Source organism: Callionymus lyra, chromosome 1 (genome assembly GCF_982586985.1).
Source record: "Callionymus lyra chromosome 1, fCalLyr1.hap1.1, whole genome shotgun sequence".
Lineage (NCBI taxonomy): Eukaryota > Metazoa > Chordata > Actinopteri > Syngnathiformes > Callionymidae > Callionymus > Callionymus lyra.
Window position 1 is genome coordinate 21,726,957 of NC_141818.1, and position 132,015 is coordinate 21,858,971.

General features: G+C 40.3%; 3 protein-coding genes across 6 annotated transcripts; all 3 read left to right on the plus strand.

Annotated features, from left to right (window-relative positions):
* The first annotated feature begins 512 nt into the window (after positions 1-512).
* Positions 513-27,663, plus strand: kat6a (K(lysine) acetyltransferase 6A). Its single transcript, XM_087796788.1, has 17 exons — positions 513-883; positions 2,098-3,445; positions 14,950-15,058; positions 16,237-16,352; positions 16,688-16,769; positions 16,971-17,085; positions 17,377-17,693; positions 18,307-18,419; positions 18,640-18,755; positions 19,503-19,644; positions 19,922-20,083; positions 20,191-20,284; positions 20,419-20,650; positions 20,765-20,975; positions 21,051-21,767; positions 21,958-22,219; positions 22,300-27,663. Exons 2-17 carry the CDS (start codon positions 2,771-2,773, stop codon positions 25,611-25,613), a joined length of 6,777 nt encoding a protein of 2,258 aa, XP_087652914.1. The 5' UTR covers positions 513-883; positions 2,098-2,770; the 3' UTR covers positions 25,614-27,663.
* Positions 27,664-28,842: 1,179 nt separating this feature from the next.
* Positions 28,843-35,225, plus strand: ap3m2 (adaptor related protein complex 3 subunit mu 2). Of its 2 annotated transcripts, none has more exons than XM_087796799.1 (9): positions 28,843-28,936; positions 29,721-29,998; positions 30,084-30,255; positions 31,650-31,787; positions 31,866-31,951; positions 32,088-32,221; positions 32,298-32,505; positions 32,565-32,709; positions 34,241-35,225. In XM_087796799.1, exons 2-9 carry the CDS (start codon positions 29,726-29,728, stop codon positions 34,339-34,341), a joined length of 1,257 nt encoding a protein of 418 aa, XP_087652925.1. In that variant the 5' UTR covers positions 28,843-28,936; positions 29,721-29,725; the 3' UTR covers positions 34,342-35,225. The 2 variants fall into 2 exon arrangements, with proteins under 2 accessions (XP_087652925.1, XP_087652934.1); XM_087796808.1 differs by lacking the exon at positions 28,843-28,936 and adding an exon at positions 29,140-29,161.
* Positions 35,226-45,701: 10,476 nt separating this feature from the next.
* tet3 (tet methylcytosine dioxygenase 3) lies at positions 45,702-70,989 on the plus strand. 3 transcript variants are annotated; one of them, XM_087796820.1, is made up of 11 exons: positions 45,702-46,260; positions 46,743-46,802; positions 55,198-57,913; positions 59,128-59,218; positions 61,694-61,787; positions 62,592-62,800; positions 63,249-63,399; positions 63,464-63,553; positions 63,746-63,883; positions 64,644-64,995; positions 65,081-70,989. In XM_087796820.1, the coding sequence occupies exons 3-11, from the start codon at positions 55,246-55,248 to the stop codon at positions 66,823-66,825; spliced, it is 5,538 nt and encodes a 1,845-aa protein (XP_087652946.1). In that variant the 5' UTR covers positions 45,702-46,260; positions 46,743-46,802; positions 55,198-55,245; the 3' UTR covers positions 66,826-70,989. The 3 variants fall into 3 exon arrangements, with proteins under 3 accessions (XP_087652946.1, XP_087652955.1, XP_087652963.1); XM_087796829.1 differs by having other exon boundaries at positions 46,756-46,802; XM_087796837.1 differs by lacking the exons at positions 45,702-46,260; positions 46,743-46,802 and adding an exon at positions 50,217-54,043.
* Positions 70,990-132,015: the final 61,026 nt, after the last annotated feature.

Sequence of the window (132,015 nt, forward strand, 5' to 3'; positions counted from 1 at the left end):
TTTACATCATCTCTCTTCCCTGTCACTAGATGCTGTGATTTATGGAGCAGCGATGGCTGCGAAAGCTCCTTTCTCTCCGCAAACATAAATTAGGAAGGAGAGGTGCGAGGCTCAGCTGTTATTTAATGAATTGTAAGCGAGAGGAGAGACACTTTACATAATCATCTCCCATCATGACACGATAATACCCTTTTTACGATGAGGAGAAACAATCTGCGTTTGCTCCAGATATGCATAACAACATGCTTCCACCATGTACCACTGCACACGGATACACACTGCAACATGAGATCATCTCCAAGGGATTGGATCAGTGTGCCTTCCTCATCATCTTCATCTTAAAAACACACAGATGCTACAATAGACTGCAGTGTGGAGGGAGGTCTCACTTTGATCTTTAAATACCCTCTAACGTTAAGGCATGCTCATTGGCTTTGCTTTTCCCCCCTCAAACGACTGCACAGTAAAATACCGACGTTCCCTTAAATCCTCCCCTCTATTGCTGGAATACAGCAGAGAGTGCGAGAACACCTCTTTTATTTTTTCTTCCTCCTCCAGCTCCACCACCATCTGTCCCTTTCTTCCATTTTATGTGCTCAGGCAATCTCCACACCCCTCTCATAGCAACAGCACACCGCCGCCCCCCCACCGCCTTGCTGTTAATTTTCCCTCCCTGGTTGTGCGCCTCGCACCAGGCAGACGGTCCCTTGGCCCAGCCTGACGGCTCCGTGTCCCCCCTCCCCCACCAGCCGTGCTCCTGTTTCACTCAAAGATGGCGGCGGCTCCAGAGCCTCTAGTCTCTGGCTGCATTTTAAGGCTTGTTGTTGTCTACGTTCCGCACGGTTTTGGCACCTTCGCTTCGGCGCCTCGACACCACACTCCGGTGAGTACCGGGAGACGCCGACCAGCACGAATGTAGCGGTGTCTTTTTTCAAGGCATGCTTTTACCAGGGGGGTTCTTCGGAAACCAGAACCCGGAGCAGCTCGGATGTTTCTGGGGAGAGAGAGAGAGAGCGGGGTACGGAGGGTTCGCTGGATGGTGGGAGGTATAGGGAGATGGCGGTGCCCGGGCTTTTCTTAAAAGCGCTTTCAGTCGTCTCTTACATGCGGTTACGCGAGAAGCTGTTCGCGGAGGGAGGAAGTCTCCGAGGCGGGGAGCGCTTCTGAGCGGGTAGAGGATCCGCACCCACACCGAAGGCCGAGCAGGAGGCCGCGGAGCATGTACCACCGCGCAGCTCTGATCTTCTGCTGGCGCCCGAGATCTGCAAGTTGCATTGTGCCCCTCACAAGGCCACCATCTCGCGTTAATACGCGAATGACACTCACTATTAAACATTTTCAGCGGTAATAGTTTCTTGTGGTTTGTGTATTCGGTGAGTTTTTGTGCCTTGGCTCTTGCTAGCCTCACATTTCGTACCGTTTCTGGTTAGCGGGCAACGGTAGTAACAGTAACATTAGCCGTGAACATTAGCTTGGTAAACAACTGGAGGAAGCGGGAAGTGTTGTTGCCACAGACTTACAAAACTATTAAGTATCAGCGAGAGTAAACAAACATGCGAGGAACACTTTGGCATTGACGCTATTGGCGGTTAGTCTCTATTTTTCAGCTAGCATTTCTGCTAATGTTTGCTAACAGTCTGTGTTTTGAAAGCATCATGTTTACGTTTCCAACAAAACCCCCGCCTACTAAAGTTTTAACTGAACTTAATATGAAATAGTTGTTTGTAATAGCTCACTTTCAGTACGAACATTTTACTCTATATAAAATATAGAGAAAACCAAATAAAATCTTCTTGTTATTGTACACGATTTTTTTAACAGTATATGTGACTTTAGTGTAAATGGTTTAGTGTCCATAAACGTGATTTCCCGCAAAAAATGTCTAATCGTTTCCTGGTTGCCTCCACTCTGCCTGTCTGTGTTATGTTTAGCAAGCATGGCTTTGTTTACATGTAGGTGAGGTGGCATTGCAACTGTATGCATGTGTCGTACTGGGAGTATGTTTCTTTTAAACTTAATCATTGAACATTGTTAGAATATTTTTTAATGCCTTTATTTTTTCTGTACCTAATTATATTTACTGTGTCTTGTCCATAGGGTGTGTCATCGGTTGTGCAACGTACATAAAGTTGATCTGACCTGGCTGCTCCCTGGGGTGAGATATCTGTTCATCTTTGCAGAAAGAAGACTGGACGGGGACCTTTTTTAAACACCAAGGGAAGACTCTGACAAGAAGACAAACGGAGATGATACTTAATTTTATGGAATATTATCCTCATCACCGGCATTGCTGAATTTCCAGGACTTTGTACCAACGGCAAATGTTTTTTCTTCCCAATGTTTTTTTTTTTTTACCAAAAAGAATCCGATTTTACTGTTAGGTAATGGTTAGTTTCAGGTTGGGTAGTATTAATTGCCTATTCTTGCCCAGTTCCCTAATATTTTTTTAATGTATAGTCCACTTTGCTTAAAACACCCACCCTGCCTTGAGCAGGTGGATTCATTTTTATAATGGTCCATCGTTTCTGGGGTTTGTGGAATGGTTAACAGCTGCATACCGTGCTGTTCTAATTCAACTCAATTTAGAATCTCAATAAGACCCCAAGACAAGGGATAGTAAGCGCTGAAAGAGAGTAAATAGTCGAACATCCGGCGGCGCTACGGCGCAGGCCAGGAGACTTTCTTTTAGGCTAACCTTTACTTTTTATTTTTGATTGGGCATTGTGGTACATACGGCCTAGGGCCCTTGTGCCCTTGCAACACCGCAGCCATGGTGAAACTGGCAAACCCAACGTATACCCAGTGGATCATTGAGGCAATCCATAAAGTTAAAAAGCAAAAGCAGCGGCCGTCGGAGGAACGAATTTGCAATGCCGTGTCTATGTCTCATAGCCTTGATCGCAAAACGATTCTGGAACAGCTGGAGCTTAGTGTGAAGGATGGAACTATCCTAAAAGTCTCAAACAAAGGTCTGAACTCTTACAAGGACCCTGACTTTCCTGGGCGCATAATCGTTCCAAAGTCAAAAAGTGGGGGCAACTCTGGAGGAGCTTGTGGTGGTGGGAGCAGTGGTGGTAGTAATGTTGGTGGTAGCTCTCACTCTTATTCTGGAAAGAGACCAGGACTCGACTGGAACAAGTTGATTAAGCGGGCACTTGATGGTCTTCATGAGCCAGAGGGCTCTAGCATAAAAAACATTGAGCGATTTCTAAAGTGCCAGGCCGATGTGGCAGCTCACTTGTCCAGCAGTGGTGCCGTGGGATCTGGCCTCTTCCACCAGCAGCTAAGGGTTTCCCTGAAGAGGGCGGTGGCCCACGGACGGGTGCTCAAGCAAGGTCCCATGTTCCTGCTCGTCAGTCGCAGTAGCACTCTGGATGATGGGACTGGGACCGTGTCCATTGAATCACTGCCGCCGGTTCGACTATTGCCTCACGAGAAAGACAAGGTAAGCTGAAGAAAAGCATCACACTCTCAAAACAAAGTGTCTTGTATATACAACAGTTGACCAAAACAATAATGGGTTGTAGTGAAAAGGTAATTTTAAAAGCCATTTAAGCAAAATGTATGTGAGATATGCATGTTTAAATTTCTATACACTAGTGTCTATTGAATGTCTTAAGTATTTTTTTTATTTTTTTTTTAGTAATGAATAAATGAACATCAATGTACTGGCCAGATTAAAATGGCATCAGCCAATGCTAGAAAATATGAACGCACCAAAAACATTTTGTCTGCTGGTGTGACTGTTTTTGTCTGAAGAGGTCAAAGGTGACGCACATGGCTCCCAGGCCCATGCAGGGAGTCTAGACCAGCTAAAAAGCAGCTATCCGCCTGGAAGTGTGATTGCAGAACTCTGAAAAGAGGAGAGCATGAAGAAAACTGCAGTCAGGGATGGAAGTAATGAACTGTTGTTTGGTGGTATTATAAGAATAGTGCATGATGCAAGCCACAAGACTCTAACTGGAGAGGGAAAGAAGAAGAGAGTTAAAGAGAAGAAAGCGATAGAGACAAAGTGAGTAAAAGAGGGTGAGGCAGACATGCAGGCGACAGAGGAGAGAGGGAACACACCCACTTTTGTAACCTGATCAGAGGAAGAGCAGCCGGCTGCTAACCTCTGTTTTTCGGTCTATGACACAGGCGCAAAAGGATATGTGAAGCAGTCCACTGTTACGCACTGTAAACTGTTTGTTTAAATGAGTTGGTATCATTGACTCTGTACAAGTCATAAACTTGTGAGTTCTGCAGATCAGTAGAGCCACATGTGAATTTACGGATCCAAACTTGTGTTTGGAACTGTTATGAAAGCGTAGTTACAACTTAAGAGTATTTTAACACACAAGGATTAGCCTAGAGAGCAGACTGTCACATGGTTAAATCTAACACAGTGACCTTCTTGGCTTAAGATCGCCAACACTTTAAGACAAAAACAGATCAGACATCTCTGATCTGAGTGGGTCACTGATCTTGTGGCTGTCTTGCATTACCTTATATCAAAATTATATGAAACAACATGGTAACCAAAAATAAGCACAATACAGCTTAGAAACATGACAGAAGTTAGTGTTTTCTATATTATGTTTATAGACTAAATTTTATATCAAGGGTCATGGCAATTAAATGTCTGCTTGTGATTTAGTTCCGGTCACCAAAGCCTTTAAACTTAAAATTATATAATCTTTCAAAAATGCTTGTCTGATAATGATTCTTATCATAGGTGAGGAAGCTTTACATCAGAACAGTGATTGTTAACAAAACATATTTGTGTAGTTGTGTAGTTCATGTGTGGATCCCACCATAGAGCCAAACGATTGTGGGAATTTAGTATCTTCAATTACAGACAAACGTAATATAAAACCTGAAGCCTTGTAAACATTCACTGCAAAAACTTAAAAAAAAGTCCTTAATCGTAATCATTTCTATTTATCAGTCAGTAAAAAATCACATAAACTTTAGTGTTGAGTAAACAAAAGTGCAAACACTGCGTCAGTCATTGCTGCTTTCCTCTTCCAACTTAAACCTTTTTGCACAGTTGCTCTTGACACTCTGTCATCTTTAAGTGCATCATCTGTAATACAAAAATAATGGTGTTATTCCTACTACTACTGTTGAACATGTTAACACACTTCGGTCTACACACGCATGCCAGCTATGCACGTCGCAAAACCAATCTATGTGCCGATGATAAGCGGTGCTCAAAACACTGAAGTATTTTTTTTTTAAATTCAGCTCTACTTCCATCATCCTTGTACGTGTTGTTCGTGTGTATGAACACTGCATCTTGTCATGTCCGTGTGTTGTCACAAGTTGGGGTCATAGAAAGGTTTCGTAGAGTGCGATTATGACGGCTGGTACTCTGCTTCCATGAAGTTGAGGCACTGGTAGCATTTTAGCTTTACAGCTGTCATACAACTCCTCTTTAGCAGCTTATATCAAGCCTCAACCGTTTAAAGCCAAGCGTTTAGATCTCTGCTCTGTTTGGTAACACAAAATAAAACAAAATCACAATCTTTGGGTTTGAGAATGACATTTTTAAAAATCACGATTAAACTCATCGTTCAACCCTAACCCACACGACTCTAAGTTCTTCCCATGATGAGCATGAAGCTATAGGAAGAGGGAAAATAAAATGAATTGCTAAGCTCCAACTTTGACCCCATTTGTCTGGAGATCTGTGTACCAGACTCTCTGATGTTGTGTCAAAGTGCTCCATTCAAACCGGATTCAACACCCTTTTTTCTGTCCCTCTGTCTCCCCCCTCTCACCCTAATCGAGTGCCATTGCCAGGTCATGATGGGGGAGGTAAATGTAGAATCAAGTCAACTAAGGGTCATGGATATATAGATGGCAAACCTCATTGCCTCCCTGAGCACCCGTTAGCAGTTTGAGCCCATGGTCATTAGGTGGGATTGGCCCGATGCTGGGCTTTTGTGAGCATGTCCGAGTGGCTAGGTAGTTGTGTTGATGTGTGCGTGTGTGATGTTCATCCCTTCGTAATAGGCAAGAGTGATATTTCTGCCCTTTGATTGCCCTCTTCTCAACAGCTGGAACAAGGGTGAACCAGAGTTCTTGATGTCACCATGTAGTGTCACAGTGAGGACGTGTGAAAGTAAAATCTACTTGTGATCCATGTTTACGATTCCCTGATGAACACTGGGCTGTAGTAGTTTAAGTAAGATGAACTCATTATTTTCATCTCACCCATGAAAACCCTTACAGAATGTTCAAATAGTATCACCAAGTACCAACGCTGCCAAACCGATTCTTCAAATATCGGCTGCTAGGTTTTTCTCCATGACTTTGTTCTTGTTTTTATTTTTATGAATCTATCGTATGTGTTGCTGTGTGCTAATTGGAAAAACAATTTCCCGAAGGAGACCTCTAGAGGGATCAATAAAGTTCTACCTATCTATCTGTTTATCTATCTATCTATGAAGCCTTTTTCCGGGACCATCTATAAAGTAACTTTTGTTTGTCGCCGGTAGAAAATAATTTTCATCTTGGTCAACTGTTTAATGCTTTAGTTGGTTTTGCATTCAATGGTACCACAATGAAGTACAACATATTCACCTTATTGTGGCTTACTTAATGGTGTATAAATAATGGCCAAATTCTCAATCCACGAGCACGATGGCAAAACATTATTTAGACTTTTTTCCAATTAAGAAGCTATCCATATCTTTTCTTTTTCTAATTTCTTATCAAGCAGTGTTGACTATGTGTTTAATATGCTTTTACAGAGTTTTAATGTAGCAAAAAGATGTTTTATATATTAAAACCTGATGTTAATAAATGGTTTAATGGCGATGAAAAAGTGTGTTTTCACTTAAAAAAAATGATGGAAAAATTTTGCTAGATAATGCTGGTAATGGGACTTGTACGGACGCCATGAAAAATCCTAAAACATAAAGTTGCTCTAGTTTTTGAGTGTCTTAAAGTAAAATGGATTAGTAATGAAAACAATCTTTTTAGGGAAGCCAATATTTGTCCACACAACCTATTAGTTATTAAATGGCATGGAGGACAAGTGAATGTTTTGAGGGCAAAGGCTGTATCAACACTCTTTGAAACAGTTTCCTTTCGCCAGCTTTACTACACTGTGATAATTCACAAATAATGTCTGACCTCCCACATTGAAGGAGTAGAAGGTTGACTCTTGGCAGCAGACAAGCCACCCAGAATCAGAAGCAGCTTGCCAGTAGTCTATAGAAACTTTAGCAGCAGTAATGGTGACCAAGTAAAGATGTTCTTCAAGGGCAGAAGTGACTATGACATGAGTGGTCTTTGGCCAGGGAAAGGAATAGCTTCCGAGCCCTTGTGTATGAATAACCCCAGCACCCTGCAAATGGAGCCAATGTGTTGAGCAGCTGTGGAAGTGACATTGGAACACCGCCAAACCCCTCCATTTGATTCAGTTATTAAGCGGTGTGCTCTCTGGCTAACCCTCGCTACAATGTAGGGCAAGGCTGGGCTGAAGCCAGGGTCTTCCTCAGACTCTTTGAAGTCACAGCAACGTCACTAGAAGCGTATCTTTAAATTCTGCTGAAAGTAGGTCAACATCATTTTGTGATTCACCCTTTCTAACTCGTGTGTCGTCAGCAATTTTAAAATATATCCTATAGTTTTGGTATTCATCTTTTGCATATGCAATTAAAGTTCAGATCGTAAAGGGAATACATCACCTTTTCCTTGTCTATGTTGTCTTTATTGTTGAAAATAACAACTTTTTTTCTGCTTTCTGTGCCTGCTCTCCTACTGTTTTAATACATCTTAATTCCCTTTTATCCTTTTCATTGTCCTGTCCCAGGCTTCGAATTTAAACTTTTCAAGGTCAAGGCAAGTGTTGCCTTTAAAGAAGAGCGTACATTTTAGGGCACCAAGGCAAGTTGGAAGGGCACCAAGGCAAACATTTCTTTCTAAGTAGGGGGCACCAAAGTGCTTGCGTGTGGTGTGTGTATGTATATATATAATGTGTGTGTATCATGCTCTTGTTGATGCCTATTGAAAACATCAAGAAGGTAAAATGACAACTTCAATATATATTTTTAGTCATTTATTTGACTTGCAACAAATAATGCAATAACATTTTTAGATATTGCACTTGGGTTTGACATAATGTCATTTTCAAATATAAGCTATGCATAATATCTTGTGCTTCTACCACTAGTAATTATTCATTTAAAACAAATATGTATTATAACAAATATTCAAGAAATTAAATAAAAGGCCCCTTACCTTCAGTATATAGATAGTTGGATAGATATATTGAAGAGGAAATTATTTATGAATATATAAAATGCCACGCAATTATCATTCTATCAATATAATTGTTTTCATTAGCAGCTTGTATTCAATGTTTACAAAAAGTATACAGATCCATGTATGTTACACACTTGGTCGCTGACAGCCACGAATCAAAAATAAATACACACATAAACATTGAAAGGTTTAGGAACTGGCAAGTTTTGAGGGCAAACAAATCACTAAATACTTTTAGCACTGCATTTAAACAATGAAATAAACTTCCCTAAAAAAGTTGTGTATTTTGCTACATTTTTCTCCAACAGCCTGTAATTCCTTGTCTTTCATTTTCTCACCCTTTCCTTGCTTCTGCATTTTTAAAGTTCGCTGCCTGACCAAATTTCACTTCACAACTTGCCTCCTTCAAGACGCTTGTATAGCGAGTGTGTCATCCGGAACTGCTCGGCTGTTTCCGTCGTCAGTTTGTTAAAAAAGTTTACCTTTAGATATTGAACAGTTAAACATGTTAGACGGTCAAGTTGGGATGATTTTATTATGTTCATTTGACGAAACCATTCCACTACCAGTATTTATTAACTAATTAAAAGCCAAGGTTGGTCACCGTAAACACGGGTACATTTTTTTTTCAGGGCATTATGGCAAGTGTGGAGGATGATCACAGCAAGTTACGTGGTTGCCGCGGTTAAATTCAAACCCTGCTGTCCTTCCTGACCCTTCCTTACTCTTCTTCCCTCCTAAGTTTTAACTGCGGACTTTGATTCTATGCCCTACAGTTGTCCTTCAATTGCTTTTATTGCGCGTTTACTGTGTGCAATACTAGTGCATTGGTTCACAATTAGGGATGCACCTATCTGACTTTTATGGTTCTGATACCAAAAGGTGCCCATGCAGGTCTGCGTATGAGTCACCTGACAGGAGGTCTGGAGGACTTTCGTTGATTATTGTGGTTTTTGAACACAATTTTAATAAAATAATCTCTCAATGATCACTTTTAGTATTGACACATACTGTGAGGTTTTGGATTAATTGAATGGTGAGTTTTTGTTGTAGTCCTTAAACTTTAATCATCATTTTATCTGTGGTTAACACAAATTAGAAGCAAGTTGGTAAAGTGTTTAACGGTATTATGACTAAACTAAACTTGTTAAATGTATTTAGTCTCATCATTGTTCGTCCTAAAGTGTTTGAAATTTAAATGCAACAAAGTGTCCGCTAACGTCAAACACGCTGAACTTGTTGCTGTATTCAACCAGGTTAAAACACAAACTCTCCATTTATTGGATTTTGGCAGATTTAAATGATGGATAGACTTTATTTATCCCTCTGATGAAGTCAACAGTAACACTAACAAGAACGTTTGTTATTGTTGACTCTCACGCGGGCGACTTGAAGTTTTTCTCGTCTCAACAGAACAGCAAAGTTAACTGCTTTGCTTTCTTGTTTCGATCTGCTCATATTCTTTGTTGTGGTGTGTCTTTAGATGCACAATAAAGTTAGAAGTATTGAATCTTGTGGCCCGATCTCTCCTCAAAACATCCGCTCACATCAACACTGCAGCAGAGCCGCTGCTTCACAGGCAGCGCAAATGACGTCATTAAACTGCTTGGATCGGATGCGTGGATCTGAGCTTTTTCACCAATACTCGATCCGACTTGCAGAGGCTGGATCGGATTCGATACCCGATCCTACTATCTGATGGGTGCATCCCTTTTCACAATGCACTGTTGGGTGTGTCAATTTGATAATTTTTGCTTTTACCTCTGGGTGAAGTCTGGAAGTGACACTTTTTCAGCCTCGCTGACTTGAAGTAATTCGATAAACTTTTTTCTCCATAAAATCATAATATCTGGAACTAGAGCTGCTTTGATGACTGTAGAGGTGTTTTGTGAGTTCTGGTTGTGAAAGTGTTTGTGAAGTTGATGTATACAATTAAGTTTCCATTTTTCATCAAAATCACCTAATTTTCGGCTGTCTATTTTAATTTTAATTACCTATGACTATTCAAATAATGGTATTGGTTGGTTTATAATTATTTTGATAGTTTTACTATTATCTTCTGTATGTTATTTATTGATTTTAATTAGGGATAGACCGATAATCGTCCGGACCGATTATCGGCGCCGAACTTCGGCATTTTAAGGCATATTGGCTTCTGCCTTTTTGATAATCCGACGTCCGATAAGAGATCAATTTAAAACGGTTATTTTGGCTCTGATGGAAGTGCGCCTCTCTGACTCCAGTTACTACTCGGTCTCCAAATTAGCCCCATGCCTCTATGATGTTTAATACAAATATTCTTAAAGTAGGGCTGCATGATTAATCGTTAAAAAAATCACGATCTCATTTCCAAGTGATGACGATTATTAAAAAATTACAATTAATTGTATCGCATTTTGATCGGGGACATCACCTGCATAAAAACAAGCGCTCCCTTTCCTCCCTCAACATGTGATATCGGTGGAGATAACGAGAGCAGTTGAGAGTGTAAAGAGAAATTAAAGATAAAAGTTGTCTTACACGTTTAAATCCTGAAAAAGGTTCTTAAATAGAATTGAGGTGCAGGTCTACCGGAGTGTTTGCGTGCGCGCGAAGCTGGCGTCTCAGCATGTGTGCGCTGCTGGCATGTTAGTGTGTGTGTTATGTCAAAGTTTGTAACTTTTAACAATCACACAATTCTAATAGTATTAATGAAAATGTATTGATGTGTATGACAGAGGATGTGCTTGTATATGACAGAGTAACAATAGCAACTGTGAAAACATGCAAGTAATTTGTATTTGTAGAGCGTGTGCAGTAAAAGTCACTAATAAATATATTTTCACCTCATTTTTAGCATGTTTTTGAAGAAGTTTTAAAAGTATTTGCCATAAATATAGTAAGTCTGTTCTTTGTTTTTTTTTGTTCACTAAAGTGCAATAAATATTTTTATTGGGGCAAAAAAAAATGTAAGGGAATCGTGATCTCAATTCAAACTTTTTTTTTTTTTTTTTTAAATACAATTTTAAGTTTTGGAGTTTGTATTACTCAAAAAAGTTAAGCCAATATATTTACTTTTACTGCAAATGAATATGGGCACAAAATATCGGTTATCAACCTCCTTGACTACTAATAATCGGTATCGGCCCTGAAAAAACATATCGGTCTAATTTTAATATTAAGTATTTTATTTGTTTTAAACCAATGAAATTAACATTGCCTTATGTGTACTGATTAATTTGTTTGGTATTTGTTTACCTATATTTCAAGTACATTTTGTAACCTTATTGAATTTTAAAAAAACGACTTGGGCATTTGGTTAGTTCAATATTTTGTTTGTTCAATCTTTTCCTGTGTTATTGTGAATGGCTGATACATAAGATGGAGACAGGTTGGAGTTGATGGCTGTCAGGAGAAATTTGAAGAGTGTGTTTCACTGTTACTATTTAATTTCCATGGAAGTGGGATTACCTTTTTTCTGTCCAAATACTTGTCAAGGATTAATTTACAGTAGCAACCAGTTACTGAACTTCAGACGAGATGTGTGTTCCAGTAGCAATGGAAATCACCCTTAGTAAAGTCTGTCTATAGTTTAGCAGAAAATGAATAAATGTTTAGTCCATTGTTTGAAACGATGCTAAATTAGTTATTGGCTGCTTAATTGATTGATTGTTGCAGACCTAAGGTCGAGCTCATCTGCTTTCTCCCTCAAGCACTGTTTTTCTGACCTTCCTTCTCTCAGCGTTCAACATTGTCCTCTTCTGCACACTTCATACCTTTTTTTTTTTTTTTTTTTTCTTTTCTTTTCTTTTCTTTTCTTTTCTTTGTCCAACATTGATGGTGTATTTGAGGGAGATGCAGTGGTGGGGTTTTGTGGAGGGCTTTTGTAAGCTGTCTGACTCAGAAGGAAATGAGCCCAATAAATCAAGCTCTTGTCCCTGTCTCCTTCCCGCCAGGATCTGCTGCCTTTCAGGCTGGTGCAGATACACATGGTTATCCACCCTTGAACCTCCAGTTAATACTGTCTAGTTCTTGCATTCAAATGAATCTATGTAGTTCCATGTTTTCTCCCGTTCATCCACTAGAGGTGACATTGTTATAGAAATGTTCAGTTGACAGTGTATTATTTCTAAAATTCTACCCCAAAAAATTCAATAAAGTTTAAAAATTCTCAACTAGCAATTAAAATAACCATCAGTGCCAGTGCCTTAAAAAAAAAGTCATGAACAGGCATTTAGTACCATTATATTTTCTCTCCCCCAATTTCATTGTGAATTTGTTGTATAATCACAATAACATCCCTGTCAAGACTAATCTAAAAAATCATTCATTATACTTTAAAGCTACTTATCCTTCCTTAAGTTCGAAAATGCGACGTTTACAAGAGCCTAGATGAAACCTTGTTGTTGAAGTCCTTGCTTTAAAGTCTATGCACATCAGTAGTTTTAATCTTTAAAGACGGACAAGTCTGCATTCGATGTCGTAGATATTGTTAGGATTTCCCATACAATTGTTTTATACAGTCACATCTTGCTGTTATGCAGCAATAAATGGTTTACATGAAGATTGAAGGCAAGAGATTCTGCATACAGTAGTTCCAAGTACGTTTCGGTTATATTTATAATCGAGTTTTTAATCATTACATTTCCAGCCTTATTCGGTGCAGTAGCCAACTTCAGGAAGGCTAAATCCAGTTTTGTCTTGTACGCCTTTCAAGTATGCTTCCTGCTGAGTTGGATCCATCCAAGTGAAAACCAGATTTATCCTGAACATACTAGGATCCGTTCAATGCTTTCTACCTTTTATTGCTGGGCTTTTGCAACCATTTTAGAAGAGATTCCAATCTGATGAGGTGGAAGTGTTTGGGGGGCCAAGTCTAGTACCTGATGTTTAAAGAACAAATAAAAAAACGATATGACAACAGTTATATTGTTCAACAATTCACATTGCGTTGTTCAACAAAATAAATCATTTTAATTTATATTCAGAATTGCTGTTCAAGGTTTTGGTCTTGGTGAACAAAAGATACATTTGATGAGTTTCTATCTATCTACCTAGGTCCGACTTCATGCCTGTTTCATTTGATAATTTTTTACTTTTAACTTAACTTTAACTTTTGAACAATCCTTCTCGTTCAGTGCTTTTTCTTTGTTTTCATGATTATTTCTTAATGCATCAAAACTATAAATGAACACATGTGGAATTAAGATGTTAACAAAAGTGTGAAAAAGCTTTAAACTTCTTATATTCTAGCTTTTTCAAAGTAACAACCATTTTCTCTCCCTTATTATTGGGGTTAATTGGGACCATTAGCTGTGTTGTAATTAATATTATGGAAAGAGAAATGAGGGTCCATAACAATTTCTCTTTAAGATATGAAGATCAGTCAGTCCGAAACTTTAAATGAGCCTAGAATATGTGTCCAAACTTTTGGCCTGTAATGTACATGAGTATGTACAAAAATGTACATAAAATAGAAGCTTTTCTAAGGAAATAAGTGGAATATGTAAAGTATAAGGGATTTACAAATATGATGTTTGTAGAGGTCGTACATTTTGGGTCGTTTCTTAATAAATAAATGTCATATTTAAAAGAAACTTATTTATCAATATTGATTTGTGAAAAACATTGCAGTGGTATTTAAAAATGCTTTCTGTGTGTGTTCAAGACGGAACATCTCTTCAGAACAATGTGAGGTTGCTCTTTTTCTAAGAAATTAAAGACAATCTCCCTCTTGAAAGTACATTAAAGAAATGTAAAAAAGATTGAAACTTTGATTCAAGTTGGTAAAACACATCCTATTTTGGTGTCATCATGTAAGTTAGTAATTAGTATTCATAGAGCGCTTTTCACATTAATGGAAATCTTACTAAATTCTTAAGTCTCTAAGTCCTCTAAAATAGTAACGTGTCTACAGTATGCTGTTTGAAAACGGTATTCTATTAAATTAATTTCAATGAGGTGGTAAAGACCCTAGTAGTAGTTGGAGTCTCCTCAGTTGACTACAGCTGAAGTAATGATTGTATATCACAAACTTATGGGCACATGTCAGCTAATGCAGTTATCTCTGTGTTGAGCGTTTGAATATGCCTAATTAAAATGAAGAAAAGTACAAGTTTGTCATCTTTCTACATTGCTTTATAATTTTACAATTCAGTCTTTGTTTCATGTGAGAGTAACTTGTATGAGATGGAAGTCACAATGTGAGCTCCACCATTGTTTAAACGCATTTAAATTCTAAGAAACCACTGTTGCAGTTGCATGCTTGTGTTCTTGAAAGCATCCTGAATAGTGTTGGAGGACAAAATCAAAGAGCTCAATGTCAGAAAGAATTTCTCAACTTGGAAGAACATCGCTGTTGTCCTCTAGAGACTTTTGCAAAGAAAACAAGTTAAAGCACCAGATCAAACGATCTGTGTGACAGCAGCGACATTGACACATGATGGCAGCTACTGGCATGACGTGTGACATAAATTAAACAAGCACATTCATTAGAGCTACTCCTGTGCTCTTGATTATTCAAAACCAAGCTTGCAATTCAACTTGCGCTGTGGTGTGCTTGTTTACGTCATTCGCTTGTTTATACACACATTTAACATAGTCATGTACTATGGGGGAGACACTCGTGGCCTCTTGTCTTTCTGATTCCTACATTAAAGTTGATGCCTCACTGATGGGTTAATCTGTTTCTGTCTACGGCTTTGTCTCTAACAGCCGGTGGCAGAGCCCATCCCTATTTGCAGCTTCTGTTTGGGGACCAAGGAGCAGAATCGTGATAAGAAGCCAGAGGAACTCATCTCATGTGCTGACTGTGGAAACAGTGGTAAGTATATTTTTCAAGAGTCCTGGTCTGCTCACAAAACGTAGACAACCATATATTAATGCTAAGTATTTCTTATGATTTGACACTTAAAATGTACATAAGAAGAGAGTAAAATGAATCCCTGCAAATGCTGACAATGGAGAGAAAAAACTTACCAGGCAAAAACTTTTATAATTAATAACAAGTGACATCAACTTGGTGTCTGTCCATGGTGTCTCTTTTAAATTTGTGAAATGTATTGGTGTAGTAAAATAATAGATATATCATCCAGAGAATTTGGGGGAAAATCATTGTTATGGTTAATAAATAAAAAGTATAGCTATTATTATTATCTAAATCTATTGTTCAGAAGTGCAGTATTTCGATGCAATAAGAGTAGTAGAGATGGAGATGTCTTTTTTATTTATTTTTTTTCGTTTCTTACATGGCATGTATTTGATGACTTTTAGTTTTCTAATTTAAATTGATCCTGGACCTCTATTGTATTTATCAGTGTCTGTCTGTACAAAACTATTTACATTAGAAACGCTTAAGCCCCGCCCACTGAAAACGCTTAGTTTTCCTGAAGCTCAAGTCTTGTTTCCCAAAATCACGCCCACCCTGCTGTGATTGGTCAAACGTTGAGGTTTGTCAGTGAAGTGTCTACCTTACATCAACATTAATGAATTTGTTCCCCGTTCGATTGTTAAAATCTAGCACATTTATTCATTACAAGTGGCTCCAAATTAACCTTTGTGTCAGCAGTGATGTTTAGGTGCACATTTTTTACTGAGAATCAGTTCAGTAAAGCTTTGATTTTTCTTTATATATTTTAAATTGGGTATAATGTAGGGAACTGAAGAGCTACTGATGCCAAAAATAAGAATAATGAATAAGCAACAGTAACGATTCCTGTAATACAAATTTAAAGATTTTCTTTCAAGGGAATATTAGTTTTTTACGATTAAGACTGAACACTGTAGTGTTGTTCTTTAGTCTGTAGGTATTTTTAAATTAAGCTAATCCTGCTCTCTGACAGACTTTTATTCAAGAATTTCCTTCAGACTGTCTTGTATCGGATTTCAATCCCAGTTTGAAGGCTTCTTTCCCCTCCGCCTTTGTAATAGGAACACAAGTGGGTCAATGCTCACATTCAGTGATTGTGACAGCGATGTGCTTGTTTTTCTACCTGTCTGCAGGCCACCCGTCCTGTCTCAAGTTCTCCCCAGAGCTCACAGTGCGAGTCAAAGCTCTGTGGTGGCAGTGCATCGACTGCAAGACTTGCAGCAGCTGTCAGGATCAAGGCAAAAATGCGGTGAGCGGATGAGCAAATATGACATATTTGGAGTCTTAGAACATTGTCATCTTTTGTAGAAATGTCAGAGCAAGACATGACTGATGTTTTTGTCTGTAGTTGTGGGCTCTAGCTATTTCAGGCTTGTTCCAATGTCCTTTTGCATCTGTAAATAAGAATAACCAATTTACCGGTATGTCATTAATGTTGCTAAAGAAAAGATCATTAAAAACAAGACTATTGAAGTGCTTAACCATTATTATTATTCTTATTATTATTAAGTGTTGTTGTAAATTTAACTCAAATAATTTTTTCAGTTGCAGCTGTAAAAATAATGTTTTGGTGTGCTTTTGTAGGACAACATGTTGTTTTGTGACTCCTGTGACCGGGGCTTCCACATGGAGTGCTGTGATCCTCCTCTCACACGGATGCCAAAAGGTAAGCCTACAATGCTATTATAACTATAATAATATTGTAATAATATATAATATAATATATTGTGTATAAATCCAAGTTAATTACTTCTATACCCAGAACTATAAACTACTGAGCAGAGTCCCCTGAAGCCTGTGTTAAAGACGCTTGAGTATTGTTTGTCTATCCTTCATGTGAAAGCATATGCGTTTCTGTGTTAATCAGGAATGTGGATTTGCCAAATCTGCCAACCCAGGAGAAAGGGAAAGAAGCTCTTGCACGAAAAGGCAGCAGAAATCAAACGGCGTTACAGCACACCTCTGGGAAGGCCCAAGAATAGGTAGGGGATCGTTCTGATTACATCTTCTGTATTGATATTGGGAGTACATTTTTCATTGCAATATCATACATTAACTGATTCGCCATCACGATACACTGTCGTAGAGTTCAGGTGTAATTTTCTTAAATCACTCTTTGCATGACAAGTCAAATTTGTGCACATTGCACGTCTAAATATTTTCTCACTTTTCAATTGTACTTGGAGCCATTAATGTGACTTGGGATTGCATATTTGATGGAATCTACAGTAAATCTATCAAGATTTTAAAACAACCACTTGTTCCCTCTCTAGGCCTGGGCGACCCTTCAAGAAACTCGGTGGGCGCTCTCGACGGAAGCGCTCTGTTTCAGTCAGCTCCTCTTCCAGCTCGTCCTGTGAAGGTTACCCTGGCGACGATCGGCTTCTTTTCTCTATGCGGGAAGATGGTGACATGTCTCACAGCAGTCTGCGCTTCAACAACAAGACCAAGGGCTTGATAGACGCCCTCACGAAGTTCTTTACGCCGTCACCAGAAGGACGCAAAGCTCGCCAAGAAGTGGTGGACTACTCCCAGCAATGTCGGATAAGAAAGAAAAATGGACGCAAAGGAGAGGGAGATGAAAGAATGGGTAATTTACTGGGTTTTTCTTTTCAAATAATTTGAAGTATTACAAACATTTTTGTCATTATGTTTAGCTTCTCATGAAACCACAAATGTATTTGCATATTGTGACATATTCAAGATTTGAGGATTTATTGGGACCTTCAGGAATGAAAGGATAGTCAACATCTAAGACCTCCTAGCGATTTGAACACCTGATATTTTGTTCAAAGCAAATATTTGCTACTTGGTGACTGCACTAAAATCTAAAAATTCAGTTGCCTTAGTTGAAAGCCATTTGTTAACATTAAGCTGTATCTTTTTAATTGGCTTTGCCATTAATTGAATATGATTGGTTATTTTATTCATTGTTTTGTAACTCCGCACAGGGAAATCATCAAGGGATATTTATAAAAAAATGATAACTGAGATACTAGAGTGGAGCTCATGTAGTTTTCACAAAACACCTGCTGAGTGTAAAGCAGTTTGTCCTACAAACAGTTTTTGACCCACTTCTGCATATTTTTACTCAATTTCACACCATTTAATTTATTTACGTAAGCTTTTGTTTAACTCCAATTGATATATAATTGGTTTAACAGCTCTTGGTTGTATTAACGTCAAATGTTTAACATGTACAGACAATCAGGACGGAAGTGACTGGCGTGACGAGGACGACAGACTGCCGGGCCATGAAAATCTGACAGAAAAAGACATTGAATTATTTCGACATATCCAGGAGCTCGCATTACAGGTAATCACAGTCGGGAATAAAAATGACATGAAAAAGTATTTTCAGTTAGTTAATAATTCAATTTAGCTTTGAAGCTTAAATTTGATAACAACTCAATGTGTGTATTTAAGATGCATTTGTATCTAATGCATTTGTTTTCCTGATCTTAAAGTACAATACTTTTTTGTATTATTTAATATAAATATTGCTTATCTAATATTGATTTTCTTGTGAAAATCAGAAAGTGGGAGTTACAGGACCACCAGACCCTCAGATGCGCTGTCCATCAGTCATAGAGTTTGGCAAGTTTGAAATACAAACGTGGTATTCTTCTCCGTATCCACAGGAGTACAGCAGGTGAGTGTCAGGAAATTGCTTCATCTCATATTCTATTAATTTAGTAATTCATTATTTGCCCAAAGTGTTTTGAACACTGCCATTCAGTAATCATTAAGCCATTGAAATGAGGATTTTTCAAATTAGAATTTCAGGAGGATTTAAAAATTTACAGTGTTTTATTTAATGTTTGTAATTTTTTTGCCTGTTGCGGTTTACATATTGAGTTTCACATTAAATCTTTGCTGGATAAAAATTCCCATTTCCCGTTACAAACAAAATTGGTTGTATATAAGTGATTTGGTTTAATTTTTTGCCAAAAAAAAGTTTATATGTGTAAATCCATTTATGGGGTATGTCTCCAAACTATTGGACTGGATTGGTTTTATATCAGTATTTTAATAAACGGCACTTAAATATTGATTTTTAGATCCTTTTAAACTGTAATCTAGTATACATCTGCTTATTTCTAGTTGTACTCCTTGTTACAAGCCAGATTTAGAACACATATTGTTTGTGTGTGCGTAAACAGTTATCCCTGGTTTCTGGCTAATTTGCAAGTATACCTAAAGATCTAGATATACTTGTGTGTGTCTGCTTCTGAATAAGTATCAGCCTGATTTGTTCTCTATAATTTTTCTTGCAGCTTTCTTCACATAGTTTATTCATGTTATTTTCACATTTTTGGAATGTAATGCATAAACAGACAATGATATTATTCCTTCCACCTTTCTCAAAAGCAATCTTTTTTTTTTCTTCTCCTTTTAGACTACCAAAACTGTACTTGTGTGAGTTCTGTTTGCGCTACATGAAAAGCCGAAGCATCCTCTACCAGCACATGAAGAAGTGCAGTTGGTTTCACCCTCCTGCCAATGAGATCTATAGGAAAGAGGATGTCTCTGTATTTGAGGTGAGTATCTTTTAAAACGACTGCTGCTGCGGTTTACAGACTTAGCAGCCCATCTTTACTTGGCTAGCTGCCAAAGTGAGCTCCTTTCTTCTATATAACAGATATTTGTCTATCACTACTTTTCTTTCTCTGTGGACTCTTCTGAGATCTGAACATTACACTTAAAAATTGGTTCTTGTTGTACAAAAAGGTTAACAGCTGGTCATCATCATTGTTTGTAATGTTTACAATATAATATTATTGAGAATCTCTAATGATTACATTTTTATGCCAACAGGTTGATGGGAATGTGAGCACAATCTATTGCCAGAATCTGTGTTTGCTAGCAAAGCTCTTCCTAGACCATAAGACTCTCTACTATGATGTGGAGCCCTTTCTTTTTTACGTCCTCACCCAGAATGACGATAAAGGTTGCCATCTTGTCGGCTACTTTTCAAAGGTAAGATGTCAATATTGCACATGGTAATAACAATGTTAAATTGATAAATTGTACAGCCTTTGTGATGATTTTGTATCTCCCTTCTAACCATTATAACACCACTTTAGGAAAAGCACTGCCAACAGAAATACAACGTATCATGCATCATGATTCTACCGCAGTACCAGCGCCAGGGCTACGGTCGCTTTCTCATCGACTTCAGTAAGGATTTGAACTTTTATTGTGGCTGAGCATGGTTGTGCCACTGACGGTCTTCTCTGTAATGCGTCTGTTAAATGTGTCTATTTAGGTGTGCACTTGTCTGAAAATGTTATCATGCAATTCATTCTGTCCAGGTTACCTGCTGTCAAAGCAGGAAGGCCAGCCCGGCTCACCAGAGAAGCCCCTATCAGACCTTGGCAGACTATCTTACATGGCCTACTGGCGAAGTGAGGTTCTTGAATGCCTTGATAAGGTCCGGGACAAGAAGATCACCATCAGACAGCTGAGCAAACTTACGGGAATCTGCCCACAGGACATCACCACCACTTTACATAGCCTCAACATGCTTGAGCAACGAGGAGACAGGTCAGTGGGGAAGATAACAAAACGATAAGATTGTGAAATGCTCTTCTAAATCAAAAACTTAAGAATAATTCATTCATGCAACTCACTTTTTGTTTTGGTTACAATGAATGTCAGGACGGTCCTTGTGCGACGGGAAAAGATCGTGGCTAACCACATGGCCAAACTCAGAGCTCGTCCACGGCTGTTGGAAGTTGACCCTGAGTGTCTACGCTGGACACCAGTTATTGTAACCAACACTGTTGTCTCTGATGCTGATGACGATGATGATGATGATGACAATGAAGAGAATATCGCAGAGAAGCCAAGAAAAAACTATCGCAACGAGGTAAAAGAGAATAGAAAATACATTTTTATTTGGTCCACTGAAAAAAAAATTAATTTCATCATGCTTTCAAAATAGATCAAACCAAGTGTAAAGGCTCCCCCGATTTCTTGGCACATGCGCCAAGAAAAAAAGAGTGAGGAGGAAGAGGATGAGGATGAAGACGAGGATGAGGAAGAAGAGGAGGAGGATGATGAAGATGAAGAAGACAGGAAGGGCTTTTTAGGATTTCCAATGAACCAAAGCTCACAAGCCGTACCGGTTTCTGAATCGACTCCAGCAGCTCCTCCTGCAAATGGTGAACGGAGGCCAAGAGGCCGGCCACCAAAAAACTGGCCATGGGGTAAAGTAAAAGACAGCCAGAGAACAAGTCGTCTGCCAAAGATTTGTCCAATGGATGACGAGGATGACGATGCAGAGGATGACAGGCCAGAGAGGATGAAACGGACTACTTCCTGTAGTCCCCCTTCTCTTTTTTCCTTAGACGGCCAAGAAGAGTCCTCAATCTTCCAATCGTTAGACAACGCTAGACACCCTTCTACTACACCTACGCGGAGAGGTCGACCACCAAGAAAAAAGAGAGGCCCCAGACCAAGGCAACTAGATGAGCCTTGTGACGAACCCAAAGAGTTTGCTGTTCTGTCCAGGCTAAGTGATCCTCTTGCAGCAAGAAAGGGCTGTTTTAGTGAAAGCAGTGATGATGAGGAAGGTGAAGATGATGAAGATTGTGAAGATGAGGATAAGGGCACAGGTCCCCCAATCCCCACAAAGCCAGCTATGGGGTTAAAGTGCAAGGTAATTGACATTTCCGTACTACTTTAGCTGCATACAAATCTGCTGACTGCTACAACATTAATATGAATTTGCAGATTAGTGATGAGTAATTTCTCAATTTACTATCAAAACAAAAAGCATGAATTGAGGTTGAATTTTCGGATAATATCATGGTTTCACACCCTTTTGTCCTCTTTTTCTTTTCTACTAGAAACCCCTCAGGAAACGTCATTTTCGTCAGCGCAGCCATCCGCACAGCAGCGTTGTGACGGAAACCATTTCTGAGACAACTGAAGTTTTGGATGAGCCCTTTGTGGATTCTGACTCTGAAAGAACTATGCCCCAGCTAGAGGAGGAGATAACTCCACGGCCACCCTTGCGCCGCTACCCCCCTGCACGCTCCGCGTTACGGCTCTCTGACCCGTCACAAAAAAGAGGCCGGCCCTCCAATCTTACCGACTCGGAGGAAGATGGTATTCAATTAAAATATATTATTTATGTAGTTGTGATTTTTGTGGATCTCTCTAAATTCCTAATTGTTTTAATTTTTCAGAGTCTACACCCGTCCTGAAGCCTTTAGGAGCATCTACAGCATGTCTGTCTGAAACTACAACTGAAAAACCTGAGGTTCCGGTCAAAAGAAAGAAAGGCTGGCCCAAAGGAAAGAGCCGAAAACCACTGCACTGGAAAAAAAGGGGACCTGGAAGACCCCCCGGAAGTGGGACAAATCAGCGTGCATCTGCAGACAGCCAACCCCAGGGCGAAGATGCTCAGCCTGCAAAAATAAAGATGAAACCAGGTCGCAAACCACGCAGCTGGTACCTACAGCGGGCTCAGGAGGAGGCTGATAGGCTCGGGCTGGAAGAACAAAGGCAGAAACGATGTATAGACGCTCAGCTGGTCTCCATGGATGCCCACAATAACAAGCGTCTTGGGCGAACCAACTCTGAGGCAAAACCGAGGGACACTGATGAGGAAGATGATTTTCTCCCGAAACCTACAGAGCAAAAGATCCCAAGAAGACGAGGGAGACCACCTAAGAAACCTACACTTAACCAACCACAGCAATCTCGTAAACATTCTCCTGACTCAGAACCTGATGAAGAGGAAGATGATGAGGATGAGCCAGAAAGAACCTGGGAGGAGGACAAATCAAGTCGTCCTCCATCCCGTCCGTTACTGTCCCCCTCTTCGTCCACCAACTCTGGCTCCAGAGCTCCACAATTCCGGCCCCAGGACACCGAAATGGTTGACAGGGAGGATGAGGATGATGAAGACAGGGAAGAGGAAGAATTTGGAAGCCCAGATGGCAATGTTGAATTAGTCAGCCGGCCCGCTGCTGTCACACCAAGTTCGGGAAGCAGGCGCAGCGAGGACCATGACGCAGATGATGAAGGTGATGGACACTTGGAGGAGAAGGGTAGCTGTAAGAAAAGAAAGGGTCGGGAATCTGATGAAGACGATGATGAAGATGAGGAGGAAGATTCTACCTCTCGTGCAAATTCTCCACCTGTAAAAGAAGAACCCCAAAGTAGTGAGGCTTTTTTAGACATGGAGAACAGTGTGGCCCGGGACTTTGTCAGTAAACAGGAAGATGATGATGACGAGGAAGAAGAGGAGGTAGCAGAGGAAGAAGTGCAGGAGGCAAAGTCTCAGCCCCCCTCAGCTGACCCACAGCAGGAAGAGAGGAGGCGCAGAGAGCAGGAGGAGGCTGCTGCAGCTGCTGCTGCAGTGGAAACTGTCACGGCCTTGTCTGTTCCTTCTGATCCAATCGTACTACAGCCTCTACACACAGAGGATAAGGATGTTGCTATTTTGATGGAACCGCCACATACGCACTCACATTCCCACCAGCACCAGCACTCTGACTTTAAAGAGGAAATGGGCCACCATCAAACACACCAGACTCATCACCATTCCAATGAACTTGACCTGGAGACTGTGCAGGCTGTTCAGTCCCTAACGCAAGGGGAAGCCCAAGAAGAAGAGGCAGAAACTCACCCACATCACGGTGCCTACCAGGACTGTGAGGAAACCCTTGCTGCCTGTCGTACTCTGCAAAGTTACAGTAATACAGGGGAGGCAGAGGAAGAAGCACTGGCCCTGGTTGAAGAGTGTGGTACCTCTCAAAACAGTAGCCCTCTTCCTAATCCCCCAATGCCCCCTCTACCTAATCAATCTATTCGATCCGTGAACAGCCCAGGTTTGCCTTCAGCCATGATTGATGCATCGTCCACCGGCCAGAGGGTGGGAACACCTGGTCCAACTGGAGCAGGGGGGAATAATGGACCCACGGGTGGTGGGTACACGCAGATCACCCCAGAACACCCAAGTTCTCTGTCTGCGCCCTCTCAACAGAACATGGAGACGTCACCCATGATGGATGTTCCATCAGTATCAGACCACTCACAGCAGGTAGTGGATAGTGGGTTTAGTGACCTGGGTAGCATTGAAAGCACTACAGAAAACTATGATAACCCCAGCAGCTATGACTCAACCATGGGAGGTGGAGGCAATGGAGCAGGAAATGGGGGGATGTCCACAACGGCTGTGAATGGAGCATCCGCCGCAGCCTCATCTGCCTCTTCCTCTAGTTCGGCTACTCCATCCTCTTCACAGTCAAACATTTGCTCTTATGTACCAGCGCCCAGCCACGCGTCTTCCACCGGATCAGCAGGGTCGCAGTTGAGTATGGGCAGTTGTAGCCTCATCCAGCAAACTGGAAGTGGTTCCAACAGTGGCCCTGTTTCCAGTAATGTCGGTAGTTCTGTCCCACAGCCTCCACCCCCTCCTCCACCATCGAACACCCCTGGCTGTAACATAAAGTCGCCGCAAAGCTGCGGTGTGATTGAAAGGCCACCTAGCACCAGTCAGCAGCAGCAGGCCTCTAAGAAAGTTTCACAACAGCCTCCACAGCAGCAACAACCAAATACACAGCCCTCCCACTCCACTGCACCGCCACTGTCACAGCAGCAACAGTCCCTCTCCCAGTGTAGTATGGGCAATGGCTTCTCTTCCACACCCATGATCATGGAGATTCCAGAAAGTGGAGGCGGAGGAGGCGGGCGTAGTCTGTATGAGCGCATGGGTCAGGACTTTGGTACAGGAGGCTACCCCCAGCCTTCTGCAACTTTCAGTCTCGCTAAACTCCAGCAGCTGACAAACACAATCATGGACCCTCATGCGATGTCGTACTCTCACTCTGCCTCTGTCACCTCCTATGCTACAAGTGTGTCGCTCTCTAACCCAGGCCTGGCCCCTTCACCCCACACTCCTCAAGGCCAGCCCACCATGACTCCACCCCCAAACCTTGGCTCTGGCTCTATGAACCTAGGTTCTTTACAGCTGCAGTGCAACATGCCCACCCCAAATATTGGTCTAGGTCCCCCACCACACACACAGCGACTGCAAGGCCAAATGCCCACCGTCAAAGGACACATTTCTATTCGCTCAAAAGCAACTCAACAGCTAGCCCCAGCCCCCCACCAGCAGCAGCTGTATGGACGCAGCTCAGGGGCTGTTACCATGCAGGGCACTCCACGCACCTTGGCTGTTCAGCGCGGTATGATGCCAAATCTTATGCCGACGCCAGCGGCATATAACTCCATGAACATGACGCCACTCAATGCTATGTCAGCTGGTTACAGAATGCCGCAACCAATGATGAACAGTGGTTACCATGGCAACCCTCCTTACATGAATCAGCCAGCTCAGTACCCCATGCAAATGCAGATGGGCATGATGGGAGGCCAAGGTTATCCACAGCAGCCTATGCAGCCAAATCACCATGGCAACATGATGTACACAGGCCCAACTCATCATGGCTACGCTGGTGTTCCTAAACAGTCACCATACATGAGCAGATGAACAGCTGGGGACTGACGAGAATAGGGCCAAAGTTGATACTTGCTGCACTCTTGCTGTTCACACTACCTTGTCGTAGATGTAACAATCAGAGAGGGCCTCATGGTTTCCCGTTTTTCTGTGTTCTTATGTCCTTGTTTTAATACTTGGGCTCATTTCCCCTCTGTACTGAGAGTGAGTCAAAAGGATTTGGGACTAGGTCGTGTAAATTGACGACGACCATGCTTCACAGATTCAGGATGAGCTCACATGCTTCCTGAGCACGGGCCCGATCGTCCTCCTCACGATGTGCAGGGGGATGATGGAGGATGACAAAGTTAAACGAACTAGCAGAAAAAGGACAATACAGGGGTCCCCTGAATTTTCAGACTGCGAGTCAAAGACTGGTGAAGAAATACCCAACCATGCACACAATCTTTAAACTGATATAGGAAGCCTTACCGTAAAAAAGACTGAAGAATTGTAGGTGGATTATTTTGTTTTGTAAAACATGTTTAAACTTATTTTTGTTATTTCTTTTTATGATTATGAAATGTTTGTGTGCAGTCTGACCTCCTTTAGATGCTTTGGTCTTTATATGTGGCATTCTGAAAAGGTGTCACACTTTCGAGTCCCTGAGATCGGGACATAGCATCCCGTCTCACCGGTGGTGTTTCCAGAGTCTCTGTCTTCCCTGATGGACGATGTCATACCAAAAACACACAAATGACACAAGAGGAGACAAATGTTTCTGTCTTACTTAATGTCTACAACTAAAACGAGTAGCATTCTATTCCTGTTTTCCACCACACTGAAAAAAAAAATGTAAATATTCTGGTACTTGCAAATAATAAACAGCACACACCGGCTGCTTTACCAGCCGGTTCAGGAAAGAACATTTAGCAGTTCTTGTCCACACTCCACTGACAGATTCCAACCTGCTACTTTTTAAGAAAATCAAAGGAAGATGTTTCTACTTGCTGATTAGTGGAAAGTTGGTTAATTCTTAATCCAACGTGTTCATGACCCGAACCAGGTGGCAGAGTCTGCATTTTAATGGTGTATTCTGTTTAAACTGTGAGTTTCTCCAGCAAACTTCAATGTTGGCTAGAAAGAGGGCAGTAGATGGTCTTCACAAAAGTTGTACCTGAATGTCTGATCTAGTGCATGGTCCGGCCCCTCGCACTGAGGCGCAGAAGTACAGGGTTAGAAGTGTAGTTATGGCGTTTAAACAACAGGTGGAGCTGTTCACTCGGTTGACCCCTTTACCAGTGTTCAACAGCAAGTTTTCTTTTCGTTTTCTTACTGACCTGACATTGCAAACCTAATTTGTGTACCGTTTTGTTTTTCAACTTGTTTTTGGTTTTCTTTCTGAATTTTATCAGACCGGGCAGCTTTCTTTTCTGACTTGAGCTGACTCTTTTTTGACTTTAGAAAAGCTATTGTAGAGAAAATGTTTTTCTATAATATAAAATGAAAATTCTGACATTGATATTGGTACTGTCATTTTTTCCCCTCTTCTGTTTCAGGAGAAAAAGAAGGAACAATTCATATTTTTTAGCTCACCTCTTGGGGGTAACGGTTACTATGAAATTCAAAATTTACAAAAATTCACTTTTTGTGACTTTAAGATGCCTTTAACCTCTTCATTCCATCTCATCTCTAGAGTTTTCTATCTTTGTGTAGTATATGATGCTATTTTAAACAAAAAGACTACAGATATCTAAAGGTCACTTGGCATTCTTTTTTTTTTAAACTTGTGTGTGTATAGGAATACTTCCTTACATTTAAGAGGCATGTACAAACGAGCTCAGTATATTTGTCTGTTTATATCGCTTCCTTTTTGTATCCTTTGTAATGTACATGTTGCGTTGTATGCTAAGAGCGCAAAATACAAAGTGACGGCCGAGCACACGATGGGAGGCTGATTTGCGCTCGGCGGCCTCAATGCTCTTCTTCTGTCCATGTATGTATTTTTCATTTTTATTTTTTATTTTTCCCTCCTTTCTTAGCAAGTACTTTCAAAGAACTCTGTACATTTTAACATAAAATGAAAATAAATTATGTTGAGCCATTGTTGTTTCTCTTGAGCTCTTTAAAGTAGTTCTGTTTTGTGTGCAAGTTTACCCACTACAATTCTGCCGACTGTTTGCGTCCTTATTAAATTACAAGTCTGTAACCTTTTTGATTGGTTCAGCGTAGGCTTGATACACTTTGCCAAATGTACTAGATTTAATTTAAAGGTTTACATTTTTTTATTTATTAATGCAATATAAAAATGTATAGATATTGATTTACCCAAGTATAAATTATTAAGCCATATATGATGTATGATTTTAGAATCCCTTATTAGTCCCGCGAGGGGAAATTCGGTAGTGCTTTTTACAGCCATTCACACATACTGATGGGATATTGTGTAGATCAAATTCTTAGCTGATTCACCTGCTGCTCAAGTATGATTCGTCTTCAAGTTGATCGTGCCCCATATTACTTGACTTTTTTGGTTCTTACAGGCCTTAATGGAAAATACATTTGTCAAATGGTTGTTTGCCTAAGACAAATACTGAAAAAAAAAATTTGCCGCTTTGTTTTTACTGCTTTGCAGAAATTCTTCAAAACCTTTAATTGAAATAATCTATCCTGTTAACATTAAAGCTATTCTTGCTGTAACAAACTAATTAAATATCGTAAATATTAGTGTTGACATTTATTCATAGATTATATTATAAGTCAATATTGGTGTATATAATCTTATTTAAATGTGTTTGTGTGGATAAGAACCAGATCACAAGTCGGGGTCTAACTCTTTTAAACCACTAGGATACATTTATTTTAATATTTGGATATAAAAGTAATAGTTGTGTATATTCTCTACCAATGCCTTTCCCCCAAACATGATTTTTATCAATACTACTAATAAAATAAGCTCAAACAAGTATTTTATAGTAATGTTCATTACAGGTTCACAAGTTAGTAGTCTTATCCTTTCTCATCAAACATTACCTGAATGAAAAGCTCACACAAGATGAAATCTGACACCAAGAAACAAAATGTCAGACCGGCCTGAGATTCTGACCAATCACCTGCCCGTGTTGCTTGTGTTTACCGACGCACTCATGATCATGGTCCAATCACAGCGCCCTATCTTAAGCCAAGGTCCGCCGAAACGACCTATCATCTTGGATAAAGGGAGGGACTTCTGGAACTCCTCTCCCTCTGATTGGTTCCTGGCACCTTCACGCTCTTCTCCTACAACTGATCCGCCTAACGGGAAGCGAAGACGGCTGCACCAGTTTTTCATTGAAAAATACTGCGGAAGGCGAGACATCTACACGTACTTGTCTTCGGTAAGGGTTGTCGTTGTAGAATAATACAGTAACGGTGGACTAAAATATTACTTTAATAATTGATTTTATTGTTTAACTTGTTGTTTTGTGGCCGGGGGATGGGGCTGGTGCTGCTGTCATGGGACCAAAGCAGGAAGGACTGATGGAGACAGGCCTCTTAGCTAGCTTCATTTTGTTCTTCCTTCAACACTGAAACGAAGCACTATTCTGTTTTTCCCCGATGAGGTATTGTGTTACTGGCACTATTCAATACCAACTAGTGTCGCATAATTTATGAATTCTGCGGTGTCATGTGTCAACCGCTTAAGCTAGCTGCTGCCCCTGCTGCTCTTATTTTAAATGTCGGATTACATGTATAGAATAGTGGATATTAAGAAAAGATCCCTACAGAATGATGTGGCCAAATGCTGGATATCTACGTTTTTAATTCTCTACTAATCGTGTTTAAATTGCTCTCTGAAAAGTGAGTCATGTGAGGGTCGCCTGGAATGTGGTTTCCTACGAGCCACATACAGGCTTAAGTTTGATGAGAAACTCACTTTATTTATCGATACTAATTCATATATTCGAATATTCAGTAGGGTTTTTATCATTTGATACTCAAGCCCTACTTTCAGAGCAATTCATGGTCAGTCACCTTGTGTCTTGGCCTTTTAAAGTATATATTTTAACTGTGTATTGTTTGTGATTGTTAAAGCGCTTTTTGACCCTGGTCTAGAAAGATGCTTTACAAATAACCTTTACTTACTTACATTATAAAACTCTTCTTTTACTCTCCCTCCAGCCAAAATGATCCACAGTCTTTTCCTTGTAAATGCATCCGGGGATATCTTCCTGGAGAAACACTGGAAAAGTGTGGTGAGCCGGTCCGTGTGCGACTACTTCTTTGAGGCCCAGGAGCGCGCGACGGAGCCAGAAAATGTGCCGCCGGTGATCTCCACGCCACACCACTACCTTATCAACGTCCTCCGACATCGCATCTTTTTCGTGGCCGTCATCCAGAGTGAAGTCCCGCCACTTTTTGTCATTGAGTTTCTGCACAGGGTCGTTGATACTTTCCAGGTATAGATGCATGAACTCTTTGTTTCTAACGATATTGTTTTTTCACATTACCGTTTAAAAATAAATAAAAAAAATCTCTTTTCAGGACTATTTCGGTGTATGCACAGAGGCTGCCATCAAGGACAATGTGGTTGTGGTCTATGAACTGCTGGAGGAGATGTTGGATAACGGCTTTCCGCTCGCAACAGAGTCGAACATCCTCAAAGAGCTGATTAAGCCGCCCACCATCCTCCGAACCATGGTCAACACAATCACAGGTGCGCACCATAATATATACAATTTCAACACACCCCTTGGATATTGAGATGGAAAAAACATTCCTTTTTCACCAAAATATTTAATATTATATTAAATAGTAAAAAATCAAATTGACCTACAAAGTAAAAACATTATCAAAATTTAACATAATCATTACTTTCATTTTCAATGTGATTTGAGTTGTAGTTTGTCTTAATTAGGGTGACACTGCGCGAACGCTGAACTAGAGGAGGCGGCAGTTATTGTGTCTTCATCACTAGTCTGTCTCTGAAAAAAAAAAAAAAAAAAAATAGTATGAGATTGAAAAGGCTGGTACATTTAGAAAGTTCCATGTGAGGATTGATTAATAGGATAGGGTGGGGTTACAACTCTCAATAAAACGACACTATAAAAGTATTTATTGTGTGCCGATGTAGTGATAAAAACCATAGAAGACCATTGTTTTCCTTCCTGCATGATCTAGAGAGAGTAGCTGACACAGCAGGATCAATACAGACAGGGTTTCTTGAGTTGAGCTCTAGTGTTTTGCTGGATTTAAAATGGACACTGTGCTTGTAACTGAACAAAAGAAAACATAAAATAAATGGCAGAGGAAAATTATTTAGAATGGGAAACACCCTTAACCGTAGATTAAGCATTACTTGGATTGCATTTTTTCTTGTGTCCTTTTATATTTTAACAAGCAGACTCAACATTCTCCTGCCTGTCAAGAAGTTGGACTACACACATGGCATATGTCTTCACCAGTGTTTGTTCTGTTAGTTGACCCCAGAACCTCCTGTATAGATATTCCAGCCCTGCATTACTTTTATTTTTCCATTTTTCCGTAGCCCTTTAAAATACATCAACTCTGGTTTCCTATCCATAGTCAACACATCACTAACAAGGCTTTGGATATGGACTCATGGACTTTTCAATTCCATTGGCTGATAGATTGTTTTTTTTACAGGCTTACAAATTGTTGCTTTAGACTTCAGGATACATCAGATCCCATGAAGATATGCAAGTTGTTTTAAGCAATGTACTAAAACATGTTGAACTGAAATGATCCTAGTGTTGCTGTAAAGGCCTGATTAACAAACGCATACATACAGATCATGAAAACAAAAACACACTTATTTTTAAGGGACTCGAACAAGAACTTCTTCTCTGATGCATAGTTGAGAATCGGCCATATTGAAATCAGATCTAGTGTTGTCACTGGAGACGCAACTTGATACAAGGCGTGAATGAATAGGGCTGTGTTGTGTCCAAAGAGCAGGTGAAACATGTTTAGTCTTGTTACTGATCTGACTTGATTCTCTGATATTATGGTATTCAATCATTATCTTTTTTTTATTTCTATTATGGGGGTCTACTTTTAAGGTTGCATAACTTAAATATTAATTCCCAGGAAGCACCAACGTTGGCGAGCAGCTCCCAACAGGTCAGCTGTCAGTGGTACCATGGCGCAGGACAGGCGTCAAATACACAAACAATGAGGCCTATTTCGACGTGGTAGAGGAGATTGATGCCATCATTGACAAATCAGGTGTGACGCGGCATTTATATATATTTTTTTAAATGACACTCTTTATAATTAAACTGTATATGTTGTTTGTTCCTCAAGGATCCACGATCACAGCAGAAATCCAGGGAGTCATTGATGCCTGTGTGAAACTGACTGGCATGCCCGATCTCACGCTATCATTCATGGTAGGCTTTCGATTGAATCTATTGTCGTTTACATTCATTGTATGCTTTGAGAATATTTAGCATATAGTAGTGCAGTTTTCAACATACTCCGTTGACCTTCCTGATCGATCCTTTTTTTTCTTCCTGCGTCCTGTAGAATCCTAGGTTACTAGATGATGTCAGCTTCCACCCGTGTGTTCGGTTCAAGCGCTGGGAAGCTGAGAGGATTCTGTCCTTTATCCCTCCGGATGGAAACTTCCGTCTACTCTCCTATCACGTCAGCTCTCAAAAGTACAAGTTCTGACATTACGATGCATGCATGAGTAGTATGGTTGCTTGAAGGTGTTTTCTTTTTGTTGCTCTCTAGTTTAGTTGCAATCCCTGTATATGTCAAACACAACATCACCTTCCGAGAGGGAAGCTCCCAGGGCCGGTTTGATTTGACTCTGGGTCCGAAACAAACCATGGGCAAGGCAGTAGAGTCGGTTCTGGTCAGCAGCCAGCTGCCCAGAGGGGTCCTCAACGCCAACCTGAACCCCTCCCAGGGAACCTACACATTCGACCCGGTCACCAAGGTGTGTGTGTAGCTCAAGATGTTTCTCTTACTTGATTAATTCTTGTCATACCTTTCTAGTTGTTGTCATGGGATGTCGGGAAGATCAACCCACAGAAGCTTCCTAGCCTGAAAGGCACCATGAGTCTGCAGGCTGGTGCGTCCAAGCCCGACGAGAACCCCTCAATCAACATTCAGTTCAAGATCCAGCAGATGGCCATCTCAGGTGTGTAGTAGACGGCTCCACTTACTCGTTGATGGGCCATTTTTTTGAGGAAAGGTTGACATTTCAGATGACATTTACTCTGGGACGAAGTTCTATATTGACCTCCACACTCAAACCAAACCATACCAGTCAATCCTCTTCTCTTTGTGTTTATACTGTGGAAGGAAAGACAAACGTCATGCAGAAACCATTTTGGCTTTAAACCAATTGAATTCACATTAAAGGCAACCATGGGAAATAAATACTCAAAACACCTTCAAATTTTAATTGATGGCTAAGATTTAGGAGGGAGTTCATGTACTGACTAATGTATATTCCGCCAAAGTTTCTTTGTTGTTTTTCCTGTATTTAAAGCCTGATATTTACTAGATTTACCATCTGCGGATTTTAAAGATGTTAATATTTACAAGAAAACAAACATGACTATGAATGCCGGATCACACACTTATTTGCACAGTTTGGGTGTGTGTGTATGGGCAATAAGGTGGAGCCTCCTACAAGACCAGTAGAAGAAGGAGGTTCTTCAGCTCCAGCTCCAGCTCCAAAGCTGGTTATTAGCTCACCATCAGGGGAAACCTGGCCAATTCTTTCGTTTTTTTTTTTACCTCTCGATCACCCGATCTGACGCTAACAGCAGAGAAGGCTGCAGCAGCTTTGCAGTGCACGTTACTACCTGCTCTTCTCTGTGTGGAGCTTGTAATACACGCTGCAAGCTCCGCGATTGGTCGGACTGAGTGACAAAAATGCGCACGCACAGACGTGCAGGTAGAAGTTTAACACAACCAGACATAAAGATATATATTTGATGTTGATGTAAAAAATATACTTTCCGTTAATATAAAAAATATACTTGGCTTTATATTAAAAATATACTTTGATGTTTGTTTTTGTCTGGGTTAAATTTCCATATTATTCAATTAGTATTTTCGGCTTTCTAAATAAAGTTAATTGTTTAATTTATATATCCACAATGGTATACAGTATTTTCAAACCCCATTATGTTATATTTACATTTGAGTCTTTCTTTCCCACATTAAGTGATAAAACACTGAATATTATTGTGTTTTTATCGTATTTTCTTTCTCAAGTCTGGTCAGTAGTTTTCTGCTCGTTTAAATCCCCTTTGGTCCAACAGTTTGTTTTCGGCTGTAATGTAATGACAACGTATTCTCCACTAGATGACGCCAATGGTTAACAATTACAATGGTTCACTGCATCCAGTTTTGTAAGTAAGTAAGTAATATTTATTTATATAGCGCTTTTCCAGACCAGGGTCACAAAGCGCTTAAACAATCAAAACAATACTCAAAAAAGTATATACTTTAAGGATCAAGATAATACTGAGAACAACACACCTGAATAATTGATTTTAAACACATGCACACATGCATTTAAAGGGTTATTTATTTGGTCCAATCAAAGTAAAAATTAAATGGGCATTAAATGAGACATTTTGCTAATGGTAAGACCACCATGATGAGCATTATAAACTTGCAAGTCATTGTTAATGATTTTTTTCTTTGTGTTGCAGGACTGAAGGTGAACCGTTTGGACATGTACGGTGAGAAGTACAAACCTTTCAAAGGCATCAAGTACATGACCAAAGCTGGCAAGTTCCAGGTGCGGACATGAAAATGCAGCGAGGTGAAAGCTGGTGCCGATCAGACCATGGCTGTGTTGTGTGGATGTGAAAGGAACTTGGTACATTCCTTATTTATAAGTCTGGATCTCCCTGCGATTGAACTGACCACGTGGCTTGGATGGTTGATGGACCCAACACTAGTTAGCAAGTCATCCCAGGGTCTCTGAAGGTGTGGCTACCAAAGCTATCCTTCATCAAATTGACCTATAAAAGGTTTCTGCAGCAACTATCAAAAATGTATTAGTAACAGATGAAAATATTTGAGGTCTATGAAGAGGAGCACAGAGAATAAGTCTATCATTTTATCATTGTGTGTTCGTCCCTTTTATTATGTTACTCATGTTCGTCCGTATCTTTCAAGTGCTATTTTTAACCCCTCTATTTTAGGATTCCTCTCATAATTGTGTCACATTTGTTTAGCACATCCTTCATTATTTCACTCACACTGAAACCTACATTAAATTTCAATGCTTTTGAAATCAAAAAATGTTTATTCGTCACATTTTTGTCACAAATAATTTTTATAAGGTTACTGTTCTCTGATGGATAATTTGAGTTGAATGTTTTTCCACTGAACCATGATGAAGACTGAGATTATGTGGTATTTAAAAAAAACATCCTTCCTTCAATGCAAATATCGCCATGGCAACAGAAACGGTGAGTTGATAATGATGCATTCATGTCAAGTATCGTGTGCTGGAACCTTCCCACCGTCATATTCCGAACTCCTGTGGTTGCCACAGCAGCTGTTGGGTCGAATGTGGAAAAGTACTGTATATTTGCTGTTTGTTTTTGTCTTTAAGCAGCCTCCAATGGAGTGTTCATGTATGAATAAAGATGTGACGTGTTGATAAATGACTCATTTTATGATCAACCCTGGATTTAAATTCTTAAAGCATACACCTAACAAAACTGAAGTGTACTGAAGGTTTCAAAAACTTAATGTACATCGAAGCTTCATGAAACGGTGTCAGTAGGTGTCACCCTCAGTTTAAAAATAATGATGGAACAATAGATTAAAAAGCAGAAAGTGCCATCTGATAGACTCTGAAAGAAGCATAACGAAGCTTCTACACATCACTACTTACCCTGAGACGCTGAGATAAGGCGACCATCGATAGTGGGAAAATGTTGATGAATTACATACAACTAGTAATGGGTTGATGAAGCTTCAAAGACCACCAGATGGCACTGACTGATCTACAAACTCAATGAAACCAGGCATCATTTTAAACTGAGAGTTCCACCTAGGGGTCTTTCAAAATTAAGACAATGCATCATGATAGAGCATCAAACAACTGATGCTGGATCATGAGGACCAATAAATAATGACGGGCTGATGAAGCAGTCTCATTATTTTCACTAGATGGCGGTCTCTGCACAACAACTGGTCTAATGAAACATCACATAATCTTTAGACTGATGGCGCCACCTATTGACCTCTAAACAGCATGTCACTGCTTCATGAAGCTTCACCAGGACCCTATCTCAGAGTCTCAGGGTGAGTAGTGCTGTGTAGATTAAGATTCTTTCAAAGTTTACGGGAGGACAATCTCTCAAAAAAAAGAGATCATGAAGCCTCATCAACCCATCGCTCGTGACAATACTAATGAAATGGACTTGGTGTATAATGGGAAGCGGGACTGTACTTTGAGGATATTTTGTTTTTGAGATTTGTCTATAAGGCAATTTAAACTGAAAAATGTGTCATTTTAAACTTCAGATGCCACAACATAAATATATATTTTTTTATCCCATACTATTGCCCTCTGTGTACAATTATTCATCATGTTCAAGCATTTTAAATACAACTGATGGCAATGAGCCCAATGGGACCGAAGGTAGAGAGAGAGTGAATAATCCTTCAAATGGTTTGTGGATCCAGATTCCTGAACACCACCACAACTAGCAATGAGTTGGGGGCCGAAAAATATTTTGATCTTGTGACTAATAAGTATATGTAATATCAAGTATTACATAACATTCCAGTGAATGTTTGCATCTTGCCAAACCAGTGTTCAGGGGCCACAGCTCTAAAGTGTGAAGGACTCCACTCCATAATTTGCTGATGGCATTAACCCCTAAAAAAAAAAGACCCTTTCTTCTCCTCTCTCTCCCTCTCTCTCTCTCTCTCTCCACACCCCTCCCTCTGTGTCCACCTCTCACTCAGTCATGACACCAGCACTCCCCTCACCACATCTGGGGTCGGGACCGCTCCTAAAGTTAGGACAAAAGTGCATCGTCACATTTCTTGGATTTATTTGGATCTTCTGCAGGAGTTTTTTTTAACCCACAAATAAAAACCGTTAAAGACCGTCAAGGTGAGTTTTCATCCCTTTTTCATCGTTGTTCCTCTTCAAGTCACTTGTTCTGCATGAGACATGTTGAGCTGCAGCAGTTGAGAAGATAAAGTCTGAAGTTGTTTTATGGCGAGGGAGTGATAACGCGTGGATGGAAAGGTTGACTCGTGCGCGCGTATTGTCACCAGGGAAAGTGCGACTTTTGTCACCTACTGCAATGTGTGTCTGTCTTCTCCTTAATGGACGTGTTTTGAGAGTCAGCAGATAAGAGAAGCTGTACGTGCGTGTAAATCTAAACTTTTGTTTGTGTTTATCTGATGGACGGGAGGGTGGCTGCAGCTGAACCACGTGGGTCCTGATCGTAGTGATGCCAACTTATATCTTAACTTATTTACCTTATTTGTGGTTATCAAACCAGCAGTATTATTATGTTTTAATTTATATCAATATAAAAAGAAAAGAAAACAACGTTAGACTTTAAAAAATAGCGAAAAAACATATTTTGTAAAGAAAAAAAAACATTTAAAAAAACAAATTAAAGTTTTAAAGTCCAGCTGTTAAAATGTTTTTTTTGCTTTTGTCAGTGGCTAAATTGTATCCATGAGCTTATGTAGGCATAAACAAGAGCTCAAACTTAAAAAAAAAGAAAAGTTTTCTGACATTGTCAAATTATTTTTTTCCCACCAAAAGACGATAGATAATCTTTAAACAAGTCTGTAGTTTTAAAAATGTGTTAAAATTGATACTCGGTAAAAGTTTTGTTAAAAACAAATGACAAATCAAAACCTTTTCCAAAATATACTTAAGGTTGACATTAAAATACGTTTTTTTCTATAATTTATATCCTATGATGTTTGTTGAGAAAATTCCTCCCAGACTGTTGCTCCTAAGCTTTGGAACGATCTTCCTCTCCCTCTGTGTTTGATGGATCTACTGACTCCTTCATGAAACATCTTAAGACACTTTTATTTGTGCAGAGGTTTTGATTATTATCTTGGAGCTGCTATGTTTCTCACTGTGTTGTCTTGACCTTTTAAAGCATGTATTTTATCTATGTATTGTTTTTGATGCAATTCTGTGAAAGAGGCTATTACTCTCCTGCAACACAAATGCTGAAAAGAACTGACTTTTCTCACAACAATCCACTTTTATTGACGGTTGGCTGGAGTGTGTGAGGAGCACCAGACAAAGATGATGGTCCCTGGCATCAAGTGATCACCCCCCTCTCCTTTCACTGATTCAGACAGAAGCCTCTGCCATTTAAACAGCTTGTGCACATGTTCGTGCCATCACTAATACTAGAGGCAGAATTCATTCTCCTGCAGGGTTAGACTCATTTTTATTGTTAATTTCTTTCCAGTGTGACATGGTGTGGAATAACTTAACCTGCTAGGCAGGAGATCTTTCTCTCCACTTCTCATCTAAACTGTCCCTGAGATTAAATTACCATTCACCAAAGTAAGTACACATAGAACTAGTTAGCATGAACATAAGCTTAATATAGGATAATGATAAATGATTCCAAAATTCACAGAGAATACCCAATGCCTCACTCACTGACACTGGCAAGATCTTCTTTCTAAAGCATAATCATTATATAATGAGTTTGTCATGGTTCTACTTGGCTAAAAAAATGAGTGTTCTGATTTGCAACATCAAACTCTAGGATGAGCCCTTTGTGACCCCCAAATCCTTTTTGCTTGCATCTTCTAAATGGTTTAGGTGTTTCCAAGGAGAACTTTGCAAAGAGGTTGGCTAAAGAAAAGGTGGCGTCGGCACATAGGGCGGCTGAGTAACAATGATTTAGAATGAAGGAGTTAATCACATTTTCCTTTTCTTTTTGCAGAGTCGACGACTACCTGGACTGAAAACAAACTGCCATGACACTTCAGGTTCAACCGTATACTCAAATCTACAGTGGACAACCACTAGGGTAGTTGAGAAAATGTGCTTCATCCTGAATTACCGTGTTTGCTAAAGCTCATACAGTTCTCTTGAGAAGTCTAAAATCTCAAGTCATCCAAGGACTCTGACTAAGAGATGGACAGTCACCGTCAGCGTCTCTAATCTTTCACCCTTTTCTACCTCTTTTTAGTAAGGTGGGATGCTAAGGGCTGGGCCAGGACCACCATCCATAGATGTTTTTGACTTTCCCAAAGACGTAGCAGAGTCTCCGGTACCCACAATGCACAGACTAACTTCCCCTCTGAGCAAGTACATTGAGAGCGAACACCAGCAAGGAGGACTTTTTTCTCTGGCTCCAGCTGGAGTGTCCTTAGATGCTAGTGTTGACTTTCAAAAGAAAAGGAGGAAGAAATGTGGGGCTTGTACTCCATGCCTCCGCAGGGAGAACTGTGGCACCTGTGCAAACTGCCTGAATCGAAGGACGGGGAAACAGATCTGCAAACTCCGAAAATGCGATGAGCTGAAGAGGCGACAAAATGACTCTGAGGTGAGTACTAACACGAAAACTCGTACTCTAAGTACTTGACATGAGTCGTCTCACACTTATGAATAGAAGGCATTCAATGCACTTTTATTGTGAGATAGGATTCCCAATATTAAGAGGGTTTTAATTATTTTCATTCGTATCACACAAACACAAACGGGTTTTAATGTTTTTTATCCAACTTATGTCACCATTCATTCCAACGAGGGGGATAACAGGTCTTGCTTACACAGTGAGGTTACGTTTTCAGGAAATCGAGTCTTTGTATTAGATAGTTAAAGAATCAAAACACACAATTTTGATTCTTTAAAGGACACTTTACTTTACTTTGCGATGATGTGGAAAATTCAAGGGTTTACAGATATCCCTGTGCTGTAATTGAAGTTGACCACTATGTAATTTTCTTTTATTACTGCACTGTTTTGTCAATTTCCAGGCTAAATCAGTCCCCATCGTAAATTCTCTTATGAGTGTTGCTAATGAAAAGGTTGGCTCAACTTGAATCGTCCAAAATCTTTTCATTAACTAGTTTGTTACTGACATAGGAAACGTAGCAGTATTTTTAAAGTGAAATTTAGGTGCACAATCATCTCAGCGTTGAAAACAAGCAGATGGAAGAATACATGTTTCCATGACTGCCCTTTTTTATGATGTAGTCCAAGGGTTCCCAAACTTCACCATGCCAAGGTCCCCCCCAAAACAATTTGCCTATAACATTCACAGTGTATTTCCTTACCTCGATTCACTTTATGATATGTATTATTTGTTTAGGATTCTTATTAATATTGGAATTTTAAAAGGCAATGGCTGCCAATAAGCTTTTTTAGCAGCCAGATGTTCCATGGCAGGGGTGTTGAACCTGCCCATTTCCTGCTAACTAGCTAGCTACAAGCTACTTGGTAACAAGGCAAACAGACAGTTTGACCCAGGATGTGACATCGTCCCAGCTGGTGTGTTTAGGTACAAACGGAAACTTGAGAATCATGAAGATCAAGGCAGTTTTCTTGTTGTATGTCCGCGACCACCAGTTGGAAATCCACTGTCGTACGGATGGTAATTTTCCCGATGTAGTGAACGTAATTTGTTATACATTTAATGGTAAATAATCAATGAATAAAAAAGGGAATATAGATAGCTTGCCTTTATTTTATCATTCCCAATTATTCCTCATCTTGATTATTTAGGTATCATTTTAAAGTTCTGAAAGCTGTAGTAAGTTGTAAGTAGAAAGTTGTTTTGACATTTGACGGAGGGTAGAAGGGAAACTACAGTGTCTTCCATGACATCATTGAGCTTGCTAGATTTACCCAAGAACTATCCACCTAAGTGAAATCATCAGTGTTCTATAATTAGTCATCATAAAATCTAAATGACTCATAAGTCATATTATGAATGTAAATAAATATTTGCTCACTTCTTATTTTTAAATGAAGTCCAACATCAATAGACACATAACATACAGTTATTTCCAGACTATAAAGCGCACCAAAAAAAAATTTGCACCAACTTAATAAACATAACCAAAACATATAAAGACTACAACTCCCTACAAGTGTGCAGGTGTTCTAACATTGTAACATGAAGTACTTACAAGGAAAGACTGTGAATCGAGTTTAATAAATAAATACATTTTCTTGTATGAAATGGCTAGTTAAAATAAAAAAGCTGCCCACCATAACCTTCATTGTGTGGAAAAATGATTTTGTTTCTTCTGTATGCCTGTATTGTTTTTTTTGCATAGAGTCAGTTTTTACGCTGCTGTCTCCAACATTTTATCGTCAATGACTAGATTTATTTCTTACCTTTAGCTTAAAACCTGAGTCATACACATTTCTCATTGTTCTTTCTATCATGAAGGTGTGAGCTTGATGCACAAATTAAATGTTGACAAGTATTGTCTTGTTGTTTTCATCCTGCTTTTGTATCGTTACAGCCACAATACAAACGAAACTATCGTATTAATTTTGGCATGGTCTTTTCCAACATGTTTTCACCTGTCTGTCTTCCTCTTTGGCTTTTTTTTAAGGGTCCTCTTGGAGGACTTTTTTGGTGCACCTGTAGTATAAAAAAACACTGAAAAGGGGGCATCAAGATATAAATCAAACGTTTATTCATTTTAACCATCATAATTGTTTTATCACGTCACAAGCCAACTTTAGTTTTAAGAGAAAAAAGACATCAATCCCTCGTAATTGAATGTTTGTTCATCAACAAACTCAAGAGTGAGTTTTGTTAGCAGTGTGCTAAGTGTTGGTGAGGACATGTGAGCAGGACTGCGCACAGGAGCAATTGAGAATTCCTGTTGTAGGTTGTGCTTTGTCCTTTGACCTCTTAGGCTCCTACTCTGGGTGGGGGTTGACCTCAGGCTATTTTGTGTTTGTGCGCGTGGGCGTGCAAAGAAAAGACTGTGTGAGACTCTTATGTGTTTTAAACGTACACCGGCGGTCTCAAAGGACGGGGGAAGGGTGGACAAGTCAAAGAGAAGGACGGGAAGATGAAGTAAATGGTCAGCAGCGGTAAGAGGAGGAGGAGAAGCAGGAAACACCAAACTACAACAGTGTGATCAGGGATCCTAACTGCCCCTCCAAGGGCTAACAGACAGTAAAACAACATGATGACTAGACTCTTTAATGAGGCTGTAGACTGTCTGGGTTTTGTGTGAACACTTTTAGAGAATTGAGACTAAAAGAATTTAGGAGCCTCTCAGCAAGAAGGTCGCAAGTTCGAGTACAGCTTGAGGCTACTCTGGTTTGAACCTGGGTCACTTTTTTGTACGTCCTTCTTATGTTTGTGGGAGTTTCTTCTGAGCACTCTGCTTTCCTTCAATAATCCATACATAGATCAATATGAAGTGTTCCATACTGCTGATCTGTAAGTGTGTAGCTGGAATAGAACAATCTATTTATACTGTATGTTTGTGTGTGTGTCTACCTGACCTTAAAGCCTTGTGGACTCAAAATTATCATGTAGACTACTGACCTCTCAGGACGACTTAGTGAAGTGAAGGGAAAAACAGTTGGAGGAAAAACGGGCCCAAGGTGGGAAAATAACCCCCATGAAAATATATCATTTACTAAAAAAAGGAGATTTTGCAAATTTCATCCCTCTTTTCTTAATTGTAAAATAATAATAATAATATTTGAATAATTTTGGTAGAAAATTGAATGTTTGAAAAAGAAAATCTCTTGAAAAATAGCTTGGGTTAATAGGGATGAATAGGGATGGAAACTTTGCCAGGTGAGGGCAAAGAAGCACAAGGGGGACATAAGACCACCATGACAGCTAAAATTGGTCAAATTTCAATGCAATTTATACCATATTTACTATATTAAATAAGATTGTTTTTTATTTCAGTCCTTGAGATCTTCCTGCAGCTTTAGGCCCATAATCTGACAATGTCAAATGTATTTTTAATTTACTGGCAATGGCTGGTATTGAGAATTAATTTGATTGATGATAACAGAATGTTGCTCCAGAATGATTATTAATTCAAGACATCTGATCTGTATGGTTCCTTACTTTTATGGCGAAAATATATATTTGTTAAAAAACACATGGCTGACCAAAATATTAATATTTCATTGTAAGCTTGTTGCTGATGAACAAACTTAACTGCTCACTTTTCAGGAGTCAGCACTTTTAAAGTAGGTCACATTGAGGCTTCAAGCCTAAGTTAAAAGGAACAGGATAGCTGTTTAGCCACAAACAGGAAGTCACAGTTTCCAACAGCACGACTCAGACCTGTAGTGTCCTGTCAGCTCCTTCACAACACCTCAGGGTTACCAAGGTGGAGTAACCACAGGGGAGATTCAAACCTTTGATGACAGCTCAGACTGGACACTGAAGAGCATCTGGCAGATCACAACACCTTCGTTCTAGAATAGACACGTGTAGGATCAGGTTTTGTTACTCATTGTTAGGACCTTTTTTAAGAAAATGCGATAGAAAAACAAAAAAACATGGACAAATAAATAAATAGAAAGTTCTTTTTTTCGGGACATTTACCAGCCAGCCAGCAGGCGGTGTTGCTACATTACAGAGCCACTGTTTGGTGTCCATGAAAAGAGCTTCAACTGCTCTCGAGAACAAAACACACCCTGTGTACAGATCTGTCAGTTGATTAAATATGAACATGCTGCAGAGGTATCAGTGTTTGTGTGGTGTCACATGAGAACTGGTCAGACCTGTCAGTCCACACAGGCCGGGAGGTTTGCTTAATGTCAGTTAAAGGTCTCCAAGACTGATTTCAAAAGCAACCGCCAGTTATAAGAGAGATAAGATAAGAGAGAAATAGAAATATTTTGCTGATTACTTTAGTATATGTTCAAGATGCTACACTTGTTAAAAACAATAAGCAAGTGGAAAATCATTAGGTTGTTACTAAGGGTTTTCAGGTTTTAAATTAGCTCTATATGAGTCATGTGATCTTATAAGCTTGAGCAAACTCGACTTTTTCTCTTTATTGTGGAGAACTGATGGTTCTAACTTGAGTGCAACTTTAAATTTCTACACATTTCTCCTTCAGCTCTTCCTCACTTTATCTCCAGATCTGGGTCAACCATCTTTATATCCAATAGCTCAATCAAGCGTTTCCATCCAAAATGCCCACTCACCAATCAATATCTTCCCCTGCAGGCCATTCCCCCTCGAGCGCACTCTGACCTCAGTTGCTTATTGCCCAGCAACCACATCCTCCACTTTCTCCCACGTGCCCCGTTGTCTAAAGCGTGGCTTGTTCAAAGAGCTATGAGCAGCTGGTGTCCATTATGCATAGATGGTTTTCTATTCAAATATGCTGTGGTTCATGACGTTATGTAGCACACACACATATCTTTACACTCATGACTCATTATTATATCAATCATTAGTCATTTAACCTTCTCTGATCTTTTTTCTCAACTTCAATATTCAGAAATGACAGAAATATAAGATATAAGAATTTAGATTTAAAGATTAAGAATGTTCCCTTCTTCCCTGCAAATATTTGAGATGTATGCATTTTTTCAGGGTACATATAACTCTTTATTATACTATAATAAGCAGTTTTTGAGGATCTGTACTTAGTCAAATAAAAATGACTGAGAAAAGTCCTTAACTTTTTTCATTAAATTAATTCATTAATTATTGTGGCAGGAAATGTATTGTTTTGAACACATTTAGTTCCAGTGATTTAGATTTTGTTGTATTTGAGACTAGTCTCAATTGTCGCCCGCAGCATTTAGTTTTCACAGCAGGGGTGAATACTGTTGTGTTCCTTTGTCTAAATCATTAGAAAATAAATAGAAAACATCAGTTCAATACAAGGTCCATCAAAAACCAAGTCAGAACAATCAATATCCATTTCAGGGCGTGACTGTTTTCACCTTGACAACTCAAAAACAACAAAAAAAGAAAGGAAATTGGACAAAAAAGAAAAAGGAAACAGTAAGTTTTAATTGTAATTAATTAATTACAATTAAATCGCATCAATTGACACTCTAATTCTAGTCATAACTAAACATCTCTTTGTCTTGATCGAGCTTAGAAAAGACAAAAATAAAATCATCCACATGATTATAATATCGTTTGCGTGTCAGCGTCCCGTAACAACAAGTCAGCCTCTATACTACGCCTGCCCTGCTGACCTGTTAACTTAGGTCTTGAGGTCACGCCGTGACGCTTCTGTAAAGCTCAGCACCGACGCTCAGACGTAAACGTCGCCGAGCTACACATTCATTCACAGGAGCACGTGACCAGGCCTGACGTCAGAGCCGGGGATCTCCTGTGCCATATGAGAGTGCGAGACACTACAACTGCTGTGTCACAGTGTGGCTGCCTTGACTCACCACAGCTAAGCTCTCTCGGTCTCGCTCCCGCTTCTCTTCCTTCGCTCGCCGGGTCATTTCGCCTGCCATCTACAAGCTTGGTGACTACCGCTGGTCTGCGGCGTCTGACTTTAGACGCTCGACACAGAAGTACCGCTGAAGATCTGTATTTGACATTTTTCAACGTGGACTTCCAATGTTTATGTTGCGACGGCTAGATCCGCACGAGTCTGAAATGCTAACTCATTTGCTACGTTGAAATATTTCTCCAGGATCTTCTTTGTAGGGACTTTTTACCTGTGATAATTGTTCAAATATTGTAACTGTCAACGGCGAATCTCTGATTCAGCGTGAATCCAAATTTTTTTTTTTTGCCATTTTGAGTCAGCAGTTCCGACCATTGGAGACATTTCAAGTGTCAACTGGGCGACCTGTAAATGTGTGTGCAGTCCAGTCCAGTTATTGCAGGCAACCCTGACACAGATGGTCCTCAGCGATACCACATACCAGAGGCATTGTTTAGGGAAGGCGAGCTCGGAGAGATAATTGACAGGCATATAGCAGACCCATCCCCCTCTTCACACAGGCGCGTGCACGGTGACTGCACACACACTCCGTCCACCTTCCCCATGTGTCGCGTTTATGACACAATCATACACAAAACTCGACAGCGCCTTCCCCTTTTTTTTCTCAGCCGAACTGCCTCCTCTACCTAATTCCTCTTTGGTCGCCCTCACATGCACCGCTTCATTTTCACCCAGCAGCAGAGCCCACTTTGTCCTCTGATTGGTGGACCGGTTGCCTTTGTGTGGTATCTGTAGCGTGACGTCTCTCAAGCTGTGTGAGTGTGTGTGTGTGTGTGTGTGTGTACAATTACTTGCCTGTGTTTAAAGAGACACTATCATGTGTTGTCGTGCCTTATGTGGAAAAAAAACAAACCAAATTATGACTTATAATGAAAGACACTGCCATAATAATCACTTATTTGTGTGTGTGTGTGTGTGTGTGTGTGTGTGTGTTGTGGACGCATTGGCACACTAGCAGGAGGGACTGAGAGAGAGAGAGAGAGAGAAAGAGGAGGGGGGAGCGAGAGAGCAAGCGGTAGAGGGAGAGAGAGAGAGAGAAAACGAGAGAGTACGTGTGTACAAGGGCTCATGTAAAACCCGATTAAAAACACAAGATGGCTTCCTGAATGGGCTGCTGGAACACACACGAGAGGAAGAGAGAGAGAGAGAGAGAGAGAGAGAGAGAAAGACAAGAGGAGACGGATAGAGGTGAAGAGGAGAGGGAGCTTCTGATGGGGATTTGGCCGGTGGACGAAGGACAACACATCAAGACCGCTAAGAGACCTGAAGGGTAAATATCCATCACCTTAGACCTTTCGGCTATTTTAGGACTGGAGTGGGAGGGTGGGTGTGAAAGGGGGGAGACCGGCAGGAGGCAGAGACCCCTCCAAACTGAACAAAATTTCTCTCGTAATGTGCTACATGTAAACATAGCTGCTTGATCGAGTTGTAAGTTTGATGAATGGAGGCTTCTTGCCGCTGAGTGACAGTTAAAAAATCTCAAAGAAATGATTCATGATTGAAAGCCGCACACACGTCTCTCGTCCTCCCTCGGCACAGGGAAGTGGCAGCTCACCATTCAAATGTTTTGATGCCCGGTGACAGGTCTGATGTGGAGATTCTAGCCGGTGTAGGTCCGCCGCTCTTAACGATGACACCCTGTAAAACTGTCGCAATATTCTATTGATTTTCTTCTCCCCCCCCCCGCCTCCCTCTGCCATCATTCTTCCCCCCCACCCGTTCTCCCCCACCCCCCATTGAATCATCATTAAGGTGGAATATTCAGAAGACAATACTCAAGGCTGCCTGGGAAACACTGAACTGACAGCTCAGGTAAGCGTGCACACACTTTCGGTGGATTCTGATAATCGGGTGTCAACCGGTTTTGGCGCCGGAGATCACGTTGCGAACAGCGTGAACGTGGCGTGCACAAAAAGATTAAAAGATGTCTCCCTATCCCGGGTGTTAGTGTCATTAGGTCTGCAACTTTGTTTTTTTATCTACAAGCGCCTCATAATGTTGTAGCGGCGGGTTCGGTTTAAAGAGTCCCACGCTGCCCGCTGATTGGTGCCAGAGCCGGGCACGTGGAGATACAAGAGGCTGGACGAGAGACGAAGGGAGGAGGAACTTTACGCACCGACTAAGGATCTAAGGGGAGTTCTTTCCTCCTTTTCGGTATTTTAGAGTCAACTATGGTAAAGGAAGAAAGGGTCAAAAGCCAGTTGACATCAGAAATGCGTCCCGACACACACCACTTGAAAATGACATATTGGAGTAGAAACTCACAATAGTTTCATTAGAGTCTACAATGGAGTCATGACTTTGGTTAGTCCACGTAATATACTCCCTCTGCTTTAAGCCCTTTGTAATCCCTCTTTGTGTTCACTTTATCAGCTATATCGGACCATCTGTGTGAGGAGTAGTATCATCTGACATGGGTGTAGAAGATCGTCATCGTAACACTATTTATCCTTATCTGCTTCCTCGTAAAATATTTCCTGGTTCATGGGAGGTAACGCGGCACACACCCTGGTCGCCGGCACTGTTGTCATTGTCCTAGTTAAAGCGGCTGGATCCAGAGACAACACTTGTTCTGTCAGCATCTCGTAGACAATCATGTCCTTACAATCAAACAACTTCCTCTTTCCTCTGCCAAGGCCAAGACTCACTTTGAATCTTTACTCTGCAAGAGTTAACGCTGACTGTGACATCACAGGGGTAAATTTAGCTCTTGACCAGCATTGGTCACATGAGGCCGGCACCACGCGTGTGTGACTGAGTGTGTGTGAGTTTGTAGAAAGTGGTTTGGCGTAGTCTACATACTCAGGAAGTGGAGAGGTTGACATCATGCTTTCCAAAAGAGCGTGTGGTTGTTGTGCCGAGATAGTCACATGGAAACTCATGTCAAGATGCAGATCATGTTTTACTACTATGATGCAACATTACTGTAACAACTGCTACCCAAATATACCAGTAACAGGTGCCGTGTCAAACATTTTAAATCATTAATTTCTAACACCTTCACTAAAACACTAAATATTTTTACACCTTTGGCATAAATCTTTATGGGTCTTATCCTTTTGTCTGTGCCCCAATTGTCTTTTTTTACTACTTTGTATATTTTTACGTCTGTTATCGACTAACTGAGCAAGTATATCGTCAGTGTTGCTTTCTTTTTACTTCAAACTTGCTGTTTGCTGTAAAATAATGTACTTAATTCCTAAATGTTCTCAACCTAATTATATGTTACGTGTTGTGTGGCAACTTTCTCAATCTCTGTGAAACCATTTTTAAATTGAGTGAATATATAAGACTGATACTTGAGTAGAATTAACTTTAACAATGAAATTTAAAGATTTTATATTTTTTAATAAAGTAATGAACAGAATCTACCTTGGACAAAAATGAACAAACCTGTCATCTCATCCTTGATTTAAGGTGGATCTGTCTACTTAAATATATTAGAGATCCACCTCGAAATACTTCCAAAGTCTTACAACAAGGATTTGCTGTAGTGTTTATGTATCTTCTTTGCTAAATCCAATATAGTTTCTTTTTTGTGCTTGTTTTTCGTCCTCATTTGGTTCTACCTGCAAGGTCATTTCCAACAGCTTCGACAACAAAACAAAACTTAGTGCGGCTAGAGTCCTACTATCTGCTGCATCTCACTGGCCTGTCGATCAGGTGTCATGTTGTGTCAGCACCTTCCTCTACATACCACCACATACTATAGAGTTTTTTTTTTAATCAGATTCTATTACATTTGATTACAATTTTAATAATGATAATGATTGTTTTCGAAATTAGAATTGCATGAAACATCATACTTAATAAATAATTGCTTCATTTGTAAACAGTGACTTTGGAATATTATGACAAAAACACATGACTAATTATGAAAATAATTAATCATTTAAATGATTTAACATCTGCTAGTGTGTTGTTAATGTGTCAACTGTCTTTTCAGGCTGAGCATATTATTGTAAAAATGCTGAAATATATAAAAAAAATGGTTGAATTCATATGTAGAATGGCATAAATACTAGTGTTTACAAATAAAAGACAGTGTTCAATGAAGTGCAATATGTAATGGATTGTTATAGTGTATAATCTCACCTTAAATAACTGGGAAAGATTTTCATTTAAATTCATTATTTTTTCAGATTATTGTTTACAACCAACTTGAACAGATGCAAGTATAGTCTTTTAAATTCTACAGTATTTGAGACTAGCCCTTTGAACAAGAAGACAAACAGACTTTTTACAAAAATAAATCTTGTAAAAGAAAACTGTGAAGTTAAAGATTAAGTGGATAAGACCTGAATACACCAACATGTTTGATTCAGGTGTATGTTTGTAATTCAACATGAGGAGATATTTTACACACAGAAAAAAAAACCTACTATGAAATGAGGTTGAACAATGAATAACTCTATGATAGTAGGTTGGTAGTTAACACCAATGTAGTAGCATTTCTCTTCCACTACAGAGATACACAGAACAAACCTTCATTTAATGAGGAATCACCCATTCGACTGCAAGATGTGAGTCTAGAAACAAAAAGAGTGCTGGCCCTTTAAACCCGGCTACGCCTGACTTGAACATATGGGAAAGTAATCTTAGCTACAGTCCTGCGAGACACAAGGATGGCAACCAGCCACTTTACAGACCTGAGGAGGGTTTATTGTGCACGACACAAATGCCCTCTTGAATCAAGTAAACGCTGTGTGACATCAATTTCAGCTCCAGTACATAATGTTCTTGTCATTTTTTAAATCCTTTTTTTTCACATTTAAAAAATGTTTACGTCAATGTGCCAGCACGTCAACAGCAGACGGCTGTTTTTATTAAAGCAGCAACCTGCTTCTTTTGTTGTTTAGCTCCCAACAGTTCCACCCTGTCCAACAGCACCCCCACGCTTCCATCCATTTCTCGTCTTGTTTCCCTCTAAAACAACCCCCCCCCACCTCCTCCTTTGTGAAGAGTGTCGAGGAGGGGTGGAAGGGTTGCCCTTCCCCAGCTGGGGCGTTCGTGCTGACTTGCACGTGCCGAATGTCAGGAGGTATGACTCAGACTGGATATCCTACACTTAGTACTACGCTTCTCACCCAAACACACCCTGAACCTTACACCAGCCTGGATGTCGGCCAGACGGTTAAAGAGAAGCAGAGACAAAGGAAGATAAGACTTTTATTTATGTCTGGTCAATAAAGTTATTTCCAAACAGAACATTGCCACAAGTGAACAAACAAGATAACAAAATACATGGTACTTCTGGACACATTTTTGTTGTTAATTTTATAGATCAATATTTGACTTTCTCTCCAGTCATGCTGAAACAGCTGTTTCATGGACCTCCCTCCAATAAACTCAATGACCCTGCTTGAACAATCCCGTGCTGTATCCAGAATAGCAAGACTGTATCTGTGGAGGCTTGTTGTGTGTGTCCAGTCATGTGCACGCGAAACAAATCATTTACTGTCCACTGCATTTGTTGCCGTGTTGCCTTTAACTCATTTTGTAGCATCTGACGTATGAGAGAAAAACTGAGGGAGGGAAGGAAAGAAAGAGGGGGTGCCAGAGAGAAAGTCTGTCTGATCAGATAACCCTGATAGCTTGACTGCGGGTGAGGAGGGGGGAGTGATCGGGAGGAGTGAGAGGGTACCAGCTGACAGGATGAGATCGGAGGCGGAGACTCGCTGCTCATCACTGCGGTGATTATGATCCGATTACAGTCCCTGTTGTATTTCCATAAAGTTGGTAATGATTAGAAAACAATGCCGGTTATTCACCCACACTCACTTCCCACCTACTGTGCCTGATAGGTTTTTCCAGTGTGGGTATTTATACAGAAAGAAAGATGAATCAGTGTTAGTCACAAACAAATACTTTTTTTTAAGGTTAAACTTAAACCAGAAGTAAGATAGGGAACTAAAATTGAAACAGAGAAACAATTTCAATGTTGAGATGGTTGCTTGCAGTTCTTAAAATAATAATAATGAGCACCAAGACAATGCATAAATCTGCCAAGGAACGTATTTGACATGATGACTTAAAACACAGTGTACAGTTAAATCAACCAAAATATTTGTAATGATTTAAAATTCGGTTGGCTCCTGATACCTGATAGCCAACTATCTGTTGCAGCTCTTACTATTGTACCTACTAATTCTAATGTTTGTTACTAAATTAAATGATATCACAAAAGTCAAATAAACATTACATTACACATAATCGTCTAGTGATTTGATTGTGTTGACAATTCAAGATGTACTGTTTTGCATAAAAGCAGCACAGGTGAATGACAGAACCTTCAGAACCATCATGAATCCAAATTAACACAATGTAAGACCAAAATCATTAAGCTCTGAACAAACAGTCACCAAGTTGAGGTGAAAACCTCTGCAGATAATCACAGTTTCTGGCATATAGCATTTGAGCTTCAGTCTGCATTTTCTCACTGGATTGGTGCCGCATTACCTAGTAAGTCAGTAACTAAATGAGCTTGTTGGGTAACATCAAAACAGCTCACTAGGTGCAAAGTCTCAACTGATTATCTGTAAAGAAGCCACTTCTCTAATATGTAGTGAACATCAGAGAAGTCAAATGTCAAATGAATAAATGAATATACTCGGCTGAGAAACGAAATGGCGAAAATGATGTCATTGAATGCTAATTAAAACATGATTAAAACCGAAAGTGGGTCTTTTCGAAATGACACAGGTGCGAGGGGGTTTTACTCTGGAAGGAAACACCAGCGACCATGACGGTGCGTTTATGTCACCGCCACGTGTTTGGTTTGTCATGGCTTTCCCCCGAGCTGAACTACTGCTTCTATTTTAGGATGATGCTCATCAGAATGTGCTTTTTGGAAGGGAGCGCGTGGGAAAACGTTCCAGGGTCATGAAGTCATAGACGAGAGTCCTGCGCTGCAGGTTGAAATTGATGAAGGAAGATTTATATGAAGGGTTGCGGAGTCTGAACACAAGATGGAGACAGCCACAAAAAATTCTCAGCTCCGAACATAACATGCAAAAGAAACCAGTAAGGTGATAAGCTGGGTAAGCAAAAGTGTAAATAGTGTAAGTTTGTTAGTCTACATGAAGTTTGTAAGTAAAATTGCAAGTTGTTCTTGGGGAAGGTTAAATTAAAATGTTTATTTATAAAGACCGACAGTCTGAGATTATAATTCAGGCTGGAGATGGCTAGGATAAGGATAAATAGAACATTTATGTGATGGTTTAAGAGAAAACTATTTTGTTGCTTAGCTAAGTTAATTCATCAAATGTAACTGAAAGAAGGTGGGTTTTACAGATGAATTGTTTCCAGAGTTGGAAAATCGCGCTCTGGAGGGAAACACCAGAAAAGATGACGTTGTAGCTCCAACACGTGGTTCCTACCTCTCCTGCTCACTACTTTCCCTTTAACGGGTTGGCAGTCTGTAGTCATGTGACCCTAGGTCTCTTCTCCTTCGACAGTTTTGGATGCGTTGCTGTTTCTTTTTATGCTTAGTAATATACGTTAAGCGGATAATTCCCGAACAAACAGTTTAAGAAAAAGTCAAAGACGTTGAGCAGTTTCGTCCAACCGTGCAGGGAGGAGAAAAGCAGGAAATAACTGGGAGAGGAGAAAGCCTGGTTTTTAGTGCAAAATTAGGATCAGCAAGATCGAGAGAAAGCAGGAAAGAGCGGGGTGATGAAGATATTTTTGCCTCGCACAAGTGTGGGTGTTACACAACCGGAGAACATAAGAAAAAAATACTATTTTCATGGACGCTTCCCTTTCTACCGTTATGCCACATCGCCAAACAAAATGAAGCTTCATTAGCAGAAAGACAGACAACGGCCAGGCATTGAGGACACTGAATCCTGAAGACTTCCATGGAGAAAAGACATTAGAAGACATCGGTCCACCTTTGCGCGGTCGTCCCTAAACATCTTCTGGAAGAAGAATCGTTGGGTTATGCAAATATATCCACGCTGCCATTTCCCCAGATCCGCGATCCTGCGAGTGCAGTACTGCATGTTCCTCTTTGCTGCTATCACTGTTCCTGATGCGAAGAGCCCGGCAACCTTCAATCTGAGTCGGCTATAAGCGTCCATGCCTGGTTATTGCGATATACATGAGGAAGAAAGCGAGAAAAGATGCGAGCGTCATGACGAGGCGATTCTTCTTTGGCAAAGGGAAGCGCCCAAAGTAGAACCTTGACACTTGATGTTGGTTGCAGAAGGCATAAGAAAGCAATTCACTATTGCTATTTCTTGTATCGGTAGATAGGATATACTTCCCTGTCGGCTCTTGTCGCGTCCCCAAACGGAGAAGCAAGGTCATTCGAAATATTTCTTAAACTGAAATTTAGTTGATTACGTATAATAGCCACTTGTGCACGATGTAGAGCAGAATTCAAATCATTTCGATTAAGATGGCGAGAGGTGTTCTCTCTGAAGGAGCCCTGTTGCACTCTTGCTGTTTCCTTGCCTGCCGCTCCCAGTGCTCTCTGCCTCTGCTCACTGCATACTCCATTCCATCGTACGTGCTCACTGTGGCTCAGATAATGGCCTCTCGCTCTGCACACACAGAAGAGAGAGAGGGGAGATGGAGGGAGAGGCTGCAGGAGAGGGAGGGGAAAAGAGAGAGGGAGAAAGAAAGGGGTTAGGTGGGGGCTCTGAAGAGAGGCTGACTGCATGTACAGCCAAGTGAAAGAAAGGGATATTGAAAAAGGGAAGGGAGGAGCAGGCAGTGATAATGAAAAAGAATAAAGCAGAGAGCATTAAGCGTTGGCCATAAGAGGAGGAAAGAGAATGAGAAACGCGTGTGGTGTGTTGGGGGGAGGTGTGTTGTGTACTTGTGGTTGGCTGTGCGTACGTGTATCAATGCATGCATGTGTTTATTGCCGCTCACTGTGTCAGTGCACTGCACAGGCTGGAAGGAATACAACGGAATACAACCCGACAAGACTGGATTGTTTGTAGGCTGCTCAGCCGGCAACAGTTTCTCATGCTCTGCCGTGCTTCCTCCTGTCCAGCTTTCTTCTTTCTGAGTCTCAGTGGCTCCGTCTGGACGTCGTGGACTACGTGAGTACACTGTGCCGGTCCCATGGATACTAGCCGGCGAGGCTGTCATGGTGTCTTCGTCATGTTACTGCTCAGCCAGTTAGGGTGGGGGAGAAGGAGGAGAACAAGAAGGGAAGATGGGGAGTGTTGTACATCTAGGATTGTGGTTCAGCTGTCTACTCACACGCTAAACTTAACCCTCTCACCACTGCCTCTAGCACATTTAAATGCTTTGTGTTCTCTTTCTCTGTTGTTGAACGGGGCTGTAATGATCCATGTTTTAAGCGAGCTGTGTCCTCTATATTACCAAAGAAACAGTCTGTGGTGGTTTTTTTTCTATAGGAGGAACAAGTTTGTTGACGTTAAATTTTTGCTTTAAATAGGGTTCAGAGAAAGGCAGCTGTTTCTTAGTGTCAAGATTGATACATTTATGTGTTGCAATTTATCAAAGAGAGAAAAGCACATAGTATTATTTCTGTTTTTGTATTTCCCGATAAAGTGAGTCAAGGGGAATTCTTGCCTAGTTCATATGAGGATTCACCAAATGCTTTTAGACCTTTAATGTTTAAAACCCAAGTGAACTGCTTGTCATGGTTAAAGAGTTGTGAGAAAAAGAGGAATCAGTTGTCAGTGTGATTGCGTGCATTCTTGGGGGAGGCTGTGCAGTGTTGCAGTCATTTTTGTTTTAACACACTGCAGTTCTCATAACTGCTGCACACGGTCCCCTGCCCCCCTTTCTTTTTCCTGTCTGATGCCGATGATAGTGCAGACATGGGGTCTCTTTCGTATGCCATGCCGGCTGTTCATTGCCTCCCGTGATCACACCTCCCCCTAACTCAATGACACCCCTCGCTATTGCCTCCCCCTGGGACCTTTACCAGACACACAGCCCAGAAGGTATATTCAATGGAGGAAACATCCATGGTCCAGTAATTAGCCACTTCAGAGGCTCATTTCAGTTGTATTTCAATAATTAAAATAATAATGGTGAAGCTTCTTGATATCACAGTTTACATATAAATTAAATTAAAAGGGACATCTGCCTCGGATTGTTTTTTTAAATTGCTTGATAAAGTGGACCTACTTTGATCTGCCAAACACTGTGTTATTTGAAAAATGTTTTTAAAAAAAAAAACACACATTCATACTATAAAAACCTTTTTTTTGTCTTGCAGACCATTTCCAAAGTCACTTCAGTGGATGGCCCCAAAAGTGGTAGCCAGATGGAAATTGGGTCTCATGACCGCCTTCAGGAAGGCATTTTGAGCCCAGAGTTGGCCAATGGTGGAAATCAGAACCCAAACAATGACCGGCCATCAAGAGAGTCGGAGCAGGAAAATTCCAGAAGTGTACCCCCAAGGGAGTGCTGGGTGCTAGGACCAGGGAAGGTCAGTGACACCCAAAAACAACCGAGCTGGAGCAGTGCATCCCAAGGAGAGCATCATGAAGATACCAAGGACGTCAACAATCTGGTGGCTTTTTCAAACATTGCTGGTTCAATGCCGCCTTCCACTCCATCATCCTGTCACAGAATGCAGCCAAACACAACACAGTTGTATGAAAAATTCACCCAGGAGATGGGTGCTGAATCCAACCCATCTGTGGGGTCTCCTAAGAAGAACTTTCAACACCCAGAAGATTTGAATACTCTACAGACAGCTTTGAGCCAAGCTAAACATGGCAACAAGCCTCCTAACTGTGATTGTGATGGGCCTGATTGCCCAGACTACCTTGAGTGGCTGGAGAAAAAAATTAAATTGGTCAACAGAGAGGACCAAGGGGCTAGTAAAACTGTTGAGGCACCGCCACAATTACAAGCTCATCTGCAACATCAAACTGAGCACCACCACTTGATTAATGGAAGCCACCAACTACCTGCCCGATACCCTCACCAACATCACACAAATCCAAGTCCTCATGTCGACAAAGTGCCCTGCTCCAAACCCCCAATTCCTTGTTCTCCACAGGTGCTTTCTATAGCGAAGGAAAACAATGTCAGCCTTCAAACAGCCATTGCTATAGAGGCTCTAACTCAACTCTCTGGCACCGGGCCTCAATCTGCCGGATCAGCCACTTATAATGCTTTCATTCATCAACATCAGAACATCACAGCCCAAACTCCCAACAGAAATGGTTTCATACCGTCCAACACAGGCACTGGCACAACTTCCTCGCGTTCACAATCTGTCCCTCCAGGTCTTAACACTGGTCAGCAGACTTGCTTTGAGTATCACAGGCCTCAGTCACAAGGTCAGCCTCTCCCATGTTCTACCTCTCCCTTACCAGGCCAGGGACAACATCCAGACTTCAGCTCAAATCCCCAACAGTGGCAGCAGACATGGATGGCTGCGAAGGCCTCTACGACCGACCCCATGTCTGAGCTCAAACAGCTGCTTGGTGATACCAGTGGGAGATTTAACAATTTCAAGCTTCCAATCTCCCAACATGTTAACCATAATGGAGGCTTCCAGGATCAGGTTAGCCCTGCACTGGCTAGGGTAAAGCAGGAGCCAGAGTCTGGCGAGAATTTTCATCACATTGCACCTGGACATTACAGCAAAGGTAATGGGCAACAGCTGGCCCAGCACTTCTATGGGAATTCACTGCCTCCTGGTCAAACAGCCATCAGTCATTCCACTCAGGCAGCTTTACAACAGCACCTTAGCTACAAAAGGAACCTCTTCTCTAACAGTCCTGGCTTCGGAACACCGGGCTCATGTGCACCGGTGGCTGGTCAAAACTTGAAGAAATGGTGGCCTCAGATGGAAAATTTAGAGATGAATCCAATGACAGTCAAACAAGAGACCAAGGAGCCTAAGAAAAAAAGAAGCACTCAAGCATCTCCTTCAACTAAAGCTATGGGCGGGTTGCTCACAGGTCCAATGATGCCAAAACCCAAACAGATAGTAATTAAAAAGACAAAGCAGAAAGCCTCAATGCCAACATTTCTGCCTCATTCACAGATTTCAATACAAAAATCACCAGTCAATGTAATGAACAGAGCCACAGATCTCACTAATCTGCCACAAGGTCCTCTGCCCCTCCATGGAACCCTCACACAGGCAGCTCCAACTCAAACCCAATCTCAGGTATTTAATTTCAACCCATCAACTACCCCCTCTTATATTTCTGATACTCTGCTTGAAAACACTTCACATCTTGTGGGCAAATTCCCTGTCCCCAATACCAAATCAGAGGCTGTAAACAGTCTTGCCTCTAATAACACTAACACCACCACGGTCCCAACTTCCTCTACCACTTCCAGTACCTCACAGTTAGAAAGTTTGATGAGCATAGACCCAAAGTATGAAGATTTGATCAGACAGTTTGAGGCTGAATTTGGAGAATCTTCCAATGACACACACATCAATGAACCAACTAAAACACATGGAACAACCCCTCTGAGTAATCTATCCCAGTGTTGTACTCAGGATTTAAGCCCCTCAAAATCCACCACCTGCCACTTATCTGAATCTAGTACTCCTTCTGTTTTGGACGAGCCAGACAATGAGGTGCCCCATAGTAAACCAGGCTTAAGCCAGGCTTCCACCGGGGCTCCACTGGTGGCACATCCTAAACCTCAACCACCCATCTTTCCAGAAACCGTCCATGCTAAGGAGCAACAGTCCAGTTTATTTGATGCAACTTTTAGCATGCCATGTTCACCACTTCCAAAACGCATGAAACTTGAAGCCTCAGGAGACATAGCAGTTCTCTCCACCACCTGCTATTCTGAAGAGGACACACCCACAAAGGACAGCTTTCCCTCATCTCCATCTCTGAAAGGATTTCTGGAGTCCCCTCTACGCTACTTAGACAGCCCAACTAAGAGTGTGTTGGACACACCGTCTAAAGACCTTCAGGCAGAGTTTCCCACCTGTACTTGTGTCGGTAAGTCAGGGTTCAGCATTAAATATTCAGTAAAATGTATGACACATTATATATATTGTTGTTTACTGTCCAGCTGCAGATACAAATACCTAGGCTCCAATATTAAAAGCTAATGTTCATAAGCCAAATATGGTTCCTGACTGGTGAGCCGAATAGTGGAGGTGATAGTGGATACATTCCAATTTTGAAGGTTATTATCAAGTGGTTATATTCAAGATAGTTTCAAATGTTAATGTTTGACAAGGAAACATCAGAAATGAGTGAAAAAATAAAAGAGTATTATAAAGTGAAAAGTGCAGAAACAAAACTTTTTTTTATTTTTTATGGTAAAATATGCGATTTACGAGTGATTAGGTTAGTATTGAATGAAGTAATAATTATTACTTACTAAGTGGAAATAAATTAAGGTATGATCAGCTGGTTTACACAATGACTTAGGTCATTATCATTCCAACCCATGGTGAATTTTTGATAAATATTTTGAGCCACACTGCTATAGCTCACTTTATCTTGTAGTACCATCACAAATAAAACCAGAAACTTTTATTGCCAGTGTTTTTAACACAACATAGGATTTTCTGTGGTGTCAGTACAGAATAAAATAATGAAATAAGATAACACACAAAATAAGCATTAAAAGGCCTGATGTTATTGTCTTGCTGACCACTCACTGGGGATGAAAAATGTAAATACTTCCAATTTAGATGAGGTTAAAACCTACATACAGTATATATTCAATACCAAGAAAGGCAATTTCAGCTCCCATAGTTGATAATGATGCCCATAATCAACCTATATTTACTCTCTTCTCTTATCCCACTCTGTATTCAGTTATTGGAAGGCGGTCGGGGGGTGGTTGCCATACTCCCATTAATATATACCTAATTTTTATTTAAATAATTTTATTTATTTTTCATTTTCTTCAGACCCTTAGTAAAGCAACCTGACTTTTTCTTCCAAAGCTGGTTATATCATCTAGTATATATAATAGATTATATACCTGGCGTTGTGCGAGTAAAGATATAGCCAACTTAAGCAATTACATTTATATACAGTAAGTCAGGTACGTAATTTTGCTTTAATAGTGCAAAAAATGGTGATACATGGAAATTATTTGAACACCACCGTCACCTTTACCATGATCTAACGCAGTGATAATAATTACTATTCTGGTCACCAGGCTTATTTTAACACTGGTTGTTTTTTTCTATCAGATCAAATCCTAGAAAAAGATGAAGGGCCCTACTACAACCACCTGGGATCTGGACCTACTGTGGCATCCATAAGAAACCTCATGGAGACAAGGTGAACCTTCTGAACTCTTATTCCATGTGTCTTTTTTACTCATTCTCAGCCCGGACTTTCTCTCCCTCCTCTCCTCACAAATGTCCCGAGGGAAGGGATGACCCAGAATCCACCATAGGAGTGAGCAGGAAATATCAGTGTTACCAGCCTGACAAAGTAACACATGGCAGTAGCAGACAGAGGAAGAAAACATTTCAAATATATATTTGTTAAATCTTGAGTTTAGAATAGTTTTAACTATTCACCCTTAGATTTGACTGACATTTATTTTCTAAATGTTCTCTTTTATTTTATAGAAAAGGTCGCTACAGTCTTTATTGATCTTCAACATTTATATATATATTTTTTTATAAATCTGATCATGACGATTGGTAAGTAAAACGTGTGTAGAAGCATATTTAAAGTGGCTCAGTAATTTGGATTATGTAAGTGTGATTGCGATTGTGATGAAGTGTTGATTTATTTTTTGCAAAAACGTATCTTAACTGCTATGATGGTTCCAAACTAAGATTTAATTTGGTAGTACCTAATTGGTTAGGTTAGGTAGCCAGCACATAGCTTTATGGGTAAAAATTAGATTAATTCTTAAAGACAGGGTATCATCAAAAACACATTTACTCTGTCAAATCTTCCTACTGTGGTCTTGCAGCCAAATAAACAAAGATAGTTTGTACCAGACTGGATGATTAAAGTCTCTTAAACCTTCTGTTCATAAGGACCAATACGTCGTTAGTCCAGGAGAGATTTGGTCCAGCGGGGGATGTTTGGTCCGACGGTTCACTGTTTGTTGCTCAAGAGATGAGGCAGCACAGTAAGACCTCCATTGTCTCTCCATGACCCTTGACCAACCCCTGACCCCAGCCGGCAACCATGTGGTTCCCAAGCTTATCCTCCTTTCTTTCTTTCAGCCACCTCGGGGTGCCTTCTGTTCAAAAGTAGCCGCCATGCCAAATCGTCTCAGGGCTCTCGGTTTATTGAGTTTGTTTGTTCAAGCAGGTGCAAACATGAAGCTACCTCATTCAGCAGCTGATTTCCACAAACACACGTCAGTCTGAAGATCTGACTCTTGTGTATGTGAATCGTCAACACCTTATTGCACCTTTTAAAGCCAGTTGGTCTGCTGTAGGAGATGAGATTACATATGACACATCTAATAAGTTTAGCAACACAGACAACATTGAACTAATCATTAGTCTGGATTAAAGTTAATCTTTTTACATTAGCATGATTACTTTTTTGCACAGGAAGTTTCCTTGTTGCATACATGCTTCATCTTGGGCACAATAGCGCTGACAGCAAACCTTCATACATCTCAGAGGAATTTCAAAGTTGCTACACCAAATTCTCTTTTCCTATTATGTATTTTTTTTATTATGACAAAAATTGAAAATTTTAAAATGGAAGCTATCAATTCTATAAAAGTCCCGAAATGATTATAGAAAATGGCGTCCAACTTGATGATGAAAAAATTATTTGATAATCTACAACTACATTTCCAACAACCCTGACATGACCTTGAAACATTCATGCAGTTGATTATCATGTAAAGATTCAGTATGCAGGTGGTTAAAAATAGGGGAACAATGAGAATCAGGCTCCCAAGTAAAAAAAAAGTACTATGTGTTGCTGTAAAGGCTTATTGAGAGCATATGCAGGAAGCTTTGATCCGCTTTTGAAGTACATATGGTTCAACTATGGAGTAACTAGACTGTGTTTCCTGCTTAACCGTGGCACGATGGATACTTCAAGAAGTATTAGCTGTATTTTAAAGCTTCACCAATAAAAACAGATTTCATTTTGACATTTATTACATCTTTTTGAAAATAAGAAAATACTAAAAGGTGTATTTATTCGTCTTACTAAACCTCTGGTATTCTTTAACACAGCTGTGTCCAAATGTTTTTCAAAGGGCCACATGTGACAAGCGAAAACAGGTGGGGGCCAAATGTGAACAGTGAAATCATACCAAAATGTATCGCATTCAGTAGTTCAAAATAAAAAATAAAAATCTGTATCTTCACAAGTTTAACACTAAATTGAGATCTTAATCATGGTCAGATGAAAAAGTTTTCAGTTTTAAGGAATTATTATCGTCACCGGGCAGCTTCACTTCTGTGTTTTAGATTTTAAAAGGTTTTATCTCATATTTTATGGTTCAATAATAAACTTCATGACAGAGACCACTGAGTGATCAATTTTTCCTTTCCAATTCACAATCCCTGCTGGTCGATATATTTGTGATTTGTCTGTTTGTGTAATATATTGTAAAGTATTTTAAGAAGTACATAAATGTATGCACTACACTAAAAGATTAGACTATTTCCTTATTCCAATTAAAACCTGCTACATCTTGTTTACGTAGCATTACATGTATTAAAAAAAAAGTTTCGTATAACAGAATTCATTTTAGCATGTTGAAATTGATTATCATATTATAGTCAAATATTAAGTTTAATGAAGAATTTTGTACCTCAGGTACGGGGAAAGGGGCGAGGCTGTCCGAGTAGAGAAGGTGGTGTACACAGGCAGAGAAGGAAAGAGCTCACGTGGATGTCCGATTGCTAAGTGGGTAAGTATCTCCCACTTTCTTTGTCATATCAATGCATCCTGATCTGTCTTAAACATGATGTCTGTAAGGAAACAAATATATACAAGTCATAGAACAAGTAGAATGTCTAACCTCAACCAGTTTTTCTCAAGCGCTTGATGCACAGAATAATGTCATTGAAGTTTAAGGCACTTGAGTGTCCCCTAAAAATCAAAATTCTTAAGCATGTGTGTGGTTGAGGATTTTATATTTCACTCATATTTCACTCATACATGGACACTGTACCACCTTAACAATGATTGTGGTAATAACTGTTCACAATGTCACGAGATAAACCTGCAATTATATTATTGATTTATTGATTTTGACCAAGAGAGATGGCACTCTTAGCTCAATCGTATGTGAATCTTAAGATAAAAAAAAATAGCACTTTTTTTGTTTTTGCTTTTCCATGGTCAAGAATTGTATCAACAAGCATCATTTTGTAGACATCGAGCTGATGCCTTTTAAGTGAAATGTGGATGAGCTGAATGACCTCTGAAGACACTGGTATTTTCCCTGAAGGTTCTCTGTCTGTTCTGCAGTTTTAAAATAACTGAGGAACTCCCTCAGCCTGAGCTCACTGCCAATAAAGAAAAAGGGAATTCCTAACGCTCCTGAATCTCCCACAATACAGCAGCTAACTCTTGAAGATAAATAAATAAGAAGTGCTGATGAAGCCTCATGAAGCTGTTTCTTATTTTTTTGAGAGCTCAGTGGCTTAAAAATTATGTTGGTTTTCAAATGTTCATATAAATAGATTCTTTAATTTTCTCTTTCTTTCAGGTCATTCGTCGTGCCAATGAGGCCGAGAAGCTGCTGTGTTTGGTCCGCCACCGTGCCGGCCACCACTGCGAGAACGCCGTCATCATCATTCTCATCATGGCCTGGGAAGGTGTCCCGAAGCTTCTCGCTGACAAGCTCTACAGCGAGTTGAGCGAGACCCTCACCAAATTCGGCAACCCCACCAGCAGACGTTGTGGCCTCAACGATGAGTATGTTTATTGCTTAAGAAAATAACCTTAAATGAAACAAAGTGAATAAGAAGAAATGTGACTTAAGACGAGGTAAGGTGAGACATTTGTAGATGAAGCTGAGGACTTAAATGTCAAGAAGAAAATAAAGGAAGAGTCTACAAGGTAGAGAGCAGACAGGTTTCCGAAGGAAAAAGACGTTAGGACAGAGGACAGAACGAAGGTTAACAACTCCAGAGGAAAAGTGAAAAATATTTCAGGTTAGATGTTTTTTTGTTTTATTATAAATGTACATTTGTTTTGATGGATGAAAGAATATTGATACATTTCCGAAAATAATTGCTGTTTTTAAACAAAAACTGAACTCATTTTAAAGAATAGGTTTGTGATTCCATCACTGAATATTTCAGACACAGATCATGTTCAAACATAACAAGCATGTCCTAAAGTTCACTGTCGCCCTCTGCAGTCGTACCTGTGCATGTCAAGGCAAAGACCCCGACTCGTGTGGCGCTTCCTTCTCCTTCGGCTGCTCTTGGAGCATGTACTTCAATGGCTGCAAATATGCCCGGAGTAAACTGCCACGCAAGTTCAGGCTACAAGGAGACCGTCCTGAAGAGGTAAACATTGAGACGTAATGTCAAAATGAAACATTTTGTGTTTTAACCAAAGATCTGTTGACAGGAGGAAAAACTCAGGGATAACTTTCAAACTCTGGCAACAAACGTGGCTCCCTTGTACAAGCAACTGGCCCCTCAGGCCTACAGTAATCAGGTTTGTGCATCACTGCTCTAAAATCATACTTCATATATGAATATATATTTTTATATATTTACATGTTGACATTTAGACATCATTAAAAAAACACTCTGCATCTCCTTTGAATCTCTGTGTGGATCAATTGATTAATGTGTGACGAAGAATCAGCGATTTTGGAGGCTATTGATGGTGTTTCTCTCTTTGCAGTGCCTGACTGAGTCCAAAGCTCCTGACTGTCGCTTGGGATTGGAGGACGGGCGGCCCTTCTCTGGTGTCACAGCATGCATGGATTTTTGCGCTCACGCCCATAAAGACCAGCATAATCTTTACAATGGTTGTACTGTGGTAAGTAGAGAAACACATGTGTGTCAAGGAAAGTAAACTTCTGACACTTTATGTCCTACTATAGCTCAATGATTGACTCTTGGTTGTATTCTTGATCTCCATTTTGTAAGCTTCTTCTCTAACATTTTTACTGATTTATTTATTTTTATTCAAATGCAATTTTTCCCTTCTTTTTCCTTTGATTGAACTACTGCGATTACAGAATTTGAACCGTAGGGGGCAGCATTTACTAATAGACTTGGCAATAATTATTGGTTAAGGAGGATGAGCGAAATCTCGTTTGATAATGGAAGCATAAAAATACTTTCACTTGTTTATGCTAGTTTTAATTTAGTTAAAATCACCTGTAGCGTTTGTTTTGATGAACAAATATAACAAGACCAATACATCTCAATGTAGAACTAAGCTTTTAATACGTATTTCAACTTCTCAAGGTTGTTTTGTTGAGACTTTGTGGAAGGTAAATATTAGTTTTGTAGGCTTGTAAATGGTGTTATACCTCTGATCTAGTTCACACCATCGGACAGCTAAGTTGTACTGATAAAGCTTCATGAAGCAATGTCCTATAGAGCTCAGTAGATGGTGCCCTCAGTTCAAAAATGGTTTCAGTACTAAACCTGTTGGAAATCAATTGATTTTATAGGACAGTGCCCTCTCGCTACTCATATGTAGGGCTCCACCTAAAACCAAGACCAATGCATTTTTCAAACTTTCATGACTATCCATGTTATTTAGCTTTCTCATGTGTGTGTTTGTGTAGGTGTGTACGCTCACCAGTGAAGACAACCGAAAGGTGGCCGAAATTCCTGTAGATGAACAGCTCCACGTGTTGCCTCTATACAAGGTCTCACTCACTGATGAGTTTGGCAGCGAGGAGGCTCAGCGCCAAAAGATGAAGACAGGCGCCATTCAGGTGCTTCAAGCATTCCGGCGAGAAGTCCGCAAATTGCCAGAACCTGCCAAGTCCTGCAGACAGCGGCGCCTGGATGCTAAGAAGGCTGCATCCGAAAAGAAGAAAAGTAAACTTCTTCAGCAATCTGGTCAAACACCTGACAAAATTGTGAAGACTGAGCTTTGTGTCACCAGTTCCCCCCAACCCCAAGGCAATAAAGGTAAGACAAAGTAAACAGTACACATTAATTACTGCGATCAATTTCACATTAAAGAGTATTCTTTTTTTTCCTTTGGAACATTTAGCGATTATAAAACAAGAAGTTAAGCCCAGCATAAAGAAGGAGCCTTACAATGGATCGATAGATGATTTCAACATTCATCCAAACCCGGCCTACTATGCAAGGGGAGGCCTCCCCCCGACTGGTCATCCCCCTGCAGCAGACCCTGTGAATGGTTACCACCACAATCCACCACCATTGCACTATAACCACTACGGCTATCCCCCCAATGCACTTTTCCCCTCGAAGATGAGGACCTACGAAGGTCGTCATGGCTCTTTGAACAAACCTGGTGCAAAGGATTTCCAGGTAGACAAAAAGCCAGATGTTCACACTCTTCAGGCAAGATTGGCTCAGTCGTATGCTGGTCTCCCAGAACAACCTGACCAAACTACTCCTGGCCTGGGCATTCAACCTCCAGAATACAGCCCTCGTCCTTCTTCGGTTTCATCGGAGCCTAGCAACAGAATCACTCAAATAATCAAGCAGGAACCAATGGATGTTTCTGTGTATGAAGGCACGGTGCAGAGCCATTCTGGTGCAAGCACTCCCAGCACCACCCCTCAGCCCACTCCCTGGCCTCAGCAGCCGTTCAATAGTGGTATTGTTCCTCCAAGATGGGAACATCATCCAAATCCAAAACAAAGCACTGAAGACCCATCGATAAACCTGGACAGGTCTCACCAGCATCGCCAGCCTTCTCCTTACCCTCAACCATGGACATCTTTACCTCGCTCGAACATGGCATCCCCTGCCCCCTCCTCATCAATGCATATGCCTCCCTCGCCATCTGCCTCTCCTCGCTTGGGCTCTGTCACATCATGTTTAAAAAAACAAGGGTCCTCACGTCCCACCACACCAGGCTCCGGCACACCCTATCCAGGTACACCTCAGCCAGATCCTTGTCACTCAGGCCCACCCACACCACAGCCAGGTACTCCTAGGCACTGGCCCAGTCCCGCTTCTAGCCCCCAGCCAAATGCTTGGCCGGTTGGACACGCTGCATACAGCCCTCATGCGAAGCAAATAGACTCAACTGGTGCGTACCCTGACAACATGTGGTCCAAAACGGCTGAAAGTCGCTGTTCCACCCCTCTTGGTCTTCAAGAAAAAGCCTGGAAGTCTTGTGGAGGTTCTTTTGCTGGCAGGACTCCCTCTCCTGCCCCAGAAGGTCGTCTTTTCCCTGATGCCCTTCAGCAACATTCAGATCCAGCCTGGGACCCCAGTCGAGCTGATAGTGATGTAGAGAGCACCAAAGGCAAAGATCTGGATGATGATGAAGTTTGGTCTGACAGTGAGCACAACTTCTTGGATCCTAACATTGGTGGTGTGGCTGTAGCTCCAGCTCATGGATCAATCCTCATTGAATGTGCTCGTCGCGAGCTCCATGCCACCACTCCACTCAAAAAACCTGATCGTGCTCACCCCTCACGCATCTCTTTGGTCTTTTACCAGCACAAAAACCTAAACCAGCCGGTGCACGGCTTGCATATATGGGAGGCCAAGATGAAGCTGCTTGCTGAAAAGGCCCTTCAGAGGCAGCAGGAAGCAGCTCTCCTTGGGCTCTCCCAGGAGGAAATTAAGGCCCTTAGCAAGAAGAGGAAATGGGGTACCACGGTGGCAGGGGCTGTATCAGGACCTGGACAATCTAAAGACAAGAGGGAAGGACCGGTTACACGGTTAGCCTCCACATTTTACACTTCCTCCATGGTTACTGTGTCTCCTTATGCCTTCACACGCCTCACTGGGCCGTACAACCACTTTGTGTGAGGTCATTCACAAATGTAGACAAAAAAACAAGTGGTACCATAGCTGTTGTGGAGCAGGTTGAATGTTTTCTTCTGACATCTCAGCATCCAGCTCCCTCTAGTGACGATAGGGGACATTTTCTTTATTGTTTTTACCTCATGTCAGGCAGTGGTTTGTGCTTCAGACACACTGCCTGTGGTGCTCTTCCTCTCCCTCCCTAAGAGAGGAACTCCATTGTTTTATTTCCTTGTTCATAGAATATTAATGATTCTAATTATTGCTATTGTTATCAATATTATTATGATCGCTATTGTTACTGTCAATGTTGTTATTACAGGTATTATTACAATGAAGACTTGTTTTTTTATTATTATTGCTGTTTTCATTAATGTTATTATTAATGATGTGATTGCTTTTTGAATCAATCAGTCTGAGTCTGTCAGACATTTTTTTTCCATGTTTGGAAATCTTGAGTATTTTTTTTATTTTTTTTAATTGACATTTGGAGGAGGAGCCATTATCTTTATGGCATTGTAGCAGAAATGACTCATCAATTGCCCACATTTTTCCGATGTTTAATTCTTTACTTATTTAAAGGTATTACTGTTTGTATTTCTTATCAATACGCAGATGATAATTACAAATGGGAATTTAATATAATTGGGATATACACAATTAAATATTTATTGTGTTAAATATGTCACTTTATACCCTCAGAAGGGACTTTACATTATTTAATAATCAGGATACTAAACTGACCCCATAAGGAGATATTTTATTGGAACTGCCCTTCAAGCCAAAACCTCTGCTCGTCATGTGCTAATGAGCTCCTCCTTCCAATTCCCTAACAGACCATGATGCATTGTACTGGTGCTCAAAATCAAGCTTGTATCTCTTTTTTGTAAGCCGTCCAACTCATTCAAGAATAAGGAACTTAATTCTAGAATATGGTGCTTAGAATCAATGTGCTTCATTTTGGATTTCACTACATGACTTTTAAGACTAAGCTTCCAATATTGGAAAACTAAACTCTTATTCAGTCCTGTAAACTCAATTTGGCTTTTAAGGAAATTACAGTAATTTTAATCGACCATAGATAAATCGATTTTATTTTAATCTTGCTAAAATGTCTGTGGAACTATAGCTTAATCCCAGCTACCTGGCGTGAGCCTCAGGAAACCGTCTCAGACCACACATTGGCAAGTTGTAGAGTTTGATTAACATTTCTTAAACGAATTATAATAGTTGACACTGCAAATTGAAAAATCAATGACAATTTAGAGAGAAATACATAATATTTGTTCATGTTGCGTGGTAAAACAATTAAATTAATCAACATCTGTGTTTTCAAAGTCATGTAGTGAACAGTCAGCGGCTGGAGAAAATACATTTGGTTCAAGCTCACTAACGTCGAATAGGTGCTAATGAAACAGAGCAAGATGTGCTAAAGACAGACAAGGGGCTAAACACTTGTCAGTTTTTACATCAGAGGCTAGAGTTTGACTACACTGTCACTGTAAGTCCAAGGCAAATCAACATCGCTGCTATTACCATCCGCTGCCAGCAGGGAGCGCTGCTGCACAGATTATGCTTTTATTTAGGCATAAGAAGGACCTCGTTTTTGTCCTGTGGTGCAAAAGTTGAGGACACTTTTTCTTGTAGAGCTCTGTGTGGTGCTACACTCTGGTGCTCTCCTATAACACTTGATCCAGCCCAGGTCGACTTCTTACTGCTCGGTGCTGTAATCCAGAGGGCAGAGCGAAGTCACCTGTTGTAAGAGAAGGATATTGTTCTTCTCTGTTGAGGATCATGTGTTCAGCACGCTCAATTTGGTGTACTCTACTGTAAACATCTGCAACAATTGCTTCTGATAGATGAGAGGCAGGTTGTGAAAGCACGGCAGAGACGTCCAATCAGTGAATCAAAATAATGGCCAAAGACAAGAAAACAAGAAAACAATTGAAGTACTTGTGTGGTCGCAGGAACAAGGTCTAATCACTCATCAGGTTTCCTCTTCTCTCCATGCATGTGGTTTGTTCAATAACAACCTCCCTCACACTGAAGACCGACACACTTCACTGAGATACGGTGATGATGATGTCATCTCCCCTCATTCCTTTAATTTATTCGAAAACAGTGAAGGTGATTGTCTGATGTTTTTCTTTTCCATCCTTTATATATAGCTAATACAAATTGTACATAGAGAAGAAAACATTTTATAAAAGCACTTTGTATCTCAATTTTAATGACAAGAAGTAAGAGCCAATTATTGACAACTTGAAGCTTTTTGTTTTTCTCCAGAGAGATGTAAAGAAAAGTGTAAATATTAAAATATTTAGGTAAGATTATTTAACTGGTGAAAAAAGTAGCTCATCCACAATATTTTCTGACATCAGTTAATGACACTTGATCCCCCAATGTTGTGTTCGTGCTTAGTAACACTGCTGTTTTACTCTCACAAGTACTGTAACCGCCCTGTTGGCATGTAAGAAGAGAATCTATAAACTCATCTGTGATGTTTATTTCTGATCATGTCACCAAGTTAAAGAAACATTTCCTGCATCAAAGCACAAAACACGTTTCAAACTTGGTCCACATTGGTAGGCTTTAGGTCACGACATACTCGATTCAGACCTGACGAACCGAGCCTGGTACTGTGGATAAATCCTTAAAGTGATAGTTCACCCTAAATTCGATTTTCACTAATTTTTAACTCACCCTCGTGTCGACTAAGTGTTGGAATTAAGTTAGAGTAATCTGTGTCCTTTTTAGAGTTTAAAAAAAAAATGTATGTCCATTTTAATGTAGCAACCGGACCTCAGTAGTCTTCATCTCCTTCAAAATGAAACTTAAAAATCCAAATACCTCTGTGGTGCTCATCTGTAATGTCCATCTTTTATTGAATTCGACAAAAGGTATTGTTCCGAAAGTTTTTTAACTAATATGTGTAAGTTTGTAACATATACATATTTATTTAAGTTTTTCAGAAGAATTTCTAATGTCGAGGCACGTTACAGACGAGCAACATGTAAGCATTAAGATGTTTTTTAATTTCTTTTTGGAGGAAGATAAAGACGACTGAGAATCAGTCCTACGTTAAAATGTACATACATTTTTGTCTATAACTCTACGAAGGAACAGATTACTCTAAAAATAATCCCAACTCTTACTTGACATGAGGGTGAGTAGAAAATGAGTGAAAGTTGAATTTGGGGCGAACTATCACTTTAAGATTGAAAACTTTACCTAAAACCTTCACCTGAAAAAGATGAGCAGTCAGAGAAAGTAATCTATCGTCTTTCCTCAGGCTTCCAGGGATGTCAATCTTCCTCCATTTCCTCGGTCTTTGTTTTTTTTGTTTGCACTGAGCTCATTCACAGATATTGTTTTTTCTGGTTTACTTGCGAACACACGCTGGTAACGGGACTGGCTTTTCTTGCACTGGTGTAACATGCTGACTCATCCTTAATACGCTTGTTCATAAATTCAACGGGTGCTGATGTTTTCATTTTGATGATCTATCTTTGTAAATGATCCGTGGGTATCGTAAGAAACTACTGGACAGAAGGCCGATCAGATGGTGCTATGATGTTTCAAATTCACTGTGTTTGATTATCAGACAGATATTTTTTTCTCCTGAAATAGCTCTGATGTACTTTCATAGAACGGTGACTGATCTGGTGCTGACTTTGTAATTGAAAGATGAATTTCCATCTCCTTGCACTTCGAACATGTCTGGTCAGCAACCCACTGTTGCTTGATTGTATCTGGCTAAGATGGGATGAGAAATCACCAAATCATAATGACTGTTCTCCAGGTACAGCAATTTCTACTCACTTTTTGCAGACACACAAACTAGATAAATATATAAAATCACTTTGTGTTGCCCACTTATGTTGAGCACTTGATGTTGTGGAAATGTCAGATTTTGGAATGACACCTGGACCTTGGCACTCCAAAAATATTTACTTACACAGCTGGCAGCTACATTTATTTTTTGAGTTTGAGTGCTTTTTGCTCTTCTTCATGTCAAAGATGCAGTATGTAAAAAGTGTTTTTGTTCAGTCTCTCTCTCTCTTTGTAGCCGTTTGGTGTATTATGTGAATACATAGTGTATGTGGTTTAATCTCCACACTATTGTTTTATGATGCGCAATAAATATTAAAAAAACACATTGAAGTAAAACTTTTTGGGACTTTTTTTATTCAACTATATTTGTGTGTTTAACATGCTGTAATCTCATGTACAGACACAAGAGTATATACAAAAGGTAAATAGAGTAGAAGTTTAGTGATGGGTTAATAAATCGTCATGACGCAGTATATTACATGACACTTTGCTCTATAATCTGTTGTTTTAACTATCCTAGGTACATTTCGCAACATCTTTCAACTATAAAGCACATTCTACCGGGTTGTTATATAAATACAAAATTATATAAAGATTGCACAATGCAGTGATAATATTTTCAAAGGTTACCAGATGGCACTCCGCTCCATCATTTTTGGATCTATACCACTACTGATCCCAGAAAATGAGGACACCGTTTCATGAAACGTCATCACCTCAACATAACATCATAGGTTGATCAATTTTTACCTCAGAATGACTCTAGTGAACACTAATCAACAGGCTTAGATTTGATTACTTTAAGATTTACAGGCTTTTGTATTTATTTGATTGCCTTTACAGGTTTATAGATGTTTGGATGGATGGATGTGTTATTGCTGCTGGACTAAAGAATTTCTCCATCGGGGGATAAATAAAGTATCCATCCATCAGTTAATCTATGTAGAAGTATAATTGATCTTGGAACTATTATATATATATATATATATATATATATATATATATATATATATAAACAGTATATATACAAATAACTATAACTTACTTACTTACTTACCATGAACATGATCTGCTTACAAACGGCATCATTCTATCAAGGCTTTAACTGAGTAACTATTTAATTGAATACTAATATTTGGGTCTCTGTCTTCTGGGGTCCAAAACCTAAGGGCCACACAGCATCAATTAACCTTTTTAGATTTCTTGAGGGGACACAAGAGATTAATGTGACCTTCACCATTGTGATAACACAAGATCCAGCCTTCCAGGGTGTTCAGAAAATTGACTTATATGTCTGCCCGAATGAGTGTCCTGATATATTGGTTTACAATGGGGAGTTAAATTTAGGTCAAAGCATAATAAAAATACTACCCTGCCTCAAAGTTTTGACTGTTCTCATATTTCTGTACCAAGTTGAAGCAAAATACTTTTTTCCCTGTTTTTTATAGAAAAAGCAGTAACATTGTTTTTTTTTTGTAACTAAAATAGCAACAATTAAACTAGGTTCATTTATGTATAAATATAAAGACAATTACACATTTCAAGAGACATACCTTAACCATGTTAAACTGGCTATGCTAAATGTAAGTCATTATTTCTTTCTTCTTCGTGTGTCTTTATTTTAAATTCTTTCTTGCCCCATCTGGTTAATGGCATCGACCACTTTGGGAACAACTGCAGAGTCACAAACCTTCTTTTGAATTGTATGCCCTGTTGATTTTACAAAATACCTTATTATTTTCTATTTCGTAAAATACCATATTTCGATTCCATACATGACATGCACAGGTAATATAGACTGTAAACAATACACCATGAATCCTCAGATTAAATCCTTGTAAAATAATAGAAGGCTTTATTACTTAAACCAGAAAAGGGCATCTCTGGTAGATATGTTGTGTAATATGTTGTGCAACAGCAACCAAGCTTAAACCCTCTAGATAACTTTATTGATAGCTCAGTGGGTCTCCTTCGGGAAATTGTTGATTGATGAGGAATTGGATACAGTACATCATTACAGGATAAGCTCAATGCTATCATACCACGTGATTGTATGTTGTTTCTCTCTCTTTGTCACTAGAGAGGAAAAATCTCAAGCACACAGGAGCAGTACAATAGAAACAAATATAATTACATAAAAAAAAGTCCAGAACAATATAAATCAAAGTCCACAATCTCATCAACAAAGAGGTAAATATCTTGTATAAACAATGTCCAAAAGTCCTGGGAAAATAGAAAAAAATACAGTGGTCAAAACACTAAAATACTGAGGCTGGAAGCCAAAAATTCAAGATAAATTATGATTTTATGATGTGCAAAAAAACAGTAAATCAAAATTTAAAACTGAACAGACACAGGGTTGTCTGTTAGTGATGGCAACATGAGGCAGGAATTAACAGTTTCTCTCACACCGAGTAAAATGTCCTCAAGCATAAACGAAAAGTTCCCTCTTTCCAACTGATTAAAAATCTCAAGACTGTTCCACTTTAAAACAAATCATATGAAGAGATCAGACTCAGGCATGTAGATTCTCCAGCATTGGTTGCAGCGAAGTGATGATACTGCACTGAGGACGACTGAAGGTTCTGTGAATTAGAATTAGAATCAATTAGCTCATTGCATGAAAATAATGGAGGAACTGGTTTAAGTTGTATGCCTTGATGCTTTTTAGCGATTTTGGATGTCACCCCTCTGCTTGACAATTCTGCATCTGTGGTAAATTATGCAAACATAACAGAAGTGGATTTTATCTATAAATCTCTCTGTAATCTAGTCTAGAGAAGCAGGTGCTGATATAAAAGTATTTTGCAATCTTGTTTATTTTTATTTCCACTTTTAGCATATGCTGTGTGATTCATGCAAACTTCCTGAGGCAGCCTATAAAAGGGTGGCTCAAATTGATGCTGACTCTTTGTCCTTGGTTTCAAACAAATGCCATGCAATGTGATGATCTGTTGAAACCTCATTAATGTGAGTAATGAAAGCTACAAAGTGTTTATATATTTGTTAATTTATTTTGATATAACCTCAGATGGAATGAAATGTATTACATCTGAAGGCAACAGCTATCTGATCTCTAGGTCCCCCAGGAGCTCGCCGTGAATGAAATTAGACACCAGAGAAAGAACTTATAAATATGAAGTGTATTAAATTATAATAGAGCTCAATGACATACAATAATAAGACACACAAAAACAAAATCAGTCCTTTTAAGTAATTCCTAATAGAAAGGAAAATGCTAGGGTCCTTGATTCACAAAAGAGTCTTTCTGCTGGGATCCAGTTTAGGTATCCAGATGGAAAAAAATGAAAAGATCCTATAAGGTTCAGCTCGCCACCTCTTCCAGAGGAATCTATTTGGTTAGTTCAGGGTAGGGAAAAAAACCTGACCATAACAAGGCCAGAGGAAAAAAATCACCATAAATGACACATAGCACAAAATAATATTAAGTTAGCAGTAACATGATCAATTTAAAAGAAAAATAGCCATTTCAGTCATTAAAACATCATTTAAATCTGTTTTAATTAATCTTCAAGTTGCACAACACATAACATAAACAAGTTCATCCAAGTTTATTTTTTATAGTAAACATCTTTTCTTAGCACTAGCTTAGCGCTAAAACAACCTGGCATACCATAAAAAACAAAAAGGAGTTATCATCATAATCTCAGGTTCTACGAATTGGTGCGAAGCCCTCTAACCGCTTTGCTGTTGGTTTATCCTTGAGGCCCTGCCTCATCTCTGTGACAGCTTAATGATCTCGCCTCCCAGCTGGGTGCAGTCCACTTCCTATAACGATGGGAAATACCCGCCGCCCTTCCTCCAACTGAAAACACAGCGAGAAAGGCGGCTGCTGGGTGACGAGGTTAGAGGGCTTCGCACCAATTTGTAGAACCTGAGATTATGATGATAACTCAGGGGTTCTCAGGATCGAAATCCAGTGGGGCCGCGGAGGGATGGAATCGCTCAAAAACAGTATGAGCTACCAGTCCTGTCGCCACGTCGAGGAGATAGGCTCTAGCGAAGGTGAGATGCCCAAGAAGCGCCCAAGAAAACACCCCGCGAAAGAGCCACTGAAGCTGCCCCAACACGTGTGAAATGTTCCCCTAATTCGCTAGGAGCAGATCCACCCGCTGCCTGGTAGGCCTGGATAATGGCTGATCTCACCCAAGGGACCTCTGAGGGAAGACCGGCTCACCCAGCTAACATCTACCGTGGCATCAAAGCGGCCGAATGAGGCCAGGCGCCGCAAAACAAAACCCTCACAGGACAACAGGTGATCTTGACCCGGGTCCAAGTGGGGCGGCAGTTGAAAGGGCCGCAGTGTGAAAGTTGTTGCCCGGAACAAGGAGTTGAGAACCTTCGGACGACAGAACGCTGGGTTCGGACGCAGTGGCACTGATGACTCCTCGACAAGGAAGACACTCAGGGCTAATGGGGAGAGCCCAAAGCGCCAGCGTGTGGAGAATGTCCGGGTCCCGCTCAGCTCGTCCCGTGCAAGGGCCACACTTTTAGAGGTGCTGTCAGAATCCCCCCTGCCCGGGGAGTACGGCGCCACTGTTATTAACCTATTGAGACAGACATCTGGCAATGTCAGAGGCCAGTCGTCCAAATAGGTCAAGATCTTCACCCCATTTGCTCTCATTGGTTCCATTGCTGCCTCCACACACTTGGTGAAGGTCCTGGGTGCCAGAGAGTAGCCGAACGGGAGGCGTATTGACACACCCGATCCTCGAGTACTTCCGATGTCTCTCGACTATCGGAACGTGAAAGTACGCGTCCGTCAGGCCTTTTTTTTTTAGACAGGATAACTTATCCTGTTCCGCCACGCGTGTCCAGAGAATCCCTGGAAAAGGCAGGGCTGTAGAAGTGAGCCTGTCGAGTGCACTGCAGGAAGGCCATGTTGTCTGCAAGAGATACTTACCTGGATCGCTCTGACATACCTCATGGCCAATCCCCATGCAGCGAGCCTGTCATCCTCCTCATCGCGGTCTGTTTATGATCGAGGGACAACTCAGGGTCCAACAACCTTCTTCTTCTCATCACATTGGAACGTGAGCTTGTCGAGTGTACAGCACAGGAATGCCATGTTGTTTCCGAGGGAGACACTTATTAAACAAGATTGTGTTAACCTGTCTCGATCATAATCATAATCTTTGAGGCGGCGTGGGTTGACAAGCCTTGACAGGCTTGGGTCGACAGTCATCGTGTTGGCATACGCAAACGAAGCAGGCATGTGTCCCCCCCCCTCTCCAGGGGGACTTGGCACTTCATGGACACACATTTGTCCACTTCAATATTCATTAGCCATCATTACATTCCACTGTCAGGAGCTTTCTGCTGAGTTGTAAAAGAGGAAGTGCGGCTGGTATTTCCCGCCTTTATAGGAAGTGTACTGCACCTAGCTGTGTGGCGAGTTCATTAAGCTTTCTCAGAGACGAGACAGGATCTCGAGGATAAACCAATAGCGAAGTGGTTAGAGGGTGGAGCACCAAATGACGTAGAACTAAAGATTCAGACAGCGGTTCTAGCAGTTTTTAGCAAAAAATCTCACTAGCACAATTAATGGCGCTGCAAATTAAGATATGCAAATGATCATGAGTGTAAGAAACTCACTGCTGAGTTTAGATGTTTTTTTTCCCACAAAGTTATGGTCACTTTTAGTGAGTTTCTGTCAGCAACAGAAGCACAGTCAACAGCTGGAGCGTCAAAGTTGTGGGAAGTTGATGGGAAGTTCGGCAGACACGCCATGATTTTATTAGAGTGGCACTTGTGGCAGGGCCAATCACTGCACAGTTGGACTGAGCAACGGGAAATTCACTGAGATGATGGATTCTGTGAAGCCTGGGCTACATATATGTTATCGATACTGTAATGTCCACTTGATGCTTATTCCTTTGTAAAAACATGGAAAACAAACCTACTAAGGCATCTGAACTCAGACCTTGTTTCATTTCCAATGCTTTTGCTTTGATCTGTGGAGGAATGAACAGGCACAGAGTCTCTTCAGGTAATTTATTCCACAGTTATAATACAACAAACAGCAGTGATGATCAACCGGTCTTTTTCCTCTGACATGCAATTTGGCAGTTCAGTGCAGAAGAGCAAATATTTCAAATTTGCATGACCTTTAACACTCTTGGTCACTTCTATAACCTATATTCCCAATACCAGGCAGATAACCATTTTTTTCATCTTTATCTTTGAATCCAGGAAGAAATAATTGCTTTTCTCAACCCAGGTCGGAATCATTATGTAGTGTGTGTTGTGTATGCAGTGTTTGTGTAAGCTGCAAGCATCTGTCTCCCACGCAAGCATGTCATCTCACAAAGAGGAATTAATTACATTCTAGCATTGATAAACATATGAAGTACAAGCATTAGCTTGGATTACCCAGGAGTATAAAAAGTAATTATAAACATGAGCATTAACGTTTTCACAATGCCCCATGTTGAGGCGGCCTTTACAAGTTAGATTACTGAACTAAAAGGACCCATAGATAAAACTGTTTATTATAACCTGGAACCACACCACACAACATATTACCAAAGGGAAATGATCGATAATAGCAAACAGCAACCTTCCACACAAAAGCAACGAAACGATCACTACTAAATAATCAACAATGACACATATTCACCCATACTTTAAACTACAAAACAGAAAGATATTTTCAAATATTACCTGGGAGAAAACAAATAAATAAGGACACATACACAATAGGTCTCATTCATGAAACCCAAGTATTCCCTGCATATATTTTGACTTAGAGGTCTCTGCTAAGAGAAATCTACTCCATATTCATGAAGTATTTGATGAATCTTTGAGTAATGAGTCATTAGCATAAATCTCAGCCAATTAATGACCATATAAGGAGGCGATCCTGTCAACCTGTCAGACACAAACGGAGTGAGAAACAAAATTTTCTAAAGTGAAGATTTTTTGAAGAATTTTGGGTAAAGTAGTTAATCATCCTAACATAACTGTCGTATCAGACAATACTAATCGATCCAATCAAATCCCTGACGAACCGCTGTAGCTAAACAAGTTTTTGGAAGTTCGACTAGCCGTGATTGGTGACTAACTTCAGGTATAACGGAGTGAATATTCAATATCAAACTTACTGAAGGAGTTACTCTCACTGAACTATCACCTGCTCAAATACTCTCATTATTGAGGAAAAATTTCTGTCAGGAAATATAACTGAAGATTGACCAGAATCGGTTTTCTTCAACTGAGAGAAATCTCTAAACTTAAATAAACAGATGTCACAACACAATCTGGATCTTATAATCCATGCATTTGTGATGATTTTTTGGTCTATTGTAAAAGTTTATTGTCGTGTCTAAACAAAAAGGAGCTGTCTCGCCTACAGTTAATTCAAACCGCTGTGTCATGTTTATGTCCTTCCTCTTTTATTTTGAAGGTGTGTTTCCGTTTGTTTGTGTCCTGTGTTTTCTATTTGACAGACGCTGGCAGGTGCGCGGGTGGTGATGATTGAGTGGCGGGTTCTTCCTATTGATAAGGAGCATCTCTACCCAGAAGAACTCGCCAGAGTATTGAGTTTCCAGACCAGGTTGGCAATCCCTCTGATCTCGCTCCTCACTTTTTGAATCTGAACTTTGTGAATCCTGTAGAGACTCCTGACGTTGTCAGCGCTTTATTTTACTCACGTGAGTCCTTTTGTCTTTTTGTTTTTAGTTGCTGTGAGACCCCGATTTCCAGCCGTGCCCTGCCTCCGTCCCGAGCGCCTTTTTTTTTGTTTTTTGTCGCTGTTCGTTCCCATTACGGACCGTTTTGGATATTAAAAGACTTTTCTTCTGAGCCTTTTCCTCCGTGGATAATTGACGCTTCCGCATCTGGGTCTCCTGCCCTGATCGGTTCATGACACTCTGCAGCGAGAATTCTGGCCCGCTCTAGTAGAGGAACTCACATTTCTCCGATCCTTAAAACTCTTCACTGGCTTCCAGTTTCTTTCATGATCAACTTTAAAATTCCTGTTATATATTTTAACCGTGTATTATTTTGGTTGTTAATGTGCTTTATGACCCTGGTCTAGAAAAGCGCTTTACAAGTTACCTTTACTCACTTACTTACTTGTATATTTTGATATATTAGCCTATTATTAGTATAAAATCTTCTTGTTTATTGTACAAAGAATGTGTACCTATAGAGTCGGTGTTCATTGATAATTCACAATTATGAAGATAAACTGTATTTTAAACCAACTTATTTAACTTAATTTGATTCATTTTATTCTGTGTCCATTTTTCAAACACAGCAGGGCATTTTGCATAACAAAGCACAATATTAATAAAAAGGTTCATTTCAAATAGTGACAAACATAATTTTAGTTCATTATTGAGTATCTAACACATTCGGAGCTAACTAAATATTGATGAATGCAAAATTCAAATACATTTCCCACTGTTCATGTTCAGCTCCTGACTGAATGAAGCACCATGACCAAGATCTCCCTCCTCTGGTCCAACCAGTTTAAACCAATCAATCACTGATTTTTTTTTATTTTTTTTTCACTATTTTCACTTTTTTTTCCTTTTAAAAATAAAATTGCGTGGTCTTTACAACTGTTGTAACTATTCCATGATTCAACTAGAAACATCTAAAATTGTTTGGATCTTGTTTAACATATGGAGGACTAGCTCACATTTCATTCATTATACAGCAACTGATTTTCTTTTCTTAATTAGTCAATTATTCCTTGCCAGCTTCTCTGCAAATGTTTAAGACTGGCTACTACTGCCCAGCATCTGGTCAGATACCCTCCTGTGCAGCTGGTTTATTTTATCCTTACTCCATGCAAACTCCCAGATATTCCATTATACAGATACTTTTCGCAGCAATCATTGATTAAACCTGATAAATTATAGTCTCACCTGCTGTATGGTTGATGGTGAAGTATCATTATTTTTGTTAGGCTCAAATCACGTTTTTTCAAAGGCATCCACGTATTATTAACATAAAAAATCACAATGTTTCTTTTTGTCACGCTAAACTAGCTTCTGAGCAAAGGTGGAGATGGAGCAGAGTAAAAACGTGTCTATTTGCATATTCTTCACATCCCTGAAGCATATATGATTTGCATTATGAACATTATGTGTTTGGATGTTGGAATAATAGATCCAGGCTAAAAATAAGAACCCATTTAGAGACAGAGAATAACACAGTGGAGAAAAAGGGCTCTTTGTTAAGATTTCCTTTTTTTTCCTGCCTACTGAGAAAATGTTGTTGTATTTTTTCAACATGCCAGTTACAGGTCTTCAAATTATTGTAAGTAGAGTAAAGATTGTATATTTTATTCTGCCTTGTTTAAAACATAATCTTGGTGAGGTAAGCACACATTTAGCACGCAACTTTATTGTAGCCAATCTAATGGTACTTAACATTTTCATAATAAGTTATTTCTGTGTTTAACTTTGGGTCAGACTTGACAATAATTCTTATGGCTAGAGATAATTAAAATTATGAAAATTAGAATTAAAGTTATTATGAACTAAAATCAACAGCATGTATTTAAATAATTTGTACTTGGGATTAATAGTCCACTAGAGCAGGGATCCCCAACTTTTTTGTACTGGTGAATTGTGGGCCGGTGAAATGTCATAATTATATTCACGGACCAACATTCAGCTAGAAAAAAAGTTTTAAAAAAAGACAACAACAGTATGACCTGCAGAAACTACAGTTTAGAGCATGAAAAAAACATCTCACCACAACGTTGAATCGGCAAGAGCTCTGGACTGGTTACAATGAGATGTTTGTGTTTGCATCTATGTTTATTTTTTATTTTTTTGTTTATTTTTCTTATGCTGATGATAGTGTTCTGTATGTTTGTCTCCTAGCTTTTAGAGACATGCCACTGTTTATTTATTTGTAATAAGTTTTATTTTCTATAGCCAAGAGTCGCACTCTAATGTTATATCAGAGAAAATCCATTTCCTTTTTCTAAATTAAATACCTTTTAGGCTATAATAATAAATTGTTTTCTTTTTGTGTGGCCCAGTTACAAATGTCTCACAGACTGGTACCGGTCCCCGGACCAGGGGTTGGGAACCTCTGCACTTGAGGTCACAATCTGCTCTATGAAATATTGCATCAAATAGCTATTCTATTGAGGGAAGGACCAGCACCAAACAAAATAAAAAGCACGTGGAGATTTGAAAGTAATGCAGATGGACCGTTATAGTCGGCTGTACTTGCTGCTGCCTACATTTTTTCTTTATGAGTCCTGATCTATTGTCATTAAGAGAGTGAGGGTATGTGAGTTTATAACAGCCGAGGCCTTCCTGAAGTAATCACAGCAGCACGCACAGAGACTCATTCCAGAGCAGTGTGGAAGCACTTGGCGAGAGATGGCAACCTTGCAAGATTTTTCATTTTATTCTATGCTTTAATGATTGTGAAAATGTAATCTTTGTGGCAATCATGTCTCGATCTGGGGATACTGGGGATCAAAAATAGGATTAAAGGCGCCGACGAGGACGGCTGCCTCTTCCAGTAGCTCCGCAGCAATTTCTATAATTTTCTGTTTTTTATTAATTTTTTTACTATAATTTTTTAAATGGATACTTTTGAACATGGGGAGAATCGTCTTGTTTACTCAAGAGAGGATCTACTGTCGCTGAAGTCAATGGCACGGGCTGGAGATCGCCACGAGATCCCGATCGAACTTCAGCGCCGTTACAGAGGCTGTCGGGCAGGGAAGAGACTAAAGGCTAAGCTAACGGACAATCAGAGACGTCACAGACCAACGATCCCAACGATCACGATGGGGAACGTCACACGTGGAGCTGCCTGGTTTCAGCACCATCAGAGCGGACAGAGACGCGCACGGGTGTGGGAAGCGCAGAGGAGGTGGTCTGATCATGTACGTGAATAAACGCTGGTGTAGTCCGGGACACGTTACTGTAAAGAAAGTCTCTTGTTGTCAAGATTTAGAACTGTTGGCTGTCAGCATGCGTCCATATTATCTACCGCGTGAGTTCAGTCACGTGATCGCGCTGTGTGTTTACATTCCTCCGAGCGCTGCGGCTGCATCTGCCTGTGAGAAGATCCACACAATGACAGCTCGACTTCAGAATCAACATCCTGACGCGTTTATCATCATCTCTGGAGACTTTAATCATGCCAACCTGGACTCTACTCTGCCTACTTTCTATCAGGCTGTGGATTGTCCCACCAGGAATAACAGGACAATTGACCTTCTTTATTCCAACTTGAAGGACACCTACAGAGCCAAACCTCTTCCTCCACTTGGAAGGTCCGATCACAACCTGGTCCACCTTCAGTCACAGTACATTCCTCTGGTGCAGAGACAGACTGTGACCACTAAGACAATCAGAAAGTGGACACCAGCTGTGGAGGATGCCATCAGAGACTGCTTTGAAACAACAGACTGGGATGTGCTGCTGAGGTCTCATGGTGAGGACATCGAGGGTCAGACACACTGTCTAACAGATTATTTAAATTTCTGCTTGGACGTTGTCGCCCCTACTAAGACTGTCCGCTGTTACCCTAATAATAAACCGTGGGTAACAAAGGAGGTCAAGGATGTCCTTAACAGGAAGAAAGTGGCATTCAGGAGCAGGGACAGGGACGCCATGAGATCAGCTCAGCAGGAGGTGAAGCGATGCTTAAAGGAGGCAAAGGACACCTACAGGAGGAGGTTGGAGGAGAAGCTGAGCCGAGAAGAAATAAGAGAGGTCTGGGATGGTGTTAAAACCATCACTGGACACAAGACCAAGGCCTCTCCCTCTCTGACTGCAGTGGACACGGTGGAGGAGGCAAATGGTCTGAACAACTTTTTCAACAGGTTTGAGCAGGTCACCTCACCCTCACTGCTGCCCGCCTCAGGACCTGCCCCACCTTCTTGTGCCCCCCTCAGCTCCACACAACCACTTCCCAGCTTCACCTCACTCCAGGTACAGGATATACTTCGGAGGATTCGTCCAGGGAAGGCTGCTGGTCCTCATAAGGTGTCTGCTCGACTGCTAAAGACCTGCGCTGCTGAACTAGCTGAGCCACTCCAGCATGTCTTCAACCTCAGTCTACGGCTGGGGAAAGTACCAACTCTGTGGAAGACTTCCTGTATCGTTCCAGTCCCTAAAAAGACCCGACCGAGTGTGCTGAACGATTACAGACCGGTGGCACTGACTTCGCAGCTGATGAAGACACTGGAGCGGCTGGTCCTCAAACATCTCAGGCCACAAGTCCAGCACGCGCAAGACCCCCTGCAGTTTGCCTACCAGCCAGCAGTTGGTGTGGAAGATGCCATCCTTCACCTCCTGCATCGGACCTACTCCCACTTTGATAAAGGAAGCGGTTCAGTGAGAATCCTGTTCCTGGACTTTTCTAGTGCCTTCAACACTATCCAACCCACTCTGTTGCAGGACAAACTGACTAAGATGCATGTGGACCCTGGTCTGGTCTCCTGGATTACGGACTATCTTACTGATCGACCACAGTATGTCAGGCTGAAGGACATCAAGTCTGACACTGTGGTGTGCAGTACAGGAGCACCTCAGGGGACAGTACTGGCCCCTCTCCTCTTCACCATCTACACTTCGGACTTCTGCTACAACTCAGAGCTGAGTTTCATCCAGAAGTATGCTGACGACACTGCCATTGTTGGATGCATCAGGGACAACAGCAAAGACGAGTACAGGAGTCTGATACGTGACTTTGTGGACTGGAGTTTAGAGGAACCACTTGCAGCTGAACACCTCAAAGACCAAGGAGCTGGTCTTGGACTTCGGGAGGTCCAGGACAAAGCCACATCCAGTGTCCATCAGAGGCGACGAGGTGGAGATAGTGGACAACTATAGGTACCTCGGTGTGTGGATGGACAGTAAACTGGACTGGTCCTGCAACACAGACCATGTATATAAGAAGGTTCGGAGTAGACTGTACTTTCTGAGGAGGCTTCGATCATTTAACATCTGCAAGAAGCTCCTCTGCATGTTCTACCAGTCTGTGGTGGCCAGTGTCATGTTCTATGCTGTGGTGTGTTGGGGTGGAAATGTGTCCAAGAGGAGTGTCAACAGGTTGGACAGGTTGATCAGGAGGGCTGGCTCTGTGGTTGGAATGAAGCTGGACTCACTGGTGACAGTTGCTGAGAGGAGATCATTGAACAAACTACTGTCCATCATGGATGATGACAGTCATCCTCTGAACACTGTCATCAGTGAGCAGAGAAGCAGAATGAGTGCACGAATGCTCCTACCCAGGTGCAAAACAAATAGACTCAGGGACTTATTCATCCCTCGGGCTATTAAATTGTACAATTCTGAGTTCAGGGGCAGGAGTGCAGTGAGAGTATCTGGATGTTCTGTTCCATGTTAGTCTTTGTATCCTTTGTCTTTGTTGTTTTTCTTTCCTTGACCTATGTTCTTTGTCTTTGTCTTTAGACTTAGATTGTGTCATCTTGTTCTTCCTCTTTATGTTCTTCTTCTTATTTTATTTTTTATGTATTATTTTTTATTGTTTATGAAAAATTGCTGGCTATTGGTAAAAAACAATTTCCCGAAGGAGACCTCCTGAGGGATCAATAAAGTTTTACCTTACCTTACCTTACTGGAGACGCAGAGTGAAGGTCTGAAGGAATGACAACCTGGTTGGGAGTGATGAAGTTTATATAAATGTTTTTTCTCAATAAACATAGATTGGCCATATGTGAACGCTTAAATAAATACTGAGGTACTGACGTATCTTGTCATCAGCGATGCTGCTTTGAAAAAATGGGAGAACTATTTTGTTAACAGAAAGGACAGGGAAGACCATTAAGAGAAGGCAATTTTGAATAGGTGAGGTTTTCTTTTAGTTATTTGAACATCTGAAGTGAGTCAGAGTTCCTGATGGGTTGAGGGAGTGAGTTCCAGAGTGTGGGGGCGGCTGCAGAGAAGGCTCGGTCCCCAAGGGTTTGGTGGTTTGTCCTCAGGGGAGTGAGGCGGCTGGCATCGGAGGATCTGAGGCAGCGTGTTGGAGAGTGGAGGTGGAGGAGGTCCTGAGATATGAAGGAGCTAGATTATTAAGGGACTTGTAGGTGATGAGGAGAACCTTGTATTGTATACACATTGTAATACAAAGCCAGTGGAGTTCTTTGAGGACGGGGTGATGTGGTCTTTGGAGCAGGTGTGGGTGAGCAGACGGGCAGCAGAGTTCTAGATATATTGAAGTGGTTGGATAGTGGAAGCAGTCTCGGATTAAATTATATTATAAATTAAGCATGCATTTTAATGTTATGTGTAGTATTTTTTCGACATGTCCTTTTTACTGTTTTGACTCTGGGGAGAGATATACACAAGATATCATACAATATAAAACAACCTAAAAATAACATTTTAAATTGAAACCCCAGCTTGTCCGCATCGTGCTACAAATCAAATCAAATTAAAATAAATGTCAAGCTACAAAGTGGCATGCAATCCATAAAACTACATAAAACTAAGACAAGTGCATGGTTTTCATCCATCCATCCATCGTCATCCGCTTATCCACATCCGCTTCACATTCAGAAGCAATCTGATCCAGCGAGAGATGAAGGTCGCAGAGTGATGAAGCCATAAGCAGCAATCGGATCTTCAGGCCACCAAACAGCAAACCTTCCCCGCCAGAGCTTCGCCTCGAAATCCTGTCCATGAAAACCAGAAACAGGATTGGAGACAAAGCACATCCTTGATGGACTCATACCGGGAATACATCTGATCTGTATCCAAGGATCCGCACACAACTCCTGCTGCGGGAATACAGTGATTGGAGGGCCCTCAGTAGAGAGCCTCTCACTCCATATTCCCGAACCACCTCCCACAACTTTGTCCTAGGCACTCGGTCGTACGCCTTCAAGTCCACAAAGCACATGTAGACTGGCACGTCATACTCCCAGGCACCTTCGAGAACCTTCGAGAGAGTAAAGAGTTGGTCCGTAGTTCCACGGCCAGGACGGAATTGTCGCATTGTTCCTCTTGGATCTGAGGTTCAACCATCGATCGGACCCTCCTTTCCAGGACCTTAGAGTTACCAGGAAGGCCGAGGAGTGTGATGCCTCTGTAGTTGGCACACAGCCTCTGGTATAGGGGGACCACCAACCCGGTCTGCCACTCATCAGGTACCGACCCAGAAGCCAACGCAATGTTGAAGAGACGAGTCAGCCAAGACAACCCTTCAACACTCAGAGCCTTCAGCATTTCTGGGCGAATCTCATCAATTCCCGCAGCTTTGGAGCTTTCTGACCACCACAGCAACTTCAGTATGAGAGATCAATGAATGATTGATCTCCAGCTCTGTCTCCACTAGAGAGGGTGGGACATCCGGGTTGAGGACTTCCTGAAAGTCACCTTTCAACGGCCAACAACATCCTCAGTTGAAGACACTAACATTCCATCCTTACTGTAAACAGCTTGGACACTCGCTGCTTCACTTTTCTGAGGTGTCTGACCGTTTTACAGAAGCGCTCTGGTGCCCACACAAGCTGTTCAGCCTTTGCAACAGCTGAAGCGGCAGCCCTTCGAGCCAGGCATTACTTTGCAACTGTTTCAGGAGTCCCGCAAGACCCTAGGGCTTGATAAGACCCCTTCTTCAGTCGGATGTCCATCAAGATGTCCTTGGGTTACCGCCCCTTGAGGCACCTTTAGCTTGCAACTGAAGCTTCAGCCATGGCTGCTTTGAACACCGACCACTCATGTTCGATGTCCCCAACCTCCACAGGGATGTCGGCAAAAGCTTCTCGGATGTGTGAGCTAAAAATTCCTATATCAGCTTCGTCCTCTAGACTTTCCCAGTTCACCTGCACTACATGTTTAGGTTTACCTGGTCGGTCCAGATGCTTCCCCTGCCATCGGAGCCAGCTCACAACCAGATGGTGATCAGTTGACAGTTCTGCCCCTCAATTCACCCGAGTCTCAAGAACATACTGCCTCAAGTCAGATGATATGATTACAAAATCGATCATTGACCTGAAGCTTAGGGAGTTCTGGTACCAAGTACACTTCTGAGCTTCCCTATGTTCGAACATGGTGTTTGTGATGGACAATCCATGACAAGAACAAAAGTCCTACAACAAACGACTGTTTGGGTTAAGATCAGACAAACTGTTCTTCCCAATCATGTCTCTCCAAGTCACTCCATCATTGCCCATGTTTGGATTGAAGTGTCCCAGTAGGACAATGGAGTCCCCAGGTGGGGCCCCGTAAAGGAGCCCTCCAAGGACCCCAAGAAGGCCGGATACTCCAAACTACTGTTTGGTGAATATGCACAAACAATCAGGGTTATACCTCCATTCAGCCTAAGCTGTATGGAGGCGACCCTCTGATCCACTGAAGCGGACTCCAATTTACAGGTGCTCAGCTGGTGGCTTGTGAGTATCCCCACAATCTTACCTGTCGGATAGAACGCACTATGTACATGTCAACCACCTCTCATCGACACACACTAAGGTCAGCTATGGTGTCCCACAAGGTTCTGTTCTTGGTCCAATACTATTCACAATCTATATGCTCCCACTAGGGGACTTGATTAGAAGACACTCTATACATTTTCACTGTTATGCTGATGACACCCAACTTTACCTGTCCATGAAGCCAGATGAAAGAATTCAGCTAACACAATTACAGTCCTGTATCACAGATATCAAGTCATGGATGACCAAAAACTTCCTCCTACTGAACTCGGAAAAGACTGAGGTTTTACTAGTTGGTCCGCAACATCTCAGACAATTATTAACTAATGATCTAGCTTTACAAAATGCACTTGCTCCTGCTACTAGCACCACTGTAAAGAATCTGGGTGTATGCTTTGACGAGGACTTATCATTTAACTCACACATAAAACAAATCTCACAGACTGCTTATTTCCACCTTCGTAACATTTCAAAAATGAGGCATTTCCTTCCTTTAGATGCTGCTGAGAAGCTCATCCATGCTTTTGTTACCTCCAGGCTGGACTATTGTAACTCTCTTCTGTCAGGCTGTTCTAAAAAGTCTCTCAGAACTCTTCAGCTCATTCAGAACTCTGCAGCTCGTGTCCTGACTAAGACTAAGAGGCGCGAACACATTTCCCCTGTACTGTCTTCCCTACATTGGCTTCCTGTAGAATTTAGAATACAATTTAAAATCCTTCTCCTAACCTATAAAGCCTTACATGGTCTAGCACCAACATACATTAAAGATTTAATCCAAACTTACCAACCCTCAAGGACCTTACGATCCCTAAACTCTGATCTACTAGTTATACCACAAATCTCTAAATGTAGATTCGGGGCCAGGGCCTTCAGTTTTCAAGCCCCTCTACTGTGGAACAAACTACCGGCTTCAGTCCGGAGGGCAGACACCCTCTCTATGTTTAAAAATAATCTTAAAACCTTACTTTTCGATAAAGCCTATAATTAACTTGACTGTTTATCTCTAGCTGTCATAACTAACAAAACTGTTTATCTTAGCTGCTATAGGCTGAGAATGCTGGAGGAGTTTTAGTTTTAGTTTTAGACACTTGGGCCTGGTGTTGGTCACCGCTGGTGCCACGATGGGCCGTTGGGGGTGGGGCTGGGGCTGGCCGGGTGTTCTGGATGACCTTCCGGCCCCGATGGCTTCACCTGGTCTGTGGTGGGGGGCCTGTCTTGGGGTGGGTGTCTGCTGCAGCGGTGGCTGTGGTCCTCTACCCGCCCTGTGTGGCATGTGCCGTGGTCGGGGGGTTTGTCGCCCTTGGTCCTGGGGGTTCGTGGCCGGGCTGGTCGGTCTTTCGGGGGCTTCCCGGGTGGGGGGGGGGGAGGCGCATTGGGGGGACGGCGGAGGCATTGGGCGGACCCATGTTACCGTAGTGACCATGTACCGCCCATGCAAGTGCTGCTGTCCCCCTGGGTGATGCATGGTGGGTGGGGGCGGTGGCTGGGGGTCAGTACGGGTGATGGGCGGGGCCTCGGCACCTTGGAGACCGTGGACTGCCCATCGAATACTGCTGGCCCCCCAAACTTCCCTCATGGGGAGGTGGGCTGCGGCTGTTGGGGACGGTCTACAGTACAAAGACTGGGGGCCGTTCCCGGATGGCTGCGGCCCCATTGCCCCCGCCCTGCCTGCACAACCGTGGCCCCCCTGTGACCCGGGGGACCTGGCCATTGCTCCCCCGGGCTCATGCGGTGGCACTCAACCCGGCTACTGGCCGTGTCCGCAGGGTATTGGGGAGGTTCCGCCGCCGCTGCTGTGGTGGGTCCCCATCTCCTTGACTCGGTCCCCTGCTATGGACTTGGTGGCGGCCTGACGGTCTGGGGGTCCTCCGTCGCCCGGCCTGGCCCCGGGGCCCTATCCCCTGACTGGTTCTTCTGGCTGCCCCGGTGCCTGAGCCTGGTGCCTCCCCCTCTCTGCTTCCTGTGCTCGCCCTCTCGCGCCCCCGGTGGTGGTCCGCCTTCTCGCTGGTGTTTGGGGTCGGCTCTGGTGGTTATCTCGCCTGCCGGGTCCTGGTCTCCCGCGGGTTCCTGCCGCGGCTTGGGCCCCTGTGTCTGGATCTGCTGTGCTAGGTATGTGCCCTCTGGCCTGGCTATTTCAACCCCCCCCCCCCCCTCTCCCCTCTATATATCTTCACCCGTCACCGGAGTCTGTATACCTGTGTATTGTCTACATTTCTCCCAAACCCACACCTTTTTATTTCTCTCCCGGAGCCCCAGGGATCCACCTCCAGAGCTGCTGCTGATCCAGGGATCCACCTCCGGAGCTGTTGCTGATCCAGGGATCCACCTCCAGAGCTGCTGCTGATCCAGGATCTTCACCACGTCATCAGATCCCGAGTTCTCTCCAGCACCCCCATGGACCCTCCTACACTCTCCTCTTTTCTCTCACTATATCCTCCCTCACTCCTCTCCTTATCCATCTGTCTACCCCCCCATCCTTCCTCCCAGCCGGTCAAAGCGGCAGGCCGTCAACAATGAGTCGGGTTCCGCTCGAGGTTTCTGCCTTCTAAAAGGAAGTTTTTCCTCGCCATTGCTCACTGTACAGCTCACTGTACAGTGTTTTGTTTCTTGCTCTTTGTTGAATTGCTGGGATCTATTTTTCCTTAATCAACTGTAGTCTTATTTCAACTGTATAGTGTCTTGAGATAACTTTGTTATGATAAGACACTTTAAATAAAATTGAATTGAATTGAATTGAATTGAACCGCCTGACACCTCACACCATGTGCAACACCGGAGAAGGCCCTATCCAGGAGCTGGGTGGAGGTGAGCACCACCAGATCCAACTGGTAACGCTCCATCTCCACACCAACTCAGGCTCCTTACCCCACAAAGAGGTTCCATGTCCCCAGAGCCAGCCGATGCAGCCCAGGTCTCGTACGCCGAGGCTCCCAGTTTCCACTGCCACCAAGTTGGCAGCGAACCTGAGTCCTGAGATGTTTGCCACAGGTGGTGAGCCCAAGGGATGCTGATGGAATGGATGGCAGTTTATTCGGGTTGAACCCGGCCGGGCTACACAGTCACCCGGCCACCAGTCGCTCGCCGTCGGGCCCAGCACCCTGGCCACCCTGCTCTGAGCAGGGTAGACTTAATTCCATCATTCTTTTTCATGGAGTCGATTTTGGACCATAGTTAGTCTGACCTCTTATCGTGGTTTTCATATTTTTTACATCTCTTAACAGAGAAAATACTTAAATTTGTAGCTTGCTTTCTTCCTGGATTCGCATGAAATTGTTTTCCGCCGTAATGTAAAAGACATTGCGGGATCCTACTAATAACCAAGGAAGGTCCTAGAGAATCTTAAAACTCAGGGCGATACAGCCCTTAGCCATACACCTCAACACTCAACTTTCTAAGTATCGGGACGACACTCATTCTTGGCTGAAGCATGGATATTGACTTTGAGTGTTAAGGGGGTAAATGGGATTGAGCCTTTTTGACAAATTGTATGTCTAATTCTCCTCATAGAATCCCAGAACTTTATATTCGTCCAAATTGTGCAGGGTTGATACTCAGGCAACCTAGCACCTTCCTGTTGGGATCTGTACTGATGTGTTTTTTGTAAGATTATCCAAAATAATATATCATCTATCCGTTTTAAAGCTCTAGCTGCGGGGGTTGTGGAGGTTGTAGCTGAATCAGGTACAAAACCAAAGTTAAATGTATCTTATTTTCCAAGCTGTCATATCATATTTTTAAATGATAATTATGTTTAATAATCACACAAAAACCCAAAGTAACACACAAAAGTACAGAGTCTCAATCGCAGTCATTTCGAGTCCACTTTAAAAACAGAAGTCCAAGAAAATCAAAGCAATGGTGACTGCAAGGCTCGAAATCCAATACAAAAACACAAAAAGGCAAAAATTAAATTCAGAACTCACATGAGGAACACAAAGCGCTGACAGGAAAAACCAGTCAGGAGATTAACCTCCAAGATACAAACTAGATTCAGGCGAACTACTGAGAGGTTTAGATGGTCCAGAGAAAATATTCTGACGTCGACTCAGGCCAGGAGAAGACTCTGATTGGCCTGATAGTCGACAGCCGTGAATCTTGCCAAGCACGGCCCTCATCGACTGATAAAAGAGCAACGAAAACACAGGAAACACAGGAAAAGACTGTACAAAATAAAATCCCCACATCATCTCCAGAGTTACCAAGTGTCTCTAATAAAAGATGATACCACAAAACTAGTTGCAACATCACATTGTCGTTTGCTGTCATTTATATATCCTCTGTTAATCATTGCTACATTTTGTCTAAAACAATATACATAGCTTTAATTTTACTATAGATTTGTGAAATCCTGACTGGGTTTGAAATAGATACAGTATATTGTATGTAACACTATCAGAATCCCAGGGATTGTCTGCCGGTGACAGTAAGTTTTACTTCACAACGCAGATGAGAGATCCTCTCTGAAGGCAAAGAAGTCCTTCAGGGTTCCACATGGAGTTTAGATATATTTATATAATTCTAACATATACTGCCTGCAAATGAGGAAGCATATTTAAATGTTTTACATTTTCATTGCGAAAAATGAGCTCATAAGCTTAAATAGAATATGTTTTATTGCTAGCCTTGGACTAAAATTAGGATGTTAATTGTTGGAGAAGGACATACTCATGCACTGATAAAAAGACACCTACAGTACAACATGAAGCATGTTTTTGGACTCATTGACTCATTGATTAATTTTGTGCTATGGAAAAATGAATGAATGTTCATCCAGTAAATAAATTAAAGATGACCTGAATTTTTTTAATCAATTTTTAGAATGACCCATGCAGAAATTGTGTAAATCAAAGGATGGAAGTTTTAACACTTGAAGATCCAATAATTTAAAGCCCCAACTCTTATTGTTATGTTCCCCAATGTCACTTTTTTTTTTAACGTATGCTAGCTACTATCTTGCATGTCAATTAAATGTTAAAGGTGAGAAACATGCTTGTGTCTCTGATTATGCTGGAGAAGACTTGATCATATATTCATATGATCAACTCTTTATGTTCTTCTTATTTTATTTTTTATGTATTATTTTTTATTGTTTATGAAAAATTGCTGGCTATTGTAAAAAAACAATTTCCCAAAGGAGACCTCCTGAGGGATCAATAAAGTTTTACCTTACCTTATATAAATCCCTTCCAGACTGAATGTCATTGGCCGGTAATAAAGTCATAAATCAGTTGATTAAAGCTCTGCTACAAATATGGCTACTATATTATTGTCGTTATTGGTAGTAATTGGATTTTCATTGCTGATTTTTTTTAATCCTAATTTCATGTTGCCTTGCTGTCTCACTTAGCCTTGGTCCGTAATTTTGCTCCATTAGTAAATTTGTTATCAACTTCACTTGACCCACCCACCTTGGGCTGCTCTGACAACAGACATAAGGTTGAAAAAATAAACTTTTGGTATGAAATGATATTACATGGTCCACAACTGAACTCAAACACTAAATAAGCCCAAAAAACCTAGAAGTTCATTAAATTCACTTCAGTTTTTTCCACTACTAAACTTCTTAAATGACATGATGTATCGTACAAAATATCTGTCGATTGACTGACACATTTTTATTTTAAACAAATATTTCAGCTTCCATATCAGCAAAATTATGTAGGAACATTTAGGTGCAGTGTTTCAATTGTTTTTGTAAATGCAGAAACTCTTCCCCCAAAGATCACCATCTAAGCAGACAATACAGGGTTAGTTAAAAGCGGCAAATGGAATGCATTAATGTTTTTTGATTAGCCGTAATCCACTAGCAGGTAAAATGGTGTGTAGCATAGAATAGGGGACATTTAAATTAAACAATGATGTTAACTGAACAGCTGTATAATAAACAAAAGTACAGATCCTATATAGGCCTTTAATCTTTAAATAATGTTTTATTTGTTATATTTTTTAGACACGTTCACTTTTTTTTGGTATATTTTTTTTCTCTTGTTCTCTCCATTCCCTTTTCCCAGAATTGATTAAAGATCCAGGCAGGATCTTATCAGCATTCCAGAAACTTCCCCTACTGCAAAATATTGAATATACATGTAGACTTGTTGTACTGTGTGCCAGATCAAATTATGTCCAATATCCAATATAGAGTCCAATATCTCAATGAATCCAAAAACCAGTTTTTTTTTTACAACTGTTCACCAAACCTGTAAATGAACTGAGAAGGGGGAACATACACAAAACACAAACAAATACACAGAGGTCAAACCACAAGAAAAACATACTAGAACATAAACACTTTTGTTTTTGCTCCCATTGTTTATGTGATTACACTCTGAAACGTGCAGGTTTATTTTATTGGGAGGGTTCTGTGGTAACCGGTCAGTATCTGGTGTGACAACCATTTGCCTCACTCAGTGCAACGCGTCTCCTTCGCATAGAGTTGATATGGTTGTCGATTGTGGAATGTTGGTCCACTCCGCCTCAATGGCTGTGCCAAATGGCTGGATATTGGCAGGAAATATTCACCAATCTCGGTGTACAAATCTAATAGAGACCTATCCAAACAGATTGATGGCTGTAATTAAAGAAAGGGGTAAGTTCTACAAAGTATGAAATCAAGGATCTAATAACACTGTTGTTCTGTTCATAGCAGGCTGTATGGAAAATCAAAAAGGTATGTATTAAGGATCGGCCGCTTTTCTAATAGACTACAGATTCCAAGTATTTATTAAATTAATATAGTTCAAATGTATGTTTTTCTATACAACATACTCTCTAATGAAGGAAATATCCCAGAACACCTTAAAACGTATTTCAAGAAAAATCAAAGGTTCAGTCCTACTCAACACGCTAATCTACAAATCTCCCTAAACTCCCCACTGCCGGAGGTCAATTCTCGAACAACTACTCCCATTCAGCAAAAACATTTGCCAATGTTTTTTCTACGCTTTTGTTCTTAGTTAATTCCTTTTTTAACGATATATTGTGCTTTTGTAGACACAATTATTACATTTATATCATTATAAGGTAAAAACATAAGATAATCCCACTATGTTTTTTGCCTCTACCTGCATTGTTTAATTCTTATCTATTTTGGTTTGTCCGTGTTTTTCTTTAACAATTTGCAAAAGATGGAGGGAAATGGAAGATGGAAATTTAAGGTTTTCCTACTCGAGCAAGACATATAGCAGTGATGGTCTGATGAAGCTTCATAAAGCAGTTACATTATTTTCAGAGCCCACTCAAGGGCAGTCTCTGCATTATTTTGTCTTCTAATGAAACATCATATCATTTTTAAACTTATGGTGCCACCTACTGAACTCTAAACAACACGGCATTGCTTTATGAAGCTTCATAAGCCCGTCACTAACATATAGTGTAGTGTCAGACTAATTGAAATTGATCAATCACATGTCATTTTGAAACATTTAACATCTGGGTTTAATTCAATGCACATTTGGGCACAATCACTGTCTGTAAAAATAATAATAAATAATATTTTTAAATTGCCTTTTTGTTGTTCGTGAGGGAGATGTTCTAGACCAAGTGGAGGAGCGATCAGGATGAGTTCTGAGTTAGAGGAAATTGTGGTCCATCAAGGTTTTAACGTGCGAAAGGTGTTCTGAGAAGAGAATGACTGCAGTGTTAGATTTGGTGGATATGTATACCTGGATGTTTTCGGCATAGCAGTGAAAATGAAACCCATGATGACGGATGATATGACCAAGGGGAATAATTTAGATCAGTGGTCTCCAAACCGGCCATAAAGGGCCGGGGTTGTGCAGGTTTTTGTTCCAACTGATCAAGTATGTACAGTTTAACCAATGAGGGTTCAGCTGAAACAAGCAACACCAGACTGACAATCAAATGATTACACCCTGAAGACTCCTGATTGGGTTTAAGGGGTGCTCTTGATTGGTTGGAACAAAAACCTGCACCAGGTCCTTTGAGGACCGGTATGGAGACCTCTGATTTAGATAATGGAAAGTAGGGGTGCTGCGCACAGAACCTTGAGGATTACCAGTGGATACAGGAAAGGTACTCTATTTGAAGTTTTTATGGGTAGTGATGGCAGTTGGATAGGAAATGCCGAGTTTGGACACAGTTAAGGAGGACACTGTGAGCTATAGTGTCGGATGCTGCGCTGAAGTCATGGAAAAGAGCTTAGAAAGTAAACCAGAGTAGGCAGAAAGGAGGATATCTTTGGTGAATTTTACGAGGGTTGTTTCTGTACCCTGATGAGGGTGAAAACTTGATTGGAAAAACCTTGCTCTTCTCCCTTTAAGTAATGTGTTTAAGCAATCAGAATCACTTCAAGTCCTCTCTAGGCTCTGGATGATGCTTAATGGTAAGAGCAAACAAATGTTTTTATTATGACTATTTACTATCTTTTCCTCAGTCATGGATATGTTTTTCCTGAACGTTGGTCTTTGGAAAAAGCAAGAGATAAGGGTTAGTTTCAAATAGATCAAATTAAAGTTTGTTGGTCAACTAAGCCGTGGAAAATGTCTTTCAAGAACAGAGTTAGATAAATATTACTAAATCCTTCTTTATGTCAAAGTCATTTGGGATAGAAATTCAAATGAATGCAAAGAAAAACAAAATTAAAAACTGACCTCAGAAACAACGTTTCTTCAGAGGGAAGACCAGTGGCTGTTCACCCACAGCTAAGCTTCTATGCATCTGTTAAGTGTGTTAAGAATTCCCCATGGCTTACATGAGTTGAACTAAGACATTGATAAAACTCCACCAGCTCAAGAGAAATAGCCTTATGTAACAATCTCAATTTTGAAAGTCCAAAAGACTGTTTTGCTTGCATGTTTACAGAACGAGAGAAAACAATACACCACAAATCACTTTTTACATCACCAACATAAGAGAAAATAATATCTCTGAGAGCAAAAAGTATATGTAATAATAGAAAATGTACTTGCCATACTGTGGCAAACACAAAAGGCAGCACAAAGCACTCTAACCAGAAGGTACATTAAAGTGTGAGAAAAGCCACACTAGAGTGGTAATTGTTTTAACAGTAGCTGAGATAATAACCATTTAAATTTTTGCCGCCCATCATTACTTACAGATGAGAGGTATTGTCAAGGTTTCCAAATGGGAGTTATAATGACATTGCTGCTGAAAAAATCTTCTTTATGCAAAATAAGTGTCAAGCCAAGGGTCCAAAAGTCACCACGTGTGAGGCAGTTTTCACAATGAACTCTATTTTTGGCCTTGAAATGTTCAGTCATGATTCATTGCATTATAAAAGAAAAAAAAAGTATAAAAGAGAGAGAAAAATAAGAAGAGAAGTCTCAAGCAGAAGTTTCTTCTTCGTGCTTATTCGGCGTTCATACCTATCAGCGGGTCCTTGCGAGAGAGCCGTAAGAAAAGTAGTCTTTTAATTATCATTGCACAAGTGTGGTATAATCGGTAGATTAAAAACAAAAAACACACAACAACAACATTTTTATGGGGATTTTGGGTAGTCATACGGACTTCGCCAACAGACAAACATACGCACACACACACACGCACGGACATATGCATATTTTTCTCTTACATAATGGTTACCTGTGTACAACACACATATTTATTTATTCATTCTTTCCTTCTTTCTTTTCTTTTTTTCCAGATGCACCCCTCTATAATCAGAGAAGGGGACAGCCTGATATACACCGGGTCACAATGTGGTTTTGTGTGTCCTCTCTGCCCCTTATTCCACACAAAAGGTGAGAGTGTCATCCAAAGGCACTTTTCAAATCACGTGGCAAATGCTGTGCATTTTAATGTTATGAAAAATATATTTTTGAGATCATATGCCTTTACATTTAATTTTAAATTATACTATCTTGTGTTTTTGCATGTCTATGGTCATATTTTACACTGGGTTGCACTCCTTTGAGGTTTGTCACATATACACAGTAGTACAGTTAAATTCATCTTCTGCATTTGTGGAGTTTCACTTTTTGAAATTAACATAACTGTTTATAATAAGGAAACACATCTGCATAATACTATATAGGATGATAAATAGATATTTGTTTCTCAGGTACTGCATGATTTTGAAGACTAATTACTTTCCCTTTTCACCCTCTCAACCACCCTCACCTTTCGGTGTTAGCCATTGAAACGGACCATTCCTACACAACAGCATCCCCTAAGACACCTTCAGTTGGCTTCAAGGCTACAACCTCAGAGGGGCCCATTGCTCCAGAGGAACAAGTCACTGGGGATGTACCAACAGCCCATGTAAAGTCTCCACACTGACCAGTTGTCCTGTACAAGAGGAGTTTGTTTTTACATATCCAAAGAAAACATGGCAAAGCAAAAGACATAGCAGCACAATCTCACTTACAAATTACATTGGTTGAACAAAATAATGGCCTTTATGCCATTACAAAAACTTCAAGAGAATTCATCAGTTCATGTGCAGCGCAAGACATGTGGACAGCAACATATGACAAGATTGCCGGGAATACACCTGGCATTGTCCGTGCGCTAAGGCCCATGCATCTTGTACTCACAAGTGCATTGCAAAGTGACACATTTTCCAGACACACAAACACCTTTTTTAAGACGGTGCCAGCAACCACCAAATCAGCAATGACAACTCAGTCAGTCACAGAGAGAAGTGTGTGGTATGGTGCAGCTATGTCTGTACTTGAGGCACAATCTCCAGGTGTATGTGAAACCACAAACCATACAAGGCGTTGTTACTCAAGTTGCCACAAACGTATAGCTTTAATTTACTCTGGTCCTAATTTTTTTTTCCTTCAGCTAATGTGTTTTTTTTGGCACATATCACATTTAGTGTGACAATTATTTCCTGTTAAAACATTTTTTGCAGTGATTTACAGTTGGGAATGTCCAAATACAGTAATAGCAGGGATTACTCTTACTAGTTTGAAATTATAGTTTTCTGGGTATTTTTGTAATTCATTCATTCAATTCATAATATTTTCCTTAATACTCCTCCGGTTTTAACTATAGAATCCAGTGGCGGGCCTAAACATAGTCAGAAAATAAATAAAACATTTTAATAAAGAAGTTAAAAAAAGTTTATTTATTTATTTTTTATTGTTTAATTTTCATAAATATGTATTAAATTATTCCTCATATTCTTTTCTCTTCATTTCATTTTTTTCCTCTTGCTTGCGCAAGTTGTTCAGGATTGTACGTTCACGTGAAACCTTTCATCCAATCATATTTGAGCGTACACGGGTTGCCAGAAGAAATCTACCCGAGACCTTCAGTCGGTGGCTCTTGTTGATTGAAATCAACGGCAGCCGAAGGATTGTGTTAACCAACGTCGGCGCTTTGGAAGCTACTCTTCTCACAGCTTCCATGACACTGAATGCGTTGAGTTAATTTAACTGTTTGTTTTTCAACACACAATGACTGAAGAGCTTAATCTGGTCGCGGATTTACTTGCAAAGCGATTTTCAAGAAGTATATTTCAAGAAAAGCTGGACGTTGTTAAGAAAGTTATACTAACTCCGAGACCAGTCTTTCACAAATAATTTTATATAATAGTGGCGCTTATGTGTGTATGTGTCGCTTAAGCGTGTGTGATTCTGTCGCTGAAGCGCGTAGTGTGTGTGTGTAATGCGTTCTGATATAATGCGTGAGTGTACCCTTTACAGCATCACAAGGTACTTTGTGATTGGATCATGTTACTATTTTTCAGATTTCGATCAAAATCCTTCATGAAGAAGGCTTGATGCGGCTGAAGGCAGAGATCATGTTGGCCAGTGGGAGCCTCTTTTAAGCCCCACTACCACCACCTGCTTCCACCTACCCCCAAGAGAACATGTTGGCTAGTGGGAGTCTGGCGAATGGCGACCCCCGTTCATTTAATTTGTTTGTTCTGTTTTAAGAACATTGTTTTTTGTTCTGAATAAAGGCATTGATTACAAAAAAGAACTCCAAATCAAGTTATTAATGCCAGTTAATAGTGTAATATTATGTTTTATTGGATTCCAGAATGAAGGAAGGTACTCTTGGATTTTTTCTCCGCGATCAGAAAAAAACAAATGAAAATATTAATTTAAACTAGATTAACAGTTAATATTCTTTCATTAAAATATTTCTGGATCACATACTTTCAATTTGGAATTGGAATGCTGTGTTCTTTTTCCACCATGCATAGCGCCCCTGGTTATGCCCAAATAACTCTATTTTAGTTTCATCAGTCCACAGCACCTTATTCCAAAATGAAGTTGGCTTTTCCAAATGTGCTTTAGCATACCTCAAGCGACCCTGTTTGTGGCGTGTGCAGAGAAAAGGCTTTTTCCCCATTACTCTTCCATAAAGCATTTCCTTGTGTAAAGTGCGCTGAATAGTTGAACGATGCACAGTGACACCATCTGCAGCAAGTTGATGTTGCAGGTCTTTGGAGCTGGTCTGTGGGTTGACTGTGATTGTTCTCATCATCCTGCGCCTCTGTTTATCTGAGATTTTCCTTGGTCTGCCACTCCAGGCCTGTTCCTGTGGTCTTCCATTTCCTCACAATGTTCCTCACTCTTGAAACTGAGAGCTTAAATCTCTGCAAAAAGGAGAAACACTTACAATTGGCCTCCTTAAATACCCTTTCTCACCTGTGTATGGAGGTCAAGGGTCAATGAGGTTACCAAACCAATTTTGAGTTCCAATAATTAATGCTAAAGGTATTAAAATCAATAAGATATAAGGGTGCCTAAATTTATGCACATGCATAATTTTGTTTAAAGTAATTGTTGCACACTTTCTGTAAATCATATAAACTTTATTTCACTTCTCAAATATCACTGTGTTTGTCTCCTATAAGATATATTTAACTGGAATTTTTATCCAAACAACCAATGATTTATAAAGTAAAATCATGAAAATATACAGGGGTGCCCAAACTTTTTCATACCACAGTACCTTAGCAGGAAGGGTTAATACATAAAAATCTCTGTCTCTATTTGTTTCTGATGCTCCCTGTCTGGCTCCCAAAATTGTTCTTTAATTAATTAGATACATTTATAACATCTTTTATTTGGAATAAATCAGTGGAATAAAAAAATAAATCTGCAAACAAGACCAAAGGGGGACTTGGCCTGCCTAAGTTCCTACAATACTACTGGGAAGCAAATGTCTCAAAATTGTCTTACTGGTAGCTGTATCTCAGGGTAAAGGAGGACCTATATGGTCCACGTCAGAGCTTGCCTCACATCCATCTATCTCCCCAATTTCTGTGATAGCTGCCCCACTAAATGTAGCCCTAAATTATAAACTCTACTCTAACCCTTCTGTGACTAATTCTATTAAGATCTGGACTCAATTTTACTTCTCTATCACCCTTAACTCACAATCACCTTTTCAGGCCCTCTCAAATAGATCTGTGCTTCAATGGTTGGCATAATCAAAGTTTGGTTTGATTGGGACTGGGACTCCTTTAAAACATTTGATTCTCTTTATAAACCACTATATTCCAAATTCAGTTTTTTTTAATACATCCAGGCCCAAAGTTTCGCTTCCAATTATTTTTCATCATACCCAAGACCCCCAGCTGCAAACTCAATGTATGATATCCTAAATTTAAATCCATCCAAAAAAGGACTGATTTCCAAAACTTACAATATTATTTACAACATACATCCCTCATTAAAAAATAAACTGACAACGGGGGGCGCTGCTGAGCATAGCAATGGACTAGACGTGTTTTTTGGAGCTCCACAGAATGAATATATAAAAGTAATTTTTTCAGCGCACTTTTTGGAAAATATTCGAATTTTACCTTTGCTAAGCCATATGCCTAAAAATTGAAACTGCGAAATGGCTGGTAAATCAAGCAAAGGTAGGCAAACAACGACTCAAGCCACGAGGCCTTCGCCTTCGATGCCGAATTTAGCCTCGAGCTCGATTGAATTAGCTTTCCTGAAAGGGAGTGTCTCGACACCTGACGCATCGGTCACCGAATCGCTCAAGATGGAACTACTATCTTCGGTGCGCAAGGATTTAGCTGAAATTCCTCAAACAGTGATTCGCGCAGTGTTGGAAAGTGAGATGGTGGTGATTCGAGTGGATATTGGTGCAGCTAGAGCGGAGCTCAAAGAATACAGGTCGACAATCGCCTCTGAACTCTCCATCATGAAAGCTACAGTGAAGGATATGGAAAAAAGTTCGTCAACGTGCACGGATGATGTTGTTACACTCAAGAGGGAGGTGAAGCGGCTCACGGGGGTCGTGGACCAACTTCATAATAAATGCGAGGACTTGAGGCGAGGCGCGGAGAAAACAACATAAGGATTGTCGGAATACCGGAGACCCGTGAATGTAACACCGAGTCTGTGTCCGCGCTTCTGCAGCGGGCCTTTGATCTGAAAGACACGCCGCTCCTGGACAGAGCTCACCGCCTCTCCCCGCCTGGATCTACGGAAGGACGCCGGTCAAACACGATCATAGCCCGCGTTCACTACTTCCAAGACTGTGCAAACATCCTGAGACTCCCTTGGATCAAACGATGCATCACTGTGGACGGAGTCAGCGTCTCAGTGTTTCCTGTCTACTTGCCAAAGCACGCGCAGCGTTCAATGACGTCAAGAGTCGGCTTTGTGGAGTGGACGGGGTTTGGGTCGGATTTGCTTATCCTGCCCGCTTCAGAATCACGTACAAGAATGTGGAGAAATCCTTCTACTCTGCTGCAGAGGCGCACGAGTATGTCAACAAAAACATCAGTGGAGACAAGTGACGCGTGTGACGTGTGAAGACATTCCGGTGAGACAGTGATTTAACAACATTATAGCAACTGATTCAACTTTTTCTGCACAATTTATACAAATGAATGTTATTTTGATGTTCTCGTTTATCCTTGTTGATGCTGGTTATTCAAATGCCAATCATGTGAGTCGTTCTTATTGTCATTAGACATTTATGATAATTAATACTATAATTGAAGTGTGCCTTAATTGTATTAAGTCAAGTTCTGTTGGGGCCAACTTTAGCTTCCTGAGCATGTTAGTGCAGATACCTTTTATGGTAGGTTGTGCGATCTCTCCTTTTTTTTTTTGGAGAAGATTGGCACGTGTGTGTGGGGGTTATTCTCTGTTGTTCCACGGCGTTATGTGTTGTTGTTGTTGTTGTTGTTTGTTTTGTTTACTCCATACAGTTACAAGTATTATTTACACCCATGTTAAAATATGAGTAGTCACAACCCACTGTCTTTAGGCTAAACACGTTTTATAAGCTGGAACGTAAAAGGAGTTAACCATCCTATTAAGCGTAACAAGGTTCTTACATACCTGAAATCATTAGGTGGAGAGATAATGTTTTTACAAGAGACCCACTTACGTCCAGAAGAACACTCAAAGTTAAAGAGGGGATGGATAGAAAATATCATTTTAGGAGGTGACTTTAATCTCGTACCTGAGCCAACGTTAGATAGATCCTCCACTAAACTTCAAAATAATGTATCAAAATCAGCAAATACTGTACAGTAAATCTCATTAAACAATCCTATGCACTTACTGACCCCTGGAGGAAATTAAACCCCACTACCAAACAATATTCTTCAGTGTACCAGCTCAACGCACATGGCGTCTTGACCCGCTCTTATTATCAAGCAAAAACTTTCAACATTTTCTCTCGGATCAAATTGATTTCTTCCTTGACATCAATATTACTCCCTGAATGTCCTACACTTCAATCTGGGAGGCACTCAAAGCTTATCTAAGGGGACAAATTATTTAATTTTCAGCAAATGTCCAAAGAAAAAGAACTAAACGCCTCAATGAGATACGACAGAAATTATTACAATTAGATAAAAAATGTGCATCTCAGCCTAATCCATCCTTATTCAATGAAAGACAATTATTACAAGCCGAATAAAATAATTTAACCACTGTCCAAATTGAGAGACTCCTCCTGAAAACAAAACAAACCTACTATGAACACAGTGACAAAGTGGGTCGACTACTATCACACAAAATCAAACAATCGGCAGCAAATCGTATAATTTCTGAAATTAATACAGCTGAGGGTTTGACATCCGTACATCCACAAACTATTAATGACCAGTTCAGAAAACTTTATAGTAACCTTTATACCTCTGAGACTTCTGCAACATCATTGGAGATTGAGGACTTTTTAGAAAATATGCAAATTCTCCAAATCAATAAGCAAGAACAATCTGTAATAGACTCCAGAATAACAACAGAGGAAATAACTCTAGCTATAAACTCAATGCAAAGTGGAAAAGCACCTGGTCCAGATGGATTCCCCACTGAATTTTATAAAATGTTTTCAAATAAACTTTCACCTATTTTAAGTAAATTATTTGAAGAAGCACTTATAACTTTAAAACTACCACCAACAATGAATCAGGCAACTATTACAGTTATACCTAAAAAAGGAAAAGACCCTCGAGAATGTGGCTCGTACCGGCCCATAAGCCTTCTCTGCTGCGACTATAAAATTCTCACTAAAGTTCTGTCTCGTCGTCTGGAAACAGTGATGACCAAATTAATACACCCTGACCAGACTGGTTTTGTGCCAGGTAGGCAATCTTTCTTTAACATGCAACGTTTACTTTATATTTTATATAATTCCCATTCCACTGAAATGCAAAGTTGTTATCTCACTTGACGCTGAAAAAGCATTTGATCGGTGGAGTGGGAATACTTATTTACAGTGTTGGGAAAATTTGGTTTTGGTTCAAACTTTATATCTTGGATCAAAATAATATATTCCACACCAGTGGCCGCAGTACACACACTCAATAACATCAACGTATTTTAAAATTTACAGAGGAACAAGACAAGGTTGTCGTCTCTCACCTTTTCTTTTTGATTTAGCTATTGAGCATCTGGCTCTGGCCCTAAGGAAAGAGGAGGACATTTTTGGAGTTGAACGAAATTCATAAATGTTCAGTATATGCTGATGACCTTTTGCTGTATTTGTCTAATCCAGTAGTTTCAATACCTGGAGTTATTGAAATATTTGGTCACATTTCAGGTTACAAATTAAATTTTTCAAAAAGTGCTGTATTTCCAATCAATGATCTGGCGAAATCAGCTAACAAACAAATTTACCTACTTGGGTTTAAAGATTACACATGTATACCAAGATTTCTTCCACAATCACTTCAAAACTCTGTTTGAACAGACCAAAAATTACCTTTTAAGATAGAGTCACTTACGAATCTCATTAGCAGGAAGTGTGAACACTATAAAGATGACAGTTCTTCCCCGTTTCCTATATTTCTTACAAATGATTCCTTATTATTTACCCAAATCTGTCTTTAAGGAACTTGACAGTTTAATTTCTGCATTTATATGGAACCGATCTGTGCCAAGAATGAAAAAAATGTTTTCTGGAAATTCCAAGGTTGGAGGGAGGACTTGGTCTTCCTAACTTTATGTTCTATTACTGGGCAGCAAATGTGTGCAAACTTGCATTTTGGGTTGGTGCATGGCAGGAAAAACGAGGTCCACTTTGGGCTAATTTGGAAAAAAATAATAATTATCTCTGCTAAGTGCTACACTACCAATAGGCCAGCACCAGATCTCCAACCCTGTTGTGAAAAATTATTTAAAGATTTGGAATCAATTTTGGAAACATTTTAATTTAAACGATTTAAGTACATTCTCTCCCTTGTGTCCCCTAATGAATAACCATCTTTTCCCCCCATCCGAGATGGACACTTGTTTCCAGGTCTGGCACAGTAGTGGACTGGTATCTCTAAAAGACTTGATTCAAAATAATAATTTTCTAACGTTTGAGTATCTACAACAAAAACACAGTCTTCATAAAAGTAATTTCTTCAGATATCTCCAAGTCAGGAGTTTTGCCATAAATATCTTAAATTTCCACTTGTGCAATCCAAAAACACATGCAATGAGATTATTTCCTTAAATCCATACATAAAAGGTAATATTTTCAAAATATATAGGATAATGCAAAATGTCAAACCCCTGTCATGGGATAAAACTAAGCTAGCCTGGGAACAAGATTTAAACATTAAATTATCTGCAAGTTTCTGGCAGCGTAGCTTAGAGTGTATCCATTCGTCATCTTACTGCATAAAGCAACGTCTCATACAATTTAAAGAGTACATCGTTTGCACTATTCAAATGAGAGACTTGCTAAAATCTACCGGGACGTCAGTCCACATTGTGTAAGATGTTCTCACAGCCCAGCTACTTTGGCTCATATGTTCTGGCATTGTCAATCACTTGAAAGTTTCTGGAGTAGAATATTTGAATGTATTTCTTACATGTGTAAAAAAAGAAATAACACCTTCTCCACACATCTTTCTTTGTTTTTGTATTCTACCTTTTATTTTATTTATTTTGTGTGTGTTTGTGTGTGTCAAAATGTATGTCTTAATATCTGAAAATAAATAAAAAGACGTTTAAAAAAAAATTAATAATAAACTGAGAGAAAACTGGGAACTTGATTTAAATATCAAAATGTCAGAACACACCTGGGAAAAGTGTGTTTTAGCAATCCACTCATCATGTATTTGCATAAGAAATGGCTTATTGCAGTTTAAAATATTACATAGGACCCACTACCCAAATGACGGATTAGCAAAAATCTACCTGACCGTCAACCCTCAATGTCCTCATGCAAAGGTGTGGTTTCTCTTGGTCATATGTTTTGGTCCTGTCCTGACCAGAGTAGCTTCTGTTATTAATTGTCTTTCAACCCTGTCCGACATGCCACTCAACCCCTTAACAGCTGTGTTTGGAATTGAACCGCGTGATCTAGATCTGTCATCTCTTTTTAATGACCTGGAAATCGGACAAACCACCTCCCTTCAAAAAATGGATGAATGAAGTGCTCTCTCTGCTAAAACTGGAAAAAAACTTTTTTTTTACAAAATTGGGGCATCTCAGTAAGCCATGGCAAATTCATAAAAAATGTTCTGTTGTGCTGTGTAGAGAAAATGCAGCCAGTCTCCCTTGCTGTAGCCGTATGGGAAATATAGTTGGCAAACAGAGGTTTATATCAGTTACCACACTCCCTAGCAAAAGCCTACACTACAACATTGAGGAAATGTTTCCAGGTTAAAATAATTTCTGCAAAATCCCTCGCAGACTTTATTTGTTGAGGTTTAGGCTGTAAACACACCATGATGGAACAGGATTGCTGCCCACCCATCTTGAATGTATGTAAAAAGGCAAAATGGTTTGAAACTTACCAAATAATTTGACTCAAAGTTAAGGTAATGTTAGGGTAAATCCCCCTAATGCCATAGCTAGGCTGTGTTCAGTCCTCATAATACCAAAAGACATATAAAATGAGCTGAATAGAGACTCTTACCCTGAGCAGGTAACTTTACTCTTTTACCAGATACTTCCCATAGTTTTTGGCCTATGTCTGGTCTCCATCTCTTCTCTTAGTCTGACGACAATATCATTCCTTGATGCAATATTTTATTCGATTTGATTTGCGGAGTGCTACAGGCTGAATATCCAAAACTTCAAGATTCTCGGTGATGGCTGGCTGCTTAAACATGTTTTTGGTGAGTTTCTCCTCTCACATATTTGAAACATCAGTTCATATTGCTCAAACAATGCCTTTCCCAAAGGATCAATTCAGTTACTGTATATCTAATCTTATTGTTTCATATACTACTTTTAGCTGACATGTCTTGCATTGTTAATTAATTCTCACATTCACACATAAGCTGCATTTGTAACCTCAGCTGCCCTTTCACAAATAACAGAAATGTGCCATCAATTCTGGTCTCTCCAACCACCACTACCACAATTAGTCCATACATGACTATTTAAACCACAACAAGATATTTTTTCTGTCTCATGAAGCCTCATCTGCCCATCATTGCACATGTGAATGATTTGAATGTGTAGGTGTCATCATCTATTTAGCTACCATACACTGGTTATAACCCTCTAATGGCTTGTGTGTCTTCATATAAAATGCATGTGAGGCCCTGCTGTTTGAGGGCCAACCTGACCCTTTAATCCAGGGATGTCCAAATTAAGTCCTCAAAGGGCTCCGGGTTGTGCAAGCTTTTGATCCAACCGGTGAAGCATGTGTAGTTGTCTGATTAGATCTGTAGATATTAAGTCAATTGTTATGTGTTTCAGATGACACCTGATTTGTTACCTCATATATGCTTGCCTGGACGGATCAGAAAACTGTTTGACAACATGCTTGTTTGTGACAGAATGGATGATTGGTCATTTTTTTCTTCATGATTGCTCTTGTCTGAAAGGATTAATCCTGAACTTCTAATCAGCTGTTTGTGGATAAACCACAGTAAGGAGAAATTACCCTTGACGTTGTGGTGGAGAAGGATGGGAGGGAGACACTAAGACCTGTAAGTCTAAAGCCCTATTCGCACTGAATAAGTATTACCTTGGGATATCTGTGTTTTGTAAAGTACCCCCCCTCCTCTGTGTTATTTTAAGTGCAAAAGTAAAATAGTCATTTTTACTGACATTACCTAGAGATACAGATGAATAGAATAGAATAGAATACGTTTCTTCATCCCCAGAGGGGAAAAGAAATGTGACCAGACTGTTCAGTCTCTTCCTGTCCCGATCCGTGATGCCTGCTCCCCAGCAGACCACAGCATAGTGGATAACAGAGGCTACCACAGAGTCATAGAAAGTCCCTAATAGTGGTCTGCACACTCCGAAGGACCTCAGTCTCCCCAGGAGGTGGAGGCGACTTCGGCCCTTCTTATACACGGCGTTGATATGTGTGGACCAGTTCAGTTTATTGTTGAGGTGAACACCCAGGTATTTGAAGCTGTCCACCAGCTCAATGTCCAAGCCCTGGATGCTCACCGGTTGATGTGGTGGGGACTTTTTCCTGAAGTCAATCACCATCTCCCTTGTCTTACCGGTGTTTAAGCAAAGGTAGTTGCTCTCACACCAGTCAACAAAGTCCTGGATGACTGACCTGTACTCCAGCTCGTCCCCCCCAGACACGCAGCCCACAATGGCCGAGTCGTCAGAAAACGAAAAGGTGACAGCTGCTGGAGTCATAAGTAAAGTCCGCCGTGTAGAGGGAAAAAAGGAAAGGTGACAGCACTGTCCCTTGAGGCACCCCGGTGCTGCAGATGTCACCTCAGACCTGCAGTCCTGCAGCCTCACATACTGTGGCCTGTTGGTGAGGTAGTCCATCGTCCATGCGGCCAGCTGTGTCCAAACTCCGGCGTCCTCCCTCTTATTCCTTAGCAGCGCCGGCTGGATGGTGTTGAAAGCACTTGAGAAGTCAAAAAACATGACTCTCACAGTGCTACCGGCGGCTTCCAGATGAGTCAGTGCCCGGTGCTGCAGGTAGATGACGGCGTCATCCACCCCCATCTTTGGCCTGTAGGCGAACTGCAGCGGATCCAACGCAGAGCTCACCGTCGTGCGTAGATGGCGGAGTACCAGCCTCTCCATGGTCTTCATCAGATGGGAGGTCAGGGTGACTGGTCTGAAGTGGCTTGGCTCCTTCGCATGCACCGCCTTGGGAACCGGGACCACACAGGAGGTCTTCCACTGGACCGGGACCTTCTCCAGTTTGAGGCTCAGGTTGAAGATGTGTGTGACCAGCTCACAAAGTTGATCAGCACAGTCCCTGAGCAGTCTGGGGCTGAGTCCATCTGGTCCAGCAGCTTTCCTGATCTTCAGTGGCCTTAATTCTCTCCTCACCTGTTCAGATGTAACAGAGAGAGGTGGCTGTGGGGGGTTGGGCAGCTGAGGCAGTAGGGCATGTTGGGGGGGGAGAGGTGGCTTGGAGGTGAGAACAGTTGGGGGGAGGGGGCTGAAGCAGAGGAAAAGCAGCTTTGTGAAGAGTGGGGGGCAGAGGTAGAGGGGGGCCCTGATCAAACCGGTTGAAATACTGGTTAAGTTCAGTGGCCCATCTTTGGTCTCCCCCTGCTGTGGCTCTGGCTCCACTCTGGCCATGACCTGAGATGTTCTTCAGGCCTTTCCACACATCCCTTGTGTTGCCCTGCGCCAGTTGCTCCTCCAGTTTCCTCTTGTACTCTTCCTTGGCCACCCTGATCGCCTTCTTGAGCTCATCAGAGGAAGATCAATGTTTCTCCCTGTCTTCTTACTTGAATCAGCCTTGAGTGTCTCACAACATTCTTTGACATTTTTCACACAGATCAATGATTGAAACAAGAGCAAAGGTTAACATTTAGTTTCCTGTGGTTCAACACTAATTTAATTCAGTCTTTCCTCTAATTGTTGCAACCTTTTTCAATAAAGAAGTTCAATCGCCGCTTCTGAGATGTGGAGGAATGGACTGCTTGTTATAATTCTGGCTCTGTGTGAGCCTGGCTATAGTGCTGAAAATTAAAAAACTAAAAGTTGAGTACAAGCTGCTTCTTGTGAGTGTCTGGTAAAAGAGTGAAACACGACATCTGCACACACTTCGATTTGTGGAGAAAAGGGAACTATCCAGAGTATGTTCGGGTTGTTCATTCACCACTTCCAAGCAAAAGAAAATACAAGCTTTCTTCATGATCGACCGGGCACTCTTCTTGCTCTTCTAGGGTTGATGTGCGTGTGTGTGTGTGGGGGAGGGGGACACAAGTTTTGCTTTAGCATCAGGCAGAGTATATTATATTGTTACTTTATATTTTATTATATTTTAGCATTAATTCAAGTATGGCGTATACGTATACACCTTTTTTTTTTTTAACAATTAGACCAAGTATATCTTAATTTCTCTACAACTTATAGAGAAGTTCTTGAACCCAACTCTAAAATGAAGGTGGCTTGACTGACTTCCACTGCAGAAGAACAAGTCTGCGTGCCATCAATGAGGAAAATGCAATTGTGTTTGCATGTGCTGTTGATACAGAGAGGTCAGGTGGAGGTACTCCAAATATACAGATGTGTGGAGAAGGCGTTATTACTTTTTTACACATGTATGAAATACATGTTATGCCAGAAACTTCCGAGTGATGGACAGTAGCTGGACTGTGAGAACATCTTAATAATATGAACTGACGTCCAGGTAGATTTTAGAAAGTCTATAATTTGAATAGTGCAAACGATGTAACACTTTAAATTGTATGAGATGTTGCTTTATGCAGTAAGATGACGAATGGATACACTCTAACCTATGCTGCGAGAAACATGCAGATAATTTAATGTTTAAATCTTGTTCCCAGGCTAGCTTTTTATCCCATGACAGAGGTTTGACATTTTGCATTATCCTATATATTTTGAAAATATTACCTTTTACATATGGATTTAAGGAAATAATCTCATTGCATGTGTTTTTGGATTGCACAAGTGGAAATATAAGATATTTATTGGCAAAACTCCTGACTTGGAGATATTTGAAGAAATTACCAACAGGGTTGGAGATCGGTGCTGGCCTATTGGTAGTGTAGCACTTAGCAGAGAAATAGCATTATCATTATTTATTTCAAAATTAGCCAAGAGTGGACCTCGTTTTTCCCCGACTGGTCGAATGTTTTAGATGCACTGGTAAGTTTATCCCTTTCTTCTTTCAGGTGGCTGCTTCTGATATGGGCTGGCAGTGTAAGTTGTGTGGTGTCTCCTCCACCTCTAGGTTACAGTTATTAACACACTATAGAATGCAGCACAGTCACTTTAAAGAATAAGTCCCTTTTCCATGCCTCCATAGTGATTGCATGTGTACTTTTCAAACACCTAATGCATTGCATACAAATTTGTCAAGCTATCGTTCGAAGAAACCAAAAAATAGTTCAGAACAGAGTCAAGTGTCATTTAAATGTCCTTTTTGCAAATTTAAGCCCCACCATCTGAATCTGTGCTATGTCTTAAAATGGTCAAAACAGGAGTCCGTTCCGTCGCTCCATAACCGGGTCTTATACTTCGCTTCGTGGAGAGTGATGAACAATCAGAGTGTCACGGGTCGTTTATTCCCCGCTTCAAGTCAAACAAAATACAAGCTTTACGATCGCGACCGGACACACTTTCTCTCGACGACTTTACAGGTCAATGGTCCCGGAAAAAGGTGTCGAGCTGTAGAAACATCGCGATATTTAAGGAAAATTTGGGGGGTTGTCTCTTTCCGGGAAATGGTTCTTTCAAGTTGCCTGTGTCTCAATCAAACGCAGAGCGAACTTCCCAACTTCCCTCTTGCAATCTAAGATTTAAATGTTCTCAGGTGGGGGCCTCTGTCTTTCAGCCCCCCCCCCTCTTGGATGTGTCCCGCTTCGTTCTTTGATCCACGACCCAAGGCGTGGAAAGGCAGACAAACAGACGTTTTTTTAAATAACCGGTGTAATGTTTCTAATTCTGTTCCAAGCTTGTCTTGAAACAGTGAAAATCAGTCAGAGTGAAATGTTGATTGTGAATGTGTATTCAAACGTTTATGCTCTTGGATGAGGCTAGTAATTTATACTTTATATTTTGATTATCTTTTAGCGTTAATTTAAGTATAGCGTATACGTATAGTGTATAATAATTTGTAATCTAACAGTCTACTCTTCATTCAATTCTCAAAAATCTATGCTGAACAGGTGAATAGATTATACACATCATAGTTTGAACCCCGCAACATTGTTTTTTTTTTTCAGTCCTTCACTTATAGCTTTTAGAGCTTTTGTTTGTTTGACTGCTTTAAAGATTTTAAAATGTTATTATTAAATATGTCATATCATTTTCATGTTAATAGGAACTCCATGACATCAACACAAGGCGTACGAATGTCCTCCACTGCCTTCCTGTGATTTTACATGAGGATCTCTCTGGTTTTTTTTAGAATCTCTATGGTGATTAACCACAATATTTAATTTTACAAGCGTCAAAATATCAGCATTTTCTTGATCTTCTAGAACAGTACATTTTCACTGATAAGTAAGCATGTTCAGTCTTCTTAAACATCACCAAAATGATGTTCATCTTTGCCCTCATCAGAGATAGATTCTGGATTCCACTATTGTCTTCTTGCTTCTAGAGTCGGTGATAGATTTACTCATTTGTATTGATCATTGAGTCTGATTTTTAGTGTCTGGAGCTTAGCATGGCTGATTAAAGCCATATACAGTATATATAATATATGAACACGGAAATATTCCTACTTTGCTTTTCCCCTACAATGTTTGAATATATATTAACCAAATGTTTGATGAGGAGAGAATAGTTATATTACAGAATACTAAGAAAAGTTGAAATTCATGTGACTGGTATACATTGATACAAAGTAGATTGTCTCACACATAAAATGTCAGGAAGTAAATTCAGTGACACCTGCACAACAGAACATTTTATTTTGTATTATTTTCAAATGTGGAAACTACAGTGTTTGGTTACTATTTTGGATTACAGAACCTTTCCACTTTATTTTGTCGTATTGAAAACTTCTTACTTGAACTTCTGTTTACAATAGCCACTTTATTTTTAAATTAAAGACGTTGTGCCTCTAGTCTAAAGTAAAACTTTACTTCTGTTCTCATCTAATTCTGTAAAATAAATGCTCCAAAACATTATATTATACATAGATTTGCTTTTTTGTCGTTGTTTCTCTATAATCAACTTCAAAACCCATTAAAAAAAAAGTTCTGCTATATAATATATACCGTGTGATATACTTTTACTGTGAATTTAATTTTTTACCACTGTATGTATTTAAAGTCATACCACCCAGCACTTGTAAGTTGTGTATTAACAAAAATGAAATTGAGCAGCTTGACCAAAAATCCCCTAACCATCTCTATCCTTCATTTAGGAAGACGAAGAGATGGAAGATGTGTCTGTGGCCCTTTCTAGTGTCATCCGTCACCGGGACTGAAATCCACTTCACTACCATCCTGTGAAAGTCTCAATCGTCATTGAAAGAGCCATCGTTGCCAGTTGCCCCAGATTTGCAGATGCATTTGTTGGGATGTTGGGACTGATCTATGCCCTTCATTTAAGTTATCCAAAAGATCTGACCAACACTTTTGAGTTCATTCAAGATTTTACTCGGCACTTGAGAAGTCAAAAAACATGACTCTCACAGTGCTACCGGCGGCTTCCAGATGAGTCAGTGCCCGGTGCTGCAGGTAGATGACGGCGTCATCCACCCCCATCTTTGGCCTGTAGGCGAACTGCAGCGGATCCAACGCAGAGCTCACCGTCGTGCGTAGATGGCGGAGTACCAGCCTCTCCATGGTCTTCATCAGATGGGAGGTCAGGGTGACTGGTCTGAAGTGGCTTGGCTCCTTCGCATGCACCGCCTTGGGAACCGGGACCACACAGGAGGTCTTCCACTGGACCGGGACCTTCTCCAGTTTGAGGCTCAGGTTGAAGATGTGTGTGACCAGCTCACAAAGTTGATCAGCACAGTCCCTGAGCAGTCTGGGGCTGAGTCCATCTGGTCCAGCAGCTTTCCTGATCTTCAGTGGCCTTAATTCTCTCCTCACCTGTTCAGATGTAACAGAGAGAGGTGGCTGTGGGGGGTTGGGCAGCTGAGGCAGTAGGGCATGTTGGGGGGGGGAGAGGTGGCTTGGAGGTGAGAACAGTTGGGGGGAGGGGGCTGAAGCAGAGGAAAAGCAGCTTTGTGAAGAGTGGGGGGCAGAGGTAGAGGGGGGCCCTGATCAAACCGGTTGAAATACTGGTTAAGTTCAGTGGCCCATCTTTGGTCTCCCCCTGCTGTGGCTCTGGCTCCACTCTGGCCATGACCTGAGATGTTCTTCAGGCCTTTCCACACATCCCTTGTGTTGCCCTGCGCCAGTTGCTCCTCCAGTTTCCTCTTGTACTCTTCCTTGGCCATCCTGATCGCCTTCTTGAGCTCATCAGAGGAAGATCAATGTTTCTCCCTGTCTTCTTACTTGAATCAGCCTTGAGTGTCTCACAACATTCTTTGACATTTTTCACACAGATCAATGATTGAAACAAGAGCAAAGGTTAACATTTAGTTTCCTGTGGTTCAACACTAATTTAATTCAGTCTTTCCTCTAATTGTTGCAACCTTTTTCAATAAAGAAGTTCAATCGCCGCTTCTGAGATGTGGAGGAATGGACTGCTTGTTATAATTCTGGCTCTGTGTGAGCCTGGCTATAGTGCTGAAAATTAAAAAACTAAAAGTTGAGTACAAGCTGCTTCTTGTGAGTGTCTGGTAAAAGAGTGAAACACGACATCTGCACACACTTCGATTTGTGGAGAAAAGGGAACAATCCAGAGTATGTTCGGGTTGTTCATTCACCACTTCCAAGCAAAAGAAAATACAAGCTTTCTTCATGATCGACCGGGCACTCTTCTTGCTCTTCTAGGGTTGATGTGCGTGTGTGTGTGTGGGGGAGGGGGACAAAAGTTTTGCTTTAGCATCAGGCAGAGTATATTATATTGTTACTTTATATTTTATTATATTTTAGCATTAATTCAAGTATGGCGTATACGTATACACCTTTTTTTTTTTTTTAACAATTAGACCAAGTATATCTTAATTTCTCTACAACTTATAGAGAAGTTCTTGAACCCAACTCTAAAATGAAGGTGGCTTGACTGACTTCCACTGCAGAAGAACAAGTCTGCGTGCCATCAGTGAGGAAAATGCAATTGTGTTTGCATGTGCTGTTGATACAGAGAGGTCAGGTGGAGGTACTCCAAATATACAGATGTGTGGAGAAGGCGTTATTACTTTTTTACACATGTATGAAATACATGTTATGCCAGAAACTTCCGAGTGATGGACAGTAGCTGGACTGTGAGAACATCTTAATAATATGAACTGACGTCCAGGTAGATTTTAGAAAGTCTATAATTTGAATAGTGCAAACGATGTAACACTTTAAATTGTATGAGATGTTGCTTTATGCAGTAAGATGACGAATGGATACACTCTAACCTATGCTGCGAGAAACATGCAGATAATTTAATGTTTAAATCTTGTTCCCAGGCTAGCTTTTTATCCCATGACAGAGGTTTGACATTTTGCATTATCCTATATATTTTGAAAATATTACCTTTTACATATGGATTTAAGGAAATAATCTCATTGCATGTGTTTTTGGATTGCACAAGTGGAAATATAAGATATTTATTGGCAAAACTCCTGACTTGGAGATATTTGAAGAAATTACCAACAGGGTTGGAGATCGGTGCTGGCCTATTGGTAGTGTAGCACTTAGCAGAGAAATAGCATTATCATTATTTATTTCAAAATTAGCCAAGAGTGGACCTCGTTTTTCCCCGACTGGTCGAATGTTTTAGATGCACTGGTAAGTTTATCCCTTTCTTCTTTCAGGTGGCTGCTTCTGATATGGGCTGGCAGTGTAAGTTGTGTGGCGTCTCCTCCACCTCTAGGTTACAGTTATTAACACACTATAGAATGCAGCACAGTCACTTTAAAGAATAAGTCCCTTTTCCATGCCTCCATAGTGATTGCATGTGTACTTTTCAAACACCTAATGCATTGCATACAAATTTGTCAAGCTATCGTTCGAAGAAACCAAAAAATAGTTCAGAACAGAGTCAAGTGTCATTTAAATGTCCTTTTTGCAAATTTAAGCCCCACCATCTGAATCTGTGCTATGTCTTAAAATGGTCAAAACAGGAGTCCGTTCCGTCGCTCCATAACCGGGTCTTATACTTCGCTTCGTGGAGAGTGATGAACAATCAGAGTGTCACGGGTCGTTTATTCCCCGCTTCAAGTCAAACAAAATACAAGCTTTACGATCGCGACCGGACACACTTTCTCTCGACGACTTTACAGGTCAATGGTCCCGGAAAAAGGTGTCGAGCTGTAGAAACATCGCGATATTTAAGGAAAATTTGGGGGGTTGTCTCTTTCCGGGAAATGGTTCTTTCAAGTTGCCTGTGTCTCAATCAAACGCAGAGCGAACTTCCCAACTTCCCTCTTGCAATCTAAGATTTAAATGTTCTCAGGTGGGGGCCTCTGTCTTTCAGCCCCCCCCCTCTTGGATGTGTCCCGCTTCGTTCTTTGATCCACGACCCAAGGCGTGGAAAGGCAGACAAACAGACGTTTTTTTAAATAACCGGTGTAATGTCTCTAATTCTGTTCCAAGCTTGTCTTGAAACAGTGAAAATCAGTCAGAGTGAAATGTTGATTGTGAATGTGTATTCAAACGTTTATGCTCTTGGATGAGGCTAGTAATTTATACTTTATATTTTGATTATCTTTTAGCGTTAATTTAAGTATAGCGTATACGTATAGTGTATAATAATTTGTAATCTAACAGTCTACTCTTCATTCAATTCTCAAAAATCTATGCTGAACAGGTGAATAGATTATACACATCATAGTTTGAACCCCGCAACATTGTTTTTTTTTTTCAGTCCTTCACTTATAGCTTTTAGAGCTTTTGTTTGTTTGACTGCTTTAAATATTTTAAAATGTTATTATTAAATATGTCATATCATTTTCATGTTAATAGGAACTCCATGACATCAACACAAGGCGTACGAATGTCCTCCACTGCCTTCCTGTGATTTTACATGAGGATCTCTCTGGTTTTTTTTAGAATCTCTATGGTGATTAACCACAATATTTAATTTTACAAGCTTCAAAATATCAGCATTTTTTGGTTCTTCTAGAACAATACATTTTCACTGATAAGTAAGCATGTTCAGTCTTCTTAAACATCACCAAAATGATGTTCATCTTTGCCCTCATCAGAGATAGATTCTGGATTCCACTATTGTCTTCTTGCTTCTAGAGTCGGTGATAGATTTACTCATTTGTATTGATCATTGAGTCTGATTTTTAGTGTCTGGAGCTTAGCATGGCTGATTAAAGCCATATACAGTATATATAATATATGAACACGGAAATATTCCTACTTTGCTTTTCCCCTACAATGTTTGAGTATATATTAACCAAATGTTTGATGAGGAGAGAATAGTTATATTACAGAATACTAAGAAGAGTTGAAATTCATGTGACTGGTATACATTGATACAAAGTAGATTGTCTCATACATAAAATGTCAGGATGTAAATTCAGTGACACCTGCACAACAGAACATTTTATTTTGTATTATTTTCAAATGTGGAAACTACAGTGTTTGGTTACTATTTTGGATTACAGAACCTTTCCACTTTATTTTGTCGTATTGAAAACTTCTTACTTGAACTTCTGTTTAAAATAGCCACTTTATTTTTAAATTAAAGATGTTGTGCCTCTAAAGTAAAACTTTACTTCTGTTCTCATCTAATTCTGTACAATAAATGCTCCAAAACATTATATTATACATAGATTTGCTTTTTTGTCGTTGTTTCTCTATAATCAACTTCAAAACCCATTAAAAAAAAAGTTCTGCTATATAATATATACCGTGTGATATACTTTTACTGTGAATTTAATTTTTTACCACTGTATGTATTTAAAGTCATACCACCCAGCACTTGTAAGTTGTGTATTAACAAAAATGAAATTGAGCAGCTTGACCAAAAATCCCCTAACCATCTCTATCCTTCATTTAGGAAGACGAAGAGATGGAAGATGTGTCTGTGGCCCTTTCTAGTGTCATCCGTCACCGGGACTGAAATCCACTTCACTACCATCCTGTGAAAGTCTCAATCGTCATTGAAAGAGCCATCGTTGCCAGTTGCCCCAGATTTGCAGATGCATTTGTTGGGATGTTGGGACTGATCTATGCCCTTCATTTAAGTTATCCAAAAGATCTGACCAACACTTTTTAGTTCATTCAAGATTTTACTCGGTCTAGATGGTGGTAAACTGTCACCCAGATTGCTGACTCTCAAGAATGACTTGGTAAGACGTGAGTTAGTGCACAATGTGCCTTTGTTCTGGTGAACATTATATTAATAATACAATTTTTGATAATTGTACACATATTTTTTAAATGTCTACTGCAGTCTTGATTTAGGGCTTACAGAAGGTAATAACAATAACTGTAAACATGCATTTGAGATGTTTCGTCTTATTTTAGCTTAGTCTGTTTATTTACTTTTAAGTTCAGCTAACTTGTAAAACAAATAATTTAAAAATGGTAAAATAAATAATTAATTTAAAACATTTGACTTGATATAACTAAAAATTGAAAGTCACAGTAAATTAAATATTTCTGTTGGTTCAATTAAGAAAAAAGAAATTAAACTGTAATCTAAAAAGTACAAGTAGAAAATAATTACAATTTTTACCTTTGAGTTTATTAACTAAAAAAATGTGGCAAGTGATTGCCTCCAAAATGTTGAGTTCCGTGAACTTATTTGGGTTTACAGTGTGAGGAGGCAGAGAAAAGAATGATTTCTGAGTCTGCTGCTGTCATGATACTCGGAAAGAGTTTTGGCACTGCAGAATTTGAGTCCCTGGCGGCATAGTGTGTAACTGATGGTAGCCTTTGTTACTTTGGTCCCAGCTCTTAGCAGGTCATTCACTAGTTCCCCCCGTGTGATTCTGGGATTTTTTTCTAACCGTTCTTGTGATCATTTTTACCCCATGGTGTGAGACATTGCTTGGAGCCTCAGATTGAGGTAAATTATCAGTGGTCTTGTTTGTCTTCCATTTTCTAATAATTGCTCCCACAGAATACCATGATGAATATCGTCCAAGCCAATCTTAATTTAGAAGGTCAGTCTCCCCTGCCTTCTATTTTATTTAATTATTTTTTTTGGTACGAATCCTTGTTTAAATAACCATAATAACAAAAATAAAACATAAAATAATCAAGTAATCAAATGGTGGAGAAGATCTTTTGGACCTATCCCTACTATAAATCTGCCATATCCTTCCTCTGTATCCGTTACATGAAGCCCTTCTGAGCACAGTTAGCAGCTTCTTTTTTTGCCAGATTATGCCAAATTGCTGACTTTGTTGTAAATGGACAATAGTCTTGTAATTTTGTATTCTTAATTCCAGTTCCTCTTTTTAATTCAAATTTGATTGACTTTGTGCAGGCGACTGTGAACACAGTGAGAGCACTGTAGGAGCGTGACTGACTTAACATTCAATATTTCTCTGACCGCTTCACACAGTCAGCTCTCTCTCTTGCTCCAGGACATTCTTCATAAGAATATTGTGAGACATTAATTTCCTTTCTCTGTGTGTCTCTATCACTGTGTGGTCGGTAAGCAGACTTATTATGGGATCGTAGTTTTAATTTTAACAGAGTTTTGATTGTCATTTTTCACAGGATCAACCTACTTGACTGCCGCTTTTCCTGACCATCTGCTTTGCTTTGAGCTTTCCTCCTGACAACTCACAATAGCCAACTTGGTGACCACAGTTTTGGTCCTGCCTGTGAGCCGACCTGTGTGCTGTAGTTGTGCCAATCATTTCCCTCGCCAGTTGTCGCTGTCCTGGACTCCAGCAGCACTATTGAATGTGGATGGCGATAGCTTGAGTAAAGTTGCCGACCCATTTTTTACTATACATTTTTAATCAGGAAAATGATGATTATCACAATCACTTATATTAATATAATGGTATGACTGCTGGTGTTGAATGCTTGTCTGAAAAAGGAATGATGGAGAAGGGAGGACTTTGTTCCATTGACCTCGGCCTTGAGTGATAAAAGCTTTTTCCAAGTGTGTTGTTGTTATTATTTGCTTGTGTCACTGTGATGAGTCAAAACATAGCAATCTTACAGGTCTTTGCTTTAGAGAGAATTTATGGTGGGAGGAACCGGAAAGACTTATGCAAGGGATGGCTGGGATCTGATGTGATGTTATTTGCTTTCCTTTCTATTGCTTGTGTGTGTAGTACAGATAATTGGATTTGATTGATGCCAATTATTTTTATAACGTTTCTTTAATCCATAAAAAATATTTTAAAGAGACGTTAACATATGCAGCGTGGGGGGACATAAAATGTAGCCACAACGGTTAGTGCGTAGTGGCAGTGTTAAACAATCTTCGGCATTCATCATAGCAAGCTTCGAAAATTCCATGCATACCATTAACACACACTGCAGTCTCTGGTAAACACTGTCGACTCTGATCAACACCTTCAAGTCTACTGCCACAACTAGCTGAACCATATACCAGCTTCCTCAAGTCTGGCTACTCTCTGGCTCCCTAAAGCTGATATCGCTAATAATATAATATAATAAATAATAAAAAATATATAAAATGAGGATATTGGTCAAAACTATAAAACATCCAATTTAACATAAACACAAGCTGTTTCAAAACAAGATATTAAAGTCTAAAGGGTCTAAATTTGTAGAGATTGTACTAAAAATACCATATTTAGACCCTTTTTAAATATTTGAGGTGCCCTGAAGTTGGGGACAAATGCTTAAAATAATTTAATTAAGTTAATCTGTATCCTGTCTGACAAGCCTGAGGCTGTTAATGAATGTCTTACTAACCTCCCATCTCTCTCTGTAAAAGCATGAAACAATTCTTCATTATTTGCCTTCTTACCATTAGCATGCAATTCTAGCTCCTGTTTGGCTAGGAAATGTTTAATTAATAAAGTAATTTAAGATATTTTCCTTAGCTTAGCATTGTGTATGCTAATGATTGGTCTGTGTTGATCCTTCAATGTCAAATCGATGCTTGAATTTCCAAAGGTTTTTAAATGTTTTTTCAACTGGCTTAATATGTGCTTATTCTTCAAAATTGAAGAGGCTTCAGTTCAGAGTTAGTCCAGAATTTGTGTGAGAATAAAAGGCAAAGGAGGCAGTAAAGGATGTTACTGCAGCACAGCCACAGAGACAGTTGTGTATAAAGAAAGAAGCAGGGCATTCTTCGCCGCTGCAGGATGCCCTGAATGTAATAATGTGCTTGGCTTTTTAAAATGGAGCATCTTGAAGAAGGACTTACTGCATCTTGGAGAGGAAGACTTCAACATGTGTTGACCTACTATACAATCTCAAAAGTGTGTAGAATCATGAGGAATATGCATCTTTAACACACATTGTAAATTATTTATCTTTATTTCAGGCCTTTCTTGACTGCACGTCACTGGTTCAGATAGTAAAAGAAAACCCAATTTACTGATTAGGTACACATATACAGTACATTAAACAAGACATATACTTGAAATAATACTTTACATCAAGTCTTTAATTATACATATTCTCCTATATTAACTGTCATTTTGGAGTTGACTTATTGTTAGGCAAACGATTCACAGGACTCCAGTGCTGGTTTTTGTTTCTTCAAATAATTCAACAAAATAAAATATGTATGTCCAAGGTGAAAAGCTAATTTTCTGTTTCCCTCAGATAAAATTGAATTGTTATTACACGCCGATCTGAATATCAATTTCTCATTTATCCAAGAAATATATAAGGTAAGGTAAGGTAAAACTTTATTGATCCCTCAGGAGGTCTCCTTTGGGAAATTGTTTAATGTATATACATAATACATTCAGAACATCAGAATCAAGATTTAGGGCAACCCACTGTTTCCAATTCATCAAAAAACAATTGCAGCAAAACATCAAAATCATTTTTATTAAATGTACAATTGAATCGTTTAATTTGTTTATTGTACACAGAGCTTCCTATAACCACAGAAGTCTCTCTGTGTAGTGAAACATTACATTTTCTCTGCAGCTCTGACACAAAGAGGTCATCCTTTTATGCTTTATGAAAGAAGTTCAGGACAGTTTCAGACCATCAGAGAAATCTCACTTTCTGCTCTGCCCATCCATTGCACAATGTTAAACTTATTTCCCTCCTACAAATTTGGGATTTTGTATATGCAACATGTATGTTTGCCATGGAAGAGCAGACCCTTCTTTTTATTGCTGCTTTTCTTCTGGTATCAACACCAGCATCATCGGCACTGCACATCGAGTCCCTAAGACATTGTGTCTTCACATGTTGCATTATTTTGTACACTTTATATTGAAAATCGGAATCAAAATCATGTTTATTGCCTGTAGTGTAGAATCTAAACGGGAAGGAAAAGTGATCCAATCACAGAGTCAGCCAAACATCACACAAGCAAAGGTAGGTAGGTGGAGAAGAAACAGGCATCATACAAAAAAAATAAAAATAAAAATAAAAACACATCTCAGACCCCACAGTCCGGAAGGAAGAAGGGAATGACACCAATGTAACAGAACAAGTCCTGAAGTAGGCATCAGTCTGCACAGTAGAGCTGTGGACAAATATCAGGAGTTGATCTGTTGTTAAACCATGTTTTTTGAGAGCAAAAGCACAATCCCATATTGAAAATGAATATTGGAAAAGACGACAAAATGTAGTTTGTCAGGTGTAAGAGCATCCTGCCAATCGATTCACCATTTTTTGTTCAGTTGTGACAAAATGTGTCCAAATTCAGCCTGAATTTGATTCAGCAAACTAACAGATATTTCTGTCTTGGTGGTATCTGCATTATTTAAAAACAATTGTTTTTTTTAATGTATATGCATATACCAGAGGGCCCTGCGATCAAGGATCTCTTGGTTGCAGAAGGATGATTGGATTTGAGGTTGTTTAGCTAGACTTGATACTAGTAAAGCGCAGAGCTGTCAACAACTGATCACAACCTGTTCGCAAGTTGGCTCCGATGGTAGCGGAAGATACTGTTCAGACTTGGCAGCTTCAACGATGCTCCCAGTAGATTCAGGGCACATTGAAACATTTAATGCAATAACATTAAGTTTTAAATTAATATTTTAGATTTAGATTAAACTTTTAGATTTAAGGTTTAATCTAGATTCATGTTTTTGTTTTCACCAAATCTAAAACATTGCTAAACATATTATAATAATAAATATTGCTCCTTAAACAGCAAAAATAAAAACAGTCATTATTACTTCCACAAACCATATAATGTAGCGACCAATCAGCTGTCGCTATTGGGCATTACTTTTGTTAAATTGAGGTATACAATAAACTATGAAAAAAAATCTAGTAACTGTGAAGGCTTTTGTAGAAGGTTGTCAATGTGTTTCTTTAACCCTTGTGTTATCTTAGGGTCAAGGTGACCCAAAGGCCCAAAAAGAAAATAGTTTTTGTTGTCTATGGGTCAAGATGAACAACCTGCACCACTGCATGTATATTTCTGGAAGCCAGGGAGACAAAACAAGGGTTGAGAAATCCTTGTCAAATCTGGAAAATGTTTAAGATCAGTGTTGGAATAGCTAAACCTGCCTCTGCTTCTTGGAGTCTTTTCTTTCCCACTGTACACATGATGTTTGACATTTGTAAAATAAAGCTGTTAAATAAAATACATGAAGCTTTTTTTTGTAAAAGTGACTAGATGACGATAAAGAATAATTGCATAGTAATATGAATAAACAATGCAGCAACACAAAGCCATTCAGTATTGATAGAAAAAGATTTACATTTATTTTCTGGCGTTTCTGAAAGAAAAACCTATAGAAGCGGAACAGAGAATGAATGAATAAATGGATAACAAAGTCGTTCTGTATTGGTAGAAAAAGATGATGTACATTTTTTTTCTGGCGTTTCTGAAAGAAAAACCTATAGAATTTTATTTTTTATACTCATATTTCCTGTTATCTTTTTGTCTGTTGTGTTGCACCTTTATGCTCAAACACACATAATGAATGCAGTATTGGCATTTTCTTTTTCCAATCCAAATAATGCTTGACCTTTGCTGATCCATTGAAGGCACCACAGGCTCTTACCCTTTGTTGTTTCCATAGAATCCGTTTTTGCAGTTGCAGTCTTTCATATTCTATATGTAACACGGGTAATCCTTAGTGCCAAAGGAATCTTTGATTATGAATGTGAGAATGTAACACCAGGAAATGAATTTAAAATCACAATCCGTGTCTGCGTCTGCACCACAGAACAACAAGAACACTTTGTTTTATAGATATTTTTAAAGATATTTTGAAAACGGGGTTTAACCCTCTTTAAATGAGTTTGGCCTACAACTAATATACACTGTATTTATAGAAAAAATAATAATTGAGAAAAAGATCAATACAGAAATACCAAAAAAACAACAAAACAAGCATATATTAATCAAATAAACAACATATTGCTTAGTAAAACAAATGCAAATAAGAAAATAATGGTCATGTTACATATGAGTGTCATTTGGGTTCAATAAAGTTTATCTATCTATTTAAACACACTTTATCAACAAAATAATTCAGTCCTAAAGAACTGAGTGCAGTACTATTGGTGTTAGACTGGGAGGCCTCGGTACTGGACTGAATGTACAGTGTTTTATTTGTGTCTCTTTGTTGAGCATGCAGTAAGACTTTTTTTTTTGTATTATTTTATTTTGATTTTTCAGAGAACAAGACAAAACACACAAACAAGAAAAAAAACAACTAAACCAAACAAAAACCACATCACCCCACCCCCCTCAAAAAAAAAAGGGAAAAAGAAAGGAAAAGAAACAGCACTTCCAAAACAATATTTGTCAATCCAGTCAAACACTTACATATTGTGTACAAAAGAAAAATATAACATTTTAGGAGTCCATTCTTTGTGCTGAAATATAGTCCAAGAAAGGCTGCCATATCCGTCCACTTTTCCTGTCCGTTCATAGCGGATTGCCTCCATACAAAGAGTCTTTGAAAGTTCCATGAGCCACATATGAAAACTAGGAGGCACTTCTTTGTTCCAACACTGAAGAACAACTTTTTTTCGCTAAAACCATTCCAAACAAAATTGCCTTTGTCTCATAATCATTTAAACGCTCCAGTTGTTGTGAGCAACCCAAAATGGCTGTCCTGGGATCAGGAGCCAATTTTTTCCCCAAAACTGCAGAATAAATGTGAAATATTTCTTCCCAAAACTTAGCCAGTCTACAGCAGAAGAAAAACATGTGAGCCAAAGTTCCCACTGATTGTTTGCATTTGACGCATATTGGGGATGTGGATGGATAAAAAGAGTGTAGTTTTTCTCTGGAGTAATGAAGTCTGTGTATGACCTTGAATTGTATCAATTGGTGCCTGGAATTTATTGAACAAGTGTAGATTTTATTAAGACATTTAGACCACATTTCTTCAGTCAATTCTGTTCCCAAGTCATTTTCCCACAAGGCCCTCTGATGTTCAGTATGTGGAGCCATGTAAGTATCAAAAGACCTCACTAACAGAGAAACGAATCTCTTGCCACCAGGTTTAGTTGATATGAGTGATTCGAGCTGATCAAGGGGGGGGGTAAACTTCATACACTTCAATTACACTTCATACAGTGTAATTATCTTAATGGCATTTACTCTACCGACCATTGACATTGGAAGTGATCGCCAATACTCAATGTTTCTTTGGAGTTGATGGATTAACTTAATGTAATTTAAATCATACAAAGAATTTGGTTGTTCATCAACTATGGTTCCCAAATACTTTATTTGATCAGTTATCTTTACGGGGAGATGACTCAAAAACAGCGGATCTATCCAATTTCCCAATGGCATTAGTTCACTTTTTTGCCAGTTCAAAGTGTATCCCGACAAATGACCAGCTCTTTCAATTATATTAAGTAAGACAGGGATAGAGTCTTCACTTTGCTAAAGAAATAAAATAATGTCGTCCACAGCGTGGTGACAACTTTACCGAGATGTACAGGAATAATATTTTGGCTGTTTCTGATGGCAATTGCAAGTGGCTCTATACACAAAGCGAAGAGTAGAGGGCTAAGTGGGCATACCTGGCGAACCCCACGCTGAAGGTTGAAAGAAGAAGATCGGTTAGTGTTAGTTATAATTGTAACGGTTGGTGACAAATAAAGCATCTCCACCTAGGAAACAAAACTATTACCAAGGCCAAATTTTGTTGAAAAACAAAACTAAAACAAGAAAAAAAAAGTGAACAACCCCTGGTATCCCTCCCCTACAAAAAGGAGAAGAAAAGAAAAACCCATAACTGGACTGTGTGTCCGTGGACCACACCATGACTCTGGTAAACTAACCAGGAAAGCTATTCAACAGAATAGAGCAAAAGCAACATAATCATGGCAACCCCCACCCTCTTTTTTTTTTTTAACTTTACTTTAAAATTAACCTAGAAAAATAATCAATTACCCAGTGAATATATTAACACTATATTCTTATTAATAACAGATAACAATTTAGTCAGTTAACTATGACAAGCAGAAAAATATATATATATATATATATATATACATAGCAGGAAAATTATTTTAAGGAACATCAATTTAAACAAGTCTATAAAATTTGCATCTATACCAAGTTGAGATCAGTCTGCAGCGGCTGCAGCAGCTTTTATGTGATCGTCAACATATTTGTCAGAATCCTTTGGCGAGTTGAAAACTTTTGTGACACCTCAGAGAGTAAAGATGAGACGAGCAGGAAAGAGAAATCCACTCCGGGCGTTAGCTTCACGTAGCTTCTGCCTGACGTTGCCAAATTCTTTCCGGTCCTTAACGACGTCAGCAGCGAGGTCCTGGAAGATGCTGATCCGATTTCCCTCGTAGTGGACCCTTCGTCCGCGCCGTCTGGATGATCCTCTCCTTCACAGTGTCGTGGTGTATTTTGGCGATCATCGTGCGTGGTTTGTTGGATTGTGCGCCGGCTGGCACGCCGATGCGGTGAGCCTGGTCCACCTTAACACCGCCCGGAAAGTTCTCCGCTCCCAGTAGTTTCGCCAACATATCGACGACAAATGAAGTGGGGTTGCCCATCTCGATATTTTCCGGAAGCCCCACAATCTTGATGTTCTGTCGCCGTGATCGACCCTCCAAGTCACAAAGTTTGGCGCTCAACACCCGGTTCTGTTTCACCAGCGCAGCACACGTTCTCTCCACCTCAGCAAAGCGTCCTCCATTTTCCTCCTGCGCCGCTTCGAGACTAACAATGCGGGAAGTGTTAGCAGCTACCGCCGATTTAACACTTTTAAGCGAAGTCTCCAAACTATCAAACCTTGCATTCATAGAATGTTCCATTCGTTTAATAGCGTCCAGTAGGAGCGAGAAGGAGCCCGGAGCCTCAGTCTTTTCAGGAGTTTCTCCTTGGCTCAGTGAGCTAGGTGAGCTAGGTGAGCTAGCGCCCGTTAGCTCCGGAGGTTGGCACTCGTCTTCGCTACCAGAGCAAGTTTCCTGCACTTTTTGACTCTTCTTCTTGCTTTTAGGCATAGTTCCAATCCTTGTCGATGGTTTTATAGAATATAGGTGCGGATTAAAGTTAACTTAGGTAGTTTAAACAACGTAGGGTGGGGGAGCCAAAGAACGCGACCTACTCCATGCCTAAGCCAGCCACGCCCCCGTAGTAAGACATTTTGAGCACCTAAGAATATGTTTGTGACAGTTTGCATTTTATTTTTACTCGAGCGAAAAAAAATAAAGTGGTTTGAGCAAACAAAAATCTATTTTATGTTCAATAAATTTCACTTTGCGTACGCTTTTTTCTGCTCAACTTCATCTCCCTGTGCGCGCTCGGATTTTCTTTTTGCGATCGCTCAACTTCTACACAGCATTTAATTTGTGCCAATGAGCCAACCAATCAATAACATATGTTGCTAACACTAGCTTATTTGAAATTATACTTTTCGCTCCTACAAATAACTATTACTTACTTACTAAAATCCACGTACAAAAGATCTCAGAATTGTTGAAGGAGCAGCCAATCACAGCAGTATTATGTGAAAAAAGATCCCGCTGTCTGAAGGGTCGAATTGAAAGAATTCAATTGTAACTGAATCAAAAGTAGTGATAAAACTGGAAAGTTTATTAAAGGTAAGTAACAGAACAGAGAAGGCAGCGGTAATAAGAGAAAAAAACAAAACAGCGCTGTTGACCTGAGTTTCACCAAGTGCTTCGTCTCTTGGAGGAGAGTTCACACTCGTTGAGTTGTGAGGCAAAGAATGAAGTGTCAGACCGGGGGTTGCCAGAGATATACCAAAAGGGCGTGAAGGTTCATGATGCTCTAACTGCATCCTGCCAGGTGTCTTCATATCAAGATTGGACTGGTTCTGACTGTTTATGTCGAGAAAGAAACTTTTTGTGAGTTTCACAAGGCAAATGGAAATGCACATAGTCTGCACTCTTGTCTGGGTGAGCTTCAGGTCAGCAGAAATAAAACTTTTCGATAGCAGCTAACGTAGTGAACCCAGCACTTGGCACCGAACTTGGAGGATAATAAAATTAATTTTCACCATTATAACAAAACATTAATTAAGTAGAAGTTTAACAAACAAAGATCTAATGATTGCATTTTACACTGTCTTTCATCTCATTGGTTATTATGCTGTTATGAGGTTCTATTGAGTTGAATGTTGAATGCTAGCCTGTATTTCAGGAAGTTTAAATGTTACATTCTGAAATATTTAGGGCCAAGGTGCAGTTGAGTCGGATGCCAAAAACCTGGTGTCATGTCTTCTGGGCACTTTGGCTTCTAGCGCTGTAAAGCCCCCAGAGCTGGAGCCCCTAGAAATGCAACAGTGCCCCAAGAAATGGCAATGTTTGTAAGATATAACACATGTGTTTTGATGAATGACTAACAGACAATCTTGTTGTGGGCAAACATACTCTAGTTTAAAGTTGAATGCTCACATTTGTTTATCACTTATATTCTTTTCTTTTCATAGATCGTTTCCTGGATATTTCAGATTCGGTGCCAACAGGGGCAAAAGAAGGTGTTTGACTGCCATCAAGCATCAGATAAAAATTAATAATAAGGAAACCCCTTTCAATTTTAATACTTATATTGTTACTACCAAAAAACACTTCCCATACACCTTTTCCAACAGAGGACCTTAAGGCTTTTTCAGGCTGGAATGGGGAGACAAACAGTGATGCTTCCTGAAAATGGTGACCATGCAGATGTACAGTGCTTGAACTGCCATTCAAATGTAAGCCTTTTTCATTTGACACAGTCACTGTCTCTCTCTGCTCTCCTCTCTCTTTGTCATCTGTCAAGATTTCAGTGCTTTTAACAGAAAGGTTTTTTTAAATTTGGAGGGTTTGACTGGAGGGTGGCTCTTGCACAAGGCTACAGGTTGTTTGATTAATAAAACGTTATTCTAAATTTATTGTAAGTAAGTAAGTAAGTAATTTATATTTATAGAGCGCTTTTCCAGACCAGGGTCACAAAGCACTTAAATAATCAAAACAATACTCAATAAAATATATACTTAAAAGGTCAAGATAACACAGAGAACAACACAGGAGTTTCAGAAAATCAAGATAAAATCAATCAAACATCAAAATAAAGCCTGCACAAATAAAAATGTCTTAAGATGTTTCTTGAAGGAGTCAGTAGACTCCATCAAGCGCACAGAGAGAGGGAGATCATTCAAAAGCTTAGGAGCAACAGCCAGGAACGATTTCTCTCCTCTGGTCCCTAACCGTCTGCGTGGAACCATCAGTAGATTCTGAACCACAGAACTAAGAGCCCGAGCTGGGGTGTAAGGCTGGATCAGATCAGTGATCTCGCTGCAGAGTTCGGAATCAACTGCAGGATGGACAGCTCCTTCTTGTTAAGACATGAAAACGGTTGCAATAGTCCAGACGAGAAAACACAAACCCATGGATTACAAGCTGAAGATCATGTTTAGAGATTTTTCTCAGTTGAAGACAACAATTTGTGGTCAGTTTTCTGCAGTGTTGAACCAGAGACTTTGTCCAATACAAACAAGTACAAATACAAGTACTGACTCAACCTTGGAACCTTATCATCAGGAGCAATAATAAATAATAAGTTCCAGTTTTGTCCACAGTTAGCTGCAAAATGTTTTCACTCAGCCATTGTTTGATTTCTATTAAACAATACACTAAGATGTTCAGCCTCTGGGGCTCAGTTGGATCAAAAGAACAGTAAAGCTAGAAGTCATCTCAAAAATGTGGTAAGAAACATCAGGAAATCTCTGAATGATTTGTACCCAGGGGAATCAAGTACAGCAAAAACAATAAAGGACCCAGAACAGAACCTTGAGGGACTCCACACAACAGATCTGCTGATTCAGACCTCATTTGATTGGCAGATACACTGAAATTGCGCCCAGAAAGGGATGATGAGAACCACCAAGATCTGGTGATCAACTGTGTCAAAGGCTGAGGACAGATCCAAGAGAACCAGAACAGCGTATTGACCCGAATCAGCCGACATGTCACTGGACACTTTCAGTAAGGCTGTCTCCGTAGAGTGATGTTTACGGAAGCCAGACTGAAACTCATGGTCTTCCTGATCCAGAAACAATGACAGCTGCTCAGACACCAACAAGAAAGGGAGCTTAGAAATAGGCCGGAAATTACTGAGGTCAGTTGGGTCTAAGCCTGGCTTCTTAAGCAAAGGCTCCACAATGGCATGTTTAAATGCATTGGGAAAATCTCCTGTGGAAAGGGAGAGGTTCACCATATTGGTAACCCAGGGGCCAATTACATACGAAATATCACGCTTTGTCTCAAATCGCATACTTCTCTTAGTATACTAGAAGTTAGTATGCATCAGGATAGACATATATATATACAGTATATATATATATATATATATTTTTTTTTTACCTGAAACAGTTCTTGGCTTATAAACCGTATGTGAAGGAAGGAAATAAAGGAAAAGGGAGGACAGCCTTGAGGTAGGGAACAGGTCAATCGGATAAAAAAAAGAAAGAAGGTAGGTCCTTAGAAAATGGGAAGGAAAAAATGATTGTGGATAGAAGGAAGAAGGAAACGGATTGGGTCAACAGGTGAATGTATTGTAAATAGGATATGTAGACTTTGGTTATGCTCAAAATAAAAAAATAATCAAAACAGGTGTGGGAAAACATCTTATAGGCCTCCAGCAGTGACGGTGGTAATGTTCTTTGAAAACGAACTATACAGAAACGTATAACTACTCCCCTGCGAGTCAAGCATAATTGTAATTCAGCATTGTCTATATTGTGACTTTTTCTTTTTAAAATTCTTTTTGTGATTTATTTTTTTCCTCCACAGGCTCCAAACCCAAGGCAGTACTGCCAAATGAATGCCACAGTGCAACTATTGGCACTTTACTTTAATGATGGAGACCTCCGCATCGCCAGGGCATCTTTCAATGCCCTGATGGTTACCCTCTGCGAGTTGTGTGACCATGGCTGGAGACCCGTCATTTAGGCCTTGGTTTTCCTTTTCTGGCTAGCGGGATCTCGTACCGTGTGGTGGGAAGAGCCTTTGGAATGCACCGAGCCGCAGTCCACCGTGCCATTCATAAAACAAGCACGAAAGTCCTCACCCTCCTCTCCCAGGTCGTCCGTCTCCCATCCGAAGAGGAACAGCCACTGGTGGGAGCTGGTTTTGCCCGTTTGGCTGGGACAGCAGCCTTCAACAATATTGTTGGCAGCATTGATGGCTGCCAAGTCCGGGTGATGCCACCCATCCAGGACTCAGACTGTTACCTGCTAAGAAAACTTTTTATTCTGTTCAGTTTCAAGCTGTGTGACCACACAGCTGAATTCATAGACATTTTTGTGGGGTTCCCAGTGTCTGCACATGACGCGAGGGTGCTGAAGCACAGCCCCCTCTATTATCAACGGGGGAAACCTCCACCAGGGCTCTACATCGTCGGTGATGGTGGCAGTGAATGAAGACCACGAGGAGGAGACAGGCTCAGTGACAGAAGGAGTTCCACACAATGCAGGAGAGATTTTGTCTTTCATCAATTTAATTTTGTCAATGAAAAATCTCAACAATGCATTACTCTCAGCTTCAGAAGAAGTCAGGCGTGATATTAGGAGCAGGAGACACGAGAGAAATGATAGTGTCAAACAACAGTTCTGGGTTTTTCTTATTTGCTGCTACCATTTTCCTGATGTAATCAGATCTGGCAGTTTCCACCATCTCATTGTGTGTCGACAGAAAAACTTCCTGACAGAGGCATTCTCCAGTGAAAAAGGAAAAAAAATGTGTCTCCAACAATTGCTCTGAAAGTGGTTTTTATTGGCATTGATACAGGAGCACTTACGAAAGAGTTTTTGACTGGTTAGTTGTACATACAGTTTTATTCTGACTTAAAACAAACCCAATAGATCAGGAACACTGTTGCTTTTTCCCCTTTACAGAAGAGCCATCTTGGTTGTTTATAAAAACTAAACCAATTTTTTAATCCAAGCATATCCCTTTTAACTTGAGTTTTATTGTACCTTGCACACAGAACTATTGGTGAGATAATGGCTGTCAGCCTGTCACAAGGTGGCCCACCTCCTGTTTTTATGAAGGAATGGTGATACAACTTCCTCTG

What these genes read in the sequence shown, in the direction of transcription:
- kat6a (XM_087796788.1), top strand. Translation starts at nt 2,771, where the DNA reads ATGGTGAAACTGGCAAACCCAACGTATACCCAGTGGATCATTGAGGCA. An exon ending in CTGGGAAGGCCCAAGAATAG is followed by an intron (nt 17,086 to 17,376) that starts GTAGGGGATCGT and finishes TTCCCTCTCTAG; the next exon opens with GCCTGGGCGACCCTTCAAGA. An exon ending in TACCGACTCGGAGGAAGATG is followed by an intron (nt 22,220 to 22,299) that starts GTATTCAATTAA and finishes TTAATTTTTCAG; the next exon opens with AGTCTACACCCGTCCTGAAG.
- ap3m2 (XM_087796799.1), top strand. Translation starts at nt 29,726, where the DNA reads ATGATCCACAGTCTTTTCCTTGTAAATGCATCCGGGGATATCTTCCTG. An exon ending in GGGTCGTTGATACTTTCCAG is followed by an intron (nt 29,999 to 30,083) that starts GTATAGATGCAT and finishes ATCTCTTTTCAG; the next exon opens with GACTATTTCGGTGTATGCAC. An exon ending in CATGGTCAACACAATCACAG is followed by an intron (nt 30,256 to 31,649) that starts GTGCGCACCATA and finishes ATTAATTCCCAG; the next exon opens with GAAGCACCAACGTTGGCGAG.
- tet3 (XM_087796820.1), top strand. Translation starts at nt 55,246, where the DNA reads ATGGAAATTGGGTCTCATGACCGCCTTCAGGAAGGCATTTTGAGCCCA. An exon ending in CGTTGTGGCCTCAACGATGA is followed by an intron (nt 62,801 to 63,248) that starts GTATGTTTATTG and finishes CGCCCTCTGCAG; the next exon opens with TCGTACCTGTGCATGTCAAG. An exon ending in TTTACAATGGTTGTACTGTG is followed by an intron (nt 63,884 to 64,643) that starts GTAAGTAGAGAA and finishes GTGTTTGTGTAG; the next exon opens with GTGTGTACGCTCACCAGTGA.